The sequence below is a fragment of the Mugil cephalus genome, chromosome 11 (assembly GCF_022458985.1).
Source record: "Mugil cephalus isolate CIBA_MC_2020 chromosome 11, CIBA_Mcephalus_1.1, whole genome shotgun sequence".
NCBI classification, from domain to species: domain Eukaryota; kingdom Metazoa; phylum Chordata; class Actinopteri; order Mugiliformes; family Mugilidae; genus Mugil; species Mugil cephalus.
The window spans coordinates 8948807-9088766 of record NC_061780.1 but is presented as its reverse complement, the minus strand read 5'-3'; the positions used below and the strand labels follow the sequence as shown (position 1 = coordinate 9088766).

The 139960-nt window shown below is 42.2% G+C and overlaps 11 protein-coding genes and 1 long non-coding RNA gene across 16 annotated transcripts; 10 read left to right on the top strand and 2 right to left on the bottom strand.

Moving 5' to 3' along the window:
- Window positions 1-32805: 32805 nt before the first annotated feature.
- On the top strand, window positions 32806-43320 carry efna1b (ephrin-A1b). Its single transcript, XM_047599061.1, has 4 exons — window positions 32806-33078; window positions 41359-41654; window positions 41747-41935; window positions 42077-43320. The coding sequence occupies exons 1-4, from the start codon at window positions 32942-32944 to the stop codon at window positions 42196-42198; spliced, it is 744 nt and encodes a 247-aa protein (XP_047455017.1). The 5' UTR covers window positions 32806-32941; the 3' UTR covers window positions 42199-43320.
- A 2227-nt stretch (window positions 43321-45547) lies between these two features.
- On the top strand, window positions 45548-50510 carry slc50a1 (solute carrier family 50 member 1). The gene is made up of 6 exons (XM_047597732.1): window positions 45548-45772; window positions 46085-46162; window positions 46251-46374; window positions 46470-46631; window positions 49290-49409; window positions 49552-50510. Exons 1-6 carry the CDS (start codon window positions 45705-45707, stop codon window positions 49654-49656), a joined length of 657 nt encoding a protein of 218 aa, XP_047453688.1. The 5' UTR covers window positions 45548-45704; the 3' UTR covers window positions 49657-50510.
- A 5250-nt stretch (window positions 50511-55760) lies between these two features.
- On the bottom strand, window positions 55761-65940 carry trim46a (tripartite motif containing 46a). 2 transcript variants are annotated; one of them, XM_047599817.1, is made up of 12 exons: window positions 65696-65940; window positions 64491-64749; window positions 63873-64023; window positions 62765-62963; window positions 62540-62686; window positions 62341-62436; window positions 61709-61962; window positions 61481-61602; window positions 61056-61385; window positions 60162-60391; window positions 59970-60037; window positions 55761-58464 (listed from the first exon to the last, which is right to left on the bottom strand). In XM_047599817.1, the coding sequence occupies exons 1-12, from the start codon at window positions 65753-65755 to the stop codon at window positions 58017-58019; spliced, it is 2364 nt and encodes a 787-aa protein (XP_047455773.1). In that variant the 5' UTR covers window positions 65756-65940; the 3' UTR covers window positions 55761-58016. The 2 variants fall into 2 exon arrangements, with proteins under 2 accessions (XP_047455773.1, XP_047455774.1); XM_047599818.1 differs by lacking the exons at window positions 64491-64749; window positions 65696-65940 and adding an exon at window positions 64383-64458.
- A 514-nt stretch (window positions 65941-66454) lies between these two features.
- Window positions 66455-68905, top strand: tmem107l (transmembrane protein 107 like). Of its 2 annotated transcripts, none has more exons than XM_047598934.1 (5): window positions 66455-66927; window positions 67027-67094; window positions 67177-67277; window positions 68356-68452; window positions 68579-68905. In XM_047598934.1, the coding sequence occupies exons 1-5, from the start codon at window positions 66841-66843 to the stop codon at window positions 68646-68648; spliced, it is 423 nt and encodes a 140-aa protein (XP_047454890.1). In that variant the 5' UTR covers window positions 66455-66840; the 3' UTR covers window positions 68649-68905. The 2 variants fall into 2 exon arrangements, with proteins under 2 accessions (XP_047454890.1, XP_047454888.1); XM_047598932.1 differs by lacking the exon at window positions 68356-68452 and adding an exon at window positions 68203-68299 and having other exon boundaries at window positions 66456-66927.
- Window positions 68906-69732: 827 nt separating this feature from the next.
- krtcap2 (keratinocyte associated protein 2) lies at window positions 69733-71793 on the top strand. The gene is made up of 5 exons (XM_047598847.1): window positions 69733-69896; window positions 70478-70632; window positions 70825-70888; window positions 71033-71099; window positions 71190-71793. The coding sequence occupies exons 1-5, from the start codon at window positions 69893-69895 to the stop codon at window positions 71308-71310; spliced, it is 411 nt and encodes a 136-aa protein (XP_047454803.1). The 5' UTR covers window positions 69733-69892; the 3' UTR covers window positions 71311-71793.
- A 1040-nt stretch (window positions 71794-72833) lies between these two features.
- On the top strand, window positions 72834-74630 carry s100a10b (S100 calcium binding protein A10b). The gene is made up of 3 exons (XM_047599591.1): window positions 72834-72989; window positions 74096-74250; window positions 74373-74630. Exons 2-3 carry the CDS (start codon window positions 74113-74115, stop codon window positions 74526-74528), a joined length of 294 nt encoding a protein of 97 aa, XP_047455547.1. The 5' UTR covers window positions 72834-72989; window positions 74096-74112; the 3' UTR covers window positions 74529-74630.
- A 4246-nt stretch (window positions 74631-78876) lies between these two features.
- On the top strand, window positions 78877-80371 carry s100w (S100 calcium binding protein W). The gene is made up of 3 exons (XM_047599590.1): window positions 78877-79047; window positions 79471-79619; window positions 79777-80371. The coding sequence occupies exons 2-3, from the start codon at window positions 79479-79481 to the stop codon at window positions 79963-79965; spliced, it is 330 nt and encodes a 109-aa protein (XP_047455546.1). The 5' UTR covers window positions 78877-79047; window positions 79471-79478; the 3' UTR covers window positions 79966-80371.
- An 8926-nt stretch (window positions 80372-89297) lies between these two features.
- On the top strand, window positions 89298-90250 carry LOC125016489 (protein S100-A6-like). The gene is made up of 3 exons (XM_047598998.1): window positions 89298-89413; window positions 89700-89839; window positions 89963-90250. The coding sequence occupies exons 2-3, from the start codon at window positions 89708-89710 to the stop codon at window positions 90119-90121; spliced, it is 291 nt and encodes a 96-aa protein (XP_047454954.1). The 5' UTR covers window positions 89298-89413; window positions 89700-89707; the 3' UTR covers window positions 90122-90250.
- Window positions 90251-94098: 3848 nt separating this feature from the next.
- LOC125016624 lies at window positions 94099-95100 on the top strand. Its single transcript, XR_007113715.1, has 3 exons — window positions 94099-94267; window positions 94554-94693; window positions 94815-95100. It is a non-coding gene; the product is annotated as an uncharacterized LOC125016624 (long non-coding RNA).
- Window positions 95101-103611: 8511 nt separating this feature from the next.
- On the top strand, window positions 103612-114800 carry snx27b (sorting nexin 27b). 2 transcript variants are annotated; one of them, XM_047599469.1, is made up of 13 exons: window positions 103612-104013; window positions 107131-107362; window positions 107622-107814; window positions 107987-108051; window positions 108145-108249; window positions 108358-108436; window positions 110271-110434; window positions 110518-110607; window positions 111041-111190; window positions 111267-111395; window positions 112132-112191; window positions 112273-112321; window positions 112438-114800. In XM_047599469.1, the coding sequence occupies exons 1-13, from the start codon at window positions 103676-103678 to the stop codon at window positions 112503-112505; spliced, it is 1722 nt and encodes a 573-aa protein (XP_047455425.1). In that variant the 5' UTR covers window positions 103612-103675; the 3' UTR covers window positions 112506-114800. The 2 variants fall into 2 exon arrangements, with proteins under 2 accessions (XP_047455425.1, XP_047455426.1); XM_047599470.1 differs by having other exon boundaries at window positions 112273-112335.
- Window positions 114801-117403: 2603 nt separating this feature from the next.
- On the bottom strand, window positions 117404-123741 carry LOC125015829 (neuronal acetylcholine receptor subunit alpha-7-like). The gene is made up of 10 exons (XM_047597820.1): window positions 123435-123741; window positions 122077-122216; window positions 121511-121555; window positions 120934-121043; window positions 120760-120839; window positions 120411-120578; window positions 119947-120141; window positions 119494-119580; window positions 119283-119392; window positions 117404-119164 (listed from the first exon to the last, which is right to left on the bottom strand). The coding sequence occupies exons 1-10, from the start codon at window positions 123484-123486 to the stop codon at window positions 118295-118297; spliced, it is 1857 nt and encodes a 618-aa protein (XP_047453776.1). The 5' UTR covers window positions 123487-123741; the 3' UTR covers window positions 117404-118294.
- A 1101-nt stretch (window positions 123742-124842) lies between these two features.
- On the top strand, window positions 124843-138933 carry adar (adenosine deaminase RNA specific). Of its 2 annotated transcripts, none has more exons than XM_047598823.1 (16): window positions 124843-124958; window positions 127990-129791; window positions 130145-130437; window positions 130579-130774; window positions 131001-131197; window positions 131674-131809; window positions 131990-132228; window positions 132690-132846; window positions 133406-133574; window positions 133843-133936; window positions 134068-134184; window positions 134317-134444; window positions 134575-134757; window positions 134901-135013; window positions 135386-135513; window positions 136672-138933. In XM_047598823.1, the coding sequence occupies exons 2-16, from the start codon at window positions 128118-128120 to the stop codon at window positions 136994-136996; spliced, it is 4149 nt and encodes a 1382-aa protein (XP_047454779.1). In that variant the 5' UTR covers window positions 124843-124958; window positions 127990-128117; the 3' UTR covers window positions 136997-138933. The 2 variants fall into 2 exon arrangements, with proteins under 2 accessions (XP_047454779.1, XP_047454778.1); XM_047598822.1 differs by lacking the exon at window positions 124843-124958 and adding an exon at window positions 125671-126564.
- Window positions 138934-139960: the final 1027 nt, after the last annotated feature.

Sequence of the window (139960 nt, the reverse complement as noted above, 5' to 3'; positions counted from 1 at the left end):
GCTTCCTGCCAGCAATGTAATGGAAGTAGGCTTCAAGTGATACTTGATACCAAATGTGTTTCTGAGAATCAAAAGAACATATTTTCAAGCTAGCGTGACTGTATCTTTAGGTTTAGACTGGGACAAAGATAAGATGTCAACGTGACATTTTAGAAAGAACGGCCTTAAAAATATGTGTTTTCTGGCTAATAAATAAAATTATCTCCAGCAGTAGCCGTGCTCCAGCTCTGCAGCTGTTTCACTGATTGAAACAACATGCATTTTCCAGTCACCTTGACTAGAACCAGACAACCGTGTATGCTGCCAGTACTTTTTTATTTGGATTTTAGTTCGATAAAATACAATCACAACGTCCTATTGTGCTTGATTTGCCTCTATCAGATTAAGAGTTAGATAAGAAAATGTGGTCCAAATGTCTACTGCAAACAATTTAATGAGATAATATTAAACAGGCAGCTCTCCTTGTGCTGCTGGTCTACTTTTCAATGCATCATCTTTTCCATTTGGAAACAGCAGCAGCATTCGCCCTCTGGAATAGGATGCAGGCAGTGATTCAGACTTTGAGATGTAGACTTGCAGGATGAGTGCTATGACTGACACCGCACAGCAAGTCATTTTCAGCCAGAATTACAGTAAGTCTGCTTTTCCCAGAAACACACTGACTCACTTTAGACTTGACACCAATCGCTTTGTAATCCTCCCATATCGATTTAAGGCCTTATCATGTTTCCATCACCAGGAATATATGGTCAAAGGTGTGAGTACAGCTTACTTACACTCACACCAGCCTTTCCTGTTGAATATTTCTGAAGTATGATGTTTGATGCGCCGCAGCTTGTAGTAAACCTCGGATGCTTCCCGGAATTCAGAGACCTCACGAATGCATGCTGCAGTACCAAAGGCTGACCGCTCAGTGTCGCTGTTCAGTCACAGCTTTGTTGGGCAGACGCGCTGTTCCCTAATGCTTTAGACATGTAATCCTTTATCAGAATATATAAATCCATTAAAGCCATAATGGCCGTTGTGTAACTACAGATTAAACGCAGATTTGTTTCACTTGTATGACGTAACCGTTTATTTTTGTGCTTGCTGATGTAGGTGAGTTCATAGAAAGAAATTGTGTGGTGGCTCTTCAACGAAAGGGGGGGCCAAGGACGTATACTCTCACATACCGAGCAGTGAACAATTATGCATGGACTACCCATCCGAAGCTTTAGCAAATGGCTTTTTAAACTCAAGGCCTTCCAGTCCAAAACTTGAAAGCAGCTTTTCTTTCTGTAATCATTTATCGCAATGTGTTGAGCCGAAAAGGACAAATTCTCCTTTCTCTGGTTGTGTTTGCTCTTCAGAAGAACCAATGTTATGCATGGGAAGCCTTGTAAATACGAAGCTGTTTGTAATGGGCTTGCTCCACCAATTTTGTTGGTTAAACTTTTATTTAATTATTTGTGCAATTATTGTGTAAATAGATTTCTCCATTGTCATAGATTATGTATGGTATGCTGCAATGTACGGCAGTAATGGCAATGGGATGTGGATGTGGGTGGGGGCTGGTCTGGTGTAGGTGGGTGGTACATTTTTAAGTAACATTCACACAAATACCAGGTACAAACGTTTCCCAGCAGAACACTGAATCATCACAAGATGGTCAATGTTCTCCTGTCAGTGGTTTTATTGTTGTGGCTGATCGGTGTGTATAGTTATCTATGCATGACCATGATGACCACGGATGTCACGAGTGTTGTTCGCAGCTTTGTGTTACAGTCAAGCACATGACGATGCCATAGCTGACACGCACCTGTCGTCAGAACTTCATCAAACACATATAACCAGGTACTGACATGTAAGCTATCAGTTTCTCTGTAAGTAAAAAAGGGAAGAGGCTGGTAAAGGTTTATTATACACGAAAAGTTCATGGGCATAACTATATTTTATACACAACGTGAAGTAGTCCATCAGACAAATTGTCTGTTAACGTGATGTTTGCTTCACTGTTGCTTTGAGACATTAAAAGTGAGCCCAGCGTCAGCAGAGCCAATAGAACCATGGTAATAAACTGTACTTTTACTAATGTGGTCTTAACCAGACGTCCTCCCACCCATCGCAAACACATATGAATAACACATATGAAACAGATGATTACTGTTGACACCAGCCCCCCATGTTTTGTCAGACACATGAAGGGCCCCGTGACTGAGGCGAGGGAAGCCCTCCTACCCTGCCTTATGCCACCTGTCATGTGAGCGCATCTTTCTGACTGGAGTCATAAAGGATGGGTGCTTCAGTTCAAGGCTTTGCACTGAACATAAGGGCGACTGCGTCAAGACGTATACGCATTTTGTGCTTGTGCGTGTGAATGTGGGGAGAGGGGGGCATGGGACACATGTAACATGCATGCTTGTTTGTGCGTGCCGAGTGATGTAGCATCTTTCCACAGCCCAGCCAGAAGGTGAGAAATATCTGAGTCACCAGTGTCACGTTGTTGCACCTGGAACCATATTCAGAGAACCGTCTAGATCATAGGTCTTCAACAGGGGGTCCGCGACCCCTAGGGGGTCTGTGGAGGTACAGCAGGGGGTTGCAAAATCTTTGGTTGATTAGATATCTTTATATATATATATATTATTTTCCCCACAAATTTAAATTTCTTTAACTACACATTAACATGAATCCAACATATTTTAGTAAAGGGGTAAATGGAGGCAGAAGACGTCATCTTTAGGTGAGCACTTCACTCATTCAGCGATACAGGAGCTGTCTCACACAGAGCCACACTAGACCTGTCAATCTAGGTCTCCTATACACAGCCAACAGAACCGATGCTGCTGAGCCAATCACAAGGCCGCATATTACACTCACGCTGTCACACTGTCAGGTTCCGAGAGCCTATTCGGTCTCCATGTAAAGCTCCAGAGTCATGCTGCGACGGCAGATGAGAAGCTAACAGTGCAGCTTGCTCCCATCAGCCAACTACTGAGGCTAATGTGGATCTTTTACCGTCAGAGACACATCCACCCATTCGCTCACACAAGCACACACATTCAGTGCCAGTTGCACTGGGAGCAACTGGGGGTTCAGTGTCTTGCTCAAGGACGCTTCGGCATATGGCACACTCCAGGGATCGAACCGCTAACCCTCTGGTTCATGGATACCCTCGTTACCTACTGAGCCCCAATAATGATGTAATGATGTACATTTATAATTTGAACTAGGCCAACTTTATTATAGACACATAAACACATATAGAAGTCCTACTTTAGCTCTACTTTATCAGTTTGGGGGTCCCTGGCCTGAAAAATGATGAAGACCCCTGATCTGGATGATCCGCGGCAAGTCTACGTGATGAAACTCAGGTGCTGTGGATCAAGCTACTTACTGAGGTAAGTTCTCCCAATGTACAATCAATAAGTACAATAAGTGGAGGGACATCAAGTATTCCTCTAATAACCCCCCACAGTATTCATCAGGCTCGTTCTCCCTTTTCTCTGCAATAAAACCGCACAAATTTACAGGCTCTACACAGTAATTCCTAGTTACGGTCCTGTCGGTTTAATGCTAAACCAGCTCCCGGTCCTTCCTCAGAAGGAGCCCGCTGGGTTTTAAAGGCGCAATTTTATCACAGATCACCGACGCTGATCATTCCATTTCTCAAGCCTCAAGGCTGAAGCAATAATCCAAGGCATTTTCATATAAATATATTTCCGATTTTCTATTCCACATTAAATCAGCTCATAACCTGTTCCTGCAGCACTGTGTTAGATTTACATTTCATTTCACCTTTTGCACCATTCTTGGGAAACAGGAACTCATTGTGATGTTTTTTGTTAATGGGAGAAACAACAATGAGTTCTTTGAAGTGAAAGTGTGTGGAACAACTCAATCTGCAGCACACACAGTACAAAGAAACACAAAGAGCTACTTGTTAGCTTTCATGTAAATAGCTCATTTTATTTCCTAAATCGTACTGCTACCGCTGCTTTTTGGACAAAGAGTTGGTTTGTCTGTAGCACGAAATGTAATCTCATATACATAAGTATTTGCAATCAGCAGTTTACCACCACATTCATACTGTGAGCCGCACATCAGTGGGAAACTTGTGCGACATGTGAAACAGCCCACAGCCAAACGTTCCAGTGCCATCAGCCATGAAAAGACCATCGAGTTTGTGCTTCTGTGCATCACGACCAATGTGTGTCCCCCTGACTAGTGCAAAATGAGTGACTTTGTGATTACGGCTCCTCCGAGCTGCCTCTATTCTACATTTTAAGGACCAAGGGCATCTTACAGCACATAAAGAGCTGAATAGATGAATAAAGTAATAATCACTTGAAGTTCTATGTTAAAACTGAGGCCATTTCTAAAGGTAATTCTGTGTCCACACACTGTTATATATTAATGCATCCAGATTACTTTATTGCACAGCACATATCTTACACTGATCAAATCTAATCTTTCAATGAGACGCGAGGACGGACTTGAATAAACTCTCTTTACATTCTTTGTTTTTCTCCCGACATCTTCCTTATTTGAACATCTTCCTCCTCCCTCGCACTGGGTGCAACATGCTTGGCCCATCTCGAGCTTCACAGTCCCCGCTTCGCCGTCTCTCTCCATTCTCTCATCCTCCCTCCAAACGGCTGCTCTGATGCTGTCAGTCGCCTCCAGATTTATGCTTTTGGTGTTAGTCACTGCCAAGCTTTCCCCTTCGTCCTCCCGTCACATGTTCTCCCCTCTTCTCTAAGTTTAGCACTAATCTTCTGTTTCTCAGACAGCATCTGCACGGCCCCAACAGATGGGATGGTTATATTTAATCTGTCTCGCTGTCTGACATACACATCCACGGACGAGACGCGCACTTTAACACGACGCGGCCGTTTAAATACACACTTGAGATGAAAGACTCATTAATAAAGCTCTTGGGACTGGAGGGTAAATATACGAATCAGCTTTGCAATCATTAGACTTGTCCAAGGTTCACATGTTAGAGAAACATACAGTTTATACATTGCACTGTTTGATCACACAGTGTGCTTGTATAATTGAAAAGTGCCCGTGGGCTGTACATCGTTTTGTCTAAATGTGTGCATCGGTGCAAAGTAGTGAACGACATTTGAAAACAAATGATTACTTGAACTTGTGTTCAGGTCAGTCACGGTGTCAAACAGACTTAATGGATTTAGATCTAATTGATTAATCGGAGTGGTGAAGTTGCGTGTTTTAATGGCACCTCTAGCCAGCCATGTCCTCTTTTCTTAGTTACTAATCACCAGATTATCCACCCTGAGGCTTCATTATCTGATTTCCGGGGTGATGGACCGTCATAAATCAACATGCCTAGATGTCAGCGTTCTCCCTGAATTTTCTTCTTGCATGTGTTCTGGGATTGTTGACAATGCTGCAAAGAATGGAAACTATCTCTAGTAACGCTAAAGGCAGAGTCTGGAACATAAACAGAACAACTAGCTTGCCAAAAACTGCAGTTTGTTGAACGGCCACGTGAGGCTGTGTCCAAAAGTGAGTCAGTCCCCGCAGACCTCCACGTTAAAAAGTGGAACTACACGACAGAAATAAATATGTTTACGACCTTGTATAAAACTATAGCTGAGTCGATGAGTTTTACATAATTCTCCCTTTGGACTTATGTCAAAGCTTAAAGTTACAGGAGGCCCTTTGAGCCACAGGTGATCACAAGTAGTAAATCGTCCTCCTGGCCTCAGCCCCATGCTCCACCTCTCTACCTGATGTTTAGGAAGGACAATGACAGTTAAATGAGTGTGTTAAACTTTCCACTTACACTCCTTCTCTGCATTTAACAAACGCAATTGCAAATTTGACTTCAGCCTCATGACGACAGAAGAAACCAATGCCCAACAAGGGGCACAAGCAACATTTCAAAATCTCTGACGGTTGCTGTGAACCTTTCCAAATTTGACGATATATAAATAACCCACACATGGCGCTGGCCCATAAATGACATGTGTTCAGTGAAACATATGAGCAAAGCCGATCTGAATCATCTCTGTCGTCAGGATGTCACCCACAAGTTCACGCATACATACGTAACAAAGCAGCACACCCCTGCTCACTAAATGTTCAGTGATTACAAACCTGGTCCAGTTAATACCAACTGTTCTAGACGAAGTCCAAGAAAAGTCAAGCCATTACATGTGAAAAACTGAATCTTTGACAATTTAAACTATAATACAATGTCAAGTAAGGAGTAATTGCGACAAACGTCAGTGTTCCACGCGTTTTTCCGCGCTTTCATTTTCGTTTTTCAGGAAAGATTCTTTCCAGGACAGTGTAAAAGTAAATAATAATCAATCCGCTTTTCATGCTTTCTAAGAAAGATTAGTTTAAGTTTTGTGAAAGATAATTTTCTTTTTTATTCAATGTCCTCTGTGTTCTATGAACGCCACTGGAACGCAAATAACCCTCGCACCAAGTCAGAAGATTAAAGGAAATACAACTTCTGGGATGATCCAAATTATATAACATTTTAGGTCATGAGTTGTGTTATTTACATGCCCTCAGCGTCCTAATACAGTCCATACAAGTACAATCATTTCCCATATGCACACACACACATACGCACACACACACAGATACACACGGCAGCCATCAGGTTGGACATATTGTGTTATTTGTCCTCATGTGAGGCCTTTAGACCAGTGACGGGTTTCTTCACCGGTGACGGGTTTCTTCACACATGCAACACGTGTGCACTCACATAGTGAAACCACCTGCAGAACACAGTATGGCCTATGCTCCATTATTCATGTTCATGCCACGCAGTACAAATATATAAATAAAAGCATGAATGTTTACTTCGCAGCCCAAATGTCAGGTCAGGATTCTCTGATATGTAACTGGGTACAGATGCTCATCGGCAGGGGATGAGACTAATCTGACCGTGTTGTTGGGTTAACCCCTTCCAGCCAACTGTCACCGCATTGTTAATAAATAATGGAGAATTGGATCATTTCTGTTCTGCAGAGGGGCATGTTGAGAACATGTAGGACACATTTGAGACTAATTTCCATTTTTAGGCAGCAGTTAAACTGTTAGTGTTTTGTGTGTCAGTGTTTTGTGTGGAGAAAGTGTTTTAAGTTTGCTTACAGAGCTCAAAGTGTCTGTTAAAAAAATTTGTCCTCGCAGCATCGCAGTAATTTTGAGGTCGAAATTAAAGAAGAAAAATATGAGAAATGGCTACAAGGGTTAAATGTAGCAATTTCCATGCAAATTGTTTTAGTGCGTTAGATTAAAGTAGTGCTCGAATTTACATTCTCATCCACTGCAGTGTCACAGATGAATAGTTCAAGTGACTCTGAAACCATACCTTTTTTAAATGTCAAAGACTCCACCTCAGCAGACCTGAATAGTTTTAATAAGATTTACATTCTCTTATTTGAAGAGCGCCCTGACTGTCAGGTCGAACAAGTACAATGCGACAATAGAGGATGTAGAGAAAAAAAAAAAAAAAGAAGCATATTTATGTTTGATGGAGGGCCACATGTAACTGTCAGTACAATCTAAAATCCTACAATAGGACTTCACTTTTGTGATGCAAATAAGGTTTTTATTGGTTTTGTACCACAGACTTTTGTTTCTCAGTCATACACCAACAGGAGGTATAAGTTCACGTTTATTAGTGAAATGTCTCAACAAATATTGACGTGAATGACATGAGATTATTTTGTGAGCAGCGGCAGCAAAACAATTAAAATAAGTGAAATTTCTCATTTTGGAATCCCTGCCAGGCAGAGTCCGAGAGAAATGTCATCTGTGTTACTCTGCGTGTCACTTTAATACAGAAGAAGTAGGTGAAGTAAGAAAATTTACTGGGGAAACATGAACGTGCAATTTAATAGTTTGGTGGTTAGATGTTGGGAAAATAGTTATGTTGCAGCTGCGTTCTGTGCTTTTGGCTTAATCCATGCATCATTTAAACCATTTGATGTGAGTGTTGATAATCTAGCTGTAGAGGTCTTGACAGGCATGTTGTTTTAACTTTGGCTAGAGCCAGTTGCCGGTCAGTTCTTCATGCTAACCTAGGCTAACTGAGCTTGAGTTCAGTTAGCAAAATACTAAGTTCGATGCCTTAAAAGTACATTCTTTGAAGGAACATTGTGACATTTTTGGAGATACAACAGAGCTTGAGCTCAGTTAGCCTAGCCTATGCTAACCTAGGCTAACTGAGCTCAAGCTCTGTTGTATCTCCAAAAATGTCACAATGTTCCTTCAAAGAATGTACTTTTACATGGCAATACATTTTTACACTTTGCCACTGCTGCTTTTAATATTAGTATTTTAACTTTAGCTGTACATCTTGTAAATAGTACCTTCTTTGCTGTATTTTGTACATATTTGTGTTTTTTTTTTTTTGCACTGAACAGGAGAAGCTCTCCAATCTCGTTGCACACTGTATAATGACAATAAAGGGCCTTCTTCTTCTTCTTCTTCTTCTTCTTCTTCTTCTTCTTCTTCTTCTATTCTATTCTATTCTATTCTGTGAAGGCACCGAGCTTATTTTCTACTACAAAAGTTACACTGTGCCTGAGTATTGTTTTCTGAATGAATTCCTGTGAAGTCACACGTAATTCTACTGGAAACAAGGAGGAACAAATAAAAGGCTTAATGCTCTGCTTGTTGTTTGTCAAAGCTTTGAAAATCCACGGCATGCATATAAATACGGGCTACAATGAAGTGCTGGTTAATGGGCCATGGGGCATATGGTGTGTAGTCTAGCTGCAGTTTTGTCCCTAGATTTCCTCTTAATCTCTCATGTTCCTCATTTTGACCCTGTCTACTTGTTTTGTCCTGCATAAAAAGCAGACATCGTTGTTTTTTTTCCCCTCCATTCTCAGGGTCCTATCTCATCTTTTATCCACTAAAGCCCCTCAGATGTCCCACAAGTTCGAAACAAACAGCTGAGCCGTCTGGCCCGCACACACAGAAGCTGATGAGCACGACTGAAGCTGTGAGCACGTTGCGTCTTGTCAACGACTGCTTTGGCCAAATAGAGGAATTAATCAGGAAAAAAAAATAGCACGCTGTCCTAGTACTGAGATACGTGACAATGTGTGTGTGTGAGAGAAGTGGATCTCCAACGGCTGTGAAACTCTGGGCAACTTGACATATATTTGACAAATGTCTCTTTATTTGACATCTCACTGTTCAGCTCTTGTGTTCTCATGAGTGACTATTCAAACCTTGAGCTTTGATGTGACAGTCGAGCTGGAATGATTTTTGTCTGAGGTGCTGCTGGACAACACGATCAAATCGAAAATGAATCACCTGGTATTTTTTTTTATTCTCACAATGTTTTGAAGGTCTTCACAAATAGTGCATTAATACAAGGCGTGGGGGATTGAGAAAAATCTCTCTGCTGCCCTTTTTACTGTTCATCCTTTATTTAAATAAAGCACATCACGCAGAACCTTATTCGCTTTTCAGTTTAAAAAAAAAAAAATCTAAAATCAAAGTCTCAGAAGCCTCTGACTCAGAAAAATCTCGATTGCCAGAGCCCCTCTCTGCTTCGCACACAGACACACTCTCAGACGCTGACTATTAAACACCTCCGAGGCTCTAACCCGCTTCACAGCAACAATGTAGGTTATTGCACATTTAAGTGTCTAAACAGAAATTGTGGGACAGAAATAGCACGTGTACGCGCACATGCTTCCTTTGCTTAATTACACGTGTGTTAGGTTAGCACACGGGAGCACGGGCAAAATGAGGAACAACATCCTCGGCTCCTGCCAGAGCAAAGCAGTGGCCAGAGCTCATGAAATGAGTGTATCATCCCCATGCCCCATGGAACACAAATAACCTCTCTCATTTAGTCAAGACACGAACTAAACCTCCACTCATCTGCTTATCCCGTGTAATTACGAATCAGCATTGCCTGAATGTTGTAGGAACTTCCTGTCCATTTTCTCAAAGCTGTTCCTGTCTTGTCCCAGGACGACCTTTTATTTCTACGGGAGCGAAGTTACCTAAAATCAACCCCGGCCATCTACACTTAAAATCTCCCCAGGATTTGGATTTTATTTTAAACTGTATCACACGTAATCGGCGGCTCCTCGTGTGAGAAGGAAAAATGCCAGATGTTAGAAGCTGAAAATGGAGATTTAATGTTTTCCTCGTCGTTTCACCGAGATCAGCAGACATCGCAATACGTTTTCTTTAATGATGCCTGCGCAAATGCGCTCATGGTTTATGCAAGTTGCCTCTTCATAATGGGATGTCATTGAAGTCTATGGCTCATTATTTGCTGCGGTTTCATAACCGAGCCTGTGGGTTTTTTTCTCCATTTTGCTGCGATCTGTTCTGACCCCCGACCTTCGCTTCAATCAGACGCCAGAAATACTCCAACTGTTTTGATAATACAGCAAAAAGATGGATGGTGACAGTTGTACAACATAGTTTTTGTTATTGCTGTGATAAATAAGATGTAACCTCCATAACGCGTGTGTTTAGGTCACAGCGTTTCATAATATGGATTGAGCCATTTCTTATATTGCCAGTCAGTCTCATTATAATAGTGCAGAGCAGCTCACCCGAAGGTCGAATGTATTATTTGTGCAAAAGTGTGTCAGTAATGAACTTGAACATTATCTAATGAATGGCTCTGTTATCTAATGCTTCACAATTTGTCATAGCTAACCTCTAGTTTTATATTTTATATCCCGACAAGGTCTTTTGCCAGAGATGCTCAACTTGAATCATTCATTTATGCATAATGATTGTTCATAATGATGCTCATTAAATTGATAAGAAACCTGAATAAAATAAGTGAAATCGTCCCTCGACACTGTAAGGGGTTTTTCTTGCTTGATGTGTCCAGTGTTTCGGTTTTTCCTTCAGGCGTCTGACGAGAAAACCAACAACGCTCGCAAAAGCATGCACTCATCCGTAATTGTGATTGTCATATTTTCTGAGAGGATTATAATGAAGAGTGCACTAATGCTGTGATGCTCGCAGTGGATCAAAAGACGCGCTTCTGCTGATGCTGACTTTCTGTCCTGGGCTTTAGGGGCCCGCTTTCACGCTGGTCACAAATTAAATAGAGCAGCCTTTTACAACAGTGAAGTGGCAAATGTGTGAAGGCAGATATTTTTCCGCATGCACACGGAGCAATTACACCGCTACAATTTCACCATCAAATCTCTTAAATAATGCTTGTTTGTCCTACCCAGACTTACTGTAGAGCCCTCAAACTCCCTCCGAGTCTTTCACGTCTTATGTCCAATGACTGTTCTTGTACCAGCATGTGCTCCGCGCTAAAATACGAGGTAATTCAGGCGAATATTTCTTATCAGCATGTGCTGACAGGCTATCTGACGCAGGTTTCTTACATCCATCCAAAAGGCAACAGCTGATGAATGATTTGCAACACACAATACTTACATTATACAGTGATGGTTTTCTGAAGCACACTAAAAATGTCTCTTGGTGTTCTTGGACATTCCAGAGATTTTTACTTTCACAAAGTTTTAGGTTTCCTTGAGGGAATTCAACCAGTGGTATTCAGGTACATACTGGACACAAAAGCATTCCCAGCAGCTCTCATTCAGTTTGGAGGCAATTACAGGTTACAGGTGTACCTGCGTCATGGAGATCTGTGGTTGTTACAAACAACTATGTCTGCTGACGTCACAATTTGTTTCGATTCACTCCTTGATTCTGCATTGTGTACGACGGCCACCCAACAGACGTAGACATATGTCACTGTATGACTAAAGTAAGTTCTGTGGTAAACCCCTTAGTCCAAGGACCCCAAACTGATGGAGAGATTAAGTAGGACCCCCTACCTACTATATGTGCTCTATATTAAACTCATCCTAGTGCTATTTATAAATATATATTATTATTACACTTTTGCATTTAATATTAAGCTAGTCAAATAATGCACACATTCAAGTATTCATCTTCCTATTTCAAACATGTAGGGTAACGTAGGGTGGCCGTGCAACTGCCATAAACCGACCGAACACAAACATGCATACAAACATGGGATTTCGCCTGGGGACTGAATACAGTATATATATATATATAAACTGTCTACTCAACCAAAGATTTTGAGACCCCCCCTGCAGAATCTCCGTGGCCCCCCTGTTGAAGATCTATGCCTTAGTCCAAACTACCAACAGTGAAGTTATAGTACTGAGGTCATAAGGTGGTTGTAGGGTATTGTCAATGCACCGTAGGGTCTTTATAGGTTTCAGGGGGTTTATAGCTTAAATTTTTCTCTCGGGGCTTTATTTGCTCGTGTCAGTGAGGCCTTGTTCCTGTGTCTAAATAAAGTCAAAGTAAGTAAAAAAAGTCAAAGTATCTCAAAAAATAATAATTTTACTTGTGGTTTCTGCCCTAGATTTTATTACAGTTTATCTAATAATTCTAATTATCTAACAACAACCTCTGCACGTCACTGTTCTGGTCGATACAAAATATTACAAAAAACAGAGCCATGTCAATTGCATGGCTGAAAAGTACCCGCGTACAAAGAACGATTACGTTTATTTACCAGCTTTTATAATTACTGTTAACTGTTAAGTGTTTGATGGGCCTACAATCTCTGCTTTTGTTAACTGTCGTGTAAACATGAGTGCATCAACTGAATGCATCTGGGTTAGTCAAAGTCTTCAACTAAAAGGCTGTTGATGTGTGTCATTATGCACCAAAAACATGGCGATAAATATTTCTATTTTCTACAGAAATGGGATTTCATCTCTCTTTCAGAGGGGTAAGAGCTGCCCTCAAGGATGAAGTCTGACAGGCTGTATATTTATGGTCTGTATATTCATATTTTCAGTTGGAGTTATTTATCATGAACTCCCACATAGTCAAATGCAATCTCATACATAACGGAGATGCAATAGATGTGATGTTTGTGAAGAATCTTTTGTTGGTGTTATGTCGATTCAACTCTATTGTTATTTTCAGCCTCTCGGGCTGTGTGACTCAAGGGAAGCCAAAGTGTCCATCATCCCATTTAGAATCAGCAATTAGACTGACAGGCAATGTCTTTGGACAGTGGGAGGAAGCCAGAGGACACGGAGAAAACCCATACTTGTTCCATTCATGGCATCTTGTAAGATTTCTAACCCTTTCTGCGGCAACACCAGGACGTTTATCTTGCAAAACTGTAACCAGCATGATTTTTTTCAGAGCTTGCCAAGCATGACACGCTTTGCTGAAGAGACTTTCATGTAATACTTTGAACAACAACAAGAAGGGAACATTTGTTGCGCTTCATTTAATTTCTTCTTTCATTCAGTTTTGACCTGGTGTCAGGCATCTTTCAAGAAAACTGTTGTATTTTAAAAATTCTCCCACATGTCTTTCATCCATTGAGCCAATGGTTGCTCATTTCGCTCACTGTTAGCGACTAAATTTGGGGAACGAAAATAAAAAAAGTTCAATAAAACATAGTCTAAAAATGAAGTGTTCTGGTAAACTTTGTACATGACCCCCACTGTGTAATAAGCTAAAGGCTTATTATATTTCATATAGTATTGTCATTGGTGTTATTTTAGCATTTGTGGTTAGCATTTAGCTTACATAGCTACACTATTTTTAATAGCCTAGCTCTTGTGTACATAAATGACAGACAAAAATAAACACCAGTAATTAAAACCAACACATATATGACATAGTTGAGTCTAAAATAGCTGATGCTCTCTACAATAATGATAATCCCTAATGACTTCCTGTGTCATTTTACATGTAAATGAATGTTCAGTGTTGGTCATTAAATTAAAGAAAGATTTAAAACTTGTACAAGGTGAGAAGACACTGAGCCTCCCTGGCGTTTGAACCTCATCCTGGACACGTGTTGGTCAGTTTTGGTTTGACGTATAAAGAACGTTTAATTTAAACAGAACATCTTGCTGTCATTTAACGCGGAGAGGAGATTTGATTTTATGTTCTCCCCAGGGCTTTGATATGGATGAGCAGATGAATTACACAGTCAAGACATACACAGACACGCGTTAAGTGACACTTTGTATAGTACATTATAATTATCCCAAACACCTCATTAACGCACATCCTGCAGGGTGTCCTTGATTCATTCTGGCATCTACAGCATATTAACACACTTGTCTATCCAGGGATAATGTCATTGTGCTTTACGGACTATAAATACGCCAACGCCCTCCGTAGAAGAGTTACATGACAAGTCCAAAAATACCACTTTGGAGAAGAGATTAAAGGGGAACAGTGATGGACGGACAGATAGATAATGAAGACATGGCTGTAGGAGAGTTAAAAAAGGAGATAAGGGCGGGGATTATACATATCAACAGTAGTAAGTTAGTGGGGCAGGACGGAGGGGGAAGGATGACGGATGTTAGAGAAATAATCTGAGAACATCTGGACGTGCTTTCTCAGAGATAGTGTCTTATACTGAAAAACATTATCTCACACGCACGCACAAACACACACACGCGCACACTGTCCCTTTACTTTAATTCACACATAGAATAAACCTGTTTTATAATGTGACCTAAAAGATGATATGTAATGGCCTTTCTTCTCCTTCTTAAAGCTCTGCACTGTTTATGGGTCACACAGCTGATTTGTCTGCAGCATCCTCGTCATTGCCTACATTTCCCAGAACCACTTTCACCTTCCCTCAGTAAACATGCCTGGACTTATCCAGTCATTGCTTATATGTAAGACACGGCGGAGGTGATAATGACAGCAGCCAGAGTTGCTCAGTGAGTAAAGTGGGAGCTGCTGTGTCCACTGTCCAACAGTGCGGCTCTGTTGCATCATAGTCAATTGAAGCCAATGTCAGTGAAGAATTAAGTAGTTTTGCTTCTCCAGCTCTGCAGAGGATTCATCCCATCTGGCAGCACTCAAAAGTCAGAGCAAGATGGTGAGTGGCCTTGAGCTTCAGTTCTGACACAGTGACTCCTTCTCTTTGGCGTCTTTATTTCTACAGGGCGCATGTCCACTGCAGCTGTACTAATTACTTTGTGGTCCATGTTTGGGCAATTCTGTTTGCGTAACAATGCAACCGGCACACACATATGATATTTAAGCATGGGATCTGTTTTCCGTCACTGTCTGGTTCATTCATTTCGTTTCTGAGAAAAGCAAAAGTGTCACTAATAGCATTAAAAATAACTCCATTTATTGTGGCCGTTTGACAGTGAGCCAGCACGCACAATAGCAGGACCATGAAAGTGAGGCATCTGAATGAAATTCAGCCATTATTTATTTTATTATATATGCCTGTGCTTTTCCTCCTGTCATCCAGCACACTGGGACTGAATGAGGCCATGGCCAGTGCTATTAGTCACACCTGTGTTTGCTGCTAAAAAGCTCTTTGCCGCTGGATGTCTTTCTGTGGAGCTTCAAAACTCAAACACTTCTCTGAAAAAAAAACAAAAAAACATTTTAGAACAAAGGTAGTAATGTCAGTAAATATAAATGGAGATGGATTTAATCAAACGGGTGTTTATTTGAATAGATTTGTAGTATTGGTTAACACACACTGTTGTTGAGGGACTAATTCAATAGCTGAGGACTAGGAAACAGATGAATGAAATGCCAGTTTAACAGTTTAACCCTGAACTGTGAGATATTTTTATGGTTTAGTTCTTTCTGGTGCAAGAGACTCTGCTACTGCCTGATTTTCTCTTGTTGATTCTTCTGCACTACAGTTTTATCGAGAGTATCAGCAGAAATACGGCGTGAAAGACTTCCACTAAATGTCATTTGTTATGCTAGGCCAGAATCAGCGCTGTGTTCAAGAGTGCGTCACAAGTCTGTGACTTCTAACTGACCAACGCAGTCACCAAATAAACTCTCTCTCTCTCTTTCTTTCTTTTTTTTTGGGCTTGTATCCTCTTTTTCTTCCTCCCACATTTATCTCAAATGTTTCTCTACTTTCTTTTTTGTGTATATAGTTTGGTCCTGTCTCAGGCATAACAAATGGCAAGTTAAACAGTTTGTTCAGTGACAGCCTTGAACGCCTGCTCCATACACGATTGGCACACACACACACACACACACACACACACACACACACACACACACACACACACACACACACACACACACACACACCCTAGCCATGAACACAGTGAACTAATTGTTTCCCTTTAGAAAAACACAGAATTTTGTTCAGATCCATCACTGAGCAGAAACAAACAGACTTTATACAACCACAGAGAGCTCTGTGGTACGACGAAACTGCAGTGAAACCAAAACAGATTGGCTGATTGATGGGAGCGTGAAATGACTGAAAAGACAGGAAAGAAAAGAGAAGAGTCTTTGATCTCCCCTTACCTAGAATTGGGAGTTGGGCCACATTGGTTTCTGTAGTGTGAGTCTTACAGGGCATAGATATAGAAATACTATGACCATTCCTACCCAGAATTAATCTGCTGGTGTAATGGGTGTTACATGTTAACTGAAACGACAGATGACTTAAAAAAAGAATAAGAATATAGAATAACAATAATTTATCATATAATAATAATAATTATTATTGGTTTTGGACTGTGTCCAGTTAAGTTGAAAACAAAAGCAAGGATCTTGGTGATTGTTGGGTTATTCACACCAAACATTTTAAACATGTCTCCAAATACAACATGAAAATGGAGATCCAATCACTGACTTTTTATGTAAATCAACATTGACAACCTTTGGCGCACAGCAGCATTGTAATAGTTGCTTTCTCTAATTCAAGGGTCTTCAACGTTTTTCAGGCCAAGGACCCCATTAGACCCTGTCTCGACATTAGGTATTTCAAAGACTTGCATAAAGCTCAGGTTGTAACTGGAACCCTGGAAGCATTCGTACGTGGATTAATCCCACTATGTGTATGGCTACTTTGCAGACATGATGGCATTGATAGTTGGCCACATGACTGTGAATGATTTGTCTGAACAAATGAAGCAAACAACTTCTTACGCAAGCACCCCTGTTGACTAGACACTCAGTAATGTGACCCAATATGCATTGTGTTCACCCTGCCAAAGGAATGCTGGCAAACGTGCCCCTGTCCACTTCCAAATGTGGGATCAAAACACTCAAATGCATCCCGTGTGTTCACACTTGCACTTTAAACCGATTTCAATCAGATTACTCTAATAACTCTGTTAGTCAGCTAAATCTCGAACAACCGTCACGTTTAATGACATCACTGCATCCCAGAAAAGAGAAGACATCTACTGAGAGACACGGACATGGAAATGCCTTTCAGACTAATCTCATCAGACTAACATCAAAGCCTATGAATGTACATAGGCTTTGGTGTTGGGCACATAGTGGCATAGATCTGACAAGGAAGCATAAACGTAACTTAAAGCTCAATAATTAACACCTCATATCTTGCTTGGTAAATCTGTATAGAAATGAAAGTATAAAAAATGTCTTTTTAAGTTTTAGAAGGACTTGATACACGAACTGTTCTGTGGCTGGGAATTACTGAGCGGTGAGGGGGAAAACATAATAATATCTGTACTTAAGTGTTACACAAAACGAAAAAATGTAAAGACTGTGTAAAAACCATGAAACCATGGCCATGCTTTTGTAAAACATAATGAATGGTTGTATAGTAATAAAAAAAAAAAAAATAGGCCCCATTAAGTGTGGCCTTGGGCATTGTGACAAAAAGAGGATAATATAGGATAATATGCAGGAAATTCTCAGTACAATTCTCAGTAGCACAATCGCCGCACACAGATTTATTACATTTGACTGTTTACTCTGCCCAGTCTCCTTGTCTCCTGAAACCAAATCAAACCTCCACTAACAGTGTCTAAGCAAACAAGAAGAGATGAGCAACAATTATCAGGGATACTAGAGTGGAAACCTGCATCATAAACTGTAAAGCTTTGTTGGAGGTCTCAGATTTCAGTGCCTGGAATAATGCTGATCGCATCATTACTTCACACAGTAGCGGATACGGTAGCATGTTGATGGTGGAGTCAGATGAAAGAAATCAGTGCTGGCGGTGAGGTAAGCTGCAGTAGAGTTTCTGGTGATGTAAACAGTGTAGTATCAGTGGACTAACCAGCTGGCATGATGTCACCTTGTTTAATTTGTGATAAAGCAAACAACACTAAGAGGCATTGGGAGTTTCTTGTTTTTCATCCAACCCTTTACTCAGTGCACGTATTTTCTGAGCGCCCAACTGAGTTTTACATCTCCTTTACATGCTGACGCGGCGTCACGACAACATGCATGAAACTCCCTTGCTTACATGCACTAAGAAATACCTTCCACACTCTGATGCGCAGGGCAGTGCGCACACGCATGCACGAACAGAGAGAATGGTGGTCTGATGAGGGGACAATAGTGCCTGTGTAAGCCGTGTAAGCCGTGTGGGCATTGCTGTGCCTGTCTCTGTGGGAGCTTAACATATTCCACAGACACTCGGGGAAGGAGAAAAAAAAGAAAGGGCTTCAGAGCTGCGTTCACAATTCACAATCTAAAGCCAAGACAACACAACTTTCAAAGTCCGTTCTTGAGAAACAGAGGTGAACTTTGCACGTCCACCTGGAAGATAAAAGTTTTATTGAGTTATGATAAGAGGTACAACCACACGGACTCTCCCTCATTTGTTTTATACCGCCTTTACTCCTTTACTTTCTTATCTTTCCTGGAGCAAGGTGCACACACACCTGAGTAATATTCGTGTGCAATGTACTGCTTGCCATGCTCTGAGGCACGTACGCTTAATGCATGTGAGCCAACTTTGCAATAGCACATACAGCACATTAACTTTGCCACGCATCTCCTCGTACGTGCTCTTTAGTCTCAATTCACCTGAGCTGTGATAATGACTGGCATCTTTTAACTGCATTATGAATAGCCCTGTGTATTGACAGCTTGTACTGTGTGAATAAATATCCACTCCTAAGACCAATCAGCTGTATTTGATGTTGCCAGGGTAACTTAGACTCACTGACCCTAATTGCAATCTGCCAGCTTCCATTTGCGCCTCTATTTCCACTCCAGCATCCGTCCTTCTCTCATCTCTCTTTTCATAGATCTCACCCATCCGCTCTCCTCCTCAATCTCAGCTTGGCAGAAACAAGAAGAAGTGTTGGGCTTTTTGAAAGAAATGTAAGGCGCCGTGCACTGTCTCCTACCCCACCCCACCCCTGGCGTCTGTCAATTAAATTTGGCCTGTCTGGATCTGCCTGATCCGACTGACCTGCAGGGACCACGCAGTCCGAATCCGGTTCAGCTGTAATGACCAGTCCTCAATCTGCGGAAGACTCCAGTGAGCTCACCCTCGCATTAAGGACAGGGCTGAAATGTCTGGAAAAACTGCCCTAAATACAGCTGGCCCTCGATTCCATCTCTCAGCGTAATTAACAAAGCAAATGCACAGCCCGCATTTTCTCCGACAGCTGTATTAACCCTGTTCTAATAGCACTGGACCGGGATCCTTTAAGTAGGTGTCCGTAGTGTTGTGCCTAAGTACAGCTTAGCCCGCGGTTAGCTGTCTGAAACTACGGCCGGACAGTAAGATGTAGGTCAGGGCAGTCCTTTGGATGAGCAGTGACAATTTGGACATGCAGAGTCTGTAATCTGGCATATTGTTTTATGGGGTCAGACATACAACTTGAGTAATGTTGGTCTTGTTTAGACTGGGTCATGTCCACTGTTTTTATTACTATTGCCAATGACTTTTCTGTGAGAAATGTCTAAATGTCACAGTGAAAATAATAAAACATTGAGTGCCAGTGCTAACAAGCACACTGACGTATATGAAGAAACACCTCATGCTTCCCCACCCAAAGAACTCAAAACACACCACCCATTCCCCAGAGACAAGAAACCCCTATGACAGAACATGCTTTGGGCGTGTGCCTCAAAAAAATTTTTAAAAAATCATTTCGAATTTGACATCAGTTCCTTGTAACAGTGGTTTCTGTTTTGATTATCTGTCATGTGATTTCCGTTAATTCATATTTCCAAACAACAGCTGTTCATGTGCATTTTGTGGGCGTTGCTGTCAATCATTCCGGGTCATGTGGCAGAGCAATTATTGGTTTGACTTCATCTGACCCCTCCAGACAACCCAGCGGGCTATCTTAGTCCGTCATTCTCTCGGCTCCCTCTCTCATTTCTTTCTGCTTCTGTCCACCACTGTGACGGTGTCGCTAGTCATTTCTGATCTTACATTCCTGTCCCAGAGTATCTCTTGAGCCCCGTCAGCGTGCCTCGACCCCCTCTTCTCCCCGAGTGTTTAGATCTGCGTAGTGACACAGAGCTGTTTCTGTTGCCCTCCGAAATAAATTTGGACAGAGATCAGGTTACTCCCCTCATCCTTTCCCACTTTCCTGCACTCTTTTCTCCTCCCTCCTTCTTGCGACTTCTGTCCCCCCACCCAATCTCTCTCTTCAAATCCAAATTTCCTTGTATCTCCAGAAACATTTCCTCTCATACCCATTTCCTCCACTTTATTTCTTCTTTAAATTTCTCCCTCGTGCTCATTTCCTGTGCTCGCCGGTTCCCCCGTGGACGGCGGCGCAGCAAAATGGAAGGAATAATTGGAATCATCCACTCTTAATTGGCTTTTTTTCCCATCTCCATTCATAATAACTATTTAAAATCACACCCCTGTTAGGGTGCAGGCATCTCTGCGTGTGTCAGCGGAGGCAAAAGTGTGAAATTAAACTTGCCAGGATGCAGTAAAGGCACAATGAACTCTGGACACATGTGTATGTGTTTGTGTGTGCGCTCTCAGTATGTGTGCGTGCGCTAGACTCATTAGCCCATGTCCTCTAATGAGAGCCATGGGTGGTTTAACACCTCAGCCCTATAGACGGGGTCTGGTTATGCCAGGCTGAATCCGGCATGATTGTAATTATAGCAGTCACTGTGAGCACACCACAGTGCATTAACAGCCCTCTCTCCACCATGTCCTGTTCTGTAATTAGAAATGTCAGCGCTGACCTATTGTGTATCTCTGGCCATTTATCTGCCCTCGTTCTACCGAGACACACAAGACAAACAGCTGGTGGGAATTGAACCTGCAACCCTGTGGCGGCCAGTTTTAGTCATGGAATTATTTCCAGTGCTGTCATGATGGAGAGGAGGCCAGCAAAGAGGTGAGGTAAAACTACAGGGATTGGTCCCATGACTGTGTGTGTCTGTGTGTAAGAGAAAGAGAGAGTTTTGTGAGTGCAGCCCTGAGCCACACAGCACTAACCACAATGAAGGACTGCAATTAAGACTTTTCTGAAAATAGTGAGAAAACAGCAGAGAAAAGAGTCCACTTCTACACTGACCGTACAGCTTGTACCAACAGATTATTGTGCGGCGGAACTGCTAAGCTACTCTACTTCTGTATTTAAAGTGTCCCATAATAAAATGTCACATCAAATGTCCCTTAAAAGAGCAGTTACAGTTGGCTTGCTTATCAGCAAACACACTCACACACACACACACCTCGCAGAAGACAGCCTTGAGAGAGCTTGACTTGAGAGCCTCTCTCAGCTGCCAGGGTTCACTGATTCATTTGGCATTCGTCCGTATCATCCACCAAGTTTCCTTTAATGAAATTCCAAGTTTACATCAACCAATTTTCATGCTCCCAAAATATGCAGTGATGGCCGGCAGTACAAATCAATTTCATAAGTTGACATTTCACTGAAATCCATATCAGTTTTTTTTTTTTTTTTTTGGTGAATCGTTAATGGAAATCCTTTAAAGTCCGACAGGGAGCTATTAAACGTCCCTATTTTGCCGTTAAATATGATCTGTTTTTACGTTAAGAAACGGAATGTTAAAAGAAAACACTTGCGCAAAAATTATGTAACCCATCCAAATAACTGCATTCAGGTGTTCCAGTCACGTCCATGGCCACAGGTGCATAACATCAAGCATGCAGTAATTCAGGCTGCTTCTACAAACATTTGTGAAAGCATGTTGGATGCCACGTGGGCAACAAGTCCAGTCACGAAATCTCTCCGCAACTTAATACTCCACAGTCAACTGTCAGTGGTTATAACAAAGTGGAAGTGATTGGGAACGACGGCAACACAGCCACAAAGCGTCAGGCCACGTAAAATGACAGAGAGGGGTCAGCGGATGCCTAGGCACATATTGCCAACATTCTGCTGCTCCCAACTTTGTGGGAACATTTTGAGGGCGACCCCTTCCTGTTCCATCATGACTACAAAGACCTGGATGGGTGAGTTTGTTGTGAGTGGCCTGCACAGAGGCCTGACCTCAACCTGGTAGAACATCTTTGGGATGAATTCAATGAAGACAGCAAGACAGGTCTTCTCGTCCAACATCAGTGTCTGATCTCACAAACGTGCTTTTGCAAGAATGGCCTTAAACACACTCCTAAACCTTGTGGAAAGCCTTCCCAGAAGAGTTGAAGCTGTTATAGCTGCAAAGGGTGGGTCGACGTCAGATTAAACCCTAAGGATTAAGAATGGGATGTCAGTTAAGTTCATATGCGTGTAAAGGCAGATGAGCAAATACTTTTGGCAGTATAGTGTATATTATTATATTTATACAGACTGGGAGACTAAGTAGGTTAGTTCCCAGCCTCGGAGTTTGTTCTCTCTAAGGCGTCATCAGCACATTTTCCATTTTTCTAAAATGTTTGCGTAAGAAAAAGAAAGAGGAAAAAACAATTGCTTTCAAGTTTTGACTGGAAATGTCTCAATCTCAGTCAGATTTTACTTTTTTTCTTTATTTATTTTCTGAATGTTTTGCAAGATCATGACAAATTTAAATGAAAAATCTGTGACATAGAATGTTTCTCTCTGTAATGTTGTAGATGCCATTCCATACCATACCATACCACACCACACCATACCATTCCATACCATACCATACCATACCACACCACACCATACCATACCATACCATACCATACCATACCACACCACACCATACCACACCATACCATACTATACCATACCACACCACACCACACCACACCATACCATACCATACCATACCATACCATACCACACCACACCATACCATACCATACCATACCATACCATACCATACCACACCACACCACACCACACCATACCACACCATACCATACTATACCATACCATACCATACCATACCACACCACACCATACCATACCATACTATACCATACCATACCACAACAATTTATTTATATATACCAATATACCAATCGCTCAGATTGTGCCACAAAAACCCAAATCCATTGTTGAAACAGTGGATTTAAAATGGACATAATCAAATGAGATATAAATACCTTAAAATATGTCACAAACAGTTCTTGACAAAATCTTCTCACTGTTACACACGTAAAAGACCTAAAAGCGGATGTGGTGAAAGGAAAGAGTTTAAGAAATACACATTCACCTGACTAAATGCGAACATATTTGCACAAGCCTCCAGATGTTGTTGATCAAGACATAAGCTGGTTTTTGTTTACCATAATCATTTCCAAATCTGCTTTCTTCCTTTGACTGATTTAGGCCAATGCACTAACATATTCCACGGTGTCTTCGTTACACATTGCGCAAACACACACACACACACACACACACACACACACACACACACACACACACACACACACACATCCCCGTGATAGGCATAGCTACTGATGTTAACCCACTTACATATAACATCCAATAATGGGATTACTCTTTTATTCCACTGACGGAGAGCAGCGGAGGAAATTCAGAGGTGGGGTCCCACATAAGACAAGACGACCATAAAAATCAGTGCTCAGGAATGCTACGGCACTGGTTCAGTTTCTGCAACTCTATCGCCTCCAGTTGAAGCCAGACCCGCAACTGATGTGAGTCTTTAAGACTGACGGGTTGAACTGATTAATGGAGAAAGTGCAGATGATCCATAGTGCATTCCAGTTTAAAACCGTTAAGACTTACTGTGCTTCCTCTTTATACATCATCCCTCATAGATGTGGACACAGTAACTGTTTTAATCATGAGTATCAAGAGTAACAATACCGACTTTCATGAGCTGTGTAATCACACCCAACACTGTTCTTTGTATAACCTCCTGACCGGTCTTATAGTCTATCCCAGCTAATGTGACCTGCCCTTGGAGGGTTGAATTAGATTAAATACTTCCACTGTTAAGACACTGTACGGACAACAGAAAAGGAGCAAAAGCCACCTTTTTAGAGCCTTCACAAAGTGGATTTTTCAATATAATGTTACGTAAGATTAAGACATCTCTCTGAATAACTGGCTTTAAAGGTTCAGCAATTCTTTGTTCAATATCTCAACTCTTGGGCCAGCTCCACACGCAATTCTGAGACTCCCCATGTGTGAAAACTATTTCAACAGGTTTGGCCAGCCAGACTATGCAGATGGCAGTGATCAAAGCCAAACATGATCACAAAGTCTTCAGTTTGCCTGAATGCACCCATGCAACTTTGATTTTGTTTGGAGTCCACCTCCAGCTTTACCGTCTTTGTCAAAGTCAAATATGATCAAGGGGTGTGTTTCCTACAAACTTTATTGCACTGCATTCTTTTCTGAGGCTGCGCTGATGACATGGATAACATGTTTTGGTTATGAGAATGTTCCCTCTATGACAGTCCTATAAAAGCCCACATCAGACAAACATTTTATTTGAATGAGTGGAGTCCCTGATGAAAAGACTTCTCTCAAAGAACATCCCTTTCCCTTACAGATCTCAAAAACATCCTTCAGATCCCCTTGAAACTCCTCCCTTGCAGGATTATTGTCTTTGCGCAAGTGCCTAACTGAATCATGCTATTTTATTCTATTAGTTCATTCTGTAGAGGACACCATCTGTTAGCTGTTAAGGGCTTGGGAGGAGACCACCACCCCGACTGAACTTTCCCTCACTGCCTGTTTTAACTCTCCCTATGACCTCCAAAGCGTGACCCGACCCTCCCTCAACCTATCGCCTGGTGTCATCTGAAAACTGGACGCAAGCTGTCCACACTTGGTTAATTTGGATCATTTCAGTGCCTGCAAGTCAATAAATCACTCGACTGATGCACGCCCGTGTCTATATGGATACCCCTTCCGCTGATCAGGTTTGGCAGCGCTGGGGAAAATCCCTCTGGGATATGTTGTGCATGTATCCATCTGCCAAGCATAAACCATCCAAACCTCCGAGCATGTGCGTGTTTGTGCAGGGTTTTATTTGCCGCCTTTACATTTGTGAGCACTGGCAGTGTCTGACTCACCTAATGTAGACGTTTATATTTGAAAGGACAATCTGATACAGATTTTAGAGATGATCTGAGATAAGGGCTGAAATACAGTTTGCATTTGTGGCCACATTCAGGTGGTTGGTATATTCATGTTGCCTCCTACATTTGTAAAACTATGACCCTGCATTGTTTCTACATTCCCAAATTAATGGACACACTTTTAACAAACATAATTTAAGACCTTCAGGGAATTATTGTACTGTGATAAACATCAGTGAACATGTTCATGTGTGCATGTGCCAGTGTGTAGTAGCATGATAGTCAGACAAGACATTACTGCCGCCCACACATGTGTCAGTTAGAGGACCCCATTTTAGGAGATCACCATGGTGACCACTCTTTGCCCACAGTTGCATACACAAACTTGTACACACTTCCTGTTTTACTAGAGAGTGCATCAATTATTGATGAATTGTCCTCACTATATTGATTCCCAGCCTCCTCAAGAACCACATCTGTGCTGTCGTTCCAAGTGATTCCTCTCTTTGCCCTCTGCTATTATCACTGTTATTATATTATCATCACAGTGTGATTGTAGGGGTCCTTTGCAAAGCTATGCAAATGCTAACCCCACGACACAGAAATGCATTTAACCTCTAGCACGCCAAATGAGCGTACTAACCTTAGGCGTGTGTGGATGGACTGAAAGATGATTCCTTGACTGCCCCTATAGATGTAGCACATTCATTTTCTGCCATGCAGAAACTGCACACAAAAAGTGCACATACAGTACGATGGTTTGGATGAGGACGCCGATCAGCTTCTTGTGCTTGTGTGTTTGTGTGCATGTCGCCCTTGAGCGTGGCTACATGTGGATGGTCTGACATGGCAAGCGCTAGACTGAGCGTTCTCGATAATTTAGCAACTGTGCAGTTATGCAACGAGTGTGACCATGCCAAAGACGGACAAAGGAAGAACAGAGAGACAGAACAAGTGGCAGAGAGAGAGCGGCACGACTCAGAAAAGAAAGCAAACGCCACAGAGAGATGGCAGAGGGAGATTTAAAGTTGATGGGAACTTGTTTATACAGTGCGCAGAGATTTACGCTACCAGGGAGCGTGCAGTGAACTATATTTGGAGGGGGTCAAAGAATGTGTGTATGCATTTTAAGAATGCTAACGTATCCGTGACACACATACGTGCACTTTGCCCTTGCACCTGTAACATTGTAACCTTAGCAGACTGTGTGTGCTTGTGTGTGCGTCTCTGTCTGTTTGTGTGTGTGTGTTTGTGTGTGTGTGTGTTCGCCACTTGGACCTAAACGTGGTTAGCAGCAGGGTTTAGAGTTGTGGCCTTCTCTAAGTTGTGCTGATCCTTTGGGCCTATCCATAGACACGTTTAGCATAGCATACATGTTTTGTGAGCCTAGAATGGTAAAAAATAAAATAAAAATAATAATAATTCAACAAAAACATATAGCTTAGTCACATTTGTTTAACTATGACAAGATTAATTACATATTAAGCGTAAATATAGGAGTAGAGTAAAATGTGGTTGTGGCTTTCTAAAAGGTTTTGGAAACTTGGCTACGGGGATATGATCCCATTCAACAGCAGGAACATTAGTGAAATCCAGCTGTGGTCTTTTGATGATAAGGCCTGGCTCACAGTCAGTGCACCAATTCATTTCAGTACAAAGACCTGTGCAGGTGGGTCAAGTTTCACCAAAGAAGTCAAAAAACAATTCTCGTTGGACCTTTTGCTTCGCACAGGCATATAGTGTCTCTTCTAGCCTCACATTTGTTCATTCAAATTCATTTATTCTCTCAAATGTATATACTTCTCTGAGATATCATTGCATGCTATAGCAGCGAGAGTGTTCTTAATAGGAACTACGCTGGCCAACCCAGGTTTGTCATTTAGAAATATATGCTCATTTGCTTTCTTGCGTGTTCGATGAGAAGACTGGAGCCGTTCTCATGTTTGTACATTAATTACAAGGATTCAACCAGCAGCTGGTTTGCTTAGATTAGCATAAATATTGGAAACCGTTAGCATGTTTCCGTCCAGACCATAATCCATCTGCCAAACTCAAAGTGTAAAAATGAGTTTGCCAGTGTTGTAGAGAACAAAAGTAAATAGTACATTTCCCATAATGTTGAACCACAGAGATTCATTAGATAGATGTAGCAAGAAAAACTCATAGCCCCTACATCAGTTGGAGAAAATAGAATCTCGTAAGCTTATTTTAGCTCAGAATTAAAGGTGGATGCTTCCCTGAACCAAAGGAGGACCCTTGAGTGATTGGTCCAGACCATATACTGTAGAAAATATGGGTGACACCTTTCCACTTCCTCCAGTTGACCACACACTAGACACTAATATCACAATAATGAGCAGTACTGTCCGAGAGCGGAGCCACATTATCAAGGACCCGCCCACACATCCTCTACACTCACTCATGTCTTCATCTGATTAATACTTCTATTAATACTAATTGTTGAATTACACGCTGCTCTTTTTTATTTATTTATTTTTAAATTTTCCTGTTCTCACTGCGCTAAGGGACAGCATCATGGAGTGGTTGTCAGCGGTAACGGTTTATAGTGTGGCTAAAATCCCTGAGAAAAAAAGACACTTGAACATCCATCCTTGAAAAAAACAATGTATTTGACTTGTACTTTAGTGTTTTAGTTTGACATTGCAGCTCCAATTGGTTACTAAGAGAATTCACAGAACTCTTTCTGCCATAATTGCATAAAGACTAAATATACATAGCGTGGGCCACATAGTGTCAGATAATTGAAAGAGACAGCAGAGACACAGTGTGGATTTACACTATAAAATGGCACTTTGGGTGCGAAATACTACCCAATTTAATTAGTTTTGGTCCTACAAGAGGGAAATTTTCACTCCATTATGCTCTGTTATGTCAGCAATGAAACTGGATTTTTTTTTCAGAAACGATTTATTTTGAGTTTTTAAGTTTAATTTAAGGAGTTTTCAAAGAGCTGTCACTCACTATCTCTAAATATTTTCACCTGCGTGCTCTCTTGGCTGCGGCCTGGTCAGCTGATGGCTTTCTAAAACAAATGAAAATCATTACAACAAAGCAATCTCTTACGAGGAGAACAACGAGCAGTATCCCTTTCTTACTCAAATGCCCATATGAACACACGTCCTCCACACACATGCACGCATGTAGACACAGTCATGCACATATGTACACACAATTATGCACACATGTAGCCAACAGCAGTGCGTGCCCACACACGCGCGCACGCACGACCGCCCACGCACACCCTTCCAAAGAAGCCACTCACACTTCGCCCCCATAGAGTACATGTCAGTCCATCTGGGATCATTAACACTATGTTAATGAATGTAAGGCCGAGGCCAGGAGCATGTGAGGAAATGAAAGGGAGAGACACACGCAGGAAGAAACAGAGAGAGAGAGGGGAAAAGGGGACAGAGGGTGGGAAGATGGAGGATGATTATGGATTATCTCCTAACAAATGCGCTGCTTGAGGTGCTTGTGGGGGGAAGCAGGCATATGAAAATATATGAAATTAACGGCAAGAAGAAAACTGGACTGCAACAAGACGGGGGACTAAAGTGAAGCAATGGAGGGTAAAACAGAGGCGGGAAGGTGGGGGAAGAGCAATGAAACGTGAAAATAAAACAAGGGAAAGTAATCAGGGAGAGTTGTACTTGGTATGTTCTGGCCACGGGCTAATCAGAGCTCCGTGGAAATAGCTGAACAGATGAACAGAAGAAAAGGAGGGAAGGAAAGACAGCAGAGACAACAGATGAGCCGAGAGAACAGGAAGACAAGAGATACAGTATAACAAATGATGGCAGAGGCAATGCGAGCTGTGCGGCGCGGTTAAATATTTCACTGGGGCTTGTTTGTGCTTTTGTGTGCTGCTGCTGTGTATGTGCGTGGGCATGTGTGTGAGAGTCCCTGGGAGACAGAAAGGAGGACAGAGAGGCAGCGAGAGAGCGAACGAGGGAAGTGTGCCTGTTGACTGGACGAGTTAATGATTCCTGTGGTCTGAATAGTGAGACGGTGTTAGTCCAGGAGGGAGGGGGGAGATTCATTTACCCCCTACTGACACACACATGCAACAGTGGTTTAGTTTGTTTGTGTATGTGTCTGCGCGTGTGATACCCTGTTAGATTATGTGTTGTGCTCTCAGACTCTCAACGTTTCACAGGATGCTTAGTGCCATCCTATTATGCGTTTGTCGCACCAGCCACGATGCATCTAGACATGTGCAACGCTATGGAGCAGAAGTGTGCCTTCCCCCGTGATTGAATGGAGGACCACCTGTATGCAGATGAATGGGTATGAATAGCGGTTGGGAGACATGCCTTTGTGGTGCCAAGGAAGGAGCAGCTTGTCGAAGTGTGCCGCTATGAGCCAGAGGGCCAAGGGCCCACAGGAGGCCAGGGATAAAAGGACAGAGGGCAGCAGGGTGACAAGCTGTCCATGTGTAGATGAAACAATGCCAAGTGTTAACAAGCCTAAGCTAGCGGTAATGACAGAGGTTGGGTGAACAAAAGGCGGCTATTTGAAATTCAATCTGTGATCAACTAGAGTCAATAAAGGGGCATATTACGGCGATTTGGCCCCTTTAAGCCCCTTTATATCCAATTCATTGTGTCATAATGTTGATCTTCCACATGACCTTTTTCCAATTGCAGTTCTGGCTCTTCTCTGTGGGAGAGGTTAGGGAGGTGAAGCACAAATGGCACATTAGTCGAGGCTTGAGGGCATGACGATAGACGGTGTGATAAAATCAGGACAGGGAAGAAAACAGAAACATGAGCAACACAATAACATCTCCTAATGTGTCAAGAAAAAAAAAGACGGCAACAGAGATACTAGAACTCCCACACATCTTTAAACCCCAATAAAACTTGTGCGGCTGTGTTTGGACAGATGCGCTCATAGACTCATTAACACAAATGCTTAGCAGTTTCTCTTTCCTATCTGTTTGGTTGTTGTTATGTTTCAGTCTCGTCGACGCCCGTTTGCAGGTTGTTTTTTTTTCCTTTCAAAGTTTCACTCCACCTAATTTGGACTCTCTTCTAGTCTCTATTAAACATTCCTTCTTGATATTTCTGAGTGTATCTGAGGAAATCTCTCCCAATCTAAGACAGAGATCCCTGGCCAGCTCTGATCCTGGCCTGGGGCCAGCGAGATGAGAGTGGGGAGGAAGTAGTGGAAGAAAGAAGCAAGACAAGAATTTAATAGATGAGGGATTTTTTTTTTTTTTAATACCCATATCCCATATATCCTAAACCCCTCATGAAAACATTTATTCTACACAGACCGATAAATAGTTTCTTCCTAACACACCATATGTTTTTATTTTAGTGCTCTTTTCACTCCCAAAACTCTGCTGTGAGTTTCCTTTCCCGCAAAGGTGTTTCCGATGTTAGAAAGAATAAGAAAAAAAAAAAACAACCACAGACATACAGGTAGCACCCCAAGCATTTATTATGCAATTATGAAATTTCCATGCTTAACAACTTGTGGCAGATACCGTGTGCCTGGAGACGAAGTAAACAAGATGATTTCCGTGTGCTGAAAGGTTTGTTCTGCTGTCACGTCTCCCCCTAGCTTCCTTTTATCCACTTTTAGAACTGTTGAATTTTCTATCATCCCAAACAGGTTTTCTGTGAGTTGCTTTCTTTAGCTGTTCTGTCGCTGACGGAAACCCTGGCCTTCCCGGCCGTGTGTGCCTGTATGGTCTGTGGGAGGATTGAGACTCACTCTGAGAGGCATTCATGGTTTCTACTGGCAACCGCGTTGTCACACGAGAGACGGCCTACATGTTTGTGTCCATGTATAGCATGTTTACAATGTATGTGTGCAGGGCTATCCCAGCCAACTGACTGTCGGCCCCAAGCAGTGGGTGTATTTGCCGGTTATGAAAGTCTAAATTTGCATTTGTTGGTGGTTATGTGTTAGTTGAATGCATCACAAGGAGATCCCAAGTGTGAGCGGCGGAAGTCTGCTGGCAACCAGCAGCTCTCTGACAGTCACTCCTCGTGTTGTATATGAGTGAGAACCAAGGGATCCTGTTGCTTGTGGTCCGAGCTCAGTGAATCACAGGCTCGTTTTGGAGCCGCTCAGACAGTATTTGCATTTCCGCCATTCCATGGAGGAAATCAATACACGGGTCTAATGTCAGCAGAGTTCAGTGGATCATGTTGGTGATTGCAGGGACACCTAGTTTGGCCTGAGGAGGATTATCAGTCAATGTAATTCTTTATTGCATTGTTGGAAGTTGTTTAGTTGACCCTCTTGGTCCATTTCTACCATTCCTACCATTTCTACATTATTTCACTTCCTCCACCTCTTCTTCTGTTTTCTCTAACTTTTCTGGAAACGCTAGATCGCCTACAGGATCTACAGTATGTCTGTGTATGTGATCCTCTCATAGTGCCAGGACGTGTGTTCGCTTGCCCAGCCAAGCCTAGGGACAGTTAGACACTCAGCATGACACAACACACATACACACACACACACCCACACACACACACAATGGTCCCACCCTTCTCTCTGAACCTCCAGGGCTCTGAACCTGCTAACCCAGGCTAGTCTCCATCTCTGCCCGAGGGAAGTCCTCTCCTGCTGAGGCCACAATCCTGCAGACACTCCGTGGTCTGGACTTTATCCACTCCATCTGCGAGGTTGTTTTCTAAAGTTACCTGTCTGGGGACGCAGCCAAGCGGAGGCCATAAGATTAGACTGACTGATAAGACGGTAATAATTCTTCACTATCTGACAAATTGTAATCAGTACAGCAGCGTGCCTAGACAACAACAACCTGCAGGAGCACAGGCAACTCTTTGCAGAGGTTTCTTAAATGTCTGAAGCAGAACCGGTGGAACAACCACAGACAAACACTAGTTAATATGGCATGTATATTTATTTAGTGGGAACAATAGTACAGCAACATATTGTATGCACAGCTCAGTTTTAAGGAACACTGCAAATCAAAACAACTGCATTTTGCACAATACAAACAGATTACAATACAAAAGAACAATCCAACACCTAAATATAGAACAGTGAATTTCAACACCTCACAGTACATCATCCACATGTAACAATTACAACATATCACGCAACGAAACAAAACAACATGAACGGAAAGAAAAGAATTTTAATCCCTCAGGAATTCACCAGAATTTACTCATGTACAGTACTGACGCAACATCATGGAAGTATATATCATATCATCTTAAAGCTGGTTGCTAGTTATTTTTTATACAAAATTATTTTATATGCAAAACTAATGGTTATTTTATTTTGGTTATAGTATATTAAAGCAAAATGCATATATGCATTTAAAATCACAACAACCAAACTAAAACATGCTTGCTCATTAGGATATGAATAAATAAACCATTTTCATCTCTTTTCGTTGATTTAATTTTAATACAGGCTCTCTTGTCAGTAATGTGAGCAACTCCGACCCAAAAGTGTTGTTTTTGTGTACTTGTGTTCTTGTTCCGAGGAGCGAGCAGCTGGAGGCAGACGCGTCTCCTGTGGCGGCGGTGGGCGGGGCATTCAGATCGCCGCGCTCCTATTGGTTGGCGGCGCCTCAGCGGGCGGAGCCGCTCGCAGACAAAACAGACAAGTTGCGCTCCTGTGAATCAGTCAAGGAGAACAGTAGCGGTGTGTGGTGAACAGCTTTGCTTCCAACTGCGTAGATAAATAACTAGAGGAGCGTAAAACTCCACGAGTGGATCTTCAACAAGTGACGCCTGATTTTAAATGTTTACCTCGTCAGCCCTCCCGCGGAGAAGAGCGACTATGGATTTGGGGTGGCTGGTGTGCTTGGCGCTGACCATCGGTGCTTGGTTTGCCTCCGCGGAGAGACACAGCGTCTACTGGAACAGCTCTAACCCAAAGTAAGTGTTGTGTGTGTTTGTAGCATGTGGAGTGGGTTGATGTGTGAGTGTCTGTAGCCTGTTAATGATACACTACTCTGCCTGTGTCTAGTGAGTCCAGTCCACTCTGTCTCTTCACTTTGTTGCAGTTTCACACAAGTAAAGTCTCATCCTGTGGTCCGCATTGTTTTCCTGTTTACAGGCTCTGATCCCGGGGCTGATCACGCGTTTATTTTTGTTTTCATTCATATGACAATTAAACGCTCATGTGACTTTAGACTTGAGGTGTCCCTTTAAAACCCCTTAACAGAATAATCACGAATGTTGGTCAACCACACGGCAGCAGCCGGACATAAAAGTAGAAGAATATTGTGAGAGGATGCTCAGACAGATGGACATAGATTCAACACTATATTTAACTGTAAGGCATACACACACATACTGTGATAGTAAAAAATAGACCGACGAGTACGAACTTGGCCGGAGCTGTTTGTAGAGTGCTGCTTGTGTGTGTGTATGTGTGTGTGTGTGTGTGTGTCATGGAAAGACGAGTCTGTCGAGCGAAATCCAAAACGAATGGCGAGAGTTAATTTCATCTAATATTTGATAAAGATTATCACATCACAGGCTCTGTAGGGGAGACAGATAGCGGGTGTGTGAGTCACGGGGAGAGGGGCACATATTGCTGATTATTTTGTTTTGAGGTCAGAAATGTAATCCGACCACTCAGTGGGATCGATGGGGCTTGACATATCACAGCGCGATTTATTGAGCTTTTAGCGTGGAGCGAGCGGTGCCGACGCTTGAGAGGCGGTATTATTTTAAAACCGAGCTGAAACAGAAGGACGGTCCCCGCTTCTCTGCTGCCGAGATAGGTCGATTAAAACCTGCCACCGAGAAGAAACAAGGGCAAGAGCCATTATGGCCTTTTAGTCTAGTCTTGATTACATTAGGGCTGGCTCTCTAATTGTCCTCTAATGACAACAGACACGGGGCTAAAAAAGAGCCCCGCAACAAGGAAAACAATTGTCCTGATAATTGGATAAGAAGTCTGACGGAAAGTTTTGTTGTCATGATACGTGCGTGTGTCATGAGTGACGCAGTGGCCTCGGTTTGACCCACCTGAGTTTTACACCTGAGTCACCACAGACAGAGGGAGAATGAAGGGAATCAGGAGGGGAAGGTACCTTCACAGAGGGACATGTGTAACCAGAGTCTTTTTGGTCAGTTCTGCATAAAGGGTGCTGGAAACTGGAGCTCCAAGGTTTAGTTCAAATAAGAAAGGCTGAGAGAGACAAAAAACAAACAAAAAGAAGTTGTAAGAGAATGGTGTGTTCCAGTACAACAAGTCAGAACTTTACTGTCTGAATCTGAACTATAGACTAGTTCTGTTGTCAAATGGGAGTTACATAACCAGAACAAAAATGATAACATAACGCTAATCCCTTTTGCTTCATGGCTAAACATAGACACAGGCGTACACAGACTTCGCACATGAACAGCAGTGAACACACCACAAATTATTGTGCCTTGCCCTGCCTCTGTTGAACCAAGACCTTGCACTTTCTCCTACACTGTCGCGCAAACAACCACACTTTGAGAAGGAAAACATTTTTAATAATACCGTGACGGAAACGCATAGTGAAAGCACATTTGGCCGACCTTTGCTTGACACTCGATTAGATTTTTCCACAGTTTAAAGTCTAATCTCTATTGCACTGCTATCACAGCCCCAGTGCCACATTTCTTCACTAACTTGGTCGTCTCCGTTTTTTTTTTCTATCTTCTTCCATGTCTCCTCATCTCCTCCTTCTCAGCTTGATTAAAAGCCCACCTGCCCAGAACCATCCCTAGTGATCAATCAGTCACCTGTTCAGAGGATTACATAGATCCATCAGTGACCTTTCATGGCAGCAGGCCATGGATAATTGATGCTAATTGATTCTTGGTCCGATTGTGGGCAGCAGTGATTTGTCTTAGGTGGAGGACAGTGACCAGATGGCAGCAGTCTCGTCATTCATGTTTGGGAGTATAGAGACGTTAAGCTCTGGCAGCAGCTTAGGTGTATGTGTGTGTTTTTCTCCTGCTTGTCAATGTTACTTAATGATCAGGCTTAAACCTGCACTTCAGGTGCAGTGGAGATTCGATACACCGATTGTGTTTTGTGTACCATATTCTCACATGACAGGTGGAAAGCGAGGCATGCCCTCAGCCTGGTCTTGTTTTCACTCTGCGTGCCCGTGCCTGTGTCAGCTTTATTAGTGTGTGAGTGTAAAGGAGAGGTTGAACTTGCGCTGCCCTTAACGGGCCTTTAACAGCAAGAGATTATGTTTTTGATGTCGACTGACAGTACGTGATCGTTTCTGTGTCTGAGTGTGTGTGTCTCAACATCGGGGTAGAACAGGGAGTGGCGGTTACCGTAGGCAGCCTTTGCGAGACGTGATAAATGTGTGACTCAGACACTGGGGGGCAAGAGGGAGGACTTGGATGTTAATATTAGCTACAGCCAGCATTCCGCCACGCTGTTACTATACTCAACTCTGTCAGCTGTGTGTGTGTGTGTGTGTGTTTCTCCCTCTGTACCTGTCTGTTCCTCTCCCCATCTCTTCTTCACTCCTACTCCTCTCTTTTAACAGCTGGGTCTCCTCCCAGACTGGCCACTGGCCCCAAGCCATCCATCTCATTTGCTCTCTACTTACCAATTCAAGTACATTCGAGATCTCATCTTTTTTCTGCCAGACAGATAGGGATGCCATTTAAATCCTTTATCTTTTAGCTATTTCTCGGCCTCCATCCAGCTCCTGTGTTTTTGTCCCGGCTACATCCAGTATCTGCACAAACATCTTTATCAGGGGGGTTTGGTGTAATGTAATATTCTGTTTATCTCAGCCGACGTCTGGATCAGCCTGCTGTTGCTCTTATTAAAGCAGCCGGGCCTGTCTCTACACGTATAGTACGCGATGCCCCAAGGATCGGTTTGACACGAAGCCGGTCGATGTCACTCCCATCCGCCCTTTAGCGCCTGCAGTTAATGCATTTGATTGTTTTTTTTTTTTCCTGTCTCTTTTGTTTTGTGTTTTTATTCATTATTTATCCCTCCGCGGCTCTTGTCCCGTCTGGTTGTTGGCCTCTTATCCCAACAGGACGACAACACTCGCGCAAGCACACACTAACATAGATTATGGATGGCGCGTAATCTGACCATCTGACCCACAGACACAAAACCCTCATGCAGCTGACTCCGTTCCACATATACATTCGTATATGCTTCGTAAATCCTGTCATGTAACTTCTGTCTGTTCAGCTGTGCTATTTTGCCTTTGTTTGTATCTGGGTAGATGGGTTTTTTAGTAATTGCCGCAAAAGTTACTTAACATCGCTCCAGCATCGGGACAATCCATTACTTTCCCTGTATCCATTTAGCCTCCTATGTTTTGGGCTCATTCATAATCAGAGGGCTTTGTGTGCACTCTCTGCTGATATAACTGCCCTCTTACCTAACGCGCTTAAAATGTACTCTCATAATTTCACACATGATAGTACCCACAAGGACTCGGGAATTTTAGCGAGTACAAAGACTTTGGGAGCCGAAGTGTAAAGTGTATTTGTGTTTTCTTGTCTGTAGACATCATCCTCCCCCGTCTCGGTGTCCACGGAGCTCTGTTTTCTCTCTGCTCTTCCTCTCACTTCCTTATCTGTGGTCCAGACTTCCTACCCCTCCCCTCTCCGCATCAGGCCCCCTCTTTCTCACAGACCTTCCTCTGTTTTTGCCCCAGTAGTTTTCCACCAGTAGAGGACGGAGCACCTCTCAGCCCTGGTTCCGCTAACACCAGAGAGGCCTGCTTTCACCCACTGTTATCATGCTTAGTGTGGGCTGGCGTGCGTGTGTGCGTGCGTGTGTACACTGCTCATTCATAGCATTTCAGGCATACCTCGGCGTTGCAGTCCACATTAAGCTCACTGTCGCCCCCTAAAGGTGCATGGACTCCTGCTCTTGTTTTTGGGGATGTTCTCTTTGCATCAATTGATTTGAATTTAAGCTACTTCTGAATATTTTATGTAAATTCTTAAAAGTTGCCGGACTCGTTTCCCCCGCGCTGTCTCTCAGCTGGACAGGGGAACAGATTAGCTCTCCGTGACCTCCAGCATATTAAACCAAGCACGATACCATTTGGCCTTTTTCTATTCACCGCAGACAGAATGGGAGGCTAGAAAAAGGGGCACGGGTGAAAAGATCTGCTTGGGGTTAGGAGGAGGGAGCAGAGGTCTGGGTGCAGGGCGAGGGATGGGGTTGAGCAGGAGAAAGGGATTTGTGTTGAGAAATTAGCCTGGATGAAGAGCTCTGGTATATTATGTCAGCGTTAAGAGACCGGACAAAATGGGAAATAGAGAGGGGGAGGTGGGGGCTGATTTTGGAAGAATAAAAGAAAGGCAGACGGAGGGAGGAGGCAGTGGACAGTGATGGATGAAGGGAGGGAAGAAGTCTGAATTGAATAAGTGAGAAACGGCATTGTTGACAACTTTAAATGCTCTCCGCCTGCAGGAGTTAAACTATATGCGCGCACATAAATCACACTCATTCCAGATACTTTAAGCTGAGCCCTGTGCTGCAATTATAATAATGTTATGGACAGCAGGTTGTATTGCTTCATAGTGGGGAAAGAACCCCCACTTGGTTTCTTATCGCAAGACAATGAGATAATGGAAGGATGAGAGTAGATTACACTGAAAGCTAATGTAGAAAGACATTTCATTGCATATTAGGTTGGCTCTAATAGAGAAGTCCACTGGTGAGCAGGTAAACCCATTAGGACCACTGACAGCTCCTCACTCCGCTGTGTGAAAGGAGGTGTGAACCTGTCATACCACAGCAAATTAATCGGGCATTAAGTGTACACGTCTAAGTAAAAGTGTGTGCGAGCAGGGCCGGAAATCTGATGAGTGCGCCCTGTGAGAACGCAGTAAACCATCCGAGCCGCAAACCCCCCACCACCCGTTGTGACATTCCTGCGTGTGCACACTTACTACTCATTACCTGCAGAGCAAATGGAGAGGAGTGGGGAGGGGGCGCATCTGTTTAGAGTTTCACTGGTGCTGACTCGCTCTGTGACTAAGCTGTGTGTGTGAGTCATATATCTCCGGCGCTGACTCGGAGGGTAGTGTGAGAAGTTGTGACCCTGAACCCTAACCCCCTCGACCTGGCCGCCAGTTTGAAGCTATCCCCGGAGAGCCGGTGAAAGACAGAGTTCCTGTGTCAGTTGTTTGACCGAAACCAGTGTAAGCTCGGGGGGGCAAACAGAGGGAAGGAGGGGTAGCAAGGTTGTGATGGAGAAGTGGGAGGAGGAAAGGGAAGCAGGGATGGCAGGGGGAAAAAAAGAAAAGAACAAGAGCAGTGGAAGGACAATGACAAAACTTCAAAGCTTTAGTGATGAGAAGTGTTGAACGAGTCACCTAGTGGAATAGCCAACAGAACTACTTTATGCCCTCGTCACATACACACAACTTTCCGCAACTGACGCGAAAACTAGAGTAGTCCCATAGTGAGAAATGACCTGTAGGGAGGAAAAAAGACCACATCCACCTTCAACCCTCGCTGTTTACCCGCGCCTCGGTCACATGTAAGGAAACACACTCGTGTGCACACAAGAGGCTCCAGCGGGCCTCGATAAACAGATGTGCTCATGAGCCTGGGGCGTGAGACGTCCTGAATAAGGGTCTATGGAGAATCTCTCTCTCTCTCTCTCATGAAAACACACCAACCAACCAACACATGGCGAGAAGGAGCTGCGCGGAAACTAGGTTTGCGTCAGCTCACACACACCTGGCTCTCAGCCTGGCGGAGGACATTACTATCACGTTAATGCGACTCTCACTCTCCCGAGAGCTGTCAGTCAGAGGGGGAGCGCAGCGAGATACAAAAGTGGAGAGCTTTGATGAGGAAGATGTTAGAGGTTGGGGGGAGAGGACGGCGTGGGGAGGAATTCGGTAGGCATCCAAACCGCGACAAATCACACAGGCACATATCTTGGACGCATGCACGGAGCAGTCAGGGTAGTGAAAGCTCCACAGGGTACAGGAGCTGAAGGGGCCCTGTAGCCTTCAGGCACTCAGGCTTTGGGGAGGGAAAGGGTATAATTACACCCCATTCATTCCTCCTCCCCTCCTTCTTTTTGTGAACACATTGGCCCCAGACCCCTAACAGCTTTTAATTAGCCAGACCAACGAAGGAGAGGAGAAGGAGGAGGGGACACGAGGAGGTGAAGAGAAGGATAAAAGGAGAATTTTCTTAAGTGCATGAGCCGTGAATGAAATTAGCCACAGAATCTTATCTGTTTTGTTGGCTTTTGCTTTTGACGTCGCTCGCGCTTTCATGCAGAGGTCGGCCAGACCGCCAACAAGGACACCGTGTGGGAAGAAGGTGTATCCCATGCAATTTAAAGCTATTCTTTACTTCAGAGAGAACCACTAGAGACCTCAGAATGTCTTGTTTTCTCCAGCCCTGCTATTACTGCTTTGACCGGAGAAAACAATGGCGAGGAACAAGAGGAGACCAGACGTTATTTGGCCAATTAGGCTGCTACAGATGTGTCTCTTTTCCTTTCGCTGAAACACTTGCCGTGGCAGACCAGACAGGCAAACAGCTTTATACACACCTGCAAGGATGTGTGCATGCTTAACAAAGGACCTTCTTTTAGAGAAAGCAGTGATTACAAGTAAGTGGGTGTCGATCAGCCTGTTAGCTCTGGTTAAGCTGTGCTCCACTAACAAAGCGTGTTTTGACAGGTAGGCTGGCTCTGAACGACACGCACACATGCAGAGGCAGGAAGGTGGGGTTAGAGGCCTTCATTTGGAGCCAGCATGTCTGTGAGTTGGCCAGGGGGTCCAAACAGGAGCCACAACAGGAGGGAAAGGAAGGAGGGAGGGTGGGGAGGGGGTTGGGGCCCAGAGCCACCGCGTCCCAGCCTCTGATGGCCCGGGCACACACACATCACAGCTCACATAAACAGTGGCAGACACACGGGGCCTGCGTCCTTGTCACTTTCACCCTGCTACAATCAAAAACACAAGCATCCACAAGCACTTACTCAACTCAAGCCCGGATTGAATTTGCAGATTAGAGCCTGTTGTCCCTGAGGATGTAGAGGGACTTATAAGCAAACATCAATCTTTCTTCACCTCTGGGCTTTTTGGCTGATCGCACAGCAAGAACGACACTCCCATCACATGCTCGGCCTCATCTGCATCATGCTTAGTACAAAGGATAAATATTAGCTGTGTCAATCTGAAGGTTAAAATGCCAGGTTAGTGTTTGTAACTATCGTACATAACAGTTTTTTTTCACCGTTGTACTTATTACAATGTGTACACGCTGTACTATGGTGAAATTGTATCCTAAGCCTGAGAAGTTATCCCCCAAAAACCAGCAGTACGATTTTTCATTTATTTTTCACCATCTCCTTAATCTTCGTTAGGGCTCCGGGGGCGAAACTAACGTAGGAAGTGAGCAAAGAGGAGACGAGTAGGCTTAAAAAGGGTCATAAAACTAAATGAAGGGTAAAGATGAAAAGAGGAAAAGAGAGCAATGGCCTGACCGTCTCCGCCCACTCGGTCTTTGATGAAATCCAAGAGAAAGTGGCAGAAAGAGATCCAGCCAGAGACGGTAAATTAGTCTGAGAAGTCACAACAGGGCCACGGCACAGATGGACAAACATCCAGGCGAAGGAAACTAATGAGATGGAAAGTGGAAAACTCTTCCAAAAGACCTGACACAAAGAGTCGCTGAGGTGAACAGACAGAACAGTGGACTGGCGGAGAGGTTGGAAAGACAGATGCGACTTTGACTTGCTAATTGTCAGCAAGTGAAAGTTTAAATTCTACTTAAGGGGAGAAGGGGGAAAGAAAGGTGTGTTCGTTTGTTTTCGTGAGCTCTTAGGTGTGTTCCTTCGTCCAAAAACAAAGTGAACAAGTCCAGCCTGATCAGGCTCTTTCTAATTCTGTTACTCAAAACGGGTTTGCACAAGCACGCTCTAGCACTTTGACACCAACGTCCTCACATGGTTTCTGGCTGCCGCCCTGAAAGCCTCTCTTGTGTGTTATTCGTATGAGTAAGACTGCTGTCTGTTGCTGCACATGTCTGCATTTGATTAACACTCATCATCATTATTAACGAAGGGTGTGTGTTGAACGCCATATCTGCCTCTTGTTCTCATTCCTGACGCTAAAAAAAAAAAAATTTAGGTTTTTTTTTGCCTAGTGAAGACATTTGTCAGTAACCTCCTCTCTCTTCCTGTCTCTTTGCAGCTTCCTGCAGGATGAGTATACGGTGGAAGTGCGTCTCAATGATTATCTGGACATCATCTGTCCTCACTACACCCACGGTGAGGTGTCATCGCACGCGGCTGAGCGCTATGTGCTGTACATGGTGGAGAAGAACGACTACGACGTGTGCAAACCTCGCTCTTTCGATCAGCTCCGTTGGGAGTGCTCGCGGCCTTTTGCTCCCCACGCACCGGAGAAATTCTCTGAGAAGTTCCAGCGCTTCACGCCCTTCACCCTGGGCAAGGAGTTCAGGCAGGGAGAGAGCTACTATTATATCTGTAAGTATCACTCTAACCGGAAATGCATTTTATCAGTCTGATTTGATCCTAAGAATGATTATTAAACTTTCTCTTCTTTTTGACTCTTCCAGCCAAACCGATGCATCACCACGGAGAGGACTGTCTAAGGCTGAGAGTGGATGTGGCCGGGCATAAAGGCAATGGAAAGGCTCACCTAGACAAATCCAAGGCCGAGGAGACAGGAAAAAGCTTAGATATGGAAAAAGGGAAATTTCAGGCTGCAGGAGGAGTTCACAACCCCTCCAACCGGCTCCCAGCAGGTGAGGAGTCTTCAAAAAAATGCCAGACACATACAAAACAGTCCCAGCAGTGCCGTGTCTAAGACGGACTCAGCTGGGTGTGTTTACCATTCCTGAAAGATGAAATCTTGTGCTAACCGGCCCTCTCATCTCTTTTCCCAGATGACCCTGCTGTGATGGAGCCAAACGTCCAGAGGAGTATCGGCAACTCCGGAGCACAGCTGGTTTCCTTCTCGCTCCTATTTACCACGATCCCAGTCTTATTGGCCTTGATGCTGCACTAAGGCTGAACAGAACAGAGACAATGCCAACCCGATGCTGGTCGTCGGGACATGGTCCCCCCCCACCCACCCCCCCAGAGAGACTTTTTTTTTATGAAGATTTTTTTATACGAGCATGGACAGTGCGTGTTGGTCAGTGTGTGTTTGGTGTGTTCGTTTGCCTGAGTGAGTCTGGAGCGTGGATCGCTCCAATAAAAGAGGACCTCAAGATGTTTGTTTTTTTTCTTACTTATTGCGAGGATGGAAATTCTCAGTTTTGACCATTGAAGATGCACACTTTTTTCAGCAAAAACCGCAAGCAACATGATCAAAGTAAATATCAAAGTGAAAACGACGTCAAAGATTACCGTGGGTTTTCGTATTTCCATATCACTGGTACAAGCGTGCGTTGCATCATTGAACTCATTTTTCTTCCTCTACATGTAGAGAAACTATTGATTGTGCGTGTTGTTGTCTGCGAATGCCAAAGTGGTATGTAGGATTTTTGTCACGTTGTGTAGCACTCAGCTCCTCATATCTCTTCACGTTTGTCAAGGTGTCTGACATTTATTTCAGTTCAGTTTGAAGGAAACCCATCGTCTCATACATAACTGAGGTTCTCAACCTTCTTTTTTTTTTGTTGGCTCATTAAACCCAATTAAAGGGGTGCCTACTGGTGCTTTTGCAGAAGAGATGAAATTATTTTCCCAACTAAATCCATTATTTAATGTGGTAATGTGTGCCGAGAAGAAAACAGTCCTCAAAAACGCATTGAAAATGTTAAGATTCTTGAAGAATATATTAATCCTCGTTGATCTCTTCCGTGTGATCTGAGATAGAGCGCCATGGATTAAGAAAGCAAAACTGATGGAACCCAAAACCGAGAGGAATTTAGGAGCTGAGCTTTTTCAGTACCTCTCCATATTCACTTATTTCCACAGTCTTGATGGTATCATGGTACACTGGCTGATGTGATCCCACCTCAAGCTGAAGGGACTTCCCACGATATCGTCTGTTTTTTCCTGTTAAAAACCTGTTATCATTTTGTAAATGTTTTTATGTAAATTTGTACATAGAGAAAACTATAACTGTTTTAAGATGTGAAAAATCTTTGGTGACATAATAAAAAAATGTGCTCTTAAAAAATATTGTTTTGTTTTTTGTTTTTTTGTTTAGCAGTTTTGGTGAAATTTCTTTTTGCAATAACCTACTTTGGGTCTTAAAAACCCTGTGAGATCATCAAGATCGTGATGGATGACACAATATTTTGGCACAGACATGCATTTGCCGCCTCATGAAATCTCCCCAGTGCCCTTCACATTCCCACCCCTGGGCTTTTCCCAGACCCTGTTTTCTCATCTCCTCTCCTCCGTCCTCCGCCTTTCATCCTTGGTGATACAGCATGCCCCGACTTACATTTCACAGTCTCAAAACCAAACCGAGAGGGGGATGAAAAATGAGTGAGAGGGCCGAGGGGGTGGGGCCCACAAGCAAACTGACAACTAGGTGTGAGGGTGTCACTCTCGCCTCCTTGCTCACGCTCTTTCACTCTTTTTGGCCTTTTCTTTTACGTCCATGTACATTCTCTTTTGAGGTAAGTGCATCTACGCGGCCGTATGTTGGAATGAGAGGGAGCAGAGTGCGCAAACCTTGGTGCCTGCAAACCTCAGAGCTGACTGAAAACTGTCAAAATTCGCCAGCTCGTGTAAAACCACGCAACATACACACTCAAAATCAGAACATAAAAGCCACTTGTTTGTTTTTCCGTAATAGCGCCGCTGCTTAAATTCACTGCAGGTGATCACAGGTTCTGAAAATGCTGGTGCAATGTAGCACCCGTGTATGTATGAGCACAGCACAGCAGTTAAATGAACAGGCCGAAGATGGCGAAATACAGAGGGTCAGTTTGACAATCTGTCACGTAGCTTTCACAAAGTTTTATGGTGCTGTATAATAATAAAATATTCGCATGTAAAAACACTAAATAGCAGTGGTGGAGCAATATCCAAGTCATATAGTTGTGGAATATATCGTGAACCATAAAAACAACTGAAATACTTCACTGTAGGGGTTTAACATGACCTGATTTGATGCTCTTACAAAACAGAAATTCTCTAAGAACTCAAAACAATACTCTCACAGATGTATGTCAGAATCGTGTACATGTGTTGAGAGACGTGGGCTTGGGACTGAAGGGTTTGAATCCCCTCTACATCCATGGCCTTAAGCAAGGTATTTAACCCCTAAACTTTTGTTTAGCTGTCCACTGCTCCGAGTGTGCTCACTACTCTTTGTGTGTACGGACAATTGGGTAAAATGCAGAGAAGAAATTCTTGTGCATGCAAAATAAAACTGACACAAAACATTCTCAATCTACTGTATCTGTATCTACAATATTTCTACTCAATAACTGACTGACTAAATAAGAACGCTGGAATGAACTGTAAATGTACATTTTGTTTAAATAACACTTAAAAAAAGGCTTCACATAAAAAAAACTCACAAAAAGAATGGAAATTACAATTTAATAGCAGAACGATCCAATATAAACCACTGAGATAAAATTCTAAAAAGTAAATAAATAAATAAACATTTAAAACATTTAAATGTCAGCAGAGGCGGATCTGGAATTAAACCCCTCAAAAATAAAGAAGAAGACGGAATGAGATTATATATCTGAGGCTGTTGTTAAAGGTCAGGTTTGAAAGAGGTTTGAAACGAGTAGAATGAAAAAGCAGCTCTGCACTGACAGCTGGACACAGAGGGGGTGATCTGAAGGTCTGTGCTGGTGGGAGGAGGCATGTGAGGTGAGAAGAGCCAGAGAAAGTTAATGAGCACCCTGGATGATTTTTAATCGTGTTTCTTAATTATTATTTTGGATTTTAGATCAATGTTTTGCTTCTTAGAGTCTGGAACACACACACACACACACAAAAAAACTGCTATGAAAAAAGAACAAAACAAACAAACAAATAGAAAAAATACTTCAGTACTTCAATATTTAACTTCCACAAGGATTGGGATCTCACAAAATACTCCTCAAAACAGTAATGAAAATTAAATTGTGATCAGTACTAAGTGTTTGCCTTATCATAAATTGATGATTTCAGACCATTCTGACTTTCAGTCTGTTCCAACAATGAAAAGGAAAGAGTCATCCAAAACCAGTGGCACTTCATGCTGGAATCTAAAAGTCATGTATGCACATGTAAGACGAGATTGAACTGAACACGACAATGGGTCCCTGAAGTTAAACTTTTCGTCATGCAAAGACGTGACGTTTGGCGTTAGCCATCGTTTCAGCTCCCCATTGGACAAACCCGACCCACCTGCTCAGCCCGTAGCCAATCACAGGGCAGGAATCCTGCAGACACTGATTGCAAACACGGAAATGCAGTGAGAGCGTCCGCGTAGTCAAACTCTGTATTTATTTCCATGTACTTCACCGCTCCGTGACTGAAAGCAGACACTGCGCGTAAAATATTGGGCTGACAAGTGTCACGGATTCATTTTTTTTTTTTAATAGGTCGATGGATTTTTTGCAGCTTCTGTCATGGGCCTGCATCGTGTTTACAGTCGGGATGTTCTCGACTGGACTGTAAGTTGAGTTATACATTAATGCGTTGTTCCCGGTAGTTATCCATTTTATTTCCTGATGTAACTTTGTCGAGCTGTTAGGAAATACGAGGGGATCTGTGCTGGTCACGATGGAGATTTTTTGTAGCTGCACTTATAAGTCTGTATTCGTGGCAATCATTAACTTTATCGTGCAGGGACGCGGTAAAACATGCAAATACCTTCATTAAACATCAAATGATTTGCTTCACGATGGCTGTGTTTTTGCTTCCTCCTCCCGTGGATGTCTGCTCTCTCGTTTTGTCTACTTATCTGTTTGTTTGTGTGTTTTCAGGAGCGACCTGAAGAAGATGAAAGAATCCAAAAGTACAGACAACATCCAGTTCCTTCCTTTCCTCACCACGTGTCTCAAGTGTGTGCTTTGTGCTCGTGTTGCATCCCTCTCCATCATTTAGTGTTTATAACTCAGTACTCACCGCATGCACCTCTTGTTTCCATAGTAACCTAGGTTGGTTGTACTATGGGATCCTGAAGAGCGACCACACGATTATCCTGGTCAACTTTATCGGCGCCGTTCTCCAGATCCTCTACATCATCATGTACATCCTGTACACAAAACAGAAGGTATTCATGTCACTCTCAAGTGTAGACCTGCGGAAGTCACCGCACCTGGACACAGCTGCATTTCCTGTCCCTCACCCTGTATGTGTTTGTTCCAGAGGCAGGTGATTTCCCAGACGGTCACGGCAGCGATAGTGTTGACCTGCGGCTGGTTCTACTTCACCACGTTTCTCACTGAAGGAGAGTCTCGGCTGAACCAGCTCGGTCTCACCTGCAGCGTCGTCACCGTCAGCATGTACATGTCGCCGCTGACCGACCTGGTGAGGCTCACGAACACAGAGCAACACGGATCCATAGTATTCATGAAAGCACACTTGTTAATTTAATCATCTGAAAGTGTCCGATAATGAGGGCATAACCTTATTAACTCAGGAGACACACGGTCGAGTCAGGTAGTCGACGCTCTATACTCTCAGGGGGCTCTGGTGTGCTGGACTTGGGGGCTCAGTCCTGACCTCGTTTTACAGATGTGCAGCGGAGAGCGTTCTCCGCTCCTGCATCACGGCAGCTGCTCGGCTGCAGAGAGGAAGGCTCTGCGCTGGGTGGTGAAAGCTGCACAGAGGATTGTGAGCAGCACCACAGACATTTATTTAACCAGATGTAGGAAAAAGGCCCGGGGAGGTGGAGGAGCATCGTTTAATGCAAATACTGTTTGCACTTTATACTGTTTTACACCTTTATATTGTCGTTTAAGTGTTGTTGTTGTTAGAGGAACTGGGCTTCTGTGCTTCATTTCATTCCACATGAAAGTTTCCTTGAATCCTGCTATGTTCAGTGAAATGAAGCCATGATGAAGCCAAAGTGCCCAACATTCACTGACCTCAGCCTTTAAAACGTATAGATTAGGTTTAGAATTTCTTTTTTTGCCAGAGTTGGAAAGACTGCAGCTTACTGGCTCTGGTATGTTTTTGCTAACCCCGAAAATAGGTGTTTCTAGCAATAGCCAGAAATTGAATCTGTCTGTTTTCCAGGAGATTAAGTTAATATTCATTCACATATATGCACAATAATTGTGGTTTTGAGGTTAGTAAGTTCTTGCTGAGCTTTGAGCACAAGTAGTGTTTGATGGTAACTGGGTTCGGCTGTTTTATTGGCTCATTAAGGAACCAGTCAAATAGCAGCTGGTTACAGTTTTAACATTTTGCAGATCTTCAGACCAAAATATCAGAAATTTGCTGCTCTGTGACACAAGTTTTGCTCAGGAATTATGGGATAAACGACGGCTTCATTAAACTAGACATAGAAAAAGATGCCTTCCCCCACGCGTACAGCCAAAGCCACCTAAACGCTAGCTGGGGCTGTGCCTTTTTATTTGTTTTGTCTTTACACTTCCTGCTTCACTTTCAACAATGTTGACTGAGTCATGCTAATGTTTGCATATCCAAAGCCTCGCAGTTAACCTTTCCTCAATGTGTTCCATCTTTATTGATACAAAACTTAGACTAAACTTCATTGATCCCTTTGAGTTGACTCCCTCAGGGACATTGTATTTCCAGTAGCTACATACACAAAAAAAAGAAAGAAGAGAAAATGTGCAATAAATGATAAACTCTTAACAGATTAAATTACAGATGACAAATATTGCACAGTCCTCTGTGGCCTATTTCCTCCTCCCCTCGAGTGAGGAGTTGATGCCTGATTGCATGAGGGACGAGGGAGTTCCTGATTGTGTTAGCTAGACAATGAATTAGACAATGAATTAGAAAATTGCATAGATGGAGAAGCAGTCAGAAACGCTACAGCGGAAACACGCTTCTGCCAAGCCATGCATGTCAGCTACAGAATTCATGCTGTTCACCCTGAAAATCTAGTTTTTAGAAAGTTTTTAGGTGGGGCTTGTATTTAATGAATTAAGCAAATATTGTCATAGTTACTTTCTACATGTGCCCTTGTTCATAGGAAGTAGTCGCAGTATTTTCTTTAATACTCCAATATTCACTGAAACAGCACATTTTTTGTCCATATGGCTGATCTTCTGCGGACAGCAAGCAGCAGCTGTTCTGTTCAGCTCATCTCCAGTAATTCACGTCGGCTCACTCTGCATGCGTAAGCTGCTCATCAGTGAAGATGGAAGTCCCGTGTTGCCCCGTCTCTCCATTTGTCTCCGTATATCATCTTGAACTTCTCAATCCTGTTTGTCTCCTTCCCTCCATCTGCCTCGCAGCTCTGAATGACCTCCAGTCGGTTTCCTGCCTTTCTTTCCCTCGTCTGTCTTCCTGTTATTCTCGGTCTCTGTCTGTTTGTGCCTTTCCTCTCGGTCACGTTCTGTTTCATCCTTGCAGTTCACACAGTGCGATGCCGTCTTCCATCTTCCTTTTACACTGCAGCAGATTCCAGAAGTGCTGCTGGTTTAAACTGGTATTCCAGATTAATACGTAAATGCATAGTATCTGTTGCCATCCTTCTTATAAGCGACGAGACAGTTCTTAAGAAACCAAGATGTAGGATTAAACTTGTAGACATTAGTAAGGCAAACATAGAGGTTTTAAGAGTCTTATCAAACCTATTTAGGAGAGAATAGTGAAATTTCAACTCAAAGTGTTAAACGCAGACAGTTACAGACCTCTTGGTGCACACTCCTGGTTTTCCTTCAATATACTGATACCAGCCTTTTAGATGTGCTCATTTACCTCTAGATAAAGAAATGCACTCTTACCACTTTCGAAAGTTCAGTTATTTAAAGTTCTTCTTTGTGTGGGGTTGAGTTTGTGGTGCAAAGAGGATTTCCTCAGCTGTTCATCCATCCAACGAGCATATCTGATGGAGCATACTGGCACTGAACAATGAACTGAAAGTATAATGTGCTGTAATGTAATGTAAAAAAAATGTGTTATTAGACAACGTGTGTCGTGTTATGAACTCATGGATGCAGCTTTAAAGTTACTGATTGTCACTTCTCGTCCTTTCTTCTTTTTCAGGTAAACATAGTGCGGAGTGGTAATGTCCAGTGCTTGTCCTTCCCACTGACTGTAGCAACCTTCTTCACTTCAACCTCTTGGGTCCTGTACGGCCTCCAGCTTAACGACTCCTACATTGTGGTAAGACACTCTTGACTCGACGTGCTTATGTAAAAACGCAGCTTCTTTTTTTTTTTTTTTTTACATAGTTCCAGGGTTAACATGATAATGACTATTTTATCTGCCTGTTTATTCTTTGTGTTCTTGTGTGTGTTTGTTCCAGGTTCCAAACACACCTGGAATCTTCACCAGCCTCATCAGATTTTATCTTTTTTGGAAATACGCGTCCGACAATGAGAGCTCGCCCTACAAGCCTTTGCAGATATGAAGAAATCAGAGCCGAAAATGTAAAAACACGTCTGTTGAGTCAGTGGGAGGCGCGGCAGCAAAGTTCACCAATCACTCGTGACGCAGAATTTGACATTTCAAGAACACGCTGAGTGACACCTCGTACGAAGTGGCGATAATGTGTTCTACTCTTCAAGTTAAAATGGGGACGGACGGATTTTTTTTTTTTTCTGCGCCTGTTTGTTAAATGTTTGTCCTAAAGTGCCTTCTGCTTGATCATGTTACTGCAAACATGTCAGGAAACTTGCTCACAATCATCTGAAGTGTGTTGGACCTCATCTACCTACTAGCCAAAACTTTTGTGAAGATGTAACTTTCTGGCTGCTACCGGTTTTTTAATTCCATATTATAACATTTGTTTGTTGCCTGGTACTCGTATATGGTTCTGTACTGTAAAGGGTTTCAACATATATATATATACACATATACATGTACATATATATGTGTGTGTGTGTGTGTGTGTGTGTGTATATATATACATTTTTTATTTTTTTTGCACAGCCTCGTGAGACGACCGATTTCATATCTCTTTTTGTACTCGCATCTCCGTGTAACACGCAGACAGATTATTGAGTTCCATCAGTGGCAGTGACAGTTTATTAAAAGATGTTTTTATACTTTGGATCTGAACCTTTTTGATACAAGACGTGTGTTGGGCTTATGTTCAGGACCAAACGATGTTTACTTATGTTATCGATGCTATTTTTTTATATAAATTCTTATATAAGCTATTATATGAAATACAAAGAAAAGACAGGATTTAATCATGTTTAATTGTGTGGTGGCTGGTTGTCTTGCAATTATTAAACGTGATAAGGACATATGCAAATCGAACAGCTGGCTGTCCGTGTCGATTCACTCACTTCTAAAGGTTATTTTGAGTTGTGCGAGGGTGCCACTAAGTGATTTTCTCCAAAACCATCAGGGCTTTCTTGCTTATAGTTTGTTTTGAGTGCAGTAATGAGCCTAGATGCAGATGTGTGGAGATAAGAGTGTGTGTGCTTGGAGTGGTTGTATAAGAGAGACAAAAGCCTGTTTGATGGTGCAGCAGCGTGAACGAGCCTGTTTGTGTGACTGTGTTGATACAGAGAGGGCAGCGGTGGGAAAGGCCACGCCAGAGGTTCTCATCCCATGTGTATACGTGTGTGTGTGTGTGTGTGTGTGTGTGTGTGTGTGTGTGTGTGTGTGTGTGTGTGTGTGTGTGTGTGTGTGTGTGTGTGTGTGTGTGTGTGTGTGTGTGTGTGTGTGAGACGTTGGCCTCTCTTCCCGAGCTCAAAGGCTCTATAGGCCTGACAGGGAGCTGACATAGACAACACAGCATTGTGTTGGACTTGAGTGTTATGTGGAAGCTGGAGGCGTGGGATAAATAAGCCGCAGTTTAAAGCGAGAACAAGAAGGAGGGAAAGGTCCAGAAGGAGACGACAAGGCAGACAGAAAAAACTTAGGATTGTCTTGTTCTTTTAGAGTGTAGTTACAGTGTGTACCACGCCACCGTTCCCCAAAAGGTGTCAGCTGAGACGGATGCACGCAGAGAACGAGCTGCGTCTCCGTCTTGAGGTTCACTCCTTTATTTCATCTTTGCCGCAGCAGCGCTTATTCTGGCTTTGTGTTCTCCAGACGCATCCCTTCGTCTCAAAGCTCTTTCCCTCGAAACGAAAAAAAAAGAAGTGCGCTTCGTGGTCTCGATGAAACCAACCATAAAAACGAAGATCATTCATCCCCGCAGTCAGCCCTGGAAGACATTCATGTTGAATGCGCACACTTAAAGTGACAAAAACAGTCTTCTACGGGACGATAAAGCAGATTCAGAGGGAGAGGTTGAAATCCTCCCCAGTTTGTTAAACCTGTATACAGCTGTCCGCTAATGGAGTGATGCGGGGATATCTTTTCGACCGCCAGTTTCAGGAAGCTGTCAAAGTGCTCGAACACACACGCTCCCTACCATCCGATGATAGAAAGATGCGCGTTGAGAGGCCTCCCTGGGCCCATCTCAGCAGATTTCAGTCCATGAAGATGTCAAAACCAAAAATGCTGCCTTCTTTTAGGGGTACGAAGAATGGATGGACAAAACTTTCTTTCTCAAAATGGTATTTCACAGAATAAATCGGGACTGAATGTGATCTGGTGATGAAAAATGTCAGTAGAACAATAACAGGGCTATTCCAAAAGTCGCCCTACAAGGGATTTTAACTTGTGTGGTCACTGTGTTACAACACAACAATGACTTTGTTTTTAAAGCTGTATGTAAGAACTAGGACAGGATGGTGCAGATGCGTGAGTCAGAGCTGTGAAACATGCGGATGTCTTCTGAAAAGAAATTAGTAATTTAATAGGAAAAGGAGGGGTCGCGTAGCCGTGAGGAAAGACGAGAGAACGATGAGTTGTGGAGAAGATAACGGATGTTGGTCATTCATCTGGTGAAAAGAGAGACATCAGTGACACTGGAGAGACAATATGTGGAGTCAGGGAGACTGGTCAGACACACCCCTCATTAGAAACTGGCTTTGCTGCGAAGACACAAAAGTGTTAAGTGTTGGGCAGGAAATCAAAGCATGGCCTTTACTCTGATGAGTACACGTCTTTGGTCGACAGCCAAATGGTAACATGAGGCCTGTGTTTTGTGTATGAGTGTGTGTGTGTGTGTGTGTGTGTGTGTGTGTGTGTGTGTGTGTGTGTGTGTGTGTGTGTGTGTGGAGGAGCTGAACAATGAGTTCAACTCACAAACAGGATCCCTCTGTTTCCTGAAGCAGAGATTGTCTCCTTGAACAACACACACAAGCCTAGCTCTACAGCACGTTTGCACACATCCCTTTAAACACAGGCCTACACACACTGTATGCACAGGACTGTATGCGGACTCTCCCTCAGGCTCCCACCCCCACAAACACTACGTGTGCATTAAGATGTCTATGTTAGCCATAATGGGCAAATTCTGATCTCTGGGTTTTGTTTCCCCCGTAATTACACACAGCGAAGTCTCTGCTAACGTGCAGTCTGCAGCCAGACAGTTTGCATGCTCAGCATATAAACACACACAGCATACACACGGCATACTGGGAGGCAGTCAGCAGCCTGTGCACTTTCTACCATCAGTAAAAGCACACCTGTCCCAGCTGCTGTTTTGAACAGAATAAGAGGGAAGAAGGAATGTGCTTCTCTCAGTTTTCCTGTCAGCCCCTCACCCTTCCCAGCAGTCTCTGTCGTCCTCCTCCCTTCTCTTGTTTATCTAATTATTCCCATGGTCAGCTATTGTTCCTCCTCTTAGTCCACATGGGCGTCTTCTATCTTTCTGTCTTCCCGTTTTATCTTTATTTAAGCCATGTGATACTCTTTCAGTGTTCTTACTCTTTTTGTTTGTCAGTTTGTTTCTTTCCTCTCATTCATTTCATGCCTCTACCATGACTGGTAATTGTTTACACGCTTTTTTTGTGTGTATCCCTGATTCATTTACCAGCCAGACTTATAGAAATCTTTATAGTGAACGGGTGAGGAGTTGACTGGCTTTCCAACCCAGGAAAACAAACTTCACGTTGTTTTGATATGCGCTGCGTTTCCCTGACTAATAGTAATCCAATTGAAATTCACGCCCAAGCCTTCTTTCTTTGCCTTTTATTGGCGTCTGTGTAAATGCATGCGCTGCCTTGTTTGTAAATGCAGTTGGCGTTGCAGGTATTTACGATGAACCACGTGCGGGGAGCAGCAAGTGGCTTCCCCGGTTTGACCAGCTTCTCCGCTTTTTGTTTTGATTTTGTAATCAGCACTTCTCCCCACGGAGCCCAGAGGTTGCACAGCTGAGGGACGCGCACAAGCACTTAATGCACGCGTCGCAGGCCGCACACTAAGACCACCTTCCTTGTTCTCACGCGCAGGCGGTCGCATGCACGAATTTGTGACTCCTCAGCTCCGTCGCTGTGACCAGCTGGTGCTGAGAGGCCTTCACTCTGTACATCTGCCACGGAAAAAGGTTTATCAGGCGGAACCTCCGGCGTGTTTTAAGGGGGCCGAGCGTGGTTTTTACTATGTCCTGCTCCGATCTCTGTGATTGTTTTGCTTCCTCTTCCTCCCCCCTCTTTTGCTTCACCGTTCTTTGGGCTTGGAGCAGTGAGTGAAGTGAAAGGTGGACAGCTAGTTATTAAGCTGTCAGTGGAGAACGTGTGGACCAAACCCCTTGTCAGCAAGGATGAACATACACATTTCACCTTTGATATAAATCATTTGTCAGGTATCTGCCTGTTTTACTGGCGGAAAATATCTGAGCTTCACTCACCGCGCTCTGCACATGTCCGGCACAACATTTCATCTGAGTCAATAGAATTTAGAGTATTATAACAGAAATAGCAAATATAGCATAAAAACTCCTAAAATGTAGTGACAAATGCACACGCACTTCTTAATGTACATTATGTACAGTTCTTCCACTATTTTCGTATTGTACTGCATTGTGTTGCATTACATTGTATTGTACTGTACTAACCATCACAACAAATTCGTCGTATGTGTGAAGACACGTGGCAATAAATCACTTGTTTCTGAGATTTTGATTCTGAGCCGAAAATCATGCCAAGCAGGTGGCACAGTTAATGGCTTTATGGGGAGCTAATGTTTTTACAGTCTAAAAATGACACACACACTGAGACATAAATACTCACAGAACCTGAGGGGGGACGGTCCTGTCTGAGCATGTCGTCTCACGCTGGCATCCATCCAGAAGACACACACACACACGTGATCGGTCTGTGTGTCACAGTGGTTTCGGGTGTGTTTTTGAATGGCAACTGTACAAATTGGATTTGATTACATGTGCGCACAGAATTCAGTTTAAAAATTATATCGAAGAAACCGAGAAACTCAAGCCAGTGGCAGAAATATGGTTGTTTTTTTCCCCCTTTGGCAAAATCTGAGACCGGTTGGAACATGTAGTGTTACTCAAGGCCTGTTACGTTGGCGAACAGTGTATGTGCATTAGGACATACACATCTACTGTGATCTACTAAGGAAAGACTGAGCCACAGCTGTTCAGGGGGCCGGGAGTCTGTACTCGTGCTGGGCAAACATTTCTGCAGCTTCTTGCACTGTTTGCACATTTGAAAGTTCACTACATCACATCGCATTTGGAGCCTGTTCTGCATGGCACTCAGCATTTCTGTTCAGGCGACTTCAAACACAAGGAAAAGCTTTAATTGGAATCCAAGAACACTTGTTTCACTGGAGGTAGAGGCAAAAAAAAAAAAAAAAAAAAAAAACTGCTGTCAGTGGATTTTAACCACAAGAAATGGCATCTTAATGTATATATACGACAAAGTTAGATCCTAAAATCTTAAATCTTCCAGGTTTTTCCCTACACCGGTTCACATGGTCGATTAGCTCATTCATTTCATCCTCTTATTTTCACCGCGAGTGATTCCACTCAATCGTCTCAGAGATTCCGGCTGGAAATTCTCGTGAATCACTCACATGCTTGCGTGCGACTACGTAGACAAACACCGTCGGACAAACCTTTGTGGGAGGCACTCTGTCGTGTAAACATGTGTAAACCAAAATTAGTTTTCGCCAGGAAATTATGCAACTTCACCGAAATCAGAGCCCTGAGGAGGTGGGACGACGGCAGCAGAGGAAAAACATACAAAGTGTTTTAGCTGGAACCTGTGAATAGAGATCGTCCAGTCTTGTTCTGCCGGAAGTTTTTTTTTTTTCTCTTGTTCTGGTGTTGTTTCATTTTGGCAGGCAATATGATGGAACGGTATTGTAGCCGTTTGTAAAATGTGACACCACAGGTCTTGCCCAAATATATTGTATTTATTTCTTTTTTTATTAATATCAACATATACAGATTGTGAAAGATTGTTTTTCGAACCGTGGATGAGGCGATGGGGATAGATATTCCTCGAGGTTAACATGTTGAATAGCACAAATATTGACTTGGATGATCCAGACAGAGGCTGAAAGCTCTTCTTAACTTACAGTGTGTGACATGTCATCACAGATTTGTGGCCAGATACGTCAGTGTTGACACAGGGTGCACCTGTTGCTTTTTTTTTCTCCTTTAAACAAAAGACAGAAGTCAACAAAGCACAAACAACGTTGCCCCCTAAAGGTGACATTTTAATACTGCAAGCATCTACAGCAAAGGAGTTCCAACTCTCGTGTTGACTGCAACACCTCTGTGACAATGCACACACATTCTTGTGTTACACAACATTTACTTTGCTCCTTTCGTGAAAAAAATGTATTTTTGTCACTTCGTCTGGGGAACAATGGCCCGTTGTCACCACCAGTCCGACCGGCTCACCTCGTCTTGTTTTGTGTTTACATGTAATAAAAATTCTGAGCTATTTCGTCTGATATCTCTATCAGGTGTCCAAAGGTGTGTCCTGGCACGATGTCGAAAAAAAAAACAAAACAAAAAACAAAGGCTGATCAGAGTTCAAGCTTCTTGGCACTCAGGATCCACTTTATCTGTTCTGGCACACTTGAATGATTAAGGACGTGCTTGCCCTCACATGCTGGCGGGCAACACACACTGTTAGAGAAATTTGTTTTTCCGTGACACTTAAACAAAGAGGGTTTGTCTTTGTAATCGCTCTTGGAGTGCTGCCCTGCAGTTTACAGTCAATCAAGATGTGACAACTTCATAGCATGCAGCAATTTAACTGACACTTGCATTCGAGCAAAAACAGACTTTTCACTTTGGTGATGAAGTGACAGTTGATTATGAAAAAGTGGCCCACAACAAAGAGAGTCTGCGGTTCAAAAATTAAAGTACTGAAGCCTGAGAAGCAGAAACGAAAAGAAACTTTAGGCCAAAGAAAGTTTCTGTCTTACTTGTATTGTGGGAACGGAGCGAATGTTATGATAGTCAGGAGCAGAGAAAAAAATAAAAATACTTGTAATACCATGAATATAAAAACATGCAACAAGGTGCTATGTTTGGCACAAAGTGACTCCTTACAGTTGTTAGTCTTTTATTATTTTTTTCTTATTAGACGATAGAAACATTCTGCCAGCGAGGCTGAGTCTGAACCTCTGACACGCTACAGTCTAAAGTCATTCAGGTGCTGTGCTGAGACACTAGAAGAGGAATCTGGTCTAGAGAAGTCATTCATGACAGGACACACATCATATACTGAACCACAGACAGCATGGAAGTCACTTACTTACTCACAAGGGAAAGAAATTCATACTATGTATCAAAATATACTCGGAGCCAATCGATCTGAGGATCTGACAATATAAACTCTTGCACTGCAGTGAAACGTAACTGAGCTCTCCCACTAAATTCACTTAAACTGCGAATCGTCCCGGTGAAGATGATTCACCGCCGCCTTTCGCAGGAGGGGAAAAACAAGACGTAGAAAAAAATGAAAAGTCAATCAGACATCAAACACCACAGTCTGGACAAGTAGGCCACAGATATATTTAACTCTCATCAAAGTGTCAAACAATCGAATGCGTTCACGTGTTTTGTGAGTCAGCCAAAAATAACGAGAACATTATTCATTCAGAACACGTTTTCTTTGTTTTACATTATAACTGGAAAACCGCAGAGGCAACTGTGAGTGTGTTTACCGAGCCAAAATGACAGACTAGTCCTTTTGAAATGCAAAACAGTGACAGTATAAAATAATGGGGCTGTTCAGACACAAATACCTGTGATCCCCACGGAGGCTGCTGAACTTCGCCATTCATAACCAAAGAACGCTCTCTAATTCCGCATTGTACTCACAATGATTACATTGTTGAAGCTACATAAAAAAATAAGATAGAAAATTAGACGTACAGTACACCTGAGGTGTTTTAACAAGGTGACAGTCGGTTATCTGCATATATGCAAGTTATGAATTCTAGTTACACTTGCATGCAACTTCTGTTGTCCAGACATTCTGGGACAAAATAAGCAAAGTGTAAAGGGAAAGCAGATTTTTCTTGCGTTGCAAAGAAATGCTTGGAGATTCTTAACCTGCTATGAAGGGGTTTAAATTGCCCTGTCGACAGAATTCTGCATAGTCTAAAGTCATTTCAGCCACAATGTCCAAAGGCGCACTGCTAAATTGAGGAGAAATAATGCAGGGAAAATATTGAAGAAACCAAGCCATAGGAGATATTTGTCAAGTGCAAATGCAAAAAAACAACAATAAAAGAAAAAAATCTGTTATTTACAGTCATATCTATAAAAAAAACACCTATAACCATATTTAAGAGTGACAGTTCAGTCAAGTATCAAAGTTTAGCAAGATCAAGGAAATGAATAATCAGCTCACGTTACGTGGTGAATATAAACCACCTTTACCTCTAAATACAAGACAAGCTTTGATCTCTGAGTGAACTGTGACCTAAAACTGACTATTTACTTAGATTTGTTGCCCGTGCTTGGATGGTCACCCTCCGCGGCGGCGGCTCCTCAATGCTCCGGTTGGCCACAAGGTCCTGCAGCTGCAGGGCCCCGCCCCCAATGAAACAAAATGCTGGACACACGGCAGCAGAACAATCCACATGTCCCTCCCACAAGATACGCAGAGAGTGGGCATCGTAGAAGGTGACCCGTCCTTTGTCACAGTCCAGGCACACTCCTAGCCGGGGCGGGAGGGGAGCGGTGTGAAAGTGAGGCAGGTTACCGTGGCTGCTACTGTGGGAGTGCGACCCCCCCTGGCTCTGGCTGTCGTTCTGGCTCTGAGTGTGACCGTGTCCTTTCGGTAGCAGGATCTTGCCCATGCCCATGGTGAGGAAGCAGAAGGGAGGGGAGTCCTGGCCATCCTCTGCCCCGCTGTCATGGCCGCTGTCCGGGTCACAGCTGGGAGGGGAGGCAGAGCGGTGCATAAACTTAGGCTGAACAAGAAAATAAAAGAAGGAAGCTCACCTGTTTCCAAATTGCAAGGTTGAAAACGGTATGACCTTAAAATGTGAAGCTCCACCTCAATTACAATATCAGCTCCTTGTAGTAGCAGCTTTATTTGCAGTGTTTCCCGTATTTACTGTACTCTTTCAGCTTGTTTGCCTGTCTAAACTTTGTTCCTGGCAGCTGAAAGAAATGTCAGGCCAGTCTTGTCTTTACAGATTGTTATGCTGCCCCCAAGTGGCTAAACACGTACAAAACATTCTGGCATTGCTCCAAAACCTCTGAGACTTACACTTTTATTCAACAAGCAAGTTTTTTTTTGTTTTGTTTTATTAACCAAAAATGACACAGGCGTCTCCCAAAAGATAATGAGACGATGTATAAAAGGAAAAAAATATTTGTCTGCTTTTATTTACATTTGAACAAAACGTGGCATGTCCTAAATTATTCATACCCTTTGCAAACTACAGACCTGTGGCTACTCTCAAGTCAGGAAAGGGCCATGAGGTCATATCTAAATGTTTTCAAGTTGCAGTGGCTACAGTGCTTATAGTATAGTATTATTTAAAAATGCAAGATTTTCCGCACTGTGGGAAATCTCAGAGGACGTGGTCGGAGGCCAAAAGTGACACCTGTGCTGGCCAGGAGGCTAGTGAGAGAGGTGAAAAAGAGTCCAGAGAACACCATCCCCACTGTCAAACATGGTGGTGGGAACCAAATGCTTTGGGGGTGTTTTTTTTAGCTAATGGACCCGGGAACATAATCACAGTTAACGGCACCATGAAAAAAAGAGGAATACATCAAGCCTCTCAACAAATACAGTCTGCAGAGAAACTTGGCCTCGGGCAACAGCAGACATTTCAGCACGACAACGACCCAAAACACACAATAAAAGTGGTGAAGAAATGGACAGCAGACAAAAACATGGAGGTTTTGCAGTGGCCCAACCAGAGTCCTGACTTGAATCCAGTGGAGAATTTGCAGAGGGACCGAAGATCAGGGTGATGGCGAAGAGACCATACAATCCATCAAAGTTGGAGTTGGAGCTCATCGGATTAATGGGCAACATTCAAAAATAATTAAATATTAGTGGATTAGTGGACACGCAAATAGCTTTCCAGCAATTACAGGGAGCGTTTGATTGCTGTAATAACCAATTAAGGCTTTTCTATTGAACATTGAGAAGGGTATGAATAATTTAGGACATGCCACTTTTTGTTCAAATGTAAATAAAAGCTGAGAAATATTTTTTTCCACAGTGACGCCTTTTATACATCGTCTCATTATCTTTTGGGAGACGCCTGTGTCATTTCCAATCAAGAAAAAACTTGCTCCTTGAATAAAAAACTGCCAGGGGTATGAATAATTTCAGGCTTGACTAGTATGCATGTTGTAACGTTTTGGTATTTGAAAGTGATTTCTTATTGTAAAGTCTGTACTCAGGAGAGTAAGTTAGTTACCGAGGGCTGGCCATGTCTTGGGGGAGATGAAACCACTCTTGCAGCTTAGTCTCAAGTCCAACTCCCACCTACATGAACAAGAACGAAGCTTTGGTTACGTCAATTATAAGTCACCCTGTAAGGTAAAACCCATTAAATACAAACAATTCATATGTCAAAAACAAAAAATAAACAAATAAATCTTTCTGTCACCTTTACAAGGTAGGAGCTAGGCTCCACTGAGCATGCCCAGTAGTGTCTGCCTTTAGTGATGGCCAAGTCCGCCACCAGCAAGTCAGAAGTCAAGTGACAAGATGTGAGTGTGCGGTCAGCAGCTTGCAGGAGGGAGAGTCCTGGCACACTGCGGGCGTAGGTTTGGCCTTTACCCAGTGCCAACCGGTCTGCATGCAAACCCCAGCGAGAATCCAAGGAGAAACTCAAGACTTGGGAGCGAAGGATAAAAGGAGGCAAAGGAAAGGAGTCAGGAAGGAGGAAGGGTTAGATTCTGAAGTGACTACAGCACGTGTGAATACATAATGGGAAGAGAACATACAATACGAGGCAGGTCAAGAGAGTGTATTAGAAAGGGAAGTAGAAACAGTAAAAACAAACAGTAAAAGATAAGATTCACTCTAGTTAAACATTGCTGGAGATGATTAAATAATTAACTGTTTTTGAGGGGATGACAGTATAGAATAACACAAAGAGAAACGATGGACAATATATACACAAAAAATAAAGAATTTTTGAAAGTGCAGAAAGACAGACCTGCAGCAAGAAAGACAGAAGTGGAAATAGTATGACTGGGATGACACTCGAATGCAGAGCAAAAAAAGGAAGGCTGTGTGCAGAAACTAAAAAAGTGGGAATGGAGAAAATCAGAGGATGGAGAGAAAAGACAAGATTAGTCAGGAATCAGTTGGAAAAATGACAGTAGAAAATGACAATCTCTGTTACTAATGCGAACACAAAAAAACAATGTTACGACCTAAATCATGGAAACTACCTTAGAAACAACATAATGGCCACACCTGTGTAAAAAGGCGTGTCAAGATGAAGTGAATGTAATGCAGAACTAAAATAACGGGTAAGGTCTACACATCTTACCAGGTGCTGGTGGAGTTTGGAGGTAAACCTCTTCACTGTATTCTCCAAAGCCGGCCTTGTTGCAGCCTCTCACTCTGAGCACGTAAACGCTGTCCATCTGCAGTCGGTCTATCACGGCACTGGTCCCTTTCACTTCATCTAGGCGCTGCCACGTTGTAGCGGCGTTCTGAGATCTCGTGCCGCCCCACGTGGCCGCGGCTCCTCCTGCTCGTCGCTGGTATTCGACGGAGAAGTGCCAAGCCGGGGCTGAATCCTGAGGCAGGCGCCAGCACACGAACAGCTGGTCATAAGCGAGAGTCTTCTGAGTGTCAATGACTGGAGCCACTGGGGCTGTGGACGACAGAGGAGACAGAGGCACAGGTTACACTGCTGCTACACTGATCTATTCTCACTTTTACATGGTTCACGTTACACAAACAACTCACCTTGTATGAACGCCAAGCTGTTGATGAGCTTGACCTCTTTGGATGCATCGAGGTGAAAGTGTCTGAAGGAGGGATCGGCAGCAAGAGAGAAACACTGGAGGTGTTCTATCGCCTTCACCAGCCTGGGTGAAGAGAGTGACAGCAAAAATCAAGAAAATGAAACGCTAACAAGCCAAGCCTTACAATTTCCTTCCTGTTAAATTTAGCTTTCAGCTGAATAAGCGTTACCTGTTATGCGTTACCCTCGCAGCCTGTACGAAGCAGGGAGGATCGGCCTCTTTGAGCAGCTCCTGGGTGTAGGCCATGAGTCCCGCGTGCTCCAGCAGGCCCTGCCTCTCGAAGACCTGCCTGGACAACGCCTCCTCCCTCCTGCTGCGGGATCCCTCCAGGGCCAAGGTCAGAGTCCCCTGACGCTCAGCTACGGCCTTCTCCAGCTCGCGGATGCAGTGAGTAAGGTGCCGCAGCGCCACTGCACTGTTAGCCTGCAGAAAGGCGGTGAGGAAAGTACAGAGAAGCTTTTCGCTGCTGGGTGGGAAACACTGACAAGATTCAGAATGGATACAGACAGAGACGTTGGCCTAATTATTTCCACCAAAGAAGTGTGCCATTGCACCAGATCCCGAGGCCTCTAGTGGATCCCCAACAACTAACTAATTTCTGTAACAGCAGTTACAACAAAGCATCAAGTTAGACTAGTGCTGTGTTCCTATTTTTCAACAGTGCAACTCAATAGCATCCCAGTTCATCTAAACTCAAATCAATTACAGTATTTTGTATATTTTTTACAGTAAAAAATAATTTGACCCCTGTACAAAGATATGCTGAGATGGGTGGATCCACGCATTGGGAATATGGTATACCTCCATCTGTTTGATGGCAGCTTCCAGCTGAGTGATCTGACTCTGTATTGTTTCCTGGTTGGCCAGGATAAAGTTGACTTCCTTCGTAATCTTGTCCTGCATGCCAAAGTCGTAAGAACAAAGCTCAGAATTCAAGACAGCTACTAACCTGGTTTTAACGTGGCAAAAAAAAAAAAATAAAAAATACACTCATGTTCACCTTGAGGGCCTGGTAGGCCTGTGCCATGGGCAGAACTTTGTGTCCATGGTGGACACGACGGAGTTTACAAAGTGGGCACAGCAGCCTCTGGCAGTCCCGGCAGTACCACTGCAGTTTTTCCTGCTCATGCTCTGTGCATGTTAAGACCTAGGGCACAAAGATAGTTAAGGCTCAATGGAAGAAAAGCTACTCTGCCTCATGTGCAAAATATAAGAACAGACAAACCTTTGGTCTAAAGTTGTTGGTGGGTAGAATGTGTTCATGCTGAGCTCGAGGAGTTCCCCAGGGGTGGTAGAGTTTGAAACACTCGTTGCAGAAGTTTGACTTGCAGTCAGCGCAGCCCTTCGTGGCCTCCAGTGTCTGAGGAGGCTTACAGAAACCACACATGATGGCGATGCTCCCAAGACTTACCGTGTGCCTGTACCTGAAGGACAAACATGGGAACGAGGAGATAAAGCAAAGGCGAAGAGGAAAGCAGGGAAAGGAGCCTGCTCTCTTTTCAGCAGTTATGAGTCCAACTCTTCAAATGCATGACCTGGATACATCCCCAGCAGCTGCCTTGTTAGCGCATCCTGAGCAGTAAACATGCACCGTCACACTTTCTTGAACAACACGATCACTGCCTGAGGACATACTGCCTATCCCCATAACTCTCCTTACCTCACATTATTTCAGATGCAGCTATTCTAACTGTGATCATCTCTCTTTGAACTGATAATAGAACTGGATAGCATTAAACATTAAAGAAGTATTTCGCCCCAAACTGGCCCACATAACTTAAACAATGAGTAATTGTATCACTGGCGTTGTCACACAGTAGGCTGCAGTTTTTGAGCTGCCCCAGCAAGACTTAGCTTTGGGTCAGGTCTAAAAGAAAGATTCACGATTGAAACTCCGTCCAGCGAATGATTTCCTGTCTTATTTATAAAGCAGTATTGATTTCATCTGTTATTTGTTGCCTTTCTTCATTGCCTGCAAGCTTGGTTAAATGGCATTTCTAAAAGTCACGATTCTTTTGTTGTTAACTTCCGTTAATAAGCTGATGATGAGACATGCACACGGACTGAGATAAATATACACCACAAGCCAAGTCTGAGGACGCAGCATCTCCCTTATTATGTGTCTGGTCTGATAGGCTCTAGTATTTACAGATCAGGCATGTCATTATAACTGTGTGGGTGTCCCGTCTAATCTATGTGGGTGGTACATGTCTAGGTAACATCCACGTGCACTCCAGTGGCAGAACACTGAACTGCCACATGATGTTCAATGTCATTGAACCAACACTGATCTGTGTACATGCTATATTTATGGTGTTTGCGTGTGTGCACACCTCTCTACAATGCGCTCCAGAGTGAGGTTACGGAGGCAGTCTGCCAGGCCCCTCTCTCCCAGCTCAACGTCCTGCTGACAGGAAGGACAGGGGAACAGCATGGGGGGTGTGGTAGCGTCCTTCCGCCTTCGGCCCGGGTATGTGCCACACACTGGGAGAGGGATACAGGTGTGGAGAGGAGAAAGACACAGACAGAGACAGTCCAGAATGATCATGAAGATCTTACTTCTTTGAGGAAATGGTAAAAGGTAGCACTTGCTTGTTTCCAGTGATAAATAAAGGTGTGAGGTTAGCTCACATACACACACTCTGAAAACACACCTGCATGCCAGATGCTTACTGCCTTTTCTGTCTCCTTGACTCTCTGCCTGTGGCCTTGGCCATGAGAAACTTGAAGGACACATGAAGCTACACATGTACAGCCACATGCTGATGAGTCAGCTGGAACACCTATGATACTCATATGCTTGAAGGACATCACACTGCACCATCATCCCTGTGTCAACATACCTCTATTCACACACATACACAGCTGCTATCACACGTGAGCAAAGGCTGATTCTGCCGGTCCCCGTGAACGTCCCCAGTCCCCTTCCATGCACACACTGCTGTCTTCACCTGTTCTGAGCACGCGCTCCAGCCGGTCGGGTGTCCTGGGAATGGGTCGGCGCACCTGTCGTGGAGAGCGAGTATTGGGCGTGGAGGCTGGTGAGTTGGGCTCTGGAGGAAGGTCTGGGGGCGGATAGCCTCTTTGTACCAACACCTCAGCCGCACACATTAGACACACACTGTGCTGGCACGGCAGAAGAATGGGCTGCTTCACCATCTCCTCACACACTGGACAATGCAGCTCCTTTTCCATGCTCTTCATGTTGGACTGGAGGGGAGAAAAGTAACAGGAAGGGGTACAAACAGGAGGACTGGATGATGTGTCGTAGTCAGTAAAGGCTGAGTCACTCGAAAAAAAAAAAGGAGTAAAATCCACAGTTCTTAACATTGTGCACCTCCTGTCACCTGTAAAATGTATGTGTAGGAGGCAAGAGTGAGAAAGGGAGATCAATACTAGTTGTATAGACAGGTACTCTATATAGTGAGCACAAAGGGCAAATGTGGAGGAAAAAACAGGTTTTCCTGACTTGTGGTTGGTGTTAGCAAGCCTCCTTTTACTATAAATAGAGTCAGCTAGCTTTGCCTCACCCTTGATAAATTAAGGGGTAGATGCAAACCCCAGCTCAAGATGTCATAACACATAATGGTGACCATGTAGGGGGATGTATGAAAGAGGGAAGAATTCAAAATTAAAATTCAGTTTTGTTTTTTTGCTTTTTTCCCCCCCTTTCGTTTTGTGGCCTCCGGTCCAGGTTTTACTGGCTGTGGAGGCCTCTGCTCATTGCAGCAGCTATATTGAGCGCAGCATCCCGTTTCTATGGCAACGAGCATCATCTCTGCTATTTCATCGTGCCAGCGTTTTAGGGTCTTAGCCAACATATTACGACGAATGTAGTTAGATAAACATCCACCGCATCTGCTGCAACGCGTGGACCCTTTGACACGACCGTGGACCTGTTTTTGTTTCCGTTCACCAAGCGAAAGCTGTGCAGAGCGGTCCAGCTCTTTTTGATGCGATAGAAAAATATATATTATAAAGAACAAATGCCACATTCCTTCATCGCTGCATCTACTATGGCTAAAAGGGGTCGAGGTAATATGGACAATTACTAAATTTAAGTTATGTATATCTTCATGCAGAATCCGTTGTTAAAAATAACACACAGCTGAAATGGCATTTTTTTTTTTTTTTTTTTAAAGAGCGTCGTACTTACACTAATGCGAACCAGCGCGTCCATGATAGATGTAAAGGTTTGTAGCTCAGCTTCTGCCATGTCCTCTAGATGCCGGAGTCTTTACGATACAACAACGGACCCTTTTCTCGTTTTAAAAAATCTGAGCAGGTTATCCCATCAAGGTAAAGGCAAATCCGGGCCTGGACTGATGAAGCGTTACCACTAAATTGCTGTGCTTGAGGGGTGCTGTTGCACACACGCCGATTTCTGTGCTGTCTGTGCCAAAGCAGCTCGTCGACTCGTTGTAGAAATAGGAGGGGAGGGGAGGGGATGGGAAGAGGAGGGGGGAGGTTGGCAGCGTCTGGTTTAGGCCACAGCTCCTACAGCCGCATTGCTCAACAACATTATTAAAACGGTTCTATTAAGAATTATTTTATAGCAACGCCCTTATTTTATTTTCATTTGTATTTATTTGTAGGAAATTAACAACGTGTTCAATGAAATATATATATATATATATATTGTTATAATAAAAAATATGACATTTTTAAACGCAATGCCTTTTTGCAGTGAAATTAACCAGAAGCTCAGTTTCTCGAAATAAACCTTGAGTTATTTGTTATCATAAGGATTGGTAGCCTAAACCACGTGCCCAATTGCTTGTGGCCCAGTTTTTGGAGTTTCCGTTAGATGGCAATATAGTTCAAGAAAAAAAAAAAAAAAGAAAAGAAATATCGAGCATGGAGTGTGCTCTCTCAATTGTGTTCGTATCCGGAACCTTAGGGTGTCCATTGTTCGCCCGGTCACTAATGCTGAATGCACACACTGCTGGTTGTTGTAGCAACCGTCTAAAGCGTTTTAATCGCAACAACGTGAGGGTCGTCGTCCCGATTTGTAGATTAAACACATAATCGTTAGTTGGAGTATCAGCATGTAAGATGTTTAGCTGCTGGTTTCATCTGGCCAATTAACGTTTAGCTTCGAACAATGTTGTTTTTGGACGTAAAAGTTAACTCAATCGATGGACTGTAGCTAAGTGCTAATTTAGCGCCAACTCTTTTATATTTGTGCGAACGACGAAATAACGATTTCGTGTGTGCTTGTGCAGCACTTGTCGCACGTCGTGTATTAGCTGTTGTCTCTGCACACGTCGTCTGCCTCGGAGATCCAGATCCAGCCACAGCATGTCCGCGGTCAGCAGCCTGGTCCCTGCACGGTTTCTCACTATCATAGCTCACCTGGTCATCGTCATCACGATCTTTTGGTCGAGGGTAAGATTGCCCCATTAACTCCTCTGACAAGTCGATTAATAAAGTAATAAATGTCTTTCTAAAATAATAGTTAACATAACATTTACTGGTGTTTCTCAGGAAAATAATGTAAAGGCCTGTTTACCTTTGGATTTCACGCAAGAGCAGTATGACATTGAAGACAGAAAGTGAGTAAACGTTTGCATTACACGTTTGACACACACTCACATACACGCCCTCAAATATAACATGTGTCTGTTTTTGTTTCAGGTTGCTGGTGGCACTGGCAGTCACACTTGGTCTGTTTGCTATAGAGCTGTCTGGTTTCTTTTCGGGAGTGTCCATGTTCAACTGCAGCCAAGGACTCCTGTGTATCCTTTGAGTCTCTTGTTGGTCATTACCAGTAGTAGTATCACAAAAGTAACTACACTATGATCAGGAATAACATTATGATCACCTGCCTAATATTGTGTAGGTCTCCTTTGTGTCTCCAAAACAATTGTGACTCATCAGACAATGGACATGGGTCTTCTGAGGGTGTCCTGTGGGGTCTGGTAACAGGATGTTGTGAGTGGGTCCTATGGGTTGAGGGGAGGGGCGTCTGTGGATCATCCCACAGATACTTGATCAGTTTGGGATCTGGTGAATTTGGAAGCCAGGTCAACACCTTGTACTTGTCATGTTCTTTTTGAGGTTAGGGTTGTTTTTGTGCGTGTGTCTGTGTCAGGCTGCCGTCAAGGAGTGTCATTGCTACGGGGTAGGGGTGCCTGGTCTAGGTGGGTGGTACGTGTCCAACAAACATCCACCTGAATGCAAGGTCCAAAAGTTTCAAGTTTCTCTATATACTCTCTTGTAAGACAGATCTTTTTAAAATAAGCGTGAACTGTGTAGCTGTAACGAAGAAGCTGAAATGGAATCGTGTGACTTATTAGAGCAGCAATTCCTGATGGCATATATGTGTTGGCCTATGAATGGGACATGATGAATTAATAATGGCCTAGAATTGATGACAGGTTCGAAGTGATCTTCTTTTTATATCTCCTGCTGTGTGATAATATAATGCAGCAGAAGGTATTAGTATTCAAAGTCCTTTGTTTTTTGTCTTAGTCATGCCTGGGACTAGGAGAAACAGTATTTCCTTAAACAATATTGAATCTTAAAAATTACTCTCAAATGAACTCTCTAAATACACTCAAATTTAAAACAATAAAGAGGTAATCAGTCTTTAAAAGTCGCTCTAGTCATCAGTTACAATTCCATGACTTCAAACTCGACTTGCTTCTTCACCTACTATAGCAACAGGAGTCCATGCCAGTGCCTCAGTGGCTCTGCTTTTCTTTCTATTTGAGCAATGGGGGTGTGACGTCTACTGGTGGATCCTTGCCATTTGCAGGTTAGTATATATTGTTAAATCCAGAATTGTTTTTCCCTGACAGATGTTTCACCCAGCACTGGCTGTCCACTGCAGCGCATCCGTGTCCTTGTCTTTCTTTGTGTTTGAGAAGTGGGAATGCTGGACATATTGGGTTATTTTTGCCATCTGCAGGTTGGTGTGCATGTTGTGAAACAATGTATGAGTTTTCAGAATAAAAGTCGTAAAGGTGAAGCACAAATACCATTTCTGTTACTGGCAGTTTGCTCTTCATTTCTGTCTCTCTGTCTCTTCCTCTAGTGTGCTACCGGCCCTTGTGGAGGTTCTTTTGTTTATAGCAGTTTTTGGCCTGAAGAAGAAGCCATTATGAGCAACAGTCCAGATGGAGAGCTTCAAATTGGTGTGGAAAGTGGTCACCTACAAGTTAATCAACAGACACTGCAATTACAATTATCTGAGTCATTGATAATGTATAGAATTGACATTACAACAGAACTGACAACAATTGTTAACAGACACGTGGATACACTGCACAAAGAAAAATCAAAGGGATGTAAAACTGATTACACTACAAAACTCTTTTTTACACATTTTATATATATTTTGAATAAAACAGAAGCAAAAACATGATGTGTTATGTTTGTTTCATGTTTAGCATGAGTGTTTACTGTAGAGAGGATATATGTCAGAATGTCCAACGAAACCTTCTTGTAAGTCAAGAATAATCATTTAACAAAGATGTAATTTTAGGTTGTTCTTTGTCCGTTCCATAGAAAATCTTATAAAACTACTGTGATATATAAATATGGTAAAAAAAAAAAGAATGCAACTGAAGAGAATACATAGTTATACAAAAATACATAGTTTTACTGTTGGACATAGTGGCTAATTTGAAATTATATAAGAGACAAATAATCTGATCAGAACAGATTAACCAGAAAACCAAAATGAAAAAGAAACTCGCTATAATTCTTTATATCATTTATAGTACAAATCTATATTGTAAAACCATGGATGTATTATGGGTAAAACACACTTGTAAAACATAAGCTGATCAGTGACTCAGTCTACTGATCCCACCTGACATTTGTACTGGGTGAGTTTTTTAGTTCCGAGAGCTGGGACATTTATCAACACCATGTACACGTATTTTGTAATTCATACTTGACAAGTTACATTTACATTTAGATTTAAGATATAATATGTCTAAATGTTAAATGATATATGTAAATGTTTTATTTAGATATTTACGTTATGTTAACCATTTAGATATGACATTTAGTAAATGTGATTTAAAAAAGGTGGCTTTGAAAATGTACACCTAATTTTTTTTTTACTGTTTTTGGGTCTAAATGTGTGTGTTTATATTTTAAAAATGTAAACACGCCTGAAACACCCACAATTGCAGACAAGCGAGTATTTTGGTCTTCACGACTTTCCGTACTACGTCCGCGGTAGGCCCAGGGGGTGGGGCAATAATGGAAGGAGGGGGCGGGGGCACATCGACTGAGTCCGGTAGAAGACCAGTCACCACTAGGACTAATAGCCGGCTCTACGAAGTTCAACCTAATTCACCTGTGTTTTAATCACGAGAACTCGAGTTTAACATAAATCATGGGTATGTGTTGCACGAATTGTTTAATGGCACAACAAATTTGGTTTGTGAACGAGTGCATACTATGTTAACATTTCAGAAGATCAATGATCCAGCTAGCTAGCTAACTAACGTGTACAAGTAGTAGTGTTGCAAAGCTAACCCTACAAACGTTAACGTTACTCTAAACACACACTTGATGCATATTTTTAATTAAATTGTTGATCCACTGGCTTATGATAGCAGGGCCGTGTTGTTGCTAACCCGGGTTACTTAGCTGGAGGCTAACGGCTATGTGTCGGAAGTTGACGTGGCGTTAGTATTTAATGGTTAGCTGCCTGATTCAAATGACGAATAGTTGATCGTTCGGATGGCTGTTTTAAAGCTGGTTGCATAAGAAATTTACTGCAACATTGGCCAGATTCCTATTTTTAGGCTGTTCCTATGTTTATGTCAGGTGCTTCATTCATAACGAGGCCGGGTTCTTAATGTTGTGTCGTATCCAGGTTCATGCAGCCTCTGTTCAGTTGTGTTACAGCCATATATTAGTACGTCATGTAAGCCTGACCAGTATCCTTACGCTGGTACATCTCTGTCTTTTGAAGCTGTGAATACAGGTACTTCTCTAGTGCTGTCCAGTCTGCTGTCAGTGCTGGTGTTTGCTGGGATGCAGATGTTCAGTAAACAGCTGGGATCAACTGAGTGGCTCACCATCCTGGGAGGTTTCCTCGGCTCAGTCCTCTTCATCTGCTCCCTCACTGTATCCTCCATGTGATATCACTGGTTGAGCTGGTTTAATTCATGTTGCTGACCTTAAAACTACAAGGATTAAGTAGTTCTCTTTGTACTGTTTATTGAACCACCTCCTCTCTCTCCTTTGCTGCCTGTTTCTCATGTGTATATGAATGCACAGCCTCTACAGAGAAGTGTTCCACCTTAACTTTGTCTGCAGGCATTTAATAATCTGGAAAACCTGATTTTTGGGAAGGGATTCCAAGCCAAGATTTTCCCAGAAAGTGAGTTGTGACGCTACTTGAATGAAACTCATGTAGTTAGTCCTTACTTTTAAAGAATCAACATTGTTGATCAGTATCACATCATTTAATATATAGTTCTCCAACATATAATTTGAGTAATTCATTCATTCTCTCCACTTCCAGTTCTGTTGTGCCTGTTCCTGTCACTGTTTGCCTCTGGTCTGGTGCACCGTGTCTGTGTCACCACATGGTAAGTGACAAACACCTATTTCATCTTCAGAGTACACAGTTTAAAGTTTCCTCTAAATGTGTCTTTGCTTTTTGCCTTTTATCCATCCAGCTTGATATTCTCCCTCTTCGCCCTGTACTACATCAACAAAGTATCTGCTGCCCTCTACCAAGCACCTGTTCCTGCAGTCACGCCAGCTAAGGCTGCCAGCAAGGGCAAGAGGAAGAATTGATGCATCCACTCAACCAGTCAACATTATCCAGGTGCTGATGGTCATTGCAGTACAACTGTGGCATATTTTTGGAACAATACCTTCTTAAATACACAACCCATAGGTTGTATCCTTCAACTACTTTTTCTAAATTTGCTTTGGAAATATTTCATGAGGAATGGTGATTTCACAGGCTACATGGACTTTACACCAGATGTCATACTATGTTTTTAGTTTTTTTTCCTTTTTTCTTTTTCTTTTTCTTTTTTTTTTTTTTTTTTTACAGGGACTTTGAATTTGATTCACAAAATTCTGTCCCAGTAGACATGAAGCCATGCAGGTTGCTGAACAACTCTTCCTACATTCCATTCAAGCCATTTTCCTCAGCACTCTTTTTAATCTGGTTGCAAAGAGATTAGAACATCATGTCACCTGTACATTGATCAGCACTTCGAGTTGCTTTTTTTGTTTAATTCATTTTGTAATTAAACTTTGTGAAACACTTTCAGTGTGTTGCTCTTCTGTCGGATTATGTTCAGTGTGGAAATTGTCAGTCTAACAGGTTTGATGATGGACTATGAGCTGCTTCAGTGGCAGGATGATTATGTAGTGGTCCCTGTCTGTGTGTGTGTGTCATGGTGGTGCTCTTTGAGGGGGAAACAAAACAGTAGCAGTATGACATAGGTTTTATGTAAAGAAAAAAATCTGGTTAAATTTGATTGAATTGTCCACACATAAAGATCCGAGAGCAGAAAGTCATGGACAAAAGACCCGAGTGATGGTATATACTCAGGAACAGCTTAAAATAACTTGCAAAGTACCTCAAGATGTTGAGTCTGCCTCCTAATTCCCCAAATACCAAAGTGATAGAGTAACTGCAGAAAGTGCTTAAAGGAGCCTTATCCACAAATGCCCCTCCCCTCAACCCAAAGCCTCACACCATCACATCCTGATGACACCCTCGGGAGGCCGCTGTCAACTCCCTGAACCATTTCAGAGGTGCAAGGACACTCAAAGATCTCTAGGCTGATCCTGCAACTGCAGAAGGCTCATAAAGAAACTCCAGGAGCAAGAGTATAAATCTGGATGAAACACTGTGCACAGTAATCACTGAGGTACCCTTGATCAAATTTCAGAAGAACCAGCGATGCTTCTTTGGGCTGTGCTGGGCAGCTTCTGGTGTGACAGAGTCCATGTGAGAAGAGCGTCCCTGCCAAAAACTGTGCGCAAATATATCTACAGCAAACACATGCAAGTGAAGACTGCATCTGAAGAAGCTGCCTGACTCTCAAGGACGCATGTTGACAAAAGATTTTGACTCGTTCAAACAAGGTCGAGACCTGCCCACACACAGCAGGCCGTGCGTCATACATCTGATGCTGTTTAATTTTGTGAGTAAAAATAATGGAAACTTACAGATACTCGCCATCAGAGGCGGATCATAGATGCACGGAAGCAGGAGCTGGACATTTCAGATTTATTAACAATCTCAACAATCTAAGTTCACAGTGTTCCACTTTGCTGCTCTGTGCTTCCTGATATTCGCGGAGAAGGGTGGGAACGGGGTTTGTCCTTTGCCTCACTGTACCCCTCCCTTTTCCTCCCATCACAATGGGCGTTGACTTAATAAAACTCCTAGAACATAAGCCCCACAAGTCTTCACTCCAGCCCAGCCTGTTCAGTTTCAGCATCTTGACCTGGTAAGATTTTTATTATAACGCCTAATTCTCTGTTTTCGTGTGTTCTCGCTTTCGCTTAGAACTCCGAAGCTTTTACGCGTTGTTTCCTTTTAAGTTAAAAATCACATTTACATTAATTATAGTTACATATAGGCAAGATGGACTCTTGCGTTGTTGGCACATTACGCACATTACGCACGACTTGTTAGCTTTCCGATAGGCTATTTCTCCCCTTTTTCATATTTAGTGTCTGTGTGCCTCGTTTCTCTGAGTCGCAACCCGAAAAAGTTTTATGGGAGGCAGAGGGAGAAGCCGTGAGATAAGGATTTCGGTGGGACAGGATCGCATCTAGCCGAAAAAATTGGCCTTGAGTGCCAGTAAAGCCAACACCCACATCCTCACTGAGCTGTGTGTTAGTTTTGGATGAAGTCCCACAACGATGAAAAAAGAAGCAACTATTCAGGTCTTGTACTTTAGTAAAAAGTAACTTTACGATCGTGTAGAGATACTGTGTCGTACGTTCTACAATCACATTATTTTACTTGCTGCCATTGAAATTGCAGAAACATTAATATTGAAATATGTGTAAAGCAGCAAAAGTAAAGGTACTCATTCTCAGAATGTACGTGGAACGGTGTAGTTTATGTTACTGAATCGTAATTATCGATGCATTCATTACTGTTTTGTGTTGTTTTATTAATATCAACTGCCTCAACTACCGACTTAAATTATCAAATGAATGAAGTGGGTTAAAAGTTACAATTTTTACCTAGTGGAGTAGAAGTATAAGATATTAGAAAATGGAAATACTTAAGAACAGTACTTGAGTAAATATACTTAGTTATTTCACATGTTCGATTGCAGCAGTGTTATCGAAGTGAGCATAGCATCAAGACACACTGCTTTCCTTACCTTTCATTAAAGGTTGTGATACAATTTTAAGTTACGGACAAAAAAAGATAATCAGTTCGTTTATGTAGAGTATTTTATAATTGTAAGAGTCCCAGTTAGTAGCAGAACTTCACTTATTTTGTTTTTCTCAAAATGTATTGTATGGGATCAGCAGCTGTTAGATGAACAAAGAAAGAATGGAACATTTACTCCCGACATTGTTTTTCTCCTCTCAGCACAACTTCCTGCAGCCATGACGGAGTTAGAGCATTCCATGGAGTCCATGATAACGGTGTTCCACCGCTACGCCAAAGAAAGCAAGCACGAAAAGAGGCTGAGCAAGAAAGAACTGAAAAAGCTACTTGAGAATGAGTTACCCAACTTTATGAAAGTAAGGATATTTAGTAAAAAGCTGGTCACTATCCTCAGAATTGACCTAGTATCCACGTGTAAACGATTGCTCTTTTTTCCTAACTGTCCACCCTGTACTTGTCTCTTCTTAACTATTGCCAGGGGAACCCTGATGTCGTGGACCGCATCATGAAAGATTTGGACCAAAACAAGGACGACGAGTTGAACTTTGAAGAGTTCGTACCCCTGGTCGCTGGCCTCGCCATCACCTGTGAAAAGGGTTGCGCCATGCTCCACGGAACGAAGGGCAAGAAGTGAAGTGCAAATGTAAAGGAAAATATTTTTTGATTTTATTAGATGAAGAGGATTTTGTAGCACAAATGAATCCTAGATTCACAAGTAAATGATTTCACTACTGTTTGTCCGAGTCCTCTTTTAGTATGTTCATTCTTAAAGAAGCTGACTTCTGCTTTCACAAAGTGTATACACTGTGACAACAGATTTCTTGGAACCATTTTGATTTAGGAGGAGTTCTGCCAGTTCTGCCAGAAAATACCTCTGAAAGTACTGAGCATACTGATGACTTCACATCTGATACAGATCATTTCACTCATAAATCCTTCTTAAATCTTTAGATGAAGCAACACTCGTTAGTAAAGGAATGTGCTGGCATCCATTGTGCGTGCTAAGGCCTGAACTTCGGTAGAGAAAACGTGCCCATAGTTCATGAATACATAATTTAGGGTTGGAATAAGTCACCTTACAGGTTTTTGGTGGGGTTTAAAGCTTTATACATTTCTCACGTACATTTCTCCTCCAGTTTGGAAACAAACTTAATTTAGTGCAGATTCTTCTCACACATTAGGCACTAGTTTCATTCCCACTGTGTACACCTTTGAATTGGAAGAAATGCTGAGGTGAAGAAAATGTATATGGCTTCGGTGCTTTGAAAACAACTACAAACTTTAAGAAACAGAACTTATGCAACATGCGTATAACAAGAAGGTTTTGAGTCATGTGCAAGTAACTTACCGGGCTAACGCATACGAATAGGTATTATTCATACTTGCAGACATAAATCCACTGGCTGACCTACTTGCTATGAGGTGAGGGTCCATTGCAGGTAATGCTTTCCTTAAGCAAATTACAGCAATTACCATTAAACTGAAAAAAATTCCTTCAATATGCATATAGTTTACACTGTCTACTATGTATATTTTTCCATAGCGGCACTGAATGTAGCAGATTACCAGGGAAGGCCTGACTCTCCTGGGGTTGTTATTTCCAACCAAGAGGGAATTTTAGATATTTTCCCTATTACATAGAACATTTTAGTTAATTCTTACCTAACAGCAACCGAGCTGACAGGTATGAAGTGTCTTTATATTACAACATGTGTGTCCTACATTTTCAAATGGTTACTCCCCAGTCCCGTGTTCAGTTTTCACTTTTGTCAGCAGATATTAAATCTATAGAATTGAGACACTCTTATTTGGGTTCTTGAGAAAACTTTAATTTTCTCAAGCCATTTAAATTTTTAAAATGGCTTGAAACTTTAAAAAAAACAAAACAACAACAACAAAACATTGTTATTCATGTTCACAATTTCCAACGTCAAATGAACTGAATTAAAAAACCGGAGCCTGACAAAGGTTTGAGGTGGTTTGTGATGAGCTCCGTTTAACCCTTCGTTCAACTGTTCGGCTTTGAACAGTTGTGTGTTGGAAATTGGAATTCGTCTAGTTCATGTTTTAATTCGACCACAAGATGGTGCTATGACATTTGCTATGGCATTTGCAAGGACAGGCCCATGTGTAGGCAACCTCAACCTGACAACCCAGCTTTGTGACCGTGTTGAATGAATAACTCATCTGACCACTGTCCAATTTAAAATGCATATCGATCAGGCAAAACATTATGACCACCTGCCTAATATTGTGGAGGTCTCCAAAAGTTTCCCAGCAGAACATTTTCACAAAATTGTCAATGTTATTAACTCCACCTATCAGTGTGGTCATAATATTATGCCTCAATGTAGCATAAAACTGTAGTAATCCTGGAGGTGCACTTAGTTATGCAACAGATCTGTCATATAGTGGTCAAAAAGCAAACCACAAACCACGACCCTGACACAGAAAAAAAAACTTTTGAAATTCCCCGCATCTGAGGAGCAAACCAAAAGGAAAAATTTTTTAAATTTATTGTCTTTTTTCAAAAAAACAAAAAGTTGCATGACACTTAAAAACGAGTCAGAAAAGCCTCCACAAGCGGCTACGAGGGCAGCTGTAGTGGCCATGTTGATGGTCAAACCCGGCTGCGGCAGGAGGCTAGCGCCGCAGCAGCTATCCGGGTTCACCGACGGCTAGCCAAGCCGGGGCAGGAGGCTGGCACCGTGGCAGCAGCTGGTCAGGTTCACCGCCAGCCGGAGCAGGAGCCAGATACAGCGCTAGGAGTCAGTCAGGTGGACCAGCAAAGGCCGCAGCAAAAGGCGGGAACCCTGGCATCAGCTAGCCCGGTACAACAGCCGGAGCAAGAGGCGGGAACCAGAATCCTGAGATGTTCGTGATGTGGGGTGTTTTGGACAAGTAAATATGGTGAGCATACTGTCTATTAATAGGCCACCGTGCCAGTCTTTGAAAAATAATAATGGAAGACGTGTGATTTATTAAAAGCTCTTTTTTTTTTTTTCACACGTTAGACATGTTGAGAAGTAAGTCCCACCTGTGGTGATGTTGGCATTTGCCTGTGATGTGCGGAGAATAGCCTAAAATAATTGTAAATTATCGTCATAACATTTATACCATGGATATAATATTATTTGTAATTGAGGCCTGTAAGTCCCACAGCGTGGCAAGTCCAGTGGGCATTTTTATGTTGTTTTCTGTATACCTTCAGACAACAAACAAAACAAACAAACAAATAATAAAAACAAACAAAAAAAACAGATCTGTCATATAATGGTCAAGTCGACCAAGTAACAAGCATAGTGTGGGGGAAACCAGAGTACCCGGAGAAACCCACGCACAGAAACCCACGCACATAATAATTAAACTGGAGTAAAAATGTATTATTATCAGCGTACATGCCAACAAGGTTCGAGCTGAACTCGAACTCTGACCTTTTTGCTGGCAGGCTCTTGTGTACAAGATTAGCCTCAGTGTAGCATAAAACTGTAGTAATCCTGGAGGTGCACTTAGTTATGCAACAGATCAGTTGTCATATAGTGGTCAAGTCACTAGTGCTAACCACCATCCCACTGTAATGCCCATGCAAGAAATACAGTCATACAGTACATACAATAAATACTGAAGTGGAATATTGTAGAGGACGTTCCGAACCCTTTCAGTAGCGTGACTGTCTGGTTCTCTGTCATCTTTTCAACCCCAGAATTTCTTCCTCAATTATTCAGTTTGGCCGGGCTGCAAACTCTGGGACGAGGCCTCCTGATGGCCTCAGTGCATGAATGCAAAACTGGTTTGAAACTCTAATGCTGTGCAACAGAGTTTCTTACACTTAATGGCTTGGATTTACAAAAACAGAAATGGTTGGAATATGGAATATAAGTATGAGAGATTTCAATACTTGTTGTTGTTGTTTTTGGGGGAGGGGGTGCATTTTCAAAAACGTAAAAAACCTTTTAGATTAGACAGATATAAATCCTTTTAAAATTTACATGTGGTTTATTTTGTATTTTCCAAACAAATCTTTCATAAAAACCTCATCTACTTCCAGGACATGATGTGTAAACATGTGAAGCAACACGTTCCAAGCAGGTTGTATTTAATGAGTAACTTTTTTTTTTGTAAAAAGAAAAAAGAAAAAAAGCATTCATTTCCAGGGTGTAGACCCACCCGTGTCGAGGTATGGGGCATAGTAATGCATAATGCAGCCAACAGAGTGTGGAAAGATAACCTTCTTTTTTCTTTTTGCAATTAACACCACATGATACTTCGTCTCTATTTCCTTTCCCTCCCCTGCAAGGGGAATCTGATAGCATTCAATAAGTGAAAGTAATAAGCCTAAGCGAGGAGAGAGAGTGATCCTATAAAAGGGGACTTGGCAGGAGGCAATAGAAGAGAAAAATGCTATCTTTGTGCTGCCTTGTAACAGGCGAATGGAAAATGACGAACAAGTTACATAACAGTGGAGTAGGATAAACTGGAATGTTCAAACATGTCCAAACCCACAACCACAAAGTCTGAGCCTCTCATTCAGACTTGTAGTTGCTCCTGATTTTACTATGTTGACCTAAATAAGGACATTGACAAATGTGCTCACATTTCTAACGTGTTCATAAAGTGTTAAAATAAAGGTTGGGGGGTTGTTTTGATAACTAGCCTACATATTTGTGCAAAACAGTTTGAACACTGCGAACACAAACTAAAAGACGTCTCTGTTCGAAGATGACTAACCAAACTCTAAATCCAGCCCACTGCTCTGACTTTCTCTTGACTTTCCAGAAGACGACACGCTGAGCTGCTTCTCAATGAAAACATTATTTCCTGCCACAGCTCATGCACCGGTGCTAAATACAAGTCTGCCTTCACATAATTTTCTCTATTCAAATTTCTGCGCTGCCGCCTTGCGCCGTAGTGAGATGGAGTGGGCGGCGCTAATATGGGTGGAGTGGGTACATTTTAAGGGCATGAATCACTGCCGGTGCCTGCGTGTGTGGGTGGGTGTGTGCAAGCTTGTGTGTGTGTGTGTGTTTCGGAGTCTGACAGAGCGAGTCTAGTCTTTAAGAGCAAGCTTTCCCCTCGGTTTGACAACAGTCTCATCTGGTACCACGCTGCTGACACAGACGTGATCTCTCCTCACCTGTACCGTGAAATCTGAGGTGAGTAGGCTACTGATGGAAGGCAGGATGTGGAGAAGATGTGGATAGATTTGGAGTATAACTAGTCCAAGACAGCCTAGATGATGGAAGAGACTGAATGAAAAGAAGTGAAAGTAATTTATGGCTGCAAGGTTTATTCACCGTGATTTCATTTATCCCTTGAGATAAATAAAATATCTAATCTAATCTAATCTAATCTAATCTAATCTAATCTAATCTAATCTAATCTAATCTAATCTAATCTAATCTAATCTAATCTAATCTAATCTAATCTGCTATGCATCCGTTTTGTAATATACAGAATGTCTGTAACTGCTTCTTTGACTATAAAGAGCCTGTAAAGATCTTAAGTACCTGCCACAAATCCTGTATTTTCACCGGCTTTGTTGTCAATTACTCAAAACCTTTGATGGTTTTGTCCAGCAAGGACCATGGCACGCCTGGATCACGTCATCACAAACATCGTGGATGTATTTCTGGAGTACGCTGACGACGGAGGCAAGAAACGTCAGCTGAACAAAGACGAGCTCAAGCTGGTGCTGGAGAAAGAAATACAAACCCCAGAGTTGAAAGTGAGCACTTCACAATATATGAACATATATGTATATATGTATATATATATATATACATATACATATATGTGTGTGTGTGTGTGTGTGTGTGTGTACTTTTTCCACATTCACTGTTCACGTGTGTGTTTTCATGCTGTTGTTTCACTGCTCTCTCCAGGATAAAATAAGCCCAGATGACATTGAGGAGGCCATGGAGATGCTCGACAAAAACCATGATGGCGAGGTCAACTTCCGCGAATTCTGTCGGTGTGTTTGCGTCCTCGCCAAATGCTACTACAACAAGAAAACGGGCAAGGGCTGCAAGAAAGGCAAGGGCAAAGAACACGAGTGTGAAGAAGAAGCTTGATAAGACTACGAGTCCTTAATATATTTGTAGCACCGCTTATTTAGAGACGTCCTATTTCTCAATACACACAGGCGCTACTGATATTATGGCACCTCCACTGGGTTTTAAATGCGTATGTAAAACGCCCTAGTCGTTCTAGGTGAACTGGTTTTCAGAAATGTTTCTCACTGGAGAGATGTAACGGGTGCAAAGTTTGAATTGCTGTGAGTTTTCTCTTGTGTTCGAGGGTTGCTGGGTGTCTGGTGTCGCGCCAGGAAACAAGCAGGGGCTCATCAAACATTCAGCAGACTTCACCGACTGCTTCCTGCATCACATATCACCTTCCTCACTGGAAATGTACTTCCATAGATTCCACTCTTTACACTTTTGTGTCACCAACAATAAAAACAATAACAGAAAAACAAAATGTATGTCTTCTCACTTTTTTTTCTCTCAAAGCAAAGGTGTGAATAAATTGAGTGAATGCTGCTACTATTGAGAAAGAGCTAAAATAAATCTTGGATTTGAATCCTCGTCTCTGGTAATTAAAAACAAATGAAGGGCACCTGAACTCCTCAGTACACGGTGAAATTATAAATTATCTTTTAGTCTAAATAAAACAGGAGGCACTCTGAAAAAATAAACAAATAAACGCATATTTATAATGTAGAACATAGGTTATATATTGTATATGTGTACTTTGTTGCTGTGCATACTGAGTCTGGAAGGAAAGGTCTACAGTCAGAGTGACCTGGGTCCTAGTACGCTATTGTTGAAATTAGAGAAATAATTGTTGTTGCTTCTCTGGTTGCCTGTCTGTGCCTGCTGTGTACGTATTATGTCCATCAAACTAATACGTCTGAACAATATAAAGGTTTATTAGTTTATATGAAAATCACAATGCAAATAAATGAATAAAACAAACAAGAAAAGAAATCAGTGAAATAAAAAACAGTCATGTAAATATAAAATTAAAATTACTAACATAATATTCTGCTAACTTATAATAACATCAGCAATACTGTCAATAATACATTAGTAGTAGTAGCAGCGAGCAGACTTAAATGTGGATTATAAGGGACTATAAAAAAAAAAGAAATGTGTGTCTTCAGATCACATACAGAATATATAACTTTATATATATATATAGCTTTACATCAGGTGTTAAATGGAAAGAAGTTATGAATGGTTTCTGAGTGTCATTTAAGACCAGGACAGGACAGGACAGGACAGGACAGGACAGGACAGGACAGGACAGGACAGGACAGGACAGGACAGGAGATACTACTGCTAATGTACCTGCATTCTGCTCTCTTGCCTGCCAGATAGCGCTAGCGTACCATCGGTATTTGTTAAATTCTACATGAGTGTTTTTCAGCACTTTTGGTCACACAATCAATTATTGTTAAACATCCCTTGTATCAGATTTGTGTGCATTTTGATGACCCATTTACTTGTGTAGTAAACCTCAAATCTCTCCATAGAAAAACAGCCAGACTTTTACTGTTTGACTGAAGGTGAACGCCTTGTTGCCAAACTTGTACCCAAATGTATATATTGTGTATAATCTTCAGTCATTGCACTACACATCACCATGTTACTTCATTTGTAATTGCGCTCTTTCACTCTTATGTCATTGGTGCCTGCTCTGGGTCCCCAGGTTTTCTGAATCTGCTGCCTTTAGAAGCAAAACTGTACCTGCTGAGAAAACCTGACTGAAACCGAATCCTTATCCTCCCTTTGACATGACATCTAGAGAAACCGAGGAACATTAACACATGTGATTTCTACCAAATGCAAGAGAATAGACATGCTTATGTGTGTTTCAGCCGGTAAATACTTGTATAATACGTTTCTGTGTCATAAATAAATAAAATGACATTGATGTCAGTGTAGGTATTTTTGCTTTTGATTTTTAATCTAAATGAAAAATGTGACCGGAATGCCACTCTCATGTGACACGGCAAACTTCACAAGTTTTCTTCCACAGTGCTTTTCCGCAGGGCTGGGGTCTTTTTCCCTCTTTCCTCTTTCCCTCTCTGTCACCATTTGTTTGGTTGAAATTGACATAAATGTGTCAGCTGAACAAAGAGAACGCGGTATTTAAGCCTGTGAGTCACACACAACTTTGTAGAAATGGTTCACGTGCTGGTTCAGAATTTGTGAATCACATTGAGCAGGAAAATTGTTGCTGAATGTTATGTGCAAATATGAGTATCATAAAAAAAGAGAAACCAGCCAGACCTGACCTTACATGCAGAAAAGGTTTATATATATATATATATATATATACATATATATAAATCATATCCAAGTAAATCAATTAGCACATTGATGGAGTCAAAGTGATGTGTCCCCACGGTGGGACCTGTGGGAGCCACCTCAGCACTACAGGACTGCTCCGACACCACGTCGTGAAAACTGAAAACCACTTCACTTCAGCAGCAGAGACACCAAACGCCCTGCGGAAGGTGGATTCCCTCCCCCTCCACATTCAAGTATCTCATTCACATATTTTTGAAGTGACGATATTTTTTCTACTGGACAGAAATTAGCTGGAATATTTCCAGACGCTGACCCTAACGAGCAAATAAATGAACCTGGCACCAGCATATTTACAGTCTTTTCACTTTCCACAAACTTGTACTTTCAGTAATTTGTGCAGGTGAAAATCTGTTTTGCATGTGTGTGATGTTCATGGAAAAATGCTGCGCAGACAGATCATTTGGTAAAAAATCTGTGTCGCCACCAGCAATGGACCTGAGCAAACCCCTTTTTCAACAGCTATATATTTGGAAGAGATCGAGTTGTGAGAAGACATACACTTTACCTATTAGGAATCAATATTGGTACAATCATTTGTACCAATATTCATGAGAAGAAGTAAAACACTTTTTTTTTTTTTACAACTTTGTATTATATTAATTTATTTATATTTAAATTATTTATATTATTAATTAATATATTACATTTGTTTTTATCTCATAAAAACATGTGGTCAACATGTTGCTTGATTTAATTTTTTTTTCATTTCATTGATTAGTTTCACATATAAATAGATAGAAAAAAATATATATAATTGTGTGTGTGTGTAAGGTGTAGTTAGAAAGCTACTGAGGCTTATGTGAAAACTACACCCGAAAGATCTACTAAAGTCAAAATACAAAATCACAAATATTAAATACTGCTTTTTGTTATACGCACTCTATAATAATAATAATAATGATGATGACAATAATAATAATAAGGCTGAATTCACCTGTCCAGAATGAAGGATTATGTGGTGTTGGAAAAATCCAAGAGCAGCAAAGCAGCTGCAGTCAGTACAGGTTTTTCTGGTTTATCTTAGCACTTATATAAGAAGAGCAAGTTGACAATAGTTACCACACGGAATTTGAATCAACAGATCTGCTCGTTTTTCAAGATGAGCTTTTTTTCATTTTTTTAAGTCTTTTTAGGAAGGTGAAGGCCTACCCCTCCCCCCGCATGACTTTGAGAGGATTATGAATGCCTTCAATATCTCTCACATTAGATGTACGTTGGTCTTGACCAGTCATCAATATGTCGCCTGCAGCCTGTTCAGAATGCAGCACTCAGCCTCTTGACTCGGATTAAGTGTTATTACTTAATCAAACACAGGTTTATTAGGATCAAGTGTTGCTGGGCGCCACGTCACTTGTCCGAGCTCCTAAGTAGCGTTTCTCTCATTGTGCTGTAAGCCAGCTCATTTTATCTTTCTCCAAAGAATACAGTACACAACAATACAGTAGCTATCATATCATCACATACATCTTAAGTGATTTGCATAATGTGAAGAGATCTAATGAAACTTCATCACGTTAACAAAGGTTTTCTGATGATCGGTTGGACTATGCATCTCATACATCTAATAATTTGTGTTTCCATGAGACAGTTTACAGTCAAATAAACAACTAAATATGTATTTTAAATGTTTCCACTCTACCCAGAAAGAAAGCTGGGAATGGAAACACCCTTTACTGACCTCCACTCAACATTTTTACGCCAGTTCATTTCATATTTTTCCACAATAGACTGCACCTTGCAGCTTATCAGTAAAAAGACCTATCTCCCCCTTGCATTGTCTACTCGACCTTCTAAAAATAACATGTCAGTGTACACACACCCACATATACGTTCATCAATACATTAACATTGTCTACCGCCAACCAATGTATGGCTTGAAAGGACTGGTCAAGCTGGTTTAAAGGGAGTGGGTGATGTTGCCAGAGTATGAATCAGCACGAGTTCTTTGTACTTGGAGTGAACATGCATATTGACCCACGCTGTTCTCTTATAAAAAGACCCATTCTCCTCAGTTTGACATCAGTCTCATCTGGGACCAAGCCACTGACACAGACGTGATCTCTCTTCACCGGGTAGACATTAACTCTAAGGTAAGGTACTGATGGAAATTAGAGCATGCATGGGCGGGGTTTTGCTTTGCTAAAAGGGATAATAGTTGGAAAATTTTCAGTTACTGACCATGACAAGTTTACAAAAGGCTGGTACATAAACTGTAATTAACAACATTTGTCTGTTAATTTAGCTCCTTCTAGACTTCTGTCTGTGTAGCATTTGCAAACATCTTTATTTTAAATTTTTGTGTTTATTCTGTATAATCTAAAGACTTTTAAGCATGTGCTCCTCTTTGTATTACTCAAAATCCGAAATCAATGTTTGTCTCCAGCTGCCACTATGGGTCTTATGGAAGATTTCATTAAGAACATGGTGGATATGTTCGTTGGTATGCAGATGGTGATGGCAAGTTAAGAAGGAAGAACTGAAGAAGTTGATGGGACAGAAATTCAAACCCAGAGATCAAATTTAAGAGAGACCAAGTTACATGCATGCTTTGTCCATTGAAACGCTGGGTGTGCTTATTGTCCTGCTTCATTCAGTTTCAGTTGTTTCATATTTCGTTTAGCCAAACCCTGCATTTATTGTGTCCACCAGCTAAAATGAACTCACTAACCATGAGAGATCATGGGGAGATGATAGGAAACCGTGATGGGAAGCTCACTTCAGGATTTTTTGCATGTGTGTGGGTTTCATGGCCAAATGCGCCTACCACAAGAAGACAGGCAAGGGTGACGAAAATGGAGGTCCTATACAGAAGATTGACTAGAAGTGTGGAAAATTATGAAAATGTGATCTACAAACAACGTGCAAATGTTTTTCTTTTCAAAGTATGGACATGGAATATCAATGAGATAAATACAAACTTTGAAGTTATATGTGATCGGTCTTCTTTTTTAGTTCTCGAACAGACAGTGTCAAAAATGATCTTCCAACTCTGGAGGGATCATATGACTGCACTCAGGTGGGAAAAAAGAAACACCACACCAGGTTTCACCATTTCCTCCTTTGATAGCATGCTGCATAGGTAGCTGTGCCTTGTGCTGTGTTCATTTCACTTTTTCCTATAAAGTTAAAAAATAGAGTAGGAGGGGGCAGGAAAACAAGAAAAGGACATTGTTAGAGAGGTTACCCCTCTACAGTCACTATGTTACAACTGTTCGAATGTAAAACAATATGAAGATTAGTGAAATTCAAGCATTTCAACTACCTCATGCCTTCCACTCCCATGGATCAGTTTTTGTCAAGTCTTTCTTTCTGTACTACTGCGCTCTGCTCTCATTTTAGTTGCACCACTCCACCACTAGATAAACCTGCTCCACTACCACAGGTGTTTGGACTCAGTCAGGAGCACTGCCCTGTCAAATAAATGAATCCATTTGCTCTTTAGCCTCTCCCTTTTAATTAGGATGAAAGAAGAGTCACACGCTGAACGAACCATAGGTCTCATCCTGTATCCTGCTGTCACCGGTTTGGAAATAAATCATATGAAATGAACAGACAAAACACAATCAGAAACCAGTAGCAACAGAATACAAAACTACATAAACAAGCCAGAGCTGCACTTTTTGTCATTTAAACAGCCAAGACAAACAAAACGGTGCCTTACAAGAAAACACACAACCAGAACTGATTGGTTGGGAATTGAAGAAATAAAAAATAAAAGTGTACAATAATAATACTCAAATTATAAAGTGACTGGGATCACAATATGTACATTTATACAGGAGACCCAGGTGGTGTTGGAGAGTTGGAGTTTAATGTCATGTGCACAGCACTGAAACAAGTTTCCCTGCACATGGAGTGCTGGTGATATTGTCAGCGGTCTTCACACCCTCTCTGCAGGTGTTTGCGGCCCATGATATTCGTGCTGCTGCACCACACGGTGATGCAGCTAGTCACTATGCTCTCAACGATGCAACTGGAGAAGTTGCTGAGGATCTTATGCGACACGGCAAACTTCGTCAGCCTCTTCAGGAAGTACAGTCGCTGTTGAGCCTAATGAGGGCTCCTCTCCTTGCTCATGTCCACTATGATCTCCTTGGTCTGTGTTGTAAGTAAGGTTGCTGTCCTCACACCATGTGACCAGAATGGCCTCCTCCGTCCTGTAGGAAGCCTCGCCCCACCATTGATGTGTCCCATCACTGCAGTGTCATCTGCAAACTTCATTATGGTGTTATCCTTGGGGAGGCGACCTATGTTTTATAAATACTATAGGCAACATCACAGCCACTTTAAGTTGCATTTAGCATATTGCAATGCACCAATCACATTCAGGCCAATGCTGCGCTGATGTTCTCCGCCTTCCATTCTTCCAACTTCTGCAGATTTTTAAACAATTTCTGTGAAGGTAAAATGCTCAGGTAAAATTCTACTTAATGTCATGTTTTTAGAAAATATGAAACATTTATTTTTTCTTAATAATGTATCTGTTTTTCTGGTTTATCTCAGCACTTATATAGGAAGAGCAAGTTGTGACACTAATTACCACATGGAAGAGTGGAAGCTCATTTCCAGCAATAATAGAAACGTGTAAACATGTGATAAAGTCTGAGTAAAGGAAAGTATGAAATAAATAGATAAAATAGTTCGGGACAACGATAAAGAGAGAAAATACATTTCAGTCGAATACTAACGTAATATTTAAGAAACAAAAACACAATCATTGTATTATGACACATTGTATAGTGTCAGGTGAGCTTTTTATTGCTGTACTGTGAACGACATACTCATTGAGAAGGAAATGACCACTCAGCAGAGGAAGAAGTTTTCTCCTTTTTTTTTTTTTACTTTCTCCCATCTGCATACATTGAAAAAAAAAAAATCAAATAAATAAGTAGATGTATGTATTTAGCGATTTCAGCACATGAAACATTTTATCAAACTATGAACTTTCACTGGTATGTATATATTTAGACAAGGTATTACAAGTTCTATGTAAAGAAACCAGCGGAAGGAGAAACACTACTCACAGTCTAAAATTTTAATAATACATAGTGGCACTGTTCACACCACGGGTAGGGCCGTAGATCCAGAACATTTGTCATATTTGTGTGTATTTTGACAACCTACCTTGTGCAGTAAACCTGTAATTACTGACTTTAGGAGCAAGACTTCTACCTGCCGAGAATACCTGAACTAACTTGACTCTTAGGCACTTTGATGCCACAGAGGAACATTAAATGAATGTAGAGAATGAAAATATGTAAACAGATATTTCTGCTTTGTGAGTGGTCACTAGGTCACATTTTAATCTCAGCAAGCATAGTGAAGTTTGCATTGACAATGCTTTGAGGGCTGGGTTTTTTTCTCCCTCTTTCACCTGTTTAATGTTGCACATTTTTTAACAACTAATGGATGTAAACGAAGACATAGGGTGAAATAAGACAAGTCCTTTTTAACTTCTTCTTCAGTCAGAAACATGGATATTTTCTGCATTTATGGTCAGCTGTGCCTGACTTTCTGCTACTTATTTTTGCTCGTAACATTCAGCAACAATCCTCCTCCTCAAAGAGATTAGTAATTTAGGAAAAGTTCTGAAATTTGTCATATATATATATATATATATATGTATGTATATATATAAAATCATATCCACACGTTAACCAATAAACATTTGGACTGAGTCAGTTGGGCTCGTTATTGCCAGTGATCCATCAAAAGTTTGAAAACGACATGTTCTGCTAAGGAGATCATCACGTATCTTCTCGCTGATGTGACCTAAATGTGTTCTTTATTTGGTAAATAAGTAACAGCGACATCATGTGAGCTCCGTGGAGCTAAATTTGTTTACAAAAAACAAAGTGACTCTCCAGTTGTGTGCAGTTGTATTTTTCTCTGTATTGTATTTTTCTCTGTATTTGCTGAAACATTGGCCTCAATAAAATCCCAATGGTGTATTGCCAGTCTCATATTCTGACAGTTATTGTGTTCGGCTACACCGGGCTGTATAAATGTTGCATTTGCATAATCACAAGGTATGTGTCTATTGTGAATGGAGACAAATATTCTCAGGCTAAACAAGAATTTTTTAGTCTCCTACTGTCGACCAGTTTAAGAAACCTTGGTGTGATTTTTGACTCTGCTTTCAAATTTGAATCAACAGATCTGCTAATTCTTCAAGATGAGCTTTTTTCAGTTAAGTCTTTTTAGGAAGGTGAATGCCTACCCCTCCCCCCGCATGACTTTGAGAGAATTATGAATGCCTTCAATATCTCTCACATTAGATGTACGTTGGTCTTGACCAGTCATCATATTTCTCAGCCTGTCGAATCAGCACTCAGCCTCTTGACTCGGATTAAGTGTTATTACTTAATCAAACACAGTTTATTAGGATCAGTGTTGCTGGGCGCCACGTCACTGTCCGAGTCCTAAGTGGTTTCTTCATTGTGCTGTAAGCAGCTTTTTATCTTTCTCCAAAGAATACAGTACACAACATACAGTAGCTATCATTATCATAACATACATCTTAAGTGATGTGCATAATGTGAAGAGGTCCAATGAAACTTCATCACGTTAACAAAGGTTTTCTGATGATCGGTTGGACTATGCATCTAATACATCTAATAATTTGTGTTTCCAGGAGACAGTTTACAGTCAAATACACAACTAAATATGTATTTCAAATGTTTCCACTCTGCCCCGAAACTAAGCTGGGAATGGATACACCCTTTACTGACCTCCACTCAACATTTTTACGCCAGCTCATTTCATATTTTTCCACAATAGACTGCACCTTGCAGCTTATCAGTAAAAAGACCTATCTCCCCTTGCATTGTCTACTCGACCTTCTTAAAATAACATGTCATTGTACACACACCCACATATACGATTCATCAATACATTAACATTGTCTACCGCCAACCCAATGTATGGCTTGAAAGGACCTGGTCAAGCTGGTTTAAAGGGAGTGGGTGATGTTGCCAGAGCATGAATCAGCACAAGTTCTTTGTACTTGGAGTGAACATGCATATTGACCACGCTGTTCTCTTATAAAAAGACCCATTCTCCTCAGTTTGACATCAGTCTCATCTGGGACCAAGCCACTGACACAGACGTGATCTCTCTTCACCGGGTAGACATTAACTCTAAGGTAAGTACTGATGGAAATAGAGCCATGCAGGGCGGGAGTTTTGCTTTGCTAAAGATAATAGTTGGAAAATTTTCAGTTACTGACCATGACAAGTTTACAAAAGGCTGGTACATAAACTGTAATTAACAACATTTGTCTGTAATTTAGCTCCTTCTAGACTTCTGTCTGTGTAGCATTTGCAAACATCTCTTATTTTAACTTTGTGTTTATTCTGTATAATCTAAAGACTTTTAAGCATGTGCTCCTCTTTGTATTACTCAAAATCCGTATCAATGTTTGTCTCCAGCTGCCACTATGGGTCGTATGGAAGATGTCATTAAGAACATGGTGGATATGTTCGTTGAGTATGCAGATGGTGATGGCAAGTTAAGCAAGGAAGAACTGAAGAAGTTGATGGAGACAGAAATTTCAAACCCAGAGATCAAAGTAAGAGAGACGCAGTTACATGCATGCATGTCCATTGAAACGCGTGTGCTTATTGTCCTGCTTCATTCATTTCCAGTTGTTTCATATTTCGTTAAGCCCTAACTGCAATATTGTGTCCACCAGGCTAAAATGAACTCAGCTAACCATGAGAAGATCATGGGGAGGCTGGATAGGAACCGTGATGGAGAGCTCAACTTCAGGGAGTTTTGCATGTGTGTGGGTTTCATGGCCAAATGCGCCTACCACAAGAAGACAGGCAAGGGTGACGAAAATGAGTCCTAAACAGAAGATTGACTAGAAGTGTGGAAAATTATGGAAAACTGTGATGCTACAAACAACGTGCAAATGTTTTTCTTTTCAAAGTATGGACCATGGAATACTCAATGAGAATAAATACAAACTTTGAAGTTATATGTGATCTGGTCTTCTTTGTCTGTTCTCGACAGTCAGTGTCAAAAATGACTCTCCACTCTGGAGGGATCATATGACTGCACCTCAGGTGGGAAAAAAGAAACACCACACCCAGGTTTCACCATTTCCTCCTTTGTAGCAAGCTGCATAGGTAGCTGTGCCTTGTGCTGTGTTCATTTCACTTTTTCCTATAAAGTTAAAAAATAAGAGTAGAGGGCAGGAAAACAAGAAAAGGACATTGTTAGAGAGGTACCCCTCTACAGTCACTATGTTGACAACTGTTCTGAATGTAAAAACAATATGAAGATTAGTGAACATTCAAGCAGTTCAACTACCTCATGCCTTCCACTCCCATGGATCAGTTTTTGTCAAGTCTTTCTTTCTGTACTACTGCGCTCTGCTCTCATTTTAGTTGCACCACTCCACCACTAGATAAACCTGCTCCACTACCACAGGTGTTTGGACTCAGTCAGGAGCACTGCCCTGTCAAATAAATGAATCCATTTGCTCTTTAAGCCTCTCCTTTTAATTAGGATGAAAGAAGAGTCACACGCTGAACGAACCATAGGTCTCATCCTGTATCCTGCTGTCACCGGTTTGGAAATAAATCATATGAAATGAACGGACAAAACACAATCAGAAACCAGTAGCAACAGAATACAAAACTACATAAACAAGCCAGAGCTGCACTTTTTGTCATTTAAACAGCCAAGACAAACAAAACGGTGCCTTACAAGAAAACACACAACCAGAACTGATTGGTTGGGAATTGAAGAAATAAAAAATAAAAGTGTACAATAATAATACTCAAATATAAAGTGACTGGGATCACAATATGTACATTTATACAGGAGACCCAGGTGGTGTTGGAGAGTTGGAGTTTAATGTCATGTGCACAGCACTGAAACAAGTTTCCCTGCACATGGAGTGCTGGTGATATTGTCAGCGGTCTTCACATCTCTCTGCAGGTGTTTGCGGCCCATGATATTCGTGCTGCTGCACCACACGGTGATGCAGCTAGTCACTATGCTCTCAACGATGCAACTAGAGAAGTTGCTGAGGATCTTATGCGACACGGCAAACTTCGTCAGCCTCTTCAGGAAGTACAGTCGCTGTTGAGCCTCATGTCCACTATGATCTCCTTGGTCTGTGTTGTAAGTAAGGTTGCTGTCCTCACACCATGTGACCAGAATGGCCTCCTCCGTCCTGTAGGAAGCCTCGCCCCACCATTGATGTGTCCCATCACTGCAGTGTCATCTGCAAACTTCATTATGGTGTTATCCTTGTGGGAGGCGACCTATGTTTTATAAATACTATAGGCAACATCACAGCCACTTTAAGTTGCATTTAGCATATTGCAATGCACCAATCACATTCAGGCCAATGCTGCGCTGATGTTCTCCGCCTTCCATTCTTCCAACTTCTGCAGATTTTTAAACAATTTCTGTGAAGGTAAAATGCTCAGGTAAAATTCTACTTAATGTCATGTTTTTAGAAAATATGAAACATTTATTTTTTCTTAATAATGTATCTGTTTTTCTGGTTTATCTCAGCACTGATATAGGAAGAGCAAGTTGTGACACTAATTACCACATGGAAGAGTGGAAGCTCATTTCCAGCAATAATAGAAACGTGTAAACATGTGATAAAGTCTGAGTAAAGGAAAGTATGAAATAAATAGATAAAATAGTTCGGGACAACGATAAAGAGAGAAAATACATTTCAGTCGAATACTAACGTAATATTTAAGAAACAAAAACACAATCATTGTATTATGACACATTGTATAGTGTCAGGTGAGCTTTTCTATCTGCTGTACTGTGACACGACCACTACTCATATGTAGAAGGAAACTGCACCACTGCAGCAAGAGGAAGAAAGTTTTCTCTCTTTTTTTTTTTTTTTTACTTTCCTCCCATCTGTGCATACATTGTAAAAAAAAAAATCAAAATAAATAAGTAGATGTATGTATTTTAGCGATTTCATAGCACATGAAACATTTTATCAAACTATGAACTTTTCACCGTGGGTTATGTATATATTTAGACAAGGTATTACAAGTTCTATGTAAAGAAACCAGCGGAAGGAGAAACACTACTCACAGTCTAAAATTTTAATAATACATAGTGGCACTGTTCACACCACGGGTAGGGCCGTAGATCCAGAACATTTGTCATATTTGTGTGTATTTTGACAACCTACCTTGTGCAGTAAACCTGTAATTACTGACTTTAGGAGCAAGACTTCTACCTGCCGAGAATACCTGAACTAACCTGACTCTTAGGCACTTTGATGCCACAGAGGAACATTAAATGAATGTAAGAGAATGAAAATATGTAAACAGATATTTCTGCTTTTGTGAGTGGTCACTCAGGTCACACTTTTAATCTCAGCAAGCATAGTGAAGTTTGCATTGACAATGCCTTTGAGGGCTGGGTTTTTTTCTCCCTCTTTCCACCTGTTAATGTTGCACATGTTTAACAACCTAATGGATGTAAACGAAGACATAGGGTGAAATAAGACAAGTCCTTTTTACTTCTTCTTCAGTCAGAAACATGGATATTTTCTTCATTTATGGTCAGCTGTGCCTGACTTTCTGCTACTTATTTTTGCTCGTAAAATTCAGCAACAATCCTCCTCCTCAAAGAGATTAGTAATTTAGGAAAAGTTCTGAAATTTGTCATATATATATATCTGAAATTTGTCATATATATCTATATAATCATATCCACACGTTAACCAATAAACATTTGGACTGAGTCAGTTGGGCTCGTTATTGCCAGTGATCCATTCAAAAGTTTGAAAACGACATGTTCTGCTAAGGAGATCATCACGTATCTTCTCGCTGATGTGACCTAAATGTGTTCTTTATGTGGTAAATAAGTAACAGCGACATCATGTGAGCTCCATGGAGCTAAATTTGTTTACAAAAAACAAAGTGACTCTCCAGTTGTGTGCAGTTGTATTTTTCTCTGTATTGTATTTTTCTCTGTATTTGCTGAAACATTGGCCTCAATAAAATCCCAATGGTGTATTGCCAGTCTCATATTCTGACAGTTATTGTGTTCGGCTACACCAGGCTGTATAAATGTTGCATTTGCATAATCACAAGTATGTGTCTATTGTGAATGGAGACAAATATTCTCAGGCTAAACAAGAATTTTTTAGTCTCCTACTGTCGACCAGTTTAAGAAACCTTGGTGTGATTTTTGACTCTGCTTTCAAATTTGAATCATCAGATCTGCTAATTCTTCAAGATGAGCTTTTTTCAGTTAAGTCTTTTTAGGAAGGTGAATGCCTACCCTATCATTGTGCTGTAAGCCAGCTCATTTTATCTTTCTCCAAAGAATACAGTACACAACAATACAGTAGCTATCATACCATAACATACATCTTAAGTGATGTGCATAATGTGAAGAGGTCCAATGAAACTTCATCACGTTAACAAAGGTTTTCTGATGATCGGTTGGACTATGCATCTCATACATCTAATAATTTGTGTTTCCAGGAGACAGTTTACAGTCAAATATACAACTAAATATGTATTTCAAATGTTTCCACTCTGCCCCGAAACTAAGCTGGGAATGGATACACCCTTTACTGACCTCCACTCAACATTTTTACGCCAGCTCATTTCATATTTTTCCACAATAGACTGCACCTTGCAGCTTATCAGTAAAAAGACCTATCTCCCCCTTGCATTGTCTACTCGACCTTCTTAAAATAACATGTCAGTGTACACACACCCACATATACGTTCATCAATACATTAACATTGTCTACCGCCAACCAATGTATGGCTTGAAAGGACTGGTCAAGCTGGTTTAAAGGGAGTGGGTGATGTTGCCAGAGCATGAATCAGCACAAGTTCTTTGTACTTGGAGTGAACATGCATATTGACCCACGCTGTTCTCTTATAAAAAGACCCATTCTCCTCAGTTTGACATCAGTCTCATCTGGGACCAAGCCACTGACACAGACGTGATCTCTCTTCACCGGGTAGACATTAACTCTAAGGTAAGTACTGATGGAAATAGAGCCATGCAGGGCGGGAGTTTTGCTTTGCTAAAGATAATAGTTGGAAAATTTTCAGATACTGACCATGACAAGTTTACAAAAGGCTGGTACATAAACTGTAATTAACAACATTTGTCTGTAATTTAGCTCCTTCTAGACTTCTGTCTGTGTAGCATTTGCAAACATCTCTTATTTTAACTTTGTGTTTATTCTGTATAATCTAAAGACTTTTAAGCATGTGCTCCTCTTTGTATTACTCAAAATCCGTATCAATGTTTGTCTCCAGCTGCCACTATGGGTCGTATGGAAGATGTCATTAAGAACATGGTGGATATGTTCGTTGAGTATGCAGATGGTGATGGCAAGTTAAGCAAGGAAGAACTGAAGAAGTTGATGGAGACAGAAATTTCAAACCCAGAGATCAAAGTAAGAGAGAGCAGTTACATGCATGCATGTCCATTGAAACGCGTGTGCTTATTGTCCTGCTTCATTCATTTCCAGTTGTTTCATATTTCGTTAAGCCTAACTGCAATATTGTGTCCACCAGGCTAAAATGAACTCAGCTAACATGAGAAGATCATGGGGAGGCTGGATAGGAACCGTGATGGAGAGCTCAACTTCAGGAGTTTTGCATGTGTGTGGGTTTCATGGCCAAATGCGCCTACCACAAGAAGACAGGCAAGGGTGACGAAAATGAGTCCTAAACAGAAGATGACTAGAAGTGTGGAAAATTATGGAAAACTGTGATGCTTACAAACAACGTGCAAATGTTTTTCTTTTCAAAGTATGGACCATGGAATACTCAATGAGAATAAATACAAACTTTGAAGTTATATGTGATCTGGTCTTCTTTGTCTGTTCTCGACAGTCAGTGTCAAAAATGACTCTCCACTCTGGAGGGATCATATGACTGCACCTCAGGTGGGAAAAAAGAAACACCACCCCAGGTTTCACCATTTCCTCCTTTGTAGCAAGCTGCATAAGTAGCTGTGCCTTGTGCTGTGTTCATTTCACTTTTTCCAATAAAGTTAAAAAATAAGAGTAGAGGGCAGGAAAACAAGAAAAGGACATTGTTAGAGAGGTACCCCTCTACAGTCACTATGTTGGCAACTGTTCTATAAAACCATACAGGTAGTGAATATTAACAATCACACCATGTTGACTCCAAGGACATTCTGTCAATAATATTCTGACTACTGTCTCTTATTTAGTTGAACCATCACACAGTAACACCTGCTCCCTTACCACGGTTTTGGATCAGTCAATGATGCTGTCAAAAAAATGAACCATTGCTCTTTACTTTCTTAATAGTAAAGAAGAGTCACTGACATACTAGTCTCTATACCTGTATCCTGCTGTCACCGGTTTGGAAATATACCATATGACATGAACAGACAAAACACAATCAGAAACAAGTAGCAACAAAATACAAAACTACATGAACAAGCCGCAGCTGCACATTGTTTATTAAGCAAGACAATAAAAAGTTTCAATGAAACCTTCCCAGATGTTGTTGATTGAAGATTCAACAAAATAGTTCATATATTATCTCTAATACTGGGAAAACGATCACTTTGATAAGGAGACCAGGGTGTTGGAGTTGAGTAATTGTCATGAGCCACGCATGAAACAGTTTCCCTAATGAGTGCTTTTGTCAGTCTTACCTTCTGAGTGTTTGCGCCCTAATTACTGCTTCTGACCTTAGGGAATCGATCACAATGCCTCACGATTCACTGAAATTTAGGTTATCCAGGCAACTCGTCAGCATTTAGAAGTACAGCCATTTTTGAGCCTTCATGCACTTATATCACTTGGTCTTGTTGAAAAAGTTCGCCTACACATACCAACTTGGCTCTAACCTCTGTAGAAGCTGGCAATAGTTCCCACTATGCAGTGTAATGAAACTTTTATGGTGTATCCTGTAGCACCTTGTTTTTAAATATATAGGCAACATCACACATTTAAAGTGATTTAGCATATGCAATGACCATATAAGCAAGTGATTATGTTCTCCCGCTCCACTCAACGACAGATTTCAACAATCTGAAGGTAAATGACAAAATTCATAATGATGTTTTTGAAATTGACTATTTTTCTTAATAATGTACTGTTTCTGTTTGTCTAGCACTTATAGAAGGCAAGTTTACTCCTAATTCTGGATTGGAACCTTTCCTGAAGTAAAAGAAACTAAAAATGTATAAATCTAGTAAGAAATAGCCATAATAGATAAAAGTTTCTGACAATGACTTACAGGTTAATAAATACATTTCAGTCAATAAAGAATATAAAAAAACATAAAACAGTCAAATCATGTAATTACTTGTACACATGTTAGGCCGGATCCCAGCTTTTCTATCTGCTGTATTTTGACACCTACCTTTAAAAAACACACTGACTAGGAGAAAGTTTTGCTATACTTTTTTTTTTACTTTTACTCACTGGATCAATTAAAAAAAAAAACAAAAAAAATATTATTATTTACATTCAGTAGCACATTAACTTCACATGGTTTGCTAACAATGACTTTAGGGTGGGTTAATGTCAACTAATGTTGAAGAAGTATTGTAAAGTTATGTAATAGAAACACCGAAGAGATTATAACTACTCCAAGTCAAAACATTAATAATACATATGGCACGTTCACAACACTAGGCTGTAAATCAGAACATTTGTCATAGTGGTGTATTTGTGAAAGTCTTTGATAACTGTAATTACTGATTTAGAAAATCATTTCATGCCGAATAAATACCTGATCAACTGCTCTTAGGTACTTTAATTGCACAAGTCATTAAATGATTAACATAAACTATTAAAAGTGTTTTGTCTTTGATGGTACAGGACCATTTAACTCAGCAAATGTAAGTTTATAATGATCATTGTTGGTGTCTTTTAATGATTTCTCATATTGCAACGTTTCATGTTGCATGTTAACTAAACCTAATGGTTACGGCCATAGGTGAAATAAAAGTTCTTTCTACTTATAGTTCAGTAGAAACAGATATTTTCTCATTATGGTCAGCATCACTCGCCTTTCTGCACTTGATGTTTTGCTCGTTTCAACATTCTCCAGCAGATTGTAATTTGAAAGTCTAATTTGTATAAGTGATACTAATACTTGGCATATAATCTATAATATCATTCACATTAAGATAAACATTGGACTGAGTCATTGTGCTTAGCCTGTATGTCAAAGTTTGAAAACGACATTAGTTTGTTAATGAACATATCCAGATCTGTTGAGGACCTTAATTGTCATGAAATACAGTGTCAGTGACACATTACTCTGAGCCTAAGTTTACAAAAAACAAAGATCATATCAGTAGATGCTCTGTATGTAATTTTCCTAGATTCTGCGAAAAAATGTCTAAAAATCCATGCTTATACAGTCATGATTCAGACAGTTATTGTGTTCTAGTCACACCAGCTGTATAAAAGTTCATTTGTTAACACAACTATGTGCATTGTGAAGTGACAATTTTACTCAAGTAAACAATCACAATTTTTCTCTATCCAGCTACCAGTTTAAGATCCACCTGCATGTTTACTCGCTTTAAATTTGTCAATTCTCAACGCAAATCCTTCGATGAACTCTTACTTTAAGTTAACATGTTTTGAAGTGAATGCTAGCATGTTTGAGCTGTAGACCAGCCATTAATCTTTCTCAAGCATACGTACACAACAATTGACAGTAGCTATCTCAAAAGCATTCTTCTTTAAGTGATGGGCAACTGAAGAGGTCCGTGAACTTCATCACGTAACAAATTTAAAGGTTGACTATGAAATAAGGAGTAGGGGGATTTCTGAGAATTTGAATATACAACTACATGATTCAAAGTGTCATCTGCCTTCCGAAACTAGTCTGTAATGATAACTTTGCATGCTGTGTCAGCATTTGCAGCTCATTTCTTTTTCCACATAACAGCACTTGCAGGCATCACGTAAGATTCTCCACCTTGCATGTTCTAGCTCAGACTTCTAAATGCATGCTTGTACACAACCCCCTAAGTTTATATGACATTGTCTAAACTGAGAATGATAGGTTATACGCGCATGTCAAGCTGGTTACAAGGACAGTGCGTGATGTTGCAAGCTGCATCGCCCAGTTCTTTTACAGAGTCATGCATTTACCCACGCTTTGTTCAAGACCAATTACTCAGTACATCAGTCATGGGAGCTAAGAACACGAGGACTCCTTCACGGGTTAATTACTTTAGAAATGCTCAGGAAAAGATCCATGAGGCGGAGTTGTTGTTTGACAAAACTAATGTTGTTTCAATATGACCATGACAAGTTACCAAACTGACTAACTGTAATTACATTTTGTCTGTAATTACTCTTCTAGACTTCTGCTGTCGGATTGAAACATCTCTTATTTACTTTTCATACAGCCTTTTAGCTGTGCTCTTTGATTTTTCCATAAAATAAAAGTTGGAAAGTCACGGCATGAATAGGGTCTTAAGAAGTGCATTAGAAAGTAATATGTGTTTGTTTGTATCATGTGATCAAGTTACCAAGCAAGAACTTGTAAGATTGAAGGAGCAGTAAATCAACTTAGGAGACAAGCTAAGGTATGATCGCAGACATCACTGTCATTGAACGGTTTGCTAATTGATGATAAATGTCATTACCAATGTTCATCAATCGTAGCCCAGATGAATAAGTGAAGAGGCAAAACTGAACCAGTAACCATGAAACTCAAGAGAGCTGGTAGAACGAGAAAAGTGTTCGAAAATGAGTGTTGGGTTAAGCCAATCGCTACACAAAAAGCGGTACAATGAGTCTTAACAGAGATTGCTAGAAGTGAGGAAAAAAAAAACTGGTGCTAACACGTCAATTTTGCTTTTCCATGACCATGGACACTCATATGAGATAAATCCAATGTTTAGAAAACTGTGGATCTTGGCTTCTCTTCGAGTCATCGCGTCTGTCAATGATTTCGTTTGGAGGGTCAATGGATGCTCAGTCCTAGTCTAGCACTTATTACAACGAAAACCCAAGTGTGTTTACCTTAGTTATCCTTATTACAGAACACAATAATGATAGCTTTGCTTTGGCTTGATGTTCATTCAATCTTTTGCAATTTGTTAAGAGAATAAAGTTATGGACATGAATACAGAAAAAGGACATGGTCATGAAAAGTACCTTATAAGTCAACTAGTTGGAACTTTAATTCAAGGAGTCAATTAATAAAGACAACTAATGATGTAATTTAAATGATAAATTATGAAACATAGATTTTATTCAACAGGTAATTTGGACAAGTTTGTGTTTATTGTGTATGTGCTGTCTCTCTTAGGCAGGAATTCGTGCACCACTCCCCTAGGAAATTATCTAAGCATTTTTCTGGACTCTAAAACATTGGAAAAATTAAAAAAAACAGAGGCTATAAATGCAGACGAACATTGTATAATATGGGGTGAGTGTATCATTTTTGAGAAACGCAGAGAGTGTAGCGTTTAATATCATCTGATGTTAAAATCGTGGTTTTCGGATTCCTTGAAACACTTTCAATCTAAGGACTCCAGTCTAATCTCTTTGCATTTTGATACATAACATAAGGTAAATTGATATTTCGCGAGCACTCGGTAAGTGGAGGCAAGTCTAAAAGTTTGTGTAATATTTTTTTAGAACTGAGTCAATTTACTATGATGTGATTAGTTAACTATATAGTGAAATTATATTGACCTGCATCATGGTAGCATTACAAATTCAGTAGATAGACGATGATCATGTGTCCACTATTCAGAGCAATAACAATTTCATGGTTAGATCATTGTGTTTGTCAAATACTTAGTATTTCATATGAATTTCTCCAGGAATTGTGTGATTGAAATGTAAAGAATATGCAATATGACTTATGTGGCAAAGCATGATTCATGTTCATTGTTTCATGATTTCTAGCTAAACATGTCAAGGCATACAATTAAGTATGCAAATCGTAAAGTTCTTTTACTAATTGGTTACTGTTCAAAGTTCTGCACCTGAAAAAACAATGGGAGTTTACGTATGTACACTTTCAATGACCAAAGAACTTATTAATATTACCAGTTACGCTCTGAATATTCCACATGGTGCAAGATTTTAGAAGTAGTAAACGTACAACAAACAACATTAAGAGATGTGACTGCCATATTCTTTAACAAATCCTCTTATAGTAATCTCACCTTTCCCCGTCTCAATACACAAAGCAAAGCACGCCAAACCTGGACGATCACTGACAATTTGCATTTAGGATGCTGCTTCTTGAATGCTTAATTGGTCAAAACACTTATGTATATCCAAGGCATTTCTTAGTTTACTTTTCGCAGTATTCAGCATAATCTTCCAACTATCAGTTGAATCTTAACAGAAGCATTATAAAAAATCATGTTTATTGATCGTGTTATCACACATGAAATTGAATCATCAGCAAGTGTGTGATAGGTTTTGAAAGTAAAGCCACATGCTGTATGAAGATAAGTGTATCCACTTTGAATTGCATTCAGAATGAAATAGAACTAATTAAGCTTTGTCACTGATAATCGTCTTTTCTTGTGCAGTTTAAACACTTTGTAAAGGTACAATATTCTAAATCACTTAATATCATGTTTAAGAAAACATCGTTTTCTCTCTCCAGTGTAAGCAGTAAAAAACATTGTTGTTTGACTATCAGGATCGAATTAAAGAAAACGGTGAAGCATTAGCTAGCAGTAAAACGGTATTGAACTCAGACTGGCAAACATGTTGAAAGCAGCTAGTTAGATGCACACTTTGTTTCAGTGTACACGAAAAAACACTGTTTTAAGCAATTGCAATGATACCATACATCAACATGATGTTTCTTATTCACTCTTGAAGTCACTCATGTTTGTAGTTTGTCGATTTATCAATGAAACCTTAAAAAGAACAGAAGGTTGCGTTGCAGGACACCCGTCATTCTCAAAGCATCCCCCCTTTGATGACTTATCTCAAGGATCCTTTAAGTGGAGGCTTGAGCACGATCAAGACAGAAAAGACTATATCTGGAAAGATATAACTACAGGTATGCCTACTTTCCGAATTCTTTAAGTGCAGTGGTGCTGTCAGCTTGCAATTCCAAAGAACGAAGGTATGGGATGAAACTAGAGACTAAGAGCTACCCCACCCCATGTTTGAATTGTTACAGGATTAATTACTGGCATGCGTCAACAAAAGGTAACTGCTCACGCTTAAGATAGTTTGTCAAGCATTCTCAAATGTCTGGCAAAACTGAGGTATCTTGAATTGCAAAATCACATGTTTTTGAACAAGTTATGCAAGTCACCATACAAAGAATTTTCTATGGCGTTGGGTCTCTTTTATAACCTTTCAGTTGCGACAAATTGAATCGCTTAGGCATTTTTGTTTTTTTTTATAAGTCAAATCAACTTGTAATTAGAGTATACTTGGAGCAGTAATTGATCTTTGGTTGAAATGTGTAATGTTATAAATTTTCAAGAGTAGGGAACTTAATGTAAATAGGCAAAATGTAAAAGGTACTTACATGCCTAGCTATCAAAAAATGCCAATTTCTCCTACAATACACTAATGTAATCCTGTTTAAAATCTGTTTTGTTTTCAGTTTTAGTTTGTTGGATCTATCTAAGTAACTTCTAAGAATTATTAAACAAAACCCAATTTTTATAGTTTATTCATTAAATAACAAATGTTTTGTTTATAGTTAATAAATCATTGTACATATAGTTTGACTGAAAAAAAAACAGGGTCTGAACAATAAAGTCACTCAGTTAATTCAATACAATTAATAAGCACTTATTTTTTGGATTTGTAAGATTTTGACAAGGTATGAAATGTGATAAGTTGAATCACACACATTAAACGGACAGCACCATACTAATAATCAAGCATCTTCTGATTAGCTGATAAAAAAAAACACAGATTATTGACAGAATTAATTCCATTTAAAGGGTCACACTCGATTCTCAATCCTCTTGTCCTTTTGAGAACACGTGCATGCAATCTAATTGCAAAGTTAATTTGAAAAATTAATAACGACCTTTGCATTGATATTAATTGTCTATCAATGTATTTACGCTGGTAAGTACGCAACTCTAAACAATAACAACAATGTAGATTTTGAAAAGCATAAAACATAGGATTGTTGCAAATAGTAATAATAACGGCCACGTTACAGTAATTAGTTCGCAACTTCAGCTAATTGAGCATAAATCACAATTTTCAAACGCACGCAAAAGAACAGACAACTGACCAAAAGGAATATAATATCCGTTAATTCCTTGCAGATTCAGTAGAACAAACCAAGTTCTGGCAGTATTCTTAAAAATCTTGACTTTGTTTCGCAGCAGGCGACATGACAATTTCTTAGCTCGCCAAGTGGCGAGCTTGATTTCGGTTTGGATTGTGAGCCACATCACAAAGTCACGAATTTCTTGGATATTACTGCGTGTTACACACGTTGTCATATGAAGGTGAGTGTGTAATATGAGGTCCGACTGAATCAAAGAATAAATGTTTGACACTTCAAAACGTTGTTTTGTCAGTGCTTGAAGAGAAAGTAAACGCAAGCCTTTCCAGAGGCGTAAACCACCTTTAAAGTCGTTAGCGGGAGATCTACTTTCACGGGACTTTATTAATTGGCAATCCAGGGAAAAAACTGGATAATGCTGCCCCCATTTTTATTTCTTATTTGCTGGTTACATTTTGCGGATCGTATTGAAATTAAAATATGAACGTGTTTTGTGATAATGGATTGATACAGGTGATCCAGTAAGCGCAGGTAATGGAACTTTGTTGATTGAATTGTCATCAGGGATTTACAACTCGTGACTGTTAAAAAAAAATAAAGGATGAAATGCCAACAAAAATGAATTTGTTTGTAAATGAATAAGTTTATTTTCAGTTGAGATGGTACAATGGAATTTAGCCTGAATTAATAAACAAAACCCAATCTCTTATAACCAGCTAAACCTCCACGTTTGACCTGCTATTAAAAAAATAGCTAAGAATGCGTACTACGGTCTTGTGTAGCACGAATTAGATATATCGCGTTCAAAAAAAAAAAAGAAGAAAGAAAAAAGAAAAAGTATGTTCATTTGGGCTTTGCCACGGAGCTCACGATCTCGATTTTTAATTGAATTAAGCGAAAAAAAGTTAGGCACAGTCCCGTGGAATTGCTAATTTTATTAATGAGTTATATAACAACTACTCAGTTGACCTGAGAATTGAATATAAGAAGATGAATACGATCTTCGTCTTTGCCTCCAACTTGTGGCCTTCGGTACGGAGCACTACGAGTACATAGCGTCCGATGGCTGAATACTGAAACCTGGTGCTCCGCGTAGAGACGTTTACTACAGAGCACAGGCTAATGTTTGTGGGACGTTTAATGATAGCTGTCCCGGGGTGGATGACACAAAGAGTGTAGGAAAAATGTCAGACGTCGAGGGACAGGGAACATGTTCCTCGGTCCCCCCGCTGCCTCACCCTTCTTACCGTAACGGCTCCGGTAGCGGTAGCGGTAACGTTACACCGGGCACCGGAGGAAGCTGCCAGACGGCGACCACCGTCACTTCGGGCCCACGGCTAGTCCGAATAGTCAAGTCTGACTCTGGCTACGGGTTCAATGTTCGGGGACAAGTCAGCGAAGGAGGGCAACTGCGGAGCATTAACGGGGAACTGTACGCTCCGCTGCAGCATGTGAGCGCTGTCCTTCCGGGAGGAGCCGCCGACAGAGCCGGTATTTCGAAGGGGGACCGGATTCTCGAGGTGTAAGTGGCTACAGTTCTAGCTCAACTCAGAGCTCATTATAACATTGACGTGCACGTAACTTTTTTTTAAAAATTTCTTTTCGATTGATCATATCAGTGAGGATTTAGCCAAATGGGACTTGTGAGCAGCTTGCACTTTAACATTGGTAGCCGGCGAGAAATACCAGCGAGTTTGAATGCGCTATAGAGTTGCGGGTGGGGGGTGGTGGGGGGCAAGGCAATAGCTGTTCATCCCAATGAAAGGAGTATCTGTGCATGTCAGGGAGGGAAGATCCAGGGATCATTAAAAATTCCCGTCACACTGATTTCTCCCATCCACTGCATACCAAATATTCCCAAGGCATCCCTCGTGCACGTCCATAGACCCAAACGCAGGGTGCACTCTTTCTTGGTGTGACACACATCATCCCGTAGGATGTAGGTTGCACAAATCATCATCTTTAAGCATCGCTGAATTTCAAATTCGGACGCACACAGCCTGCATGCACATCCTGTCACTGTGTGGGTGCTGCACTTGGTGACAGAGGCAGTAGTTGTTGTCCTCCCCGGCCCTGTTAGTTAGCGTGCATGCAGATCGCCTGCTGATGTTAGGCTGTGTTGCTATGGAGAAGAACACACCACAGCTCAGCATCAGCACTTGCGCTTCGGTGTGTCTGTCTGCACGAAATAAGACGGGATGCCTTCGGTTCATTTCTGATTGGCTTTGCTCTCTAAAACCCAGTGTTTGATTGGCTGGCGTTTTGCACACTGCTTTGTTAATGGATGGCCTGCAGTAACCTGGCAGTTTGTTGACCCCATTATTTCTGTGTGCAAGCATCGTGGGTATGCGTGTGCTCAGTTTGTTATTGTATACAAGCCACATCATGCTCTGCCCCTATTAATTCACCCCTGTGTCAGAAGCGCTGGTCTTTTGATTGATGACAGTGTTTATTCTGATATTTGACTGAATCTCGTGCCGACCCTTAATACTAGTTTATGCTGCTACAGAGAGACACGGTGAAGCTGTAAGAGCTTGATTTGACCTCATGTCCGGCGTCTTCCATGCAGTGGATAAACCGTCCCTGAACATCACTACTGTGGATTTTTTCAGTTTCGTCCATGTGGTATTTCTGTCCTCTTGTCAAGTCACAAATGTACACAGCTCGCTGCTGCAATATAGCACCCCCGCTATTGTCTGTGCAATCAATACTTCTCTGCACATTTATAAATAGCTTTCATTTTCAGACTGTAATGCAGAATAATCTATACTACTAGACATTTTTTTTCTGCATCCTGCTTTTTAATAAAGGTTATGTATGATTTAAAAAAAAAAAAAAACACTTGTGCAGTCAGTGTACCTGAGTGCACGGAGTTTAAAGCTAAGGACGAAGAAGGGAAAATGTGACAAGCTGGAAATTGTCTCTTATACACTGTTTATCATGATCAGAAGTGCTGATGGTGCCAGTGCAAAGGCCACGATGTCAGATGCTTATTATATCATCACGAAGCTGCAGGGAGGGAAGAGCTGGCAAAGTGCTAAGTCTGCAGTTTGTGTTGTGGGAGATGTTCGCTCTTTTGTCCCACTGCACCTGCAGTATGGCTGTATTTGTGTATCCCCCATTAGTCACTGCTAGCTTCTACCTACATGTTTATCTTTCCGCATAAACACTCATTTCAGCTCACTCGCGTGCGCACGGGCTCAGGAGGCCTCCTTCGACTTGATTGCATGTTCGCGTCCTCGTGTGCACGTCGTGCCGCTGACTTCTGTAGGAAATCATTCCAGCACTCGTGTCCACTTCACTTTTTCCCAGTGCAACACTGCCAACATTTGTCCTGCTCTGACATAAAGGCTGATATAACGGATAAGCTGCCAGTCAAGTCAGAAGTGAAGAATTTCCTGCCCTGAATTATCTGGCTTTTCCAGACTTGATGATTGATTAGAGGTCTTCTCCTCTCTTTTAGCATTTCCCCCCATCCTCCTCCCACCCACTTCTATTGTTCTGAAGCCACTGTTGATGTGTGGAGGAGTAAATAGACTCACTGCCTCCTTTTCTTATGATCCACCTTGAGTCCCAGCCACGAATGTGTTCAATTTAAATAAACGACCCCAACAGACGCACAAGATAACCGAACATTTGTGGGCTTCTCTGGGTTTGAGTTAGCTCTCACAATAAGCTTGTGCGTGGTTTTTGCACAAAGTGGGAATCCTCTGAGGGTCCTGTAAGCGGGATAAGCATGACATTGTGTGTATGCGTCTTAAAAGCTGGTTCTAATAAGTAGGAGCAGGGAGAACACGTTTTTGTTAGGAGCTTAAATAACCGTTAGAATTGAGCTGCATCTTTCTAAAAAAAAAGTTCAGTGTGTATGTTCCATCAGTGCATATTTATTGTACCAACATTTTTTTTGCAAAACTCAAAGATGAAGCCATCATAGTAGAAGATTGGGCCCCATCTTTACCTATTTATATACCACACAAACAGTTTTGTCCTACGCATCACGCATCTAGGTCATCAAAGTAACATTTGCTGGATTGTGTAAGTTTGTCCGTCTTACGCATCTTTGCAAATATTTCCAACCTATTGTTTAATTTGCGTGAAACCAGTCCATTGGCACAAAATAGAAAGAACGGAATAATTTGATTCTGACACTGCTTCCATATCGACTTTACACTGATCAGGCATAACACTGAATATGTTAGACACCTGTCTTCTAAGACTGTGTCTCAGTGAGGGTCGTTGGGTCTCTGTGGATCAGGCTTGTATCATCCCACCGTTTGGGATCTAGTGAATTTGGAGGCCAGGTCAACACCTCGGGTTGTTCTTCACGTTTTCTTAGCTTCTAAACCATTTTCGCATGTATGTCTGTGTCAGGCTGCATCCTGCCGGGAATGACTGCTGCCATGTCATTGCTATGGGGCGGAGGTGCCTGGGCTGGCCGAGGGGTGTGGTACATGTCTAAGTGACATCCACACGAATGCCAGGACCAAAGGTTCCCCAGCAGAACATTACAACATGACATTATATACTTCTGTCTGTGGTTTTAATGTTGGGGCTGATCGGTGTATTGTAGAAAATGGAAACGCAAGCCACATCCTCCAGATGTGCTCTGAGCTAATGAAACGCTTCCTTCATCCTACAGCAACGGGGTGAATGTAGAAGGAGCGACACACAAGCAGGTGGTGGATCTGATCCGGGCCGGCGAGAGGGAGCTGGTGCTGGCCGTGCTGTCCGTCCCACCCCAGGAGGCCGACTGCCTGGATCCCGGAGACGACGGATCAGCCCAGTCTTGTTACGACTATTCTGACAAGCAGGCCGTCCCCATCTCCGTTCCCAGCTACAAACACACTGAGCTCAACCATGAAAAGTTTGTGGTGGGTACACTTGTGCGTGAATATGTAGATTCTGAGTTGGAAGGAAGAGGACAACAAATGAGTGTGGGAAGCGAAGGTTGGAGTTAGGAGGGTTGGTCAGTGAAAGTGTGGAGAATAAACAGAAGGGGGGATTAAAATAAGTGCGAATGAATGCTTTGCTTTCAGGTCCATGAGAAAACTAATGTGCCAAGCATCGTGAATAATACTTGTTGTGATATTTGAGGTCTTTTTTTTCACTGTCTGTGTCTATGTCTCCCAGGTGTATAATGTGTACATGGCAGGCAGACAGCTCTGCTCCAAGCGTTACCGGGAGTTTGTGATTCTGCACCAAAACCTAAAGAGGGAGTTCACCAACTTTACATTCCCCAAGCTGCCTGGGAAATGGCCTTTCTCCCTGTCGGAGCAGCAGCTGGATGCACGGCGCAGGGGACTGGAAGAGTATCTGGAGAAAGGTATCGTCTCTGCAGAGGTTTCGTAGTATCATCTTTACTGGGGTTTCCATTTTTTTTGCCCTAGACACTAAAGCGGGCGAAGGTCTGGGAGAAATACTGACCTCTCCAAAGTAAATAACTGCATGTGTTTGTATAACCACTGTCTTCAGCTGATGTTAAGTGTTTTTTGCAGTGTGCTCCGTACGGGTAATCGGAGAAAGTGACATCATGCAGGAGTTCCTGTCTGAATCAGATGAGGTAAAAAAATAAATAAAAATACTCAAGTGTTTTTTCCCCCTGTCGTCTGCCTGTGACTCACTGTACAGTTTCTCTCTTTTTCCCATGGCCCAGAACTATAATGGCGTGTCTGATGTGGAACTGAGAATAGCTATGCCTGATAAAACCACACTTACTGTCAGAGTTCGCAAAAACTCTACCACAGACCAGGTCTATCAGGTAAACACACACTCAGCCATGTGTAACTATTAACTACTATCATCATGACTCCATTACCGTCATTCTCCATACGTCTTACTGTTTGCTGTCTGTGCTGATCTCTTTCAGGCGGTGGTTATGAAGCTGGGAATGGACAGTGTAACAGCCAGCTACTTCGCCCTATTTGAAGTCATCAACCACACTTTTGGTAAGAACACATAACTGTTCATCTTGCACACACTGCAATATTTCTATCTTTCAAATACAAAAGAAGATTTTCCCCCAGTTTGAATTATGTCTTCATAAATAGAAAATAGTTTGGAACATATACCTCAGTGCACGATGCATCACTGTCCATGTCGCTGTGACTGACCATGTGGTTAGTGTGGTTAGTGTGTCAAATATGTCTCAGATTCTTTAATTATGCAACTAAATAAAAGCAGAAGTGGTTATTTGTAACTCATGCAGCACCACTGAATTCATTCTCTGTTATCTATTACTGCGAAGGCAGAAGAGACTTGAAATATTTGCAGGCAGGTCACGGAAGGTGAAACTTGTCCAACAGATGTATCGGTTTTTATCCCTTAGTGATGTGGAAAAAGCCTGGATTGTGTGCTGTGTACACCCGCGGTAATGGCACACTCAGGTTTAGATGCTCAGTGTTGTTGTGGCCCCCGGCGAACTCCCAGCTGGTTTAAAAATGGACGAAAAGGCGGAGCGTGAGTGGAGTCGAGGTCGGAGGGTGACGGCTTGGCGGAGAAGGAGCGACCTGTGACTGCCTTCCCTTGTCATTTAAAGCAGTCAAGCCCTCAATTATGTATAACTTTAAGCCTTGGCATATTTTACACGGGTGAGTTTGCCTCTCGCACAGTTGTCGGGTCAAGCTCCTAATTTGGAAAGAACAGAGGCTACAATTCACCAAAAACAACACAATGAATAATAGCTCTGTAGCTATTTCACACTAATTACCTTTTAGTTTAATGGGCGACTTATTTTCGTTGTAGCTGGAGTCATATTTCTGACCTTTTACCTCCGCGTGCATCTGTTGGCTGATTTAATGTGTAGGTTTAATAGTCCTTTGTCAAATTGAACTTCAGTTCAGTTTATCATCTGTTAGATCGCGCTATGAAGTTGATCCTTAGGCTTGTTTTCACTTTAACATTTTAATCTATTAGTATTGATGTTGGTCTTGTGTGGCTTTAGTGTGTTGACCATTTTATTAGTCTCTGAACTTTGAGTAGTTTTGCAAGTGGCCGCGTTCGTTCTTTATTTGAAGTTTGATTGTGGTGTCTATGCTCAAAATTCGACTTTCTCTCTACAGTCCTTGTCCCAGTTTACATGCAGCGCAAGAAAAAATCGAATAACTGTTCTCCTCCTCCACACTAGGTGGTGATGCGTGTCTTTTCTGTGGGATAATACCACGTTAATATGGCCCGATTTCTGGTTGACCTATTACGTGATGCAATCAACAAGAGCAACAACCAGACGGATAATAGTAAATTTTTTTAATCTCGTACGTAATGTTTGTGCTACTTCTGGGACAGGTAAGATCTGCGCTATCCCTCAGACGGTTCTTGTAGCGGCTCCGTTCCTCTTTTTCTTCTATGACTGGTTTTCTTGGATGTGTTTGTTCCGGGGTCACACGCCAGCGCAGCGGTTGTGGAGCATGCGCACACGCATTATCCGATGAAAACTCTGATTCCAATCGTATTGTCTGGGTGTCTCAATCGGACAATGAGAACTTGTTTACATGCGCTTAAGTTCTCCTGTTATAGTCCGATTAATGCAATAATTAGTTTTTTACACGTGCATGTAAACGCACCATTTCTGATTGTCGGATACGGACACACATTGCACTTTGATACTGAGTAGCATTGATCAGGATGGTCAGGTCTGATCTGTTATTTGTTATCCTTCATGTTTGAACATGCTAAAATGTAACGGCTTCCAAAAAAATGTGTTTTGCCTATAATGTTGCACACGGACAAGAATCGGGTCTCAATTACACCTCCCTGCCTTTTTCCCCCCTCTGTCTTTTTCAGTGCGTAAGCTCGCCCCCAACGAGTTCCCCCACAAACTGTACGTACAGAACTATACCTCAGCCATCCCAGGAACCTGCCTCACCCTGCGCAAGTGGCTCTTCACCACAGAAGAAGAGATTCTGCTCAACGACAACCAGCTGGCCGTCAACTATTTCTTTCACCAGGTGCGTATGAGCAGCGTGGCTGCCCTTATTTTGTGGTGCGTTTATGTGAGTCGATCTGATTTACCAATCCGACCCTATTACAGGCTGTGGATGATGTGAAGAAAGGCTTCGTCAAAGCTGAACAGCAATCGTATCAGCTGCAGAAGCTGGCAGAGCAGAAGAAGATGTCCATGGTCAGTCTCTGGTTTATAAACACAAACACTGAAAGTGCACCGCTGTTCCACAATAACTTGCACATATGCACAGATCGTTTACTCATTACAGTTGGTTGGTGTGTTTTACATCATCCAGTCCTTTGCACCTGTTCAGTCTCCCTTTACTGTGTGTGATATAACAAAGTGGAAAAGTACAGAGTCATCTGGAGGTGGAGGTTGTTTTATAGACACATTTTCACCAGAAAAATCCGCAAAGAAGAAATGTTGTTTTCACATCAGTCACTCCACAAGTAATAACTATATCGCCTGTACTTTGCTATATAGCTATAAAGATTAGTTTCAGTTAAACATCAGAAAACGTATTCAACTTCAGCCGAGCAGAACTACCTCTTGTGATACATTTATAGTACCATATAGTGACACGCTGCCTTTCATCTCCCGTCTCTGCCAGTACCTAAACCTGTTGAGAGGTTGCGAGGGCTACAACGAGATCATATTTCCTCACTGTTCCTGCGACTCCCGGCGTAAAGGCCACGTGATCACAGCCATCAGCATTCACCACTTCAAGCTGCACGCATGCACAGAGGACGGGACACTAGAGGCAAGTGCGCCTTTATGATGCACGTTTACTGCAGGTGTGATGGAGTGTGCGTACTAAAGCCTCCACGCTGTTTCAGAACCAGGTGATTGCGTTCGAATGGGGGGAGATGCAGAGGTGGGACACGGATGAAGAGGGCATGGCTTTCTGCTTTGAATATGCACGTGGAGAGAAGAAACCACGCTGGGTCAAGATATTTACACCTTATGTGAGTATCATCCTCTGGTCATTACGTGTGGCTGCCAGGGTATTTCAGAGCAGAACACAGCTCCACCAGTCATCAGGTCCTGCAGTCAACACATTTGCGGCCGACTAACAAATATTATTTGCACCGTTAACGGCAGCGTTTTAAAACTCTTAACACGATTTCCTGGAGTTGCTTCTGGTAAAAAGAAAACTCGTTTAAAATAGTCACTGAATTCTGGGCGCAGCGAAACATACTTCCCTATATACCATGACCTGGACGACCTGAGAACCTCCACACACATGAAACAAACCATCATATAATGAATAATCTGATTGTATGTGGCATAAGCTAACAACAGGGAACAAGGAAAACCGTTGCCCGCAGCTCTTCATCTAGCAGCTCACTGTTGTTCTATTATTTCCCTACAGTGTTTCAGATTGATCCAGTATCTGAAAAATCCCAACATTTCCATTGTCTTGACTTATTTAATACGAAAGAAATTGCTTGAAACAGACACCTCTGGATCTCACTTAATACTTTCCATTTTAGGACATTTCATTTCTTTCATTTAACCGTGAAGACAGCTGCTGACTAGTCATCTTCACTGGTGCTGGTATCTGTATGTTCAGTAACTGCCTTAGGGATTCGATATAACCTCATATTCACAGACTATTCATTAATTTAAAAATAAAACACAAGTAAACTACGTAAACCGTATCCGTTTAAAACTGTGTTTCTCTTTGTGCTAAACCTTTAGTTTAACTACATGCACGAGTGCTTTGAGAGAGTCTTCTGTGAGCTGAAGTGGAGGAAGGAGGTGAGTGACCATTTCCGTCCTTCCAGATTCATCCGCTCTGTCATGTGACTGTTTTGCTCATAGCTGTCGTGCATCCCTCAGGTGGAAGAGGAGGCTACCGACAAGGACAATAAGAACTGCAGTAAAGATGGTATGTGTGGCAAGGTAAGGCTCTGCCTGCCTCTGTCCAGTCCGTCATCCAGTAACAGCCTGGGTGAATCTCTCCGTTTCTGTGTGTCTCTCTCCTGATTGCCGTTTCTGTTGCAGAATATTTTCCAGCTGCTGAGGCACAGAAGGGATGGGGGCACCTAGGAAGGGAGATTGTTACCTCTTAACTACGCCATCATCACTAACATAGCTCAGTCACGTCCCAGGTCTTTGCCCCAGACGCAGAAACACTCAGCTATTAACTACAAGGACATCAACTTCAACATAAGAAGCTACTCCCTACATGCAAACCGACAAGCATCTGCTGAAGAACACATCGAATAAATGCAAGCATAAAAAGCTACAGACTCATGAACTGGAACCCTGAGTCCAGCGCATCCACGCATAACCACGCATTAAAGCAGTGCCCTGTCAAAAAGAAGCGAGGCACCTGTAGACTCAGAAGGGATTCACGCAAGCCCTCTTCTTATTGACGGGGACTGGGAGTGGAATGTGGCCTCCAAGTGAAGAGGTTTTCAAACTCCTTTGAAGTAGCCCTACTTGAAAAAGAAAGCCAAAGTGAATGAAGAATTATCGGTGGACTAACAAGGGAAAGCGAAAGCTGTTAGTGCTCAGAAAGGGGAACTAAGATAACAGTAATCAGTGAAGCTGAGCGTTGACCGCGAGAAGACGCTTAGCTTCTCTATTAATGGGTTAGAGCTGCACTAGTGTCACCAGCAGCCACCAGACAAGTGGATAAAGTCACAGCTGAATCACATCACGTATATAAACATCTATATGTGTTTGATGCTAAATTTTACGAGGATAAACTATTAACATAAGAATGTGGCAACTGAGAGAAGGGAGAGAGAAAGCAGACGGCATTTTTTTTTTTTTTTTAAGGATTGTTTTATTTTGTTTCTTCATTTGTTTTCAGCTTTGGGTGTATTCTTCATACAAAGCAGGACTATGTTAAATCTTAGACTTATGTTGCACTTTATCCAACAGTATTAACAACTGAACAAGATGGATTTTTTTCTTTCTATTCATTTTTGACTGACTAAAGTGTGGTTATATGCTGTTGCAGGAAATGGTATATGCCGAGCCTTTTATGTGTTTATAGTATTAGACGAGCACTCCATGCAAACGTTTTTTTCGGCTGTGGTGGAGCCGCAGAGGTGTGGACCGCTGGTCAGGCAGGTGACGGCGCAGTGAGGAAGCGTGCACTACCAGGAGGAAACAGCAGGGGTCCTGCTCCTCCTGCATGCTCCCTGGCTTGTCGTGATTACTTTGTTTTGTTCGAGCTCCCACAGGATTTATAATGGGCCTGGAATTCAAACGGCCTTTCCGTGCAGCACTATTTACCTCTGCAGCTGATTTCTGCGGCACTGTTAAAACACTCACGCACTTCGGATTCAGGTGGACAGGGATTCCTTAACCAAAGGGAAGGTTCTCATCCTTCACCCTTAAATATAGCACAGTCAGTAACGGCCTCCTAGCAACTGATCACTGGAGTGCACTGAAATAAATAGTGGTTTAATGCCCTCGCAAATGAACCCAGTTAATGTTCTAACCAAGATTAGTGTGATGTAAAAAAAAATATATATATATATATATGCAACGATCCGACGATACAAAGCTGAAACCTGACAATTAGACAAAAGTAAAAGCTGACAGACTATAAATATTTACTGTTGCTCAGAACATTTTATGACTCTAAATTACTTTATTGCAACTAATTTAGTATGTTTCATACTCCTTATTGGAAACAAGTATATATTAAAACACACAAAAGTATTTTTTTTTGTGATAAGGCTTGCGCTCTTTTTATGGAAATTAACAAACGTGACTCACTTCATGCCCAGCTCCAGCTCCCGTTTAACCAGTAATGGCAACATAAACAGTGTTTTGTAATCTACATGCAAATAAAGGGTCACAGATACACACGAGTGGCTCTAACTCCATTAAGAGTGCTTGTTGTAGTGAAGGTGCTGTTCACAAAAGCCATTTTGAGTGATTAATGAGCTTCAGCAGAGCTCGCGGGTGTGTAAAGGGGGTTTAATTGAATGCGTTGAGCCTTGAGTCGAGAGACTGAATGTGCAGCCCTAAAGGCCGAACACATGTCCCAGGAGTCTTGTCTGTTTACCGAACCGCGTCCGACGTAGTCGATTGTCTGACGTTGTCTGATCCGTCCACCTTAAAGGATACGCTTTCTTTGGTTCACACCCCTCCTCTCTCTCTCTGTCTCTCGTTCTGACTAGAGTTAAATGTCACGCGCATTATTTATTTCAGTAAAACGTCATGTTAAATTCGGCTGATATAGGGTATTGCTTTTCAAAGAGCCGCGCTTAATAAGAGGATGGGAATTGATGACCTCCTGATCCATTGACATGTTGAAATGTAAAATTGAAGTGTTTGATTACATCGCTTACTGTAATAAATTGTAACATATTCTTTTAAATAAACCGATTTATTGATGCAAAGTCAGTTCTTTGATCTGTTGCAGTAAACTTAAAAAAAAAAACAGCGGGGGGAGCTGAGAGTCAGAAATGACAAACGGTCCCCTTAGTGAGTGGATTTATTGTGTAAATTAGATTTTACATTTAATGTCCCACTCTCCCTTTGTGTGCCCATGTCTTCTTCCTTCCATCCTCGCCCCTTAATGCCCCCCCCCTCTTTTTTTCATCAATTCCAACATCTTTAATGAGATCTGGGAAACAATTACCCAACACACAGCGAAATGGTTGTTCTATATCGACCTGCGATGGGGGTCTGCACTAAGTAATTAATAGCTATTGACTGTTGGTGGGGTGGGATATTATCTTGGAGCATCTGAATTTTGAAAAGCTAACATCTCTTGGCCAGGGACCTGGGGGGGGGGCACTTGCAGTGCAGTAACCACCTTCCTAATATTGTGTAGGTCTGCCTTGTGCCACTAAAACAGTTGTGACTCATCAGAGAATGGACATGGGTCTTCTGAGGGTGTCCTGTGGTGGGTTGAGGGGAGGGACCTCAGTGGATCATGTTCTTCAGGTTTTTTTTTTAGTTGTTCCCAAGTTGCTTCTGTGTCAGGCTGCGTCCTGCTGGGGATGGCTGCTGCCATCAAGTGTCTTTGCTACGGGGTGGAGGTGTCCTAAGTGGGATGTTTCCACTTCGACTTAACAAGCTGACTGAGGGAAAAGTAATTTGGTGAATGGGTGAACCACAAAAAAGTTATTGTTTAGTTATAGATTTGCTACAACACATTGTTTCAGCTATTCCTCCCTTCCCTTATATTCTCTGGCAGAATAGAATAGAATAGAAAACCTTTATTTGTCCCACAGTGGGGAAATTGTAGTTGTAGTGTAGCAGAAAAGTTGCTACAAAAAGTAACTGGATTGTAGCAAAACGTATTGTACGACAACCCTAAAGTTAGAGTGTAAATTATGAGTGTTCATTGTGGAGTCTAACAGCAGCAGGAAGGAAAGACCTTCTGTATCCCACACCGAGGGTGAAGCAGAAAGTGTTCGGCTCGCTTCAGTACAGAGATCAATTCTGGTGAGAAACTCAACTCAACTTAAGGGAAACTTAAGAGGCTGGATGCATTCAGTATCGGTAATGGTTTTGTCTCAGGAAGGGACATGGTGAGAGACCCGAGGCCCGCTGTGTCTCTGCTGGTACAGATGTAGATTCATCTGAACAAGAGGAAGGCTGAGACACTCCTACCGTATTAGGAGTTTTTCACTGATTCACTTGGTTCATCAAGTCTGATCTATCCTCAAACATCACACCTGTGGCATGTGCACGATAACCACCCCAGTGGCAGGCGTTTACGCCGTCATCCTAAAGAGAACGCAATGCTGATATGAAATTATATAGATTATTAGTGCATTTCCATTGTAATTCTCTCCCTGTCATATTTTCCCCACATGAGCAAATACAATATGGGAGTTACAGCACTGCACAGGCAGCGTTAAACAAAATGTGTGGATGAGAACCTGGAGCAATTAAATGAGACATCTTCAGGGGGATGCATGGTTGCTGCATTGGGTCTGTAGCAGGCTCTGCACTTAACCACATGACGTGTTTCCCTTGCTCCTTTTCTTGACCGTGTGTGTAAATTTGTGCGGCAGCCACAGATTGCAGTAGCCCCTTGGTACTTTTTTTTTTCCTTTTTTTTAAAAGAACTCCAGCCTCCTGCTCTCTGCACCATGCTCCTCTGTTTTATATATAACTCGGTTCGCCCTCCCATCTGAACAAACGGCTCTCTGCGTGAGCTGTCGGCACAGAGCAGGTGGACAACTGAGTCGGTGGAGGGGGAGAGCGTCTGAGATTTATTACCTGCGCCGTATTGCATCTCTCAGCAGCCTCGTCAGTCGTGCAGACAAAAGGAGTTCAGTAGGCCATTGCAATGCACGGTGAATTTCTCCAATGAGTGAGCGACCGTATCTGCGCATGCTTTGCTTACAATGAAAAGTTTAAAGTGAAGTTAACAGCCGCGGGGCTAAGGGTGTGAGCACGGCCGTGCCAAGACATCAATTAACCGAATTCAATCATCATAAAGGCTTATTTCATAGTCAATCATTTTAAATCAGAAAGTGTGCCAATATCCTTCACATAAATCCTGATAAAGACACCCTCTTTCAGTTCTGAATATATGTCTAGTCACCCCTAAATGCTGCTCTGAGTACAGTTTAGCAGCCGCAGCATCCAAGAAGGATGAGAGGGAGGAGGAGGGGTTCTCTCCCGCCGTCCGCCTCTTCCTCTCTCATTAACGAGCAATCAGTTAAAAACTTCATTGGTCCCCGCGTGCTTCCTCAGCACATTTTTTTGCTCCCTCCTCCGTTTCTCTCAACCAAACCGTGCAACCACCTTGTTCACTCTTTCATTCCGCCTGTCTGGGCGCCTCTGCAAAGCCCTCCCTTCAACCCCCCCTTTCCTTCCCTTTGCCTCTTTATCGCTGTGCTTCATTACCTCTGTCTTTCCTCTCCTCTATGGCTCTTCTCCTTCGCTTCCCCCCTTCCTCTGTCTCTGCGTCCCTTTTAAATAGTTCAGTCAGGGAGAGGTGAGGCACGGAATAGAAAGCGTGATGCATGTCAGGCGAATACAAAAGACGAGATCGTTTATTTCACAGTACTCGCACCTCTGTGTGTCACGACCTACGGGCATTCAACTGTCCAACATTCTGCAAAGCAGCTGTCTCAGTTCACAGTCAGAGACACATGTTTCTGCGTACACATCGGTGCGAGTGGTATGTGAATGATTTAAAAAAAGCCTTTGTGAAACATTTTTTCACAAGCTGCAAGTTGAACCTCACTGACAGCTGCACAAAAAACAATAATGTTTCGCATTGTGAATAAGAATTGGATTTTTGAGTTGTTTATTTTTCATGAGACAGGCTCGCAGGGAAAAACCTCTAGTGTCTTGTATAATGAGAAAAAACAAACTGTTGTTCAACCTTTTTTCATGAGATATCACATCACTGCAGATTAGTTTCAGTATGAGGCCGCTGCATAGATTATTTCCAGGCTTAACAATAGCGAAAATGAATTTTCTTCTTCTATTCTCAAACTGCAGAACAGAATGTCCGTGTGGGGAAAAAGTTCATCACGCTGATTCATATTAAATGGAAAGTTAAGGTTTATTGTAATCCTGAACCTTTAAACAGTAAAAATGCGTTCGACATGCAACACATCAGTGTCTGCAGAATCACTGCAGAATATTCACTAATATTCACCAATGATGTTATCAGCTGTTGCGCAAACCATCGTTAAAATCAGTGTGAGATCGTGTTGATGGTGTATCTGGGCAGGCTCAGGAAATACAGTGACTGAAATGTGTCCGGCTCATTGTCCACTTGACATGTTGCACAGTCCACTCCACTCCACGAAACAGACAAGACTTGCTGTTGTATGTCCCAGTGTCAGCAATTGTGCTTCCAGAAGTCTGTATTATCTTTCGAGGTCTAACACTGGCCACAAATCACTTTTCTTTCCACTCAGAGGAAATCCTTTGACAGGGCTTCTCCGAAGTTGGGAGCTGCCATGAGGATGGCGATGGTGCAGATGATGTTGAAAACGCTGAAGCCGACCAGGCACAGGCGGTCAATGACGGCTGCAGCAAACTGCCACTGCTCGGCCAAACTCAGCTGACGGTCCTGCTCACGAACGCGCTCCACTAAGTACTGCACCTCCACCAGGAGAGCTTGCAGCTGGTTGTCCACCGCCACGGACCGAATCATCCCGCTGTGGGTGTGTGAAACAGCGGATCTGCCAGCCACAGCCTCCAGAGAGCAGTGTCCAGAGGTTGTGTTTAATGGGTCAGCGTCTGGGCAGACTGGAGGCTCCTGTGGGGGGTTCGAGAACTTGGACGGTGGGAGGTGGTGATGTATTGGCGTACCTCCCACTGGCCCTCCGCCTCCTGCCGCTGCGACTTCTCCTTCCCCTCCACCTAGTCCACTGTTACTCCTCCTGTGGCTGGTCATTCTGTTCCTCTGGACTGGTTCCAGTTCTGCAGTGGCCTGGAAGGTCTGGAAGCTCATGTAAGGCAGATGACCGTTAGGCTGGGGATGTGAATCTCTGTGGCTGGAATTCGGGAGGACAACGGGCTGAGAGTTGGGCCGGTGAGGCAGCGGGTGCGACAGGGGGTGGTTGAGCTGCGCCAGGCTAGCCTGCAAAGAGTTGAGGCTCTGTGGGAGAATGGAGGGCACTGGGGTGGGGATGGTGGTGGTCGTAGTAGTGGTGGTGGGAGAGGACAGGGTCTTGCTCTGGGAGTCCGCCTGGCAGTTGGAAAGATTGGCCTCCGCTCCCTCACCAGGACGCTTCATCCGCAGAAACCAGGGCACCCACTGCAGCAGAACTAAATGCACCTGCCCGTCAAGGAGACAAATATAAATCAGATAATGAAACACTTTAATGAACACCTTGTATTGGGGTAAGCCCTTTGCTTAGAAAAGTATTCTTTAGATGATTATTATTACGACTCACCCAGCGTGGCATGCCTCCACTGTTGGGGTTGTGGTGATGGAACTGGAGGACGATGACTGTTGCTACCACCGACATCCCAACGATCACCATGGTGCTAGCGAAGTACTGACCTGAGACACCACATACGGGGCTTTGCTAAGAACAATGTCAGTGACCATGAAAACCACCAACGCCCACATGCAAACAGACGCACAGAAAGAAAACAACTGACCAATCAGCGGAACCGAGTCTGATGTCGCGGGCATGATCTCTGCAACCATCAGCATGAAGACGGTCAGAGAAAGCAGAACCGTGATGCCTGCAGGCGGAGACACCAGGGAACAGAAACAAGGAACACAAACAAGAGGAGAGTACTCTTAAGTGCAGAAGGTACGCAAGTACACTTAGTGGAACAGTACATTTAGTATGCTGCACTTGACTTCTGACCACAGTCATCTGTCTTTCTGACAGTCCTTGAAAAATGTATTGGATTTCATTCTTTTTCATATTCCCTCCAGTATGTTCTGCCTTTGTCCCGCCTACTCTCATCTCAGCCCCCTGACACTGTACTCTTAACTGAAAGTGTTCCAGTAGCATCAGCTGAGAGGGACTGCCAGGGAAACACTCGAGTGAAATAAGGCGCAACACTTCTCACCCCTCTTCCTCGACTCAAATTACTCCTCACCCAGGCTGATTTTCTCCCCAGAGTTGGCAGGGAGCAGGAAGACCACTAGGGTCATGGAGGAGAGGAGCACACAGGGGATGAGCAGGTTGAGAGCATAGAACAAGGTTCTCCTTCGCAACGTCACCACAAACGTGACGTCAGGGTAGGGCTCTGCACAGCATTCATAGAAAATCTCATTACGACCTCCAGGGACCTCTGACAGGGTGGGGAAACAAAGGGATGCAGCAAAAACTAGAGGTTAGATGCGAGAAGGCACAAAACAAAACCTGAAGATGTCATTTAAAACAGCAAAAAAACATCTGTTTCTCCAGTAATTATGTTTTACCACTGAAGCATAAACCAACTTTTATGGTGTAATGTAATAATATCCCTCATCTGAACATAACAATAATTATATATAGTGATGTTAGCACGGTCACTAAGCAAAACGGTCCGTCATCTAGGGTTCTGTCAGGAATTCCTACCCACAAGGTCCCACTCTCCATTGGGCATGTATCCTGACACATCTGCCTCCTTCATCTGGATGTCCAGCAGCCAGCCGTCAAACGTCCACGAGCCAAACTTCAGCTCGCAGCGCTGGATGTCAAATGGAAACCATCTAACGTCCACATTACACGTGCTGATAAATATTCCTTGAAACACAGAAATAACAGGGGAGACAGTCTACAGTGACAACGAAACTCATTTCAGACTCCAGCAGAAAAGAAAATAACAGTGACGTTGGGGTCAAATTTGATTATAAATGTTGCTTTGTGTGCATCTGTCTGGAAATAACTGACGAATCAAAATCCATCAAAAAACCATCAAACGTACCTGGAGGCAGATACTCACAGAAGCCGCTAGAGTTCACCAGCACATTGGTCTTGAAGGTGGCGTCGAACTTATCATGAGCACTAAAGGGTAGTAACGTGGTGATGAGATATTTCAGAGATAAGCAGCAGAAGTGTTTGTGTATATTTGTCTATGTTATGTTCGTAGGCCACACACCTGTTGTAAAGCAATATGTCAGGTGTCCACACCTGGTCGGGGGAAAAGCGAAGGTTTTTTACTCCAGGATACTCAGACTGATTCCACTGGAGGTAGTGATCGTACCACTGCTGGAAGACACAAGCACATGTCTGGTTTTACATATATATATATATATAGATATGTATATAAAAAAAGTCAAACACAAACATACAAAACGCCACATACAATCATCTCAATGTTCATTGTGTCTTGGTGTTCCACTACTATTCTCTGTTAAAGGGATTTTGTTTCTATGCTTGAAGGCCCTTCAGGCAGAATTATGATTTGTGATTTTGGTCCAAAAAAATAAAGCTGACTAGACGGGAGATAAATGGCTTCGCCACTTGGCCCAGATTCACCCAGTACTCATAATAATCTCATAATAAGGTCATGATTGGAGCAGAAGGAAAAAGCCGTCAGCCTGCTGATGTGGCTATTAAAGTGATACCGAAGCCAACATTTGGGATGATGCTGTGAATGGCCCCGCAAGTTCAGAAAAAGAAAGAGAAAAGTTGCAGATCAATATTGCGATATTAATGTAATCTATTATACTCACCATCTGCAGCCAGGCGTTTGTGGTGATAATCTGGTTCTTTTCATCCTTGCACGACACAAAATAAATGGGGAAAATCCAATTAAAAATGATTTGAAGGTTCAGTTCAAATTATAACAAAACACCCAGTCACATATTTATATATTTACAATATATATATACAATACAATATTTATATTTTATATATACCATATATAATATACAATATATATTTACAGATTGCTTGGTCCACATGTACATTCTTCCTAATGCATTTCCATTGCATACAAAACTTTTATAGTTTGCAGTTAAATTCCTCTTTGAGTGATTACCCTAGACTGCAATGCAGTGCAGAAAAATACTTGTAAAAAGAAGCTCATATTAAATTCTAATGCATGTACTGGACACACTGAAGGAGTGTGGATATGTGCTCCATCACCCTTCACATCTAATGCACAGAAGAAGAAAAACTGGGATGACAAATAACCCTTTAAATTAATCTGAAATATGAACCTATGCTTTGAGGATATTTCTCATTTTAAAACTGTAGGTGTGTACATTTGTTTATGGTGTGTCTGTGCCGTTCGTACCACATCCATGACCTGCATGAGCGTGAACGAGAACTGAACGGTGAGGGACTGGGAGTCGTTGGCCACCGGCCTCTCCATCGGGTTATAGTCCCTCAGCAGCTCCCTGAGCAGATAGCGCTGGTGAGGTCCCTGCACTGACACTGAACACGGGACGGGATAAGAAGAGATAGAGAAAAGCTCCAGCTGTGTCAGTAAAGACAAGGAGAAAATTGCTGTAACAACTGTAGTTTTGGGGAAAATGTGTAAAAATTGCAGATGAAAGAGAGAGCAGAAAAGGAAACGCAGGGGTGAAACAGGAGTTGGGCCAGCAGGGGGACAGGAGAAAGCAACGTTTTTCACATGGTATTTCTTGTTCAGCAGCTCGAAGATGAGAAGCTGCGAACACGGGGCATGAGAACGAGTGGAAAAACAGCGGAAAGCAGAGAGAAAAGAGTCCGGCTCTTGCTAATCAATTACGATTCTGATTGATCGCGGGCACGCAGTCATTCCATCGCTGTAAAAATGTCAGCTTCATTCCATACAGGAAATAGTGAGGCCATTAAACACTGAAACACCCCAGACAGACACACACACAGCACTCACAACAATGAGAACAGGCAAGTTTCTCTCTTCGCCCTATAAGTCCGCCAAGGGCTTCAAATCCCCTCTGATTCATTCCCCACAAGGTAATCCCCTGGATTTGGAGGAGGTTATCATGGGCAGATGAGGGAGAATGAGCTGAATAAGTTAAAAACAATTACTGAAAACAGAAGCAGAAGGTCTGCTCTTTATAGGGTAAACCACATTTCAGAGAGTGAGTGAACGAGTGAATAGTGTAAGATTAATGTACTCACTGTGGCTTGAGACATTTAGATTCACTAACCAGGCGGTAATTTATATCAATATGACTCCACAGCTGGTATCGCTATAATTCAGATTAATGATCCCTTGGTGACCATAATGTCCAGCTGATAAATGAACCACTAGGATGTTCATAATCACTTACTGTCTATCTATCTATCTATCTATCTATCTATCTATCTATCTATCTATCTATCTATCTATCTATCTATCTATCTATCTATCTATCTATCTATCTATCTATCTATCTATCTATCAAACATATACAGTACACAGTGCTGCTTTAATCTGCAGTGAAGATAATTACACATCACAGTGCTGCTGACTCGTCATGAAAATAATTGTTTTATTTTTCATGTGGCTGCACATCAACAGACACTCTGTCTACCTAAGTGAGCTGCTGTGTGTACGGTTATTAAGAGCATGTGTCCCAGCATGCAAGGACACATGCTGCATATGCGCTAGAGCACAGAAAAACACACACTTGTTCGAGCACGGTCTCACTCCAAGTCACTCACCTCTGAGAAGAGTCGCAAGTATCAACAGCCCAAGAGCCACAGCTAGCCTCATTCTGCATTCCTCTGTATCAGCAGAGAAAGACTGGCACAGGGAGAAAGAGAGGGAGCAAATAAGGAGCAAGGTGAAATAAGGAAAGTGGAGGGGGGGATGAAAGCGGTGGGGGCGGCAGGGACCTGAAGAGAAGAAAAAGAGATGCTGTGGAAAATAAGTCTAGAGAGCTTAATAACAGCAGTGGCAGAGCAGCGAAAGGAGGAGGAAGGGGGAGGCAGAGGGAGCCGGAAAGAGAGAGTGGGTGAGAAATGCAGTGAAAAGAATACTCCTCTAAAGAGAGAGACGCTGTGTGCTGGGGATTCTGAGAGATGGTTCGCCTGTACCCTGACCTGCGCTCCGACTCATCCTCAGTGACTCTCTGCTCATTAATTCCTTCAGACTTTATGTACCTGTCGCTGCATGTCAGGACTGCTAAAATGAGAATGGGATTTTAAAACAGCTAATCCAGGTGTCTTTTACAATTAATGAAGCATGCTGTAACATCAATCATTTAGGTTATTTATGCAATTTATGATTTCCAACAGCCAATGATATGTGAAGTCTGTTCTGCTTTTCAGTCTAGTGAAATGTCACATTAGTGCATTCACAGAGTAATGCTGACACCCAAAGGCTATATCTGAAAAGTGCAATATTAGTTCTGGGTGTATTCACACTGTTGCCCATAAAGCTGGATTTTTTATCGATTATTATTATTATTATTATTATTATTATTATTATTATTATTATTATTATTATTATTATTATTATTTACTTTTTTCCCCATGAAATGATTGTGGCAATGTGATTTATTTGTGTATATATGTTCTACACTATAGTAGTGTGTGTGACCATAGTAGTGTTTGTGAGAGAGTATGGCCTCTCATACAGCAGTGTATGTGTGCATTAAAATTAATCATTATTTAATCAGGAAACTGACACTATCAGACAAAAGCACACTATTCATTCAGGTGTAAAGAGGACAAAGACATTTGTAAATTAGTCTCTAAACTAGGGAAAAGCACATAATGTAGAGTCCCAGTACATGTGTTTTATAGATATAGTTTTAACATGTTTCCTATTGACATGTTCATTCATTCATTGTCACAATTGTGTCCCCCTATCTTTAACTCATCTCTTACTGACGTGTTTGATTTCTTTTTATTATTGCTTTTAGCATTGTTCGTAAATAGCTTTAAATTTTTGAGTTTTTACAAATACGGAGAAATACCTTTGTAGGAGGGAGGAATACATTATGCAGCTCTTCTAACACATTGCAGTGGATGTTTAATTCGCGGGCGAAAAGGATGCTGCTGAAAACTATTGGAACCTGACCCATGTTTTGCGTCACTCACACGCGACGTGTAGCTGTTTGTGTTGGTCGCATAATCAAACGCGTCACTTCTTCGTGCACCAGTACTTTGATTGTTTCTTGCGCTGCATTGAAATATTACACAGCAACAAGAGGCCACAGTGGGGACAGGCGGCGAGTTGAGGTAACTCACTGGGGCTAGGCCTCATCTTTAAATCATGTCTTGTGCGTGTGAGCAGCAGTTTGCTGTTAACAGACTGTGAACTGTCTCCGCTGGAAATGGTGCAGAGCCATCGCGTTGCACTGAGGCTAATGGAGAGCTAGCAGGACAGCTAGCTTAGCTGGAGGAGGGCTGATGTTCACTTGGCTGCTTTTAGCTGCACGTTTTGTCTCCTAATCTCGTTTCACCCTGACACGCGTGAGTTAAAAACAACCTAGTCGACAGCTAATGCATTTGCTTAACCTGTAGCCAAGTTATAGTGTTGTGTTATGCGTAATTATTTCTTTATTAGCATTGTCTTTCAGGTTAAAGCAATAGATAACAGCGACGCTGTCTGGGTTTCATCCGTTGCCCTTGTGGTAATTAACTCCCCTAAAATAACCTTAATCTTTCTGAAAAGGCTAATTGAGCATTTTTTTATTATTATTATTTCTTTTGACACGGATACACCTCATTGAAGTTTGTTTCAACTGGTCGTATAGCTAGGTGTAACTTAACTTTTATCATTGTTTGAGTTTGTGATGTTATACATTCTGATGATACTATACAATACAGCTAAATAGTTTTAATTGTGTTATAATACAAAATAATGAATTAGTTATGGGTAAAAGTAAAAGACTGTAAGCACAGCTCAATCATTTTAACGTGAATGAAATGTAAAACTAATTTTGATTTGACTAAGTTCTGTCGTAATTTACCTCTCTAATGAATATAATACAATTTTGAGCAATTGCTCAAACCTAAGTGGTGGGAAATTAGTCTCGAGAGTGATGTTGCGGTTTCTTTTTCATGTTATTTTTCCTTCTTATCACAATTCCGTTACTAGCATCCAGGTGTCATAGTGAAAGTACCACGTTTTGGAGTGATATTTGTATCTACCCAAATATATTACATTACCTCCAGATTCGATCATTTTCTCCCCTTGTTTTATTTTTAATGTGAGAATGTGATCTGAGCATGTGATGTCTCCTCGCGGTGGTGTAGTGTGCATGGAGGAGAGGATGCCCTTGAAGGCTCACTGTAATACAGGAACTTTGAATCTTTCACAACAGGCCGACCTCTGTACGTAAAAAAAAAAAAAAATATGCAGACCAACACAACTTTCACTACTACTCAAACACTTTATCAACGGACCTCGCTCCTCCCGTGTGCCGCTTTTGGTCACGTGACACAACACGAAAATCTGAATTTTCCCAAGAAACGAAATCGAAACTTAACCCCGTGCCTCTTGGACTTGGTTTCTTTTCACTTCAACTGATTGCACGCTTTCCCTTGCGTGGTGTAACACTTGAGCAACACCAATTTGACACCGTTTGATTGTAGCTCGTGCGGCGTTTATAAGCGAGAGACCTCACTTGAGTCTTAACTGCGGAGCCTGCGGACCTCAGCTTATCCGAGACGGAAGACACGGCGCGCTGGAAAACACCCCTCACCAATTAGGCCTTTTGGATAGCTTCATGATTGCGGGTTTCCGTGCCAGCTCTGTAGCGTGGGTCTCGCTCGAAGTCATCGGAGACTCTTCAAAACGTACTTTTTCTCCTCGCTGCCGCTTTGATTTAAACATCCGTAGGTGAGATCCACAAATCCACGTGCGACCACGAGGCTGCGAGCGTGGACAGTTTGCGTGCCCATTTGTAGTATTTATGTGCGTGTTGACATGCTAGATCAAAGAGCCCAGAAGAGTTGGTTTATCAGTTCTCAAGACGTGAGTCTTGACCTACTTCGCAACAGCTGAGAGCATCGTGACATTCGTGTCTGAAAAACACAGAGCTGTTATTTTGGCTGTCCAACGTTGCCTTGCATCAGGGTCAAGATGAGTCAGCTCCAGCCCTGTTTGGCCCCCGGGGCTGCCAGCCTTGTCGGCCCCTGTTACTGCGCTGAACCAACACTATGGTGTATACTTTATTAATGTTGTGTTGTTCATCCCTACTCAGCCCTGTGGGACATGCAGTAAGTGATGCTGACTGGGCCAGAGGGGATGAAATGTGACTCAGTATTGGGTGTCCCCTTGTTGTCAGTCTCTCTGAGATGGACATTACCGAGTGTTGTCGGATATGACACTTGAGACGGGAATCAATAGTGTTTCTGCTATAAAACATATTGGAAACCTGGACGATGCAGTTTAAAATAAACGTTTAAACTTGGTGATACGTTGGGGGAGATTTGCAGTTATTCGGCTCATGGTTTATTTAAAACAAGGCAATGGGTTTGTTTGAGGTTTCTCAAAACATTTCACAAGTCCATTTGTCTTGTTTTAGATTCAGCTTGGTCGAGATTTTCAAATTGTGTGTTTGTATTGGGAGAAGGAAATGAACATAGCTTTGCAAAAAATAGTATTGTGGTCAGAACTGTCAGCTCAGCAACTGCAGGGTTCTCCGTCCACAGCTTGTCACTTACTTGTACGTTCTTGTATCCTTGAACTGTCCTTTGTGTCTGCATCATTGTCTCATTTTTCCCCTCTGCTGTGTATCCAGATCCAGCAGTAATTTGTAAGTTTAGAAATAATACAGAATAGTCAAAAGAAGGTCTGAATAATTAATCAACTTCCACTTACCCCAGGATTAAGTTTCAGGATTCCTGGGAGAGATACTGTGTCACACTGTAATATCCTCATAGACTGACAGGGTTATAATCTGAAGATGTGCATTGGTGATGTCGCTGTATGGCAGAGCTTGTCCCCTTCTCATGATCTTCACCCTCATTAATAACCACGCCTTTTATTGTCCACTCTGTGGTACATTGCGTTTTAGGAACGTAGTGTAGGGTGCTGCTAAAAATTGTGACCTTGGAGCAGATGTCGATTCACTGACTCATCCGAGGACACTTGAGCACGTTGGAGGGCTGTCGGCAAGAAGTCTGAATTTGTGTTACTGGCTGGAATGAGATTCTCCTTACCTCCCGGCTGCTCCTCATTTGTCCACCATTCAATTATTTTATTGTTATTTATTACATGCTATTAAAATCCTATTGACTTTGTCATTTGTTTGTATTTCAGGTGCTCTCAGAGTGCAGCTGGCCGGACCTTTCTTCCATCTGGGTATTCTGTGTGCTAGACGGACCTACGATAATACAGAAGCTGTGCAGTCAGCTGCGTCGGCCCGCTTTGTACTCAACCCCTGCGCTATGAGCAGTGGTAGAGGAGGGCCTTCCAGAGAACACTATTACCAGAGACATCCACCTCCCCATTTGCAGGCCAAGGAGAATTACTTTAGAACTGACCTGGCCCCACTCCATCCCAGAGCTGGCCCCCAGCACGTTCAACATCCAGGTTACTACAACGCTGCTGCCCATCTTGATAGTTCGCACAACCAAAATCACAGTGCCAGCCCAAGTCCTAATTCATTTCACTACAGACAGGTAGAGTTTCTGAGAGGACAGACCTCTGAGGCACCACAGTTCCGAGGAGGTCCACGTGGAGGAGGGGGAGTGGTACGCGGCAGGCCACCTAGTTCCTCATACCAGTCCCAGTCAGAGTACAACAGGTATCCAAATCCCAACAGCAGCCCTAGGGGACGAGGCAGATATTTCCATGACCAGAGTTTTTCATACTCGCAGGGTGCAGGATACTCACGAGGCACTCAAGGCTCTCGACACTTGAATCAAAACCAGCTACAAGGTAGAACCCAGAGCCCGTACTCCAATAGACAGTCGTGTGCCCCAACAGAATCATTGTGTGACAATTTTCAGAATTTGTCTGTTCAGCGTGACAGGCTTAACAGAGGAGGAGATAGGTTTGACAGATATTTTCCCTCCAGAAGCTCAGCAAATGTGAGCTTTACAAAAGTTATCACTTTCACACCAGATATACAGGACCAGGTACACAGGACTCTGACTGCTTTGAAGCCAGATGAGAGTGTCTCTGCTAAAATATTAGCCAGAAAACTTCATTTGCCCAAAAAGGTAGTGAACCAGGCTCTCTACTCATTGGAACGCTCACAGAAAGCCTCCAAACAAGGCGACTCCCCTCCCGAGTGGACTCTGTACAGAGAACTTCTCAGAGTTGAAGAGGATCGACGCTCTGAACTGAGAAGTCCATCCTCGCATCTATGGGACAGCTGTGATCACCCTCAAAAACCTGAAGCCCGGGTTGAACCAGAAACAGCGTACCGGGAAGAGGCCAAAGAAGACGACTCTGAGTCTGAATTTAGTTCTTCTAACATCTCTCTCTCCTCCTCATCTGACTGTGAAGAATCCCAGTCGTCAGCACACTACAAGAAACAAGATCCCAGTACGACCAGCTCCCCTGATCAGGAGCTCACGGTTGCTATGATGGCAGACCAGAAATCACTCATTTTGCAGTACCTCCTGAATTCAGGAGAGGCAACTGCTCTCGTCATAGCGAAAAATGTTGGATTTCGTAGTGCGAAGCAGGTCAATCCCACTCTCTACGCCTTGGAGAAGCAAGGCGAAGTTGTCAAGAACGGTGAAGTCAACCCTCCCACGTGGGAGCTCTCCTTCCGCCGTAGAGAAAAGATGGAGAGGAGCCTCAAAGCTGCACAGAGCACCCCAGCTCAGGGAGGTCAGATGGAGGTGGAACCCAGTAGAGGCGATGACGAAGGGGGGTCCATCTTCTTGCCATCAGCACTACCACCGTTACCAGGCTTTGAGTCACTGCCACATCCGCAGAGTTGGAAAGCTGCAGAAAATACCACAACGGCGGGGGGTCCGATGGAGATGGAAACCAGTAGAGATGCAGAAGAAAGAGGGTCCACCTTCTTGTCATCATCGTTACCACAGTTAACAGGCCTTGAACCACTGCCACTTCCAGAAGGTTGGATGCAAGGTCATAATGAAGTGGTAGGTACATTTAAGATGTTTTGGTTTGTACACGTTATTTATTCATGAATGAGTGCTTTGCTATGAATTTAGAAATGTGTCTTTTAACATGACCCCCATGTCCATATTTGGAATATCCACGTGTGGGTGGGGTAAAGCACATCCAACATGGCTACCGAGGGCCCCGCCCACTTTCTTCGAGGTTCAGAATCAATGGGTGACGTCACAATGGGTTTGTCCATAGTATATACAGTCAATGGCTAATACCCATCAGGAATGAGAACACAATTAATCATTTCATCTGACTCTGCAAAATGCTTTATTATTATATTATTATAATAACCTCACTTTACTCATCCCATTGCTGCCTTTAGCGCCCCTCCTTTTCCTCCTGCAAAGATGAAGAGACCAGCGAGGGACAGTGGGCCACCGATGAGATCCCAGAATACCTCAATGCCATTCGCAAAGCGACGGATGCAGAAAAGGCCAAAGACATGGGAACTGTTGCTGTGTCACTGGCTGCCCCGCCTCCCCAGAACCTGTGGGCCAAATTACAGGAGGTGAGGCTGAAGAACCCCGTCAGTGGCCTGATGGAATATGCCCAGTATCTGGGCCAGAACTGTGAGTTCCTCCTCCTCGACCAGACAGGTCCCTCCCACGACCCTAGGTTAGTGATGATTCCATAAAAAGTAGTTGTGCCACAATTAAGTCCACCTAACGATGGAAATCTGTATTGGTAAATTGTAGCTCTTGAATGAATAATGTATGAAAAGATCATTGTGTTTGCGTGTTCGTTTTCTACGTCTAGATTCCGAATGCAGGTGATGCTCAATGGGAGAACATTTCCTATTGCCGAGGCGTCAAGTAAGAAGGTTGCAAAAAAAGATGCTGCTGCTGCCACACTGCGTATTCTTATAGGGGAAATGCAGGGAGGAACATGCACAGGGGATGAGGGAAATGCTACGAGCATAGACCAAGGGATAGAGCCGCTCCCAGAAACCAGCGTAAGTTACTTTTTATTCCGTGAAAGCCTCCCTTCTGCATCTTCAGTAAATCAACTTTAGTCACAACATGCACCTGTGATTTATCACACAACAAATATATCTGTATAATCTATGCAATACTGTGTCTGCAATGATGCACACATTTTACAGCTCTAATAAGATTCGCCAAGTAATGCCTCAAAAAAAACATCATGTTGTGTTATATGTTTTTGTCTTTCTCTACCAGGGGGCAGTTGAAAACATGGGGGCAATTTATGGGTCCAGTAATGTGGAAGGGATAGCAGAGGGACTTCGGCAGCCCCTGTCCCGCTCACTGCCTGGTGGGAAGAATCCAGTCTCTGTCCTGATGGAGTACAGCCAACGCAGTGGGAACCCTATTGAATTTGTCATCATTGGGCAAGCGGGGCCACCACATGACCCAAGGTACTGACTCGTTTACTTCCATCTGGATCTGTGCTTTTGGATGTTGTTCTCAACCAAACTGCACGCTCATAGATAAAGTTTTCTAGTGGTCGCGTGTTTTTGCTTTCAAGAAGCAACTATTTATAGTCAGTATGTTCAGAGTACTGAAGTCATCTGATAAAGACACAATATAATCTCTGTCTATCCAGTATTTATCACTATTTCTGTTTAATCCTTCCCTTCAGGCATCTGGATGGCTCGTGTTTTTTTTTTCTCATCACTTACTAAACAAGTGCCATGTATCTATCTTGGTCCGTTGAGTACACAATAAGCTCTAAGGTTAAGGTGACCCTGGCACATCGGCTTAGTTATCTAAATGTGAATGTGGAGTAATGACTCAACAAAGTGTGCCACGTGTGTGGACTCGGTTACAAACCGAAATAATTCTCTCCCCTTCCTCTCTTACATCCTTTTCACCTTCTGTGTCCTGTGCTCAGGTTCATGTACAGGGTGAAGGTCGGAGACAACTTGTTCGCTGAGGCCTCAGCTCCAAGCAAGAAAGCAGCTCGCCAGCTGGCGGCGGAGGAGGCTGTCAAAGAATTAATGGCTGATGGGAAACTGCAGCTTAACAAGGTGTGGAGTGAGCGGAGTGACGCTGATCATTTGTTAGGAAATATGGAGATTTGCATATTCCTAAAATGAGCGGAATCGTATTTTAAAAACCAACAGATCATTCAGGCTCAAAGACATGACTTTGTCACGTTACACTGTCACTGCTACGTTCACTCAACTTGTTACGTCTCTCTCATTCAGCCTCAGTTGCCCCTGGGCACCTCGAGCGACAGCGACGGGGGTGCTTCTGGGACAGCGTGCCCCTCTTTGCCTCCTCTCACCGCCGACGAGTTACGGGCGGCCCATGAGGCGGGGGTTGGAGACCTTATCAACCACCTGAACAACAATGCAGTGTCAGGTCTCCTGGAGTACGCCAGGGCCCGGGGCTTTGCTGCGGAGATCCGCCTGGTGGGCCAGTCTGGGCCGCCGCATGAGCCCAAGTATGTGTGAGCTGCATGAACGCACAAAGGCACACGATTAACACGCACACAAAGGATAAACATGTTTTTTTTTTTTTTCCGTTTGGCTTGTGTGTGTTGCACTTGAGAATAAAATAATGCAGATAATCGTCGTAAATGTCAACTCTGGATAATGGCGCGCAGCCTGATTGTTAGTTTGGCCTTTATCACTGAGCTTAAATGAAAGGATTTGTATTGTTGTTTGAATTATGATTCAGATTGTGGATCATGATACTGTCCCTATAGATCACCCCCCACTACTCAGACCCCCCGAGTTGTAGAAAACTCTCTTTATCCACACTTTACACCCATTTATTCGTTACCCATTTGATATTTGTGTTTATCTTATTTCAAATTAACCATGGTGCCTGTGACATGTTTGGTCTGTGAAGTGAGGGTGAAACCCTCTTCAAAGTCTCTCTTCTTTCCCCCCTCCTGCCCAGGTTCACCTACCAGGCCAAGCTGGGTGGACGCTGGTTCCCTCCGGTTTGTGCGTCCAACAAAAAGCAGGGGAAGCAGGAAGCAGCAGATGCTGCTCTACGGGTCCTGATTGGAGAAGCCGAGAGGGCTGCTCGCACCGGAGAGCTTATCCCAGCTGAGGTACTGACTTCAGTGTTTTCACACATTTAATATTAGAAGCTGAACTTCAAAAGAGCTGTCTCTGGTTCAACATGAGATTAAGGCCGTACATAATGGAATGAGTCAAACGGCAGAGCATAGCTGCAGGTTTAGTTTACTCTGCTGAAGGATTATGCTTAAACTAATGTAAATGTCTGTAAGGTGACATCTACACGTATCACTTCCTATCCTGGAAAAATGGAAGAAACTAAACATTTTTACATACATTTAGTGAATTACAATACATTACCGTGTTTAACTCGGCAACAGTTTCTACTTTATGAATCAGTTATTGATGAAGCAGTGCTGTATTTCAAGTTGTAGGACACTAACATTACAAACATCATCTATTTATGCATGTTTTCTAACCAGTTGTTTCAGCAAATCAGTTTTGCATTGTGAATTTGCATTTTCTTTTTTTCTTTGATTTAGTCTTTTTGTGTCTTTTAATTGAGAGTAGAATACATCAACAAGTTATTAATAAATAATCCTTGTTTTCTTTTTTTTTCCTGTCTGTCTTGTCCCATATACATCCCTCTAGTTGCCAGTGAGCGGCAGCACTTTGCATGATCAGATAGCAATGTTGAGTCACCAGCGTTTCAATGCCCTGACCACACGTATCCAGCACAGCCTTCTCGGACGCAAGATTCTGGCCACCATCATCATGAGGAGGGGGGAGGGCCTGGGGACGGTTGTCAGCCTTGGAACTGGTACATCCCTTAACTTGAGCATATAGCCGGTGAAACGAGTGAGATGTGTGAGAAGTTTCAGGAATTGTGTAGCAACGGAAGCAATTGGTTTGTCATTGTCACTGCAGTTTTTTTCGTGATGTTTAGTTTGTTGGCTTTTTTATGCTCAGAGGCATGTACTGTCACAAAGCTAAAGCAGAACGAGGTCACTGCAGAACCCGAGAGGCGTTGCATTGTTGGGGTCTTTGACATTGAACGTGTCTCTGGTTTTACTTTTTTCTTTTTTTAGGAAACCGTTGTGTCAAAGGGGAGGAGTTGAGTCTTAAAGGGGACACCGTTAATGACTGCCACGCTGAGATCATCTCCAGACGAGGATTTGTCCGGTAGGAATGGCTGCCTCGCTCATTTATCAATGGTCCTCGTCCACTTCTAAAAATACCCCGTCTTCTCCGTGACCCAGTCTGCCACACATTATTTATTTATTATTCTTAAACACTGTCTCCTTTCGTCTCAGATTCCTGTACAGTGAGCTGCTGAAGCACTACGATGGAGCGGACGACAGTATATTTGAGCCGGCGGAGGACAAGAAACTGCGGATCAAATCAGACATCACCTTTCACCTGTACATCAGGTGATGACACTATCAGATCATAACATTTTCTATAGCATTGTACTTGCTCCCACCCCAACTCTTTCTTCCCCATCCTCTAAATTAGGCGGTCATGACAATACCTTAAGTCTCTCCTGTTTCTCTCATTCATAGCACGGCACCTTGTGGAGATGGCGCTCTGTTTGATAAGTCATGCAGTGAGACGGGGGATGAAGTCGAGGGCCACCAGCCTCTGTTTGAGAATGCTAAACAGGGAAAGCTTCGCACTAAAGTAGAAAACGGTGAGACTTCAGACTCACCTCACGCCATCTGTTATGAAATGACAAGAAAGCAAAGGGCCGCACATCCTGGTTAGTCTGTAACCAACAAACGTGACATTTGTCCATGTGCGTTTACTGTTGCCTTTGCCAGGTGAGGGGACCATCCCGGTCGAGTCGAGTGCCATCGTGCCCACCTGGGACGGCATCCAGCACGGCGAAAGGCTTCGGACCATGAGCTGCAGTGATAAGATCCTGCGCTGGAATGTTCTGGGCCTGCAGGGGGCGCTGCTCACTCACTTCCTGCATCCCATCTACCTGAAGTCCATCACCCTTGGTAAAAACACCGCATGGGTTGAACAATGTCATTAGCGCAGACAATGTGACGACTCCTCATGGAATTTCATGTCGGTGAAAGGTGATCGCCCCCGCTTGTGCATCGCTTCTTGACTCCGATTTCTGTTTTACACCCTCCACCAGGCTATCTGTACAGCCACGGTCACCTGACACGTGCTGTTTGCTGTCGGCTGGCCAGGGACGGTGACACATTCACCCAAAGCCTCCCTCCTCCCTTCAAGCTGAACCACCCTGAGGTAACCGCACAAGTTTTTGTCAATGTCACGCTCGGGCATTAATCAGGAACACTGAGGTCATTCTGGCTAAATTCCCCAATTAAGCTGCCAGCGCTCATATTTCAGCCTGCACAGCACTTGTTTTTACATCGGCCGTTTTATTTAAATTTGGCTCATCAATCAATTAGTAAAAAATCAGTAGGTCACTACAGCGAGAACAGGAAACTGGGCAACACAATAGCTGTCAGCTACACACAGGTCAGTTTATTCATTGGTTTTATTTAGTGATATATTTTTTACTGCTGTTTTCCATTCGGGGCAGAATTAGCCCATATGAATATAATGTGCTCTCTGTTCCCATCCCTTCCCCCACACTACCTGGCTGAAATGAAGGTGGGCAGAGTGAGTGTGTACGACTCCACTCGACACACAGGAAAGACCAAGGAGTCCAGTGTGAACTGGAGCCTTCCAGACCAGCACAGTGTGGAGGTGCTGGACGGGACCAAAGGAAAACTAGACGGGTACGTAGAATAAGGTCTCTGTACAAAGTCTTGTTGCTCCTGTGAGTCACACATCAATACAGCAGATTGTTCATTAGGCAAATTCTTAATTTAGTATTATGCATCTAACTGGTTATGATAATTCAGTTTGTGATAGTTTGTATCTTGATCCGCTGCTAACACTACATAGTAGAGGATATGCATTTACGTCACTGCTGCCTGGGGCTGCGCAGTTTCAGTTGGTTTAAGTTTTTTTCATTTCAGCGCTAAGACCTTTACTGAGAAGTAATCCAGATAATACTGTAGCGTCCAACCGCCGGGCGTTAAAAGGATGACGATAAGTGATCGCAAATATTCTGTTTATTGTTATTTATTGTTGGAACTGAAATAGTTACTGTAACTACACCAAAGCAGCAACGTCGACAAACTTATGTGACAGCCCTGCTTAAGAAGTAACTTAAGGTATGACTTCGTCAAAAAAATACAGCATAAATGAATATTACCTGACACAATGTGAGAACCACACCACCAGGTTTATGTGCCTGGATTCCAGTTGTTTCTCCTAATGCAGCGATCCATTTACTTCTCTTTTCTTTGGCAGATATCTGTAAAAATATTTCTCTGACTGCTTTTTCAAATCTGTTGGTTCAGTCAATCGCACAACAGTTCTTCCCCATTTTTTTTTTTTTTAATTAATTTTAAAATTTAGATGCTATTAAAGCCTACGATTCAAAGTAATGCTGCTAATCTCCATGTTCAACCATCACTTTTTGCCACTCGGTGACCGTAACCACGGAGACTTTGGATGCAGTGATGTGCATATCCTCTATACACCACTAGCAATAAATAATATCAAAATTACACTGTATCACCGACACTGAACTATGTTGTACACAATGTTTTCAATAATCTCAAGAGCTCAATTTATTCTAAACTCACTAATTACCAAAAGCTTCATTGAATTTTAATTAAATCACTCCAAACAGTGAGCAGCAGGCAGTGTAGTGGAGTAGTTGAATAGGAAATACCTCATGTTCAGAGGAAACAATGTGTCACGTCAGCCGGCCAGACAGACCATGACGTTATTCTAGACTGCTGCTGTTTTTTTTTTGGTTTTGTTTTTTTTTGTTTTTTTTTATTGACAATCATCTAATGTGCCCTCAAATGTCTTCCATCCAGGAACAAACTGGCCGTGTCCCGCGTGTCCAAGTCCAACCTGTTCTGTCTGTTTCGCTCGCTGTGCCAGCGGAGCGGCTACACTCACCTCCTCTCCCTGCCCTCCTACACCCAAGCCAAGATGTCCGCCTTGTCCTTTCAGACGGCCAAGCAGCAGTTCTTTCAAGCTCTCAGCGTCCACGGCTACGGAGCCTGGATCGGCAAACCGCTGGAAGAGAAGAGCTTCGAAGCAGGGGAGGGATCTGGTAACAATGGACCAAGTTTCCCTTTGGGATACAGAAACAGCAGAAACGGAGGAGCGATGGAGTCTAAGCAAGATGAGGCATAGAACAGCGCAGGGGACTTTATTATTCTAAATGAGTCATATAAATATGTGGGGGGAGAGGCAAACGCACAGAGCTGAGGCAGATAGAAAGAGGTGGATGGAGTAAACGGAAAGGACAATTGGACAATGCGAAGCCGGTGGCCTGTACTGTGTCTTCTGATGGAACATGGCTAAAGGCTGCAGAGAGAGTGATTTAAAGGGACAGCGTAAGTCAAGGGCAAAGCCTGAAGAATGAGTGAGGTCACCGTTGATGAGACAGAGCAGAGGTCCACGGGGTGAACAGAATATGGTAAACACTACATGGAAAAGGAAGCGGGTTGAAGCCAGTAAATCACACCGAACACTGCTGCAACACTCAGTGGTTCTAGTTGTTTGTCAGCATCACTCATGCAGTTTATTATTTGGTCAGGTTCAGATTGTTATTTCAGCTTTTCTTCATCATCACAGTGGCATATGTTGCCGTTTGATCCATCTGGTTTGTGAAATCGTTATTGCAGGTTCTTTCACCGTTGCTAATGCAGTCTGTTGATTTGCTCTCTTTCAACCACCGTTTGTCGTCCAATTGTTAGAGCTTTATTATACAGCACGAGCTGCTAAGAGGCACTCAGCCTGATGTGACCCTGCATTGAAGCAGTGTTTGTAATTCTGATGAAGTTACGTTTTCTGCTCCCTGTGTTTTAGTGCTGCGACAGTGGAGAAAAGTTGTGATTCTCGGTGTTTGAGAGTTGCAGCGAGCGGAGATGAACTGTTTCTCGGTACAGCCCCAGTTCACACTGTACATAAACTGTAAAGTACTGCTGATTGGTATGAGTAACCTTTAATGTCCAACATTTAAGGCTTCAGCTCGTGTACTCTGAAGTCTTCAAGCCAGCTACTTTAACTTTAAACTGTACACCCACATCTGTCCATCTTTCCACATGTTTCCATAGTCCCATTGTCATCGTACTTTGTAGCCTTTTGATCAGTCCCCCCTTTCAGGTTTTATATACTGTTAATCACCAATGCAATGGCTTCCAAATTTTCATTATGTCTGTTCTTATTGTGTTTTTTCCTTTTACATTTTTTTCCTCACTTTTCTTCGTGTCTGTTATTATGGTCACCAGTAGCTGCTCCCAGTCTTGGGAAGTCTCATTTACATACTGTTCAATGTTGATTCAGATGTGGGGGGAAATTGTGTTGTACGGTGACGGATGATGCGATATATACATCACATATATGCAAATACATGAACACCCAGATGTACAGTGGGGTCTGAAGGTCAGGTTACAGAAACTTACATTTTTATGATTTATTTTTCACAATATTGCAATATTTTAAGGAGTGCGTTTACAGAAAGGCAAACCTGCGTTAACGTTTGCTGTTAACTGCGGTGTCCATTTATTGCTACACGTGTGCAGAAAGGCCTCAGTTATGCTTCGGAGTTTTATTGTGGTTATGGCCCGATAACTACAAAGGAAAAGCTATGCAAGTCAACTCATCTCAGTGAATCTTCAAACACTTTGGTTTAGCTTTGATATGTCGTGTGTTGAGTCGTCGTCTTGCTGGAAAAAGTTCTATTTTTTTCTAAAGATTTTAAGCGTCAAGCTGCCTCTGTAGAACAGAGGGGCTCCTCTTTGGCCACTGTGTAGTATCATATATAAAAGCTTTCAGAGAAGTATTTTAGTTCATTTTAGTTTAGTTGCACAAATGTACAGTGCTTGGAGATGACACAGACCTTTAGACGCCACTGTAAGCAAAAATGTTTGAGTATAACTCTGTATATGCAGAAAGTCTGAGTGTTTATGTATGTGTGTAGGTTTAATGTATATATTTTGTAAATCATCTACAATTTCTTTTCTATTTTTTTTTTCCTGATCTTTTAAATAAAATTGGGAGCGGACTATGCTGATTTTTTTTTAAAATTATCAAAAGTTACAGAATAAACAAGTAGCGAGCTGTTATATTTTTCACTTTCTTATTTCTTCAGCAGGATACTTGCGTCACCTGTGGACAGAGGTGTTTGAATAATTCCCATTGAAATGTATAAAGGATTATAAATATTCTGCGAGATTCTCCTATTGAATTGTTTTAAGGTGGGTCAAAAATAACTCGCAACTCTTCACTTTTCTTCCATGACAAAGCTGTGAATCATGCTTATGTGGAAAATGGGAAGAGACTTTCTGTGGGGAATATGCAAATAAATTCTGCTCAGAGCAGGATTGTGTTTGGATCCAGGCTGCCTCTCTGCAGCAGTGCAGCCTATTATTGCAATGCTCCGAAGGATCAGCAGATGGAAACATGTGCTCACCTTAAGCCTGGGGGCCGTGTTTGTGTGTATGCATGAATAAGAGAAAGGCCACATGAGCCACAAATGATCGGTGTTCACCGTAGATGTAGATGTGATGTGATAGACATTAATGTGACAGTATAACTTTGTAAGTCTTGGTACGTTAACTTTCCTACATCTTTTGTGAACTAATTTGAGATATAAACTGGTATTATAACATATTTAATAGACAAATTTTTGTTTAGAACAATTTGGGGATTTTGATTAGTCTTGGTTCAACATCAAACAAACGTAGACATGCAAAGATGAATTAATGAGCAACAACCTTGGTGGGTAATGAGAAATCCAAACATGATTCCGTGCTGTGGAAGGAAAACGTGTTGGGTATTATAAAAATCATAGTTATACTAGTAGTGGCTTAATGGGATGCATTAACGCCGTGAACACCAGCGCTGTCACTCAGTGTGATGTCTCGCAGAGAACGAGCAGTGAGATGAATCCGTGTGGTGTCGCAGTAGAGACGGTTTTGCCATCAGTTCGGCAGCATTTGTGTGTGTCAAGGGACACGATGATGGCAGCAATATTACCAGCCAAGCAGTGTAGTGCCCCATAAATAGTTTTATGGATAATACCCCCCAGATAGTCGGTTTCATTAGAGAAGGAGTGCAGCTGCTGGTAGAAAATCAAACTAAACAGGACAT

Excerpts from the sequence above, each read along its gene's own strand:
- efna1b (XM_047599061.1), top strand. The coding sequence starts at position 32,942 with ATGTTTACCTCGTCAGCCCTCCCGCGGAGAAGAGCGACTATGGATTTG. Across the intron at positions 33,079-41,358 it reads TGGAACAGCTCTAACCCAAA|CTTCCTGCAGGATGAGTATA; the intron begins GTAAGTGTTGTG and ends GTCTCTTTGCAG. Across the intron at positions 41,655-41,746 it reads AGAGAGCTACTATTATATCT|CCAAACCGATGCATCACCAC; the intron begins GTAAGTATCACT and ends TGACTCTTCCAG.
- slc50a1 (XM_047597732.1), top strand. The coding sequence starts at position 45,705 with ATGGATTTTTTGCAGCTTCTGTCATGGGCCTGCATCGTGTTTACAGTC. Across the intron at positions 46,163-46,250 it reads TTCCTCACCACGTGTCTCAA|TAACCTAGGTTGGTTGTACT; the intron begins GTGTGTGCTTTG and ends TTGTTTCCATAG. Across the intron at positions 46,632-49,289 it reads TGTCGCCGCTGACCGACCTG|GTAAACATAGTGCGGAGTGG; the intron begins GTGAGGCTCACG and ends CTTCTTTTTCAG.
- trim46a (XM_047599817.1), bottom strand. The coding sequence starts at position 65,755 with ATGGCAGAAGCTGAGCTACAAACCTTTACATCTATCATGGACGCGCTG. Across the intron at positions 61,963-62,340 it reads CTGCCATCAAACAGATGGAG|GCTAACAGTGCAGTGGCGCT; the intron begins GTATACCATATT and ends GCCTTTCTGCAG. Across the intron at positions 58,465-59,969 it reads CAAGACATGGCCAGCCCTCG|CTGTGACCCGGACAGCGGCC; the intron begins GTAACTAACTTA and ends CTCCCCTCCCAG.
- tmem107l (XM_047598934.1), top strand. The coding sequence starts at position 66,841 with ATGTCCGCGGTCAGCAGCCTGGTCCCTGCACGGTTTCTCACTATCATA. Across the intron at positions 67,095-67,176 it reads TATGACATTGAAGACAGAAA|GTTGCTGGTGGCACTGGCAG; the intron begins GTGAGTAAACGT and ends TTTTTGTTTCAG. Across the intron at positions 68,453-68,578 it reads GTTATTTTTGCCATCTGCAG|TGTGCTACCGGCCCTTGTGG; the intron begins GTTGGTGTGCAT and ends CTCTTCCTCTAG.
- krtcap2 (XM_047598847.1), top strand. Across the intron at positions 70,633-70,824 it reads TCTTCATCTGCTCCCTCACT|GCATTTAATAATCTGGAAAA; the intron begins GTATCCTCCATG and ends CTTTGTCTGCAG. Across the intron at positions 70,889-71,032 it reads AGCCAAGATTTTCCCAGAAA|TTCTGTTGTGCCTGTTCCTG; the intron begins GTGAGTTGTGAC and ends CTCCACTTCCAG.
- s100a10b (XM_047599591.1), top strand. The coding sequence starts at position 74,113 with ATGACGGAGTTAGAGCATTCCATGGAGTCCATGATAACGGTGTTCCAC. Across the intron at positions 74,251-74,372 it reads AGTTACCCAACTTTATGAAA|GGGAACCCTGATGTCGTGGA; the intron begins GTAAGGATATTT and ends AACTATTGCCAG.
- s100w (XM_047599590.1), top strand. The coding sequence starts at position 79,479 with ATGGCACGCCTGGATCACGTCATCACAAACATCGTGGATGTATTTCTG. Across the intron at positions 79,620-79,776 it reads TACAAACCCCAGAGTTGAAA|GATAAAATAAGCCCAGATGA; the intron begins GTGAGCACTTCA and ends TGCTCTCTCCAG.
- LOC125016489 (XM_047598998.1), top strand. The coding sequence starts at position 89,708 with ATGGGTCGTATGGAAGATGTCATTAAGAACATGGTGGATATGTTCGTT. Across the intron at positions 89,840-89,962 it reads TTTCAAACCCAGAGATCAAA|GCTAAAATGAACTCAGCTAA; the intron begins GTAAGAGAGACG and ends TGTGTCCACCAG.
- snx27b (XM_047599469.1), top strand. The coding sequence starts at position 103,676 with ATGTCAGACGTCGAGGGACAGGGAACATGTTCCTCGGTCCCCCCGCTG. Across the intron at positions 107,815-107,986 it reads GGAAGAGTATCTGGAGAAAG|TGTGCTCCGTACGGGTAATC; the intron begins GTATCGTCTCTG and ends TGTTTTTTGCAG. Across the intron at positions 112,322-112,437 it reads TAAGAACTGCAGTAAAGATG|AATATTTTCCAGCTGCTGAG; the intron begins GTATGTGTGGCA and ends TTTCTGTTGCAG.
- LOC125015829 (XM_047597820.1), bottom strand. The coding sequence starts at position 123,486 with ATGAGGCTAGCTGTGGCTCTTGGGCTGTTGATACTTGCGACTCTTCTC. Across the intron at positions 121,044-121,510 it reads CAAACGCCTGGCTGCAGATG|CAGTGGTACGATCACTACCT; the intron begins GTGAGTATAATA and ends TGTGTCTTCCAG. Across the intron at positions 119,393-119,493 it reads AGACTCGGTTCCGCTGATTG|GTCAGTACTTCGCTAGCACC; the intron begins GTCAGTTGTTTT and ends GTGGTGTCTCAG.
- adar (XM_047598823.1), top strand. The coding sequence starts at position 128,118 with ATGAGCAGTGGTAGAGGAGGGCCTTCCAGAGAACACTATTACCAGAGA. Across the intron at positions 134,185-134,316 it reads ACCTTTCACCTGTACATCAG|CACGGCACCTTGTGGAGATG; the intron begins GTGATGACACTA and ends TCTCATTCATAG. Across the intron at positions 135,014-135,385 it reads TCAAGCTGAACCACCCTGAG|GTGGGCAGAGTGAGTGTGTA; the intron begins GTAACCGCACAA and ends GCTGAAATGAAG.